General features: G+C 49.0%; 6 protein-coding genes and 1 pseudogene across 11 annotated transcripts in view; 4 read left to right on the forward strand and 3 right to left on the reverse strand.

Moving 5' to 3' along the window:
* Window positions 1-21,634, reverse strand: part of ZBTB8B (zinc finger and BTB domain containing 8B) — a 24,249-nt gene extending 2,615 nt beyond the window's left edge. The window contains exons 1-3 of the mRNA XM_032301456.1: window positions 21,573-21,634; window positions 12,612-13,621; window positions 2,098-2,276 (exon numbers count right to left, since the gene is read on the reverse strand). Of these exons, the coding sequence (XP_032157347.1) occupies window positions 2,098-2,276; window positions 12,612-13,621; window positions 21,573-21,634 (1,251 nt within the window). The remainder of the gene's footprint in view (window positions 1-2,097; window positions 2,277-12,611; window positions 13,622-21,572) is intronic.
* LOC116568304 lies at window positions 6,213-6,296 on the forward strand (annotated as a pseudogene).
* A 17,085-nt stretch (window positions 21,635-38,719) lies between the features above and the next one.
* BSDC1 (BSD domain containing 1) lies at window positions 38,720-61,874 on the forward strand. Of its 5 annotated transcripts, none has more exons than XM_032301462.1 (11): window positions 38,720-38,793; window positions 39,352-39,412; window positions 44,231-44,347; window positions 46,525-46,692; window positions 48,293-48,347; window positions 50,382-50,497; window positions 50,921-50,989; window positions 51,164-51,242; window positions 52,259-52,738; window positions 58,281-58,384; window positions 58,556-59,845. In XM_032301462.1, exons 3-11 carry the CDS (start codon window positions 44,252-44,254, stop codon window positions 58,619-58,621), a joined length of 1,233 nt encoding a protein of 410 aa, XP_032157353.1. In that variant the 5' UTR covers window positions 38,720-38,793; window positions 39,352-39,412; window positions 44,231-44,251; the 3' UTR covers window positions 58,622-59,845. The 5 variants fall into 5 exon arrangements, with proteins under 5 accessions (XP_032157353.1, XP_032157350.1, XP_032157348.1 ...); XM_032301459.1 differs by lacking the exons at window positions 38,720-38,793; window positions 58,556-59,845 and adding exons at window positions 39,003-39,088; window positions 59,888-61,874; XM_032301457.1 differs by lacking the exon at window positions 38,720-38,793 and adding an exon at window positions 39,003-39,088 and having other exon boundaries at window positions 58,556-59,844.
* Window positions 61,875-61,963: 89 nt separating this feature from the next.
* TSSK3 (testis specific serine kinase 3) lies at window positions 61,964-63,929 on the reverse strand. 2 transcript variants are annotated; one of them, XM_032301463.1, is made up of 2 exons: window positions 63,433-63,751; window positions 61,964-62,712 (listed from the first exon to the last, which is right to left on the reverse strand). In XM_032301463.1, exons 1-2 carry the CDS (start codon window positions 63,575-63,577, stop codon window positions 62,051-62,053), a joined length of 807 nt encoding a protein of 268 aa, XP_032157354.1. In that variant the 5' UTR covers window positions 63,578-63,751; the 3' UTR covers window positions 61,964-62,050. The 2 variants fall into 2 exon arrangements, with proteins under 2 accessions (XP_032157354.1, XP_032157355.1); XM_032301464.1 differs by lacking the exon at window positions 63,433-63,751 and adding an exon at window positions 63,840-63,929 and having other exon boundaries at window positions 62,026-62,712.
* A 182-nt stretch (window positions 63,930-64,111) lies between these two features.
* On the forward strand, window positions 64,112-65,091 carry FAM229A (family with sequence similarity 229 member A). The gene is made up of 3 exons (XM_032301465.1): window positions 64,112-64,349; window positions 64,431-64,577; window positions 64,815-65,091. The coding sequence occupies exons 1-3, from the start codon at window positions 64,213-64,215 to the stop codon at window positions 64,915-64,917; spliced, it is 387 nt and encodes a 128-aa protein (XP_032157356.1). The 5' UTR covers window positions 64,112-64,212; the 3' UTR covers window positions 64,918-65,091.
* Window positions 65,092-85,746: 20,655 nt separating this feature from the next.
* On the forward strand, window positions 85,747-88,142 carry MARCKSL1 (MARCKS like 1). The gene is made up of 2 exons (XM_032301601.1): window positions 85,747-86,054; window positions 86,866-88,142. Exons 1-2 carry the CDS (start codon window positions 85,968-85,970, stop codon window positions 87,376-87,378), a joined length of 600 nt encoding a protein of 199 aa, XP_032157492.1. The 5' UTR covers window positions 85,747-85,967; the 3' UTR covers window positions 87,379-88,142.
* Window positions 88,143-88,306: 164 nt separating this feature from the next.
* On the reverse strand, window positions 88,307-121,260 carry HDAC1 (histone deacetylase 1). The gene is given in 16 exon segments (XM_032301602.1): window positions 88,307-88,936; window positions 89,209-89,257; window positions 89,777-89,929; window positions 90,208-90,338; window positions 90,433-90,541; window positions 91,032-91,172; window positions 91,247-91,355; window positions 92,003-92,016; window positions 92,564-92,642; window positions 93,664-93,805; window positions 94,267-94,405; window positions 95,752-95,826; window positions 102,133-102,250; window position 114,273; window positions 114,385-114,492; window positions 121,022-121,260. Coding segments are annotated over 16 exon segments (1,449 nt in total). The 5' UTR covers window positions 121,075-121,260; the 3' UTR covers window positions 88,307-88,908.
* Window positions 121,261-123,849: the final 2,589 nt, after the last annotated feature.

Consider the following 123,849-nt stretch of genomic DNA (forward strand, 5'->3'; position numbering starts at 1 on the left):
AGTAGAAACGGTCAAAAACCTTGGACTTACCTTAAATCTGGATTCTTTCCAAACTACAACTCACATACCGCCTTTGAAAAGCATACAATTCAGTGGTTTTTAGTATATTCACAAGATTGTGCAACTATCCCTACCCTCTAATTCCAGAACATTTTCATCACCCCAGAAAGAAAGTAGGTATCTATTTACTGCCACCCCCTTCCCATCCAACATCCTCTGGGCCCCTGGTAATCACTGATCTACTCTATCTCCATGGGCCTGCCCATCTTATGTATCTCATATCAAGGAACTCATATAAGACGTGGCCTTTTGTGACCAATTTCTTTCATGTAGAAATGCTTAATTATTTTTTTAAGGATTTTATTTATTCATTTGACAGACAGAGATTACAGGTAGACAGAGAGGCAGACAGAGAGAGAGAGAGAGGGAGGGGGAAGCAGGCTCACCGCTGAGCAGAGAGCCCGATGTGGAGCTCGATCCCAGGACCCTGAGATCATGACCTGAGCCGAAGGCAGAGTCTTTAACCCACTGAGCCATCCAGGCACCCCGAAATGCTTAATTATTATTAATTATTAATAAATGCTTAAAGTCTTAATGCTTTTAAGGCTCCTCCCTGTTGTAGCATGAATCAGAACGTCATTCCATGTTATGGCTGAATAAGGGTCCGTTGCAGGGACAGACCACACTTCGTTGACTCATGCCTCAGTTGATGACACTTGGGTTATTTCCACTTTTTGGCTACTAGGAATAATGCTGCTATGAACCTTTGTGTGCAGGTACATTTTTGTGCGAATGTATGTTTTCAGTTCTCTTGGGTATACACTTAGACATAGAATTGCTGGGACCTACGGTAATTTTATGCTTAACTCTGAAGACCCACCAAATTGTTTCCCACAGTGGCTGTGCCATTTTATGTTCCCACCAGCAGTATATGAGCGTTCCAGTTCCTCTACCTCCTTGCCAACATTTTATTACCTGCTCTTCAATGATAGCAACAGTAGTGTGTTTGAAGTGGTAGCTCACTGTGGCTTTGACCTGCATTTTCCTAATGATTAGTGATGTTGAGCATCTTTTCATGTTCTTACTGGACATTTGTGTATCTTCTTTGGAGAAATGTCTATTCATATCTGTTGTTTAATTTGGTAATTTGTCTCTTATTGTTGAACTGGAAGAGTTATTTATATATTATGGTTACTAGATCCTTAGCAGATAAAGGATTCACTAGTATTTTCTCCCATTCTATGGGTTCTCACATTCTTGATAGTGATCTCTGAAGTCCAAACCTTTTTTATGTTTGATCTTCCAAAGACTGATTGCCTTGCTCAAAGATGATCTTAAATATAACACCTTCCTAAATGGCCCGACTGCCTTTTAGCTGGTGGGAATTAACCACTCACATGGGAGACAGAAGGCCAGGAGGCAGCCAATGGGAGGAGAGGTCCCCTGGGTCTGGAGTCCTCTTTGCCGCCCACAGGTGGCTTAGAAATAGCAGCACGTGCTTTCTCCATACCCAGGAACCACATTGGGTGGAAAATTGAAGGTGTGCTTTTCTCGCCTTTGGCATCACAGTGGTGAGAACAGACCACAGTCCCCTGTCCACGCCCACTGTTCTCTGCCTTATGACAACCATCCCTGACCAGGATCTAAACTTTCTTGAGTCGGGGTGCCTGGGTGGCTCAGTCAGTTCAGCGGCTACCTTCGGCTCAGGTCATGATCCCAGCGTTCCCAGGATTCCCAGGGTTCTTGAATCGAACCCCGCATCAGGCTCCCTGCTCAGTGGGGAGCCTGCTTCTCCCTCTCCTTCTGCAGCTTCCCATGCTTGTGTTCTCTCGCCCTTTCTCTCTCTAATAAATAACACCAAAAACAAAAAAAAAAAACCTTTTTGAGTCTAAGAAAACTAGTCTCTTATATAAGCTTTAACTTTCTCTAAGCGCCACCAACCCAGCTTTAATTAAGTAGAAACACATGTTTAAAGTTCTCTGAAAATATTCCAGTGGACGGAGAAGTAATGGGCAGGCTGGTTCACCCTCACCTTAGGCAAATCTCAGGATCCCTCTCCCCACCCACCACAAAAGATTTTCCAGCCCAGACACTTACGCTCAGGGCGTGACTCCGCAGATGCTCCTGTCGCGTGAACCTCTTGCCACAGGTCTCACAGGGGTAAGGCCGCTCACCTGTGTGTGAGCGGATATGCCGCTTAAGGATGCCTTTCTGTTTGGCGGTGTAAGGGCAGAAAGGACACTTGTGAAGCTTGATGGGGACCACCAGCACGTCACCTGGGGAACCAAATGGGTTGTAAGCATCAGTGACACTGCGTGATAGGGATCTGGGGAATTTCGCCAGCCCGGATCCAGACAGAGGACATCACCTTTACCACCAGCTCACAGCAAGACACTACAAAATCCAAGTCTTTGTCTGGCTGCCAGTCAGCCAGAGGGTAAAGTGGGATTCTGATACAAGGTTGCAAGGAATGACATATGGCTTTCAAACTTCTCTGTGGCTCATAGTTAGAGACACATTACAACCTCAGGAGTCACAAGTCTTCAAGTGGATAGCTGGAAAATTCCCAAAATAACCCTCATTCTGACAGAGTCTATAGTCTCTGTTTTCATTTGCAGGCAGTGCTGATGGAGACCCTGTTATGCATGGAGTTTCATCTCCCCAAATTTATACATTGAAGGCCTAACCTCCAGGGTGACTATATTTGGAGATAGGGAGGTAGTTAAGGTTCAATGAGGTCTTAAGGGTAGATCCTTAATCTGATAGGACTGGTGTCCTTATAATTTGAGGAAGAGACACCAGAGATCTCATTCTCTCTCTGTTCATGCACAGCGGAAAAGGCCAGATGAGGACCAGCAAGAAGGTAGTCGTTTGCAAGCCAGGAAGAAAACAACCCTACCGTCACCTTGATCTTGGACTCTGAGCCTCCAGAAATGTGAGAAAATAAATCTCTGTTGTTTAAGCCACTCAGTCTGTGGCATTCTGCTGTAGCAGCCTGACCCGACCAACACTGATCTCCTGAATTGATTTCATGAGCCTTAAAAGTTTGGAACCCTCTGTTACGATAAGCCAGACCCCTGGATCAGGATGCATACATTCTAGGACAAGAGGGCCTAAGAAGAGTTCCAGGCATGTGCAGATGTGTACTGTGATGCACACTTTCAACTGGAATTCGTATTAAGTCTATTGATCTGGGGGAGCCTGGGTGGATCAGTCGTTAAGCATCTGCCTTCAGCTCAGGTCATACTCCCAGGGTCCTGGGACTGAGCCCCGCATTGGGCTCCCTGCTCATCGGGAAGCCTACTTCTCTCTCTCCCACTCTATCTGCTTGTGTTCCCTCTCTCACTCTATCAAATAAATAAATAAAATCTAAAAAAAAAAAAAAAAAAAAAGTGGAGTGCCTGGGTGGCTCAGTGGGTTAAAGCCTCTGCCTTCAGCTCAGGTCATGATCCCAGGGTCCTGGGCTCTCTGCTCAGCAGGGATCCTGCTTCCCCTTCTCTCTCTGCCTGCCTCTCTGCCTACTTATGATCTCTATCTGTCAAATAAATAAATAAATAAAATCTTTAAAAAAAAATAAAAGTCTATAGGTCTGAAATCGTCAAATATCCAGAGATTCACTTAAATCTTTTTTCAACTCTTTTTTCCCCACCTTGCTTGTACAACCATTAAGATGACAACACGATTATCCTCCCACATACAAAACTCTTCTTTCAAGTTTCCCGAGTACCCTTACTGCAGTATTCCAAGACATGTCCTCTCTATCCACAACCTTCAGGATTTAATAGACTTTGGTCATACCACATCCTACAGGAAGGCATTAGTGACTCAAGATTTCCAGGCATTGAAATCTGGGTTCAAGTCCCCACTTCTCCATTTGCCAGCCATATGACTTTGGACATCTCCCTTAACTTCTCTGTGCCTCACTTTTCTCATCTGTAAAATAGGGATGATACTAGTTCCCACCTTAAAGGACTGTGAATGAAATGAAATAATACCTAAAGCACAGCGCCGAGCACATAGTAAGAGCTCAGAAATGTCAGCCATTTTTGTTACCATCATCCTCTCCTTGGTGTTTCTTTACTCATGAAGCAGTCCAGGCTCTGTGGTTTCTCTCAACACCGGAGTAATTTCTTTTCTCTGGGACCTTCTCAGAATACCTACCTGGGCTTTTTCTTTTTGGAGGTGCTGCCAAATGTATGGCAAGCTGAATCGCAAGTTAGAACCCAACGTCATTCCCAACACAACTCAACCCAAGAGTGGAGATTATTTTCTCCCGTCTTGAGTTCCCAGCCTGATAATGCCTAACATTTTGCATCATCTATAGTGACCCCAAAACCTGTTTTCTAGAATAAAGCACCAGCTCTTGGCTCGTAATTACCTACATACGTTGGATTATTTAATTTCTCACTGAGCGCATTGTGCTCGCTTCGGCAGCACATATACTAAAATTTCTCACTGAGCGCATTGGGTCTAAGATGCCAGTTTCCTGCTCACTCCTCCAGTACTGTGGAATCTTCCTGCTATCTAATCCCACTAGCCTGGCATTACACTTCACTTTTCTTCTCAACTATCTACCAAAACATTATGTAAAATGGGTCCAGCATTAGTCCTTGGAAAGACCAACTGTTAACTCTATCTTCATCAGAAAATTAAGAATTACCACACTTTCCTTCCTCTCTCATGGTCTGATCTCACCAATACAACTGTTCATTTGAACGCCTATACATGCCAGACACTGTGCTAATAAGGTCCATCTTTACCAAGACACCCATTTCTTCCCTCAAGATGTTGAGTCTGGCATGAAAGAAAGACATGTAAACAAATTCATGCAATATAATGTAACACGTGCAAAGTCCAAATGATGAAGAAGCATAGACAAGAAAGTAATGAATTCACTTTAGGAGTTCAGAGAAGATTTCACAGGACAGGTGATCTTTGAACAAGGTTTTAAAGGATGAATAGGAGTGCTCGCTTCGGCAGCACATATGCTAAAGGATGAATAGGAGTTCACCAGGAGTTCAGGACAGAGAAAGGTATCTCAGACAGAGGAATATATAGGCTCAGGCATAGAGGTAAGTGAGAAAATAGAATATTAAGCAGAAAGGGAAGGGAGGATGACAAATGAGGCTGCAGAAGCAGCAAGAACCAGACTGTGAAGGCCATGGTCAATCATTTATTCAACAGATTTATACTGAGCATCTACTATGTGTCAGGCTGTGTTCTAGGCCCTGGGGATATAGCAATGAAAAGAAAGACAAGAATCATTACCATCATGATTCTGACGTGTTCAGGAACTTGGACTTCATTCTGTAAGAGGCTAGAATTTTAAGGAGGGGAAGTACACAGTCAGATTTGAGGTTTTTTTTTTTTTTTTTTTTTTCAAGCTTGTGTTTATTTATTTGAGAGAGAGAGAGAGAGAGAGCAGGAGCAGGGCAAAGGCAGAGGGAGAAGCAATCACCCACTGAGCAAGGAGCCCAATGCAGGGCTCGATCCCAGAACTCCAGGATCATGACCTGAGCTGAAGGCAGACGCTTAACCAACTAGGGCACCCAGCTGCCCCTAGATTTTAGTTTTAAAAGATCCCTCAGAAGACAATGCAGTAGAAGGAGCTTATTAATTTTTTTCCCAAATATTTATTTATTTATTTGAGAGAGAGAGGGTGCGGGGGTAGAGGGGCCGAGGGAGAGAAACAGAGAGTCTCAAGCGGACTCTGCAGGGAGGGCAGAGCCCACTGTGGGGCTCAGTCTTACGAACCTGAGGTCATGACGTGAGCCAAAACCAAGAGTGGGACACTTAACCGACTGCGTCACCCCGAACTTTGTAGGAAAAGGACTGAGGAGAGGGAAGATTCAAGGCAGGAAGAACAGCTGGGAGAGGACGAGAAATGTCGGAAACTAAAGCACTGACCTCGGGGCAGAGAGGAGGAGACACACATGTGAAGTAAAATGAACAGTGCTCCGTGACCACCTGCGGGAGGGCAGACAAGGGAAAGAGAAGATCGAAAGGACACAGATCCTGCGTCAGCTGACCTGGTGGATGGTGGCGGAATAAACTGAAGTAGAAAACACAGGAGGAAAAGCAGGCACTAGAGGAATGAGGGGTTCAGTCTGGGGAAGGCCCAGAGCATCCCTGGGGGGCATATCTGGGTTAGACAGAAACATCTGGAGTTTAGGCGCAGAAGGGAAGAATACAGTTTTGAGAATCTTCAGCCAAGCTTTGCGCAGTGGCAGTATCGTAGCCAATGAGGTTTATCCGAGGCGCGATTATTGCTAATTGAGAATCTTCAGCCAATTGGAGTGGTTGCTTTATTAAGGCCTGGGCCTCCCCGGAACACCCAGCTTCCCTACCCCATCACCCTGACTCCCCTGAGTCGGATGTGAGTCAGAGCCGCCTCGTGATTCAGTGTCATCTCCAGACCACTATCCCTCCCTCCATCCTTGCAAACCTTAAGATCTTTCGAAGCTCACACCAGCAAACGAGAGCACGGCTCCCTCTCCTTATTACCATCATCCCGGAGCCCCGAGGTCACCTCCTCATTCTGGGGAGATTTGGTCACCTTGCCTTCAAATACAACTCCTGGCGTAATTCTTGGTGTGAGTAGCGAAAATGACCCTTCCGGCACCCTGGCCTCTCTGTTCCTTGACCTCCTTTCTTCCAAAGATCTTGTCTTCCGCCCCACCTCAGCTACCTGATCCTAGACCAAGAATTCTCAACTCCGTGTGCATATTAGAATCACCTGGGAGGGGCGCCTGGGTGGCTCAGTGGGTTAAAGCCTCTGCCTTCAGCTCAGGTGATGATCTCAGGGTCCTAGGATTGAGCACCGAATCGGGCTCTCTGCTCAGTGGGGAGCCTGCTTCCCCTTCTCTCTCTGCCTGCCTCTCTGCCTACTTGTGATCTCTGTCCATCAAATAAATAAAATCTTAAAAAAAAAAAAAAAGAATCACCTGGGAAACTTAAAAAAAAAAAAAGCCAAAAAACAAACTGATGTCCAATCTCTACCCAACTATTAGATTTTTAAAGCCCTCTGCCTAGTGTGTAGCTGAGAGTGAGAATCATGGCCCCCTACCCAGATATTTCCAATAGCTGCATTTGCTCCATAGGCCACATATCAAGCTCTCCACTTTCCAATTCCTATTTCATAGGTTTCCAGCTCACCCCCTAAGTGCCCCTTCTCAGTTGGGACCAAGCCAATAGACTCTGCCACCATTTTACCGTCCTTCCCCTCCTTGGGGTCTTATGCCTCTACTTCCCCAGTACAGTGCCCACAGTCCATCACCGAAATCACTCCTTCACATCCACCCTTAACTGCCTGGGTCCTCTCTCTCCCTCTGTCTGTATTCACCTGGTTAAACCTAAATTCTGGTTAAATACAAGTCTATGCCCATTCCATACCTGAAACAAGGCAAGTTAACATCACCGGTGAAATATACACAACTGTGTGTTCTGGTCTCGCTTTGAATCCATCTAACCGTCACCCTCTGAGCACCCATATCAGAGCCCTTGGTTCTGCCCAAGCACCCTAAATATTCCCCTGGCTCACTCTCTCCCACTCTCCTCGGGGACTATTCCACACCCTCCCTCTGCTCAGGTCTCCGCCCCCTCACTGTCCCCTCCTCCCTTTCAGCCACTGTCCTTACTGCTGCTACTGCTTCTGCTTCTTTTTAAGATTTAATTTTTTCATTTGAGAGACAGAGAGAAAGAGAAAGAGCACTATCAAAGGGGAGATACAGAAGGAGAGGAAGAAGCAGACTCCCCACTGAGCAGGGAGCCTGACGTGGGGCTCGATCCCAAGACCCCAAGATCATGACCTGAGCTAAAGACTGACACTTAACCATTTGGGCCACCCAGGCGCCCCGACCTTTGCTTCTAACTGATGAGAAGCAATCAGAAGAGAACCTCTACATGGTCCCAGCCACCCCCAAGCCCTCCCCTCCACCCCCAAACACATAAGGGGTGCTTCCACTCCTGTTCCTTTGATTCAACTGTCCTTCTTAGTGACCATCCTCACCACTGGACAGGGACCCCGCCGGCCCGCACTCTATCAAATGTCCCTCTCTCCCACTATCAGTTATCTTCCTTTCCTGGAGCGTTCCCTTCACTAAACAAACAGGCTTTTAGAACCTCCACCTTCATAAAAACCTCAACCTCACATGCCCCTTCAGCTGCTGGTGCACTTCTCAGTCCCCTTCCCAGCAAAACCGCTTGAAAGAAGCATCAATACTCACTGTCTTCACCTCTACTTCCCCAGCTCTGTTTCAAGCCCTTTGGTCTCTTGCCCCCCCTTCATCGACACTACTCTGGTCAAGCCTGCCAATGAACTTCCCAGTGATCAGTTCTCTCTCTGCCTCCATGCAGACCTGGACATAGCTGATGTCTCCTTTCTCCTGAAACACCTTCTCCTCCCGGCACACCCATCACTCTCAATTCTCCTCCTACCTCCCTGCCTGCCCTCTCCCCATCTCCTTGACTGGGCCCTATTTTTCTGACCTCTACATGTTGGAGTATCCCAGGGCACAGTGCGTAAATCTCTTACCTTCTTCTACAACCATAAGTTCACGGGATCTATAGGTTTCAAATTCCATGGACCCATTAATGACTCCCAAATGTATAGCTCAGCTGTGATTCCCCCCACCCCCTGAAACCCCAAGCAGACAGGAACAACTGCTTAGTGAACATCTCCACTTGGAGATCCAAGAGGCATCGCAAACATAACATGTTTAAATCAACTGCTCGAGCTACAGACCTGAGGATCACCCTTAACTTCTCTTTTTCTCATATCACTCATACAAGCCATTAGGAAATCTGGTCTGTTCGACCTTGAGAGGTAGTACAGTCCTAGCCAAGAAGACCACTTTGGAGATTATGACATACACTACCCACAGCGATCCTTTTACGATATGGCACTTCAAGTCACTCTCAGCTGAGACTCTCTAGTGTTGTCCCTTCTCAGAGGAAGACCCAAAGGCCGCCTCCTGGACTTTAGGAGCCCACCTGGTCTGACCTCATCCCCTGGCACTCTCTGCCTTGCCCACGCCACTCCAGCCCCAGCAGCACCCTGCGATTCCTCTCGTTCACTTGCCAACTGTGACCCGCTCCTGGGCCTTTGCACCTTGCTCTTCCCTCGCCTAGACTGTTCTTCTCTCTGATTTGCCTTGCAGTTTGCTCTCCCTGTCCCTTGCAGTTTCTTCTCAAAGGCGACTTGTTAGAAAGGCTTTCCTTGTCAACACTAAATAAGATAGCATCTCTCGGGCGCCTGGGTGGCTCAGTGGGTTAAGCCGCTGCCTTCGGCTCGGGTCATGATCCCGGGGTCCTGGGATCGAGTCCCGCGTCGGACTCTCTGCTCAGCGGGGAGCCTGCTTCCCTCTCTCTCTGCCTGCCTCTCCATCTACTTGTGATTTCTCTCTGTCAAATAAATAAATAAAATCTTTAAAAAAAAAAAAAAAGCCTCTGCCTTTGAATCAGGTCATGATCTCAGGGTCCTGGGATCGACCTCTGCATCAGGCTCTCTGCTCAGCAGGGAGCCTGTTTCCCCCTCTTTCTCTGCATGCCTCTCTGCCTACTTGTGATCTCTGTCAAATAAATAATTAAAATCTTTTTAAAAAATTAAAAAAATAAAAATAAAAACCAATCTGATTAAAAAATAGGCAAAGGATTTGAGTAGACACTCTTCCAAAGAGGACATACAGAATGAATGGCCATCAGACATAGGAAAAGATGCTTAACATCACTTATCATCAGGAAAATACAAATCAACACCACAGTAAGCTACCATCTCACACCTGTCAGAATGACTAGAATCAAAAAGAACTAGCAAGTGTTGGCAAGCATGTGAAGAAAAAGGAACACTTGTGCATGGCCGGTGGGAATGCAAAGTGGCACAGCCACTGTGGAAAACAGTATGTAGGTCTCTCCAATCCCACTATGGGGAATTTACCCTAAAAACACAAAAATACTAACTTGAAAAGATATATGGGCCCCTATGTTTATTGCAGCATGATTTACAATAGCTAAGATATGGAAGCAGCCTGTGTCTATTGATAGTTGGATGGATAAAGAAATTGTGATTTTAGAAAGTATATGTGTGTGCACACATACACACACACACACACAGTGGAATATTCCTCAGACATAAAAAAGGATGAGATCTTGTCATTTGCAACAACATGGCTGGACCTAGAGGTATGGGTACGGAATGATCGCGACACCCGCCTGACTGTCTCCCTGCCCTCAACTCCCATTTCCACACCATCTGGTGCTGAGGCCAAATTAATCTCCCCCAAGCACAGGACCTGCACACCCCCAAGCTCAGTAACTACCAAAAAATTCCCCTGCACCTACAGACAAAACCTCACCTCTTAGCATTTAAGGTTTTCCATAATCGTACCCAATAATCAATCCAATCAATTTCTCTCCTCTCCTTAGCCTCAGATGCCACTTTCATAATGCTTCCCTCCCAGGCAGAAGCCAGTTCTCTGGCTTTTGGACTACTGTGAAAGTCACACCTCCATCCGCCTTCCTGCCCTAGTGTCTCTCTATCACGTGATGCCAATGACACATATCGTACCTCCTCAAAGACACCAGCAGCACTTTGAGGGCTGAATCTGTGTCTGACTTACCTTTATATCTTTACCATGAAGGTCCTTAAATATCTGAGCAAATAAATGAATGACCGAACACATCAGTCCTACTCTGTGCCTTGACATTTGGAATACATTTGCCCAGGAGCCATGTGAATAGGATCAAAACTTGGCAGACAACGACATGGCCAGGGGCCAGGGTGGCTGCCTTGACCACAGCACCTTCTAGCTGGAAACCTGACTTTATAGACTGATCGACTGGACTTAAATGACAAGGGCATATGGCTGCATTATTCTTTTTTTTTTTTTTTTTTTAAGATTTTATTTATTTATTTGTCAGAGAGAGAGCGAGCGAGAGTGAGCACAGGCAGAGTGGAAGGCAGAGTCAGAGGGTGAAGCAGGCTCCCTGCGGAGCAAGGATCCCGATGTGGGACTCGATCCCAGGACGCCGGGATCATGACCTGAGCCGAAGGCAGCTGCCCAACCAACTGAGCCACCCAGGCGTCCCTGCATTATTCTTTTTTGATGTTTGTGCTTATAGGCAGAGGGGCTGAAAGATAAAATCATGGCACTGAAATCCTCTGTTCATTTGTGCTATCTGCACTGTTTGTCTGAGTGAAATGAAGCCAGCCCAGGTTTCTCGCTTTAGCTCTGCCACTTAGCAGCTCTGCATTCTTAGGAAATTCCCCCAAACCCTCATGGGTCTCAGTTTCCCAACTCTTCTGCCAAACTCATGAGGGTCTAGTGGATGTGAAAGGATGGTCACTGTCTGCGAAGGGCTATTCTGCACGGAAATGAGATGTCAAGCTGTTCCTACAGCGTGTTCATGAAAACAGCCTCTACCTTCTAAATGCTGGTTAAGCCAGTGTTGTCACTGAGGCTCGGAAACAGTATTTTCGAGTTTTCAAGCCTAGTTTTAATCAGACATACAGAGTGTTCTTGCTTTAAAAAATGAAATTAAACATCTCGAGATAACCATTTAGTAACGAATAAAAGTGGCTGATCTCCTTTATCTAAAATGCTTTCACCGTTCAGTATTGAAGAGTGAATTTAAATTGGGATTCATTAATTTCTTGGCTTGAGGTTCTGGAAGCTATAGGGTACTTTCATCAGTAAGGTGGCAGCCAAGTCTATTTCAATCTTCTACAAGACATTTTGCAACAATTACCCCGCCTGTTAAGAGGAGTTAGTCATGTCAACTCATCTCTCAGAGTTGTTCAGGGAGACAAGCAAGAGCTCTTAAAACACAAAAGCCTACCAAAGGAAAATATTTGATATAAAAGCTAGTTTAAGGTTGATGATTTAATTAAAACACACATGTCTTTGGAGATATCAACATTAATAAGTAAAAGATTATTATTAAGTATCAGTATATTGATTATTATTAATTATAATATAAATATATTAATAACAAGTTATTACTATTATTTTTTAAAGCCTACCAAAAGATATAAGAAACTTACTCACATAAAGCCAAATACCAACACATTTTAGATATTCTCAGGTAGACAGCACCATTGACCATGACACACTTAAGTGCCTGTCAACTGTGTGCCAGGCACCACGGCTGACACAGATGTATCAGTATCTTACCTGTCTGGAACATGTGATCATACATGAGATAAAATGCTGAGAACCTTCTCATTCGGTCCTCAACCCTGTGAGAAAGGCAAGGCAGGGATGATTACCTTCTAAACAAAACAGCTCCAAAGAGATTGACTGATTTGACCCAAGTCCCCCTGCTGATTAGCAGAAGACTGTAGGTTCTTTCCACATCTTCAGAGTGCCCTCAGCATGCTTACACTCTCGTAGAGGTAAAATACTACCACGGAGGAAGAGACAATGCCCTGCATACAGCAGGTGCTCAATGAATGCCTCTTGGTGGGGGTAGGGATAATGTGGCAGTAATCATGTGGTGATGATGGAGACTATGATGGCAGTGACAATGACAATGATCATGATGCTAGGAGCTGACGAGGCCCAGGTGCACGTGCTGAAGGACCAGCAGAGATGCTGAATGCTCATGGAGCTCACCTGAGTCCTCCCCATACCAGTCCGTGTGGACATCCATCATGGAACTAACGGCTCCTGGTGCACCATCCGGTCTTCCCTCCAAACTCCGAGAAAAGGGATGGTCTGGCTCGTCTTTGCTGGGGACCACACTGTTGCGCAGGAGTGCCTCCAGGAATTGCTTCACGTGGTAGTTACCGTAAGCCAAGTCCATGGCCTGGCCACCGGGCAGAGCCTCGTCCATGTGGGCCAGGCCGAGCGGGGCAGCATAGGGTGGCAGCGGCTCACCGCCCTCTACCTCCACCTCATCTGCATCAAACTCCACCTTGGGCTCTATCTGTTTGGGCAGAATAGAGAGGTCACAGTCAGCGGGGCCACTGCCCTGGCTGTCCTTCACCACCAGTCCCAGCCGGTGGCCACCTCTGTAGTCACTGCAAGGGGACTCTCTCAGACAGCCCACGCTCTCCTCTCCCTCGGCTGCGGAGGAGCCCAAGCTCTTGGCATCGCAGGAGGTCCCTTCCCTGCCTGAACTGGGGCTTCCACCATCACCCTGATGAGCCCCCGTGGCCGCCGCTGCCGCCGCCGCCGCCGCCGCCGCCGCCTCCTTCTCCATCTTCCGGCAGATATCGAGGGACGACCTGATGTACGTCTTGCAGAAGTTCACCACGTCGTTCATCTGCAGGTAGCTGGCAGCCGACATCACTTCGATCACGTTCTCCCCGCACAGATCCAGCTTGCCAGAGTACAGGAAGTCTAAGATCGTGGAGAAAGCGTCGGAGGTGACAATGTCCAGGGACGCCGTGCTGGGCCGCCCGCTGTCCTGAATGTAGTGAATGAGCAGGGCTCGGAAGTAGCCGCTGTTGGCGAACAGAATGTTCCTGTGAGCCTTGAAGATCCGCCCTTCCACAATGATGCTGCAGTCACAGAAAAAGTCCCGCTTGCGCTGTTCATTCAGCTCCCCCAACAGCTTCTCGTAATAGGACTGCATCTCCATTGCTCCACCAGCGGCGGCTGCTCTGGCGTGGCCTGTATCTCTGCCAAGATTTTTTTTTCCAGTTAATTCACCAATCCCAACCTTACAAATAAGATGTTCAGCTTTAATTTTTTTTTTTCCTCGTTCTTCTCCCAAACACTGATTCAATAGTGTCTTTATGATACCAGCTATTTGGGGATCTAACAAAAATCTAGAGGTAGTCCCACAGGGTGAATTTATGAAAAACAACAAAAAATAACCAGGACGAACTGCACATTTTACATGGAATCTCTCAATGAATTTTTATAAAAACCCGATGATAAAAGACCCATGCTGTCCCCATTTTTCTGATAAGGAAATCGGAGACTTAGAGAAGGTAGGAGATGACCCAGCTGGAACAGAGCCAAGACTCAAAACCAGGTCAGTTATCCCCTGGAGTGCCTGCTCTTATGTCTACACTCTACTTTCTTCAAGACTCAAAATATACATAATTCCCAAATCTAATACTTACAGCTCAATCCTGGCATGGAACTTGGAGACACACCCCTATTATCATCCCTTCAAGGAAGCATGGTAGATTCTTGGGCTAGCCAGCATGCAGTCACCATTCTTATGGTTTTAGTGCCCTGTCTGGCTTTGAGAGATCCACCCGTCCCCCATTCTTGGCCAAGGTGATTTGTATCAAGCCGGTGCCATCCCCCCAGGCTCTAGATAGAACAGAGGCTAACACAATCAAGGTATCTCACCTGCTTTTTTTTTTTTAAGATTTTATTTATTTATTTGACAGACAGAGATCACAAGTAGGCAGAGAGAGAGAGAGGAGGAAGCAGGCTCCCTGCTAAGCAGAGAACCGGATGCGTGCTTGATCCCAGGACCCAGGGATCATGACCCAAGCAGAAGACAGAGGCTTTAACCCACTGAGCCACCCAGGCGCCCCAAGGTATCCCACCTTCTGAGCGCAGGGGTTAGCTCAGAGATGGCCACGTGGCTTGGTCAGAGCAATAAAAGGCAACGCGTGTTTACTGGGGGTTCCATCTCTTCTGAGATGCTGCCTCGCCACCAGGGGAACCAGCCCGACAAAGAAGACAGTCCAGCTCAAGCAGGAGCATCAGGGACACCATCTGAGCCCTAACTCATGCTGGGCCAAAAGTCAATTAAGTCTCTTTTTGCTTTAGCTGGTCTGAGTTGGGTTTTCTATCTCTTGCAAATGAGAGACTCCCCACTGACAGACTCCACAGCCATTGGTTCACTCACTCAAATTTTAAAATGCCCTGTCCCTTGAATATCAGTGGACTCCAAGCCTTTGAAGGGATGAGCCACGTCTTAGCTCATTTGCTATGCCCCACAGAACCTGGCAGAGTGCTCTGGACGAAGGAGGTTGGCTAAGTAAAAAGGAAGACTCCCTTCTTTAAAAAATATATATATATATATATTTATTTATTTGTCAGAGAGAGAGAGAGCACAAGCAGGGGGAGCAGCAGGCAGAGCAGGCAGAGGGAGAAACAGGCTTCCTGCTGAGCAAAAAGCCCGATGCGGGACTCGATCCCAGGACCCTGGGATCATGACCTGAGCTGAAGGTAGATGCTTAGCCAACTGAGACACCCAGGCATCCCGGAAGACTCCCTGCTTAACTGCTGAGTAGAACAGGTATAAATCAAGTTTAAAACCCTTCGGCTGGGATGCCTGGGTGGCTCAGTTGGTTGGGCAGCTGCCTTCAGCTCAGGTCATGATCCCAGCATCCTGGGATCGAGTCCCACATCGGGCTCCTTGCTCCGCAGGGAGCCTGCTTCTCCCTCTGACTCTGCCTGCCACTCTGTCTGCCGGTGCTCGCTCTCCCTCTCTCTCTCTGACAAAAAAAAAAAAAAAAAAAAAAAAATCTTAAAAAAAAAATAAAATAAATAAATTAAAAAAAAAAAAAAAACAAAAGCTGATGAGAAAGACGGACACTGACCTTCTTCACTGAGCTCTCGCCTCCATTGCTTCCCATCATACAAACCACAGAGCCATCCCGCCACAGCACTGTAGCTGGTCTTAAGGGTTAATGTGCTTCAAGTTAACACAACTCCTTGCTTACCAACCTAAGGCCCTTGATCTATAACCAAACTCATTTGCTTTCTTTGAGATCTGCAGACCACTGGCCTTGGAAAATGAAGAACTAGAGAACTCTCCCAGGCCACAGAGGCCAGCAAGTCTGTTTGAAGCTGCCTCAGCTTTCTGATTAGCCCAGCAATCTTTTAACAAAATGTTTTTCTTTTTTAAGGTCACGCAGATGACTCTACTGACCTCCCTTTGAGCATCTGTAAACCTTGGCCTCCTTTACAGAAAGATCAGAGCACTCTTGCACAACCCCGGGATAGCCAGGAGCCAGACCTTCTTGCACAACCTCTGTGTACTGAGATAATTCTGCAGCTAGCATCATTGAGTTTCATATCATCAAGAAATGTCAAAGACCATTGAACTCCCTTAACTGGTTAAACCCCTTTAAAAATCTCTAGGCCAGGGACGCCTGGGTGGCTCAGTTCGTTAAGCTGCTGCCTTTGGCTCAGGTCATGATCCCAGGGTCCTGGAATAGAGTCCCACATCGGGCTCCTTGCTCAGCAGGAGCCTGCTTCTCTGTCTATCTCTGCCTGCCACTCTGTCTGCCTGTGCTCACTCTGACAAATAAATAAAATCTTTAAAAAATAAATAAATAAAAATAAAAATCTCTAGGCCAGGGCACCTGGGTGGCTCAGTTGTTAAGTGTCTCCAGGGTCCTGGTTTCAAGCCCCTCACCCACCCCCGCTTCTCCCTCTCCCACTCTCCCTGCTGGTGTTTCCTCTCTCGCTGTGTGTCTCTCTCTGTCAAAGAAATAAATAATTTTTTAAAAGATTTTATTTATTTCTTTGACAGAGAGAGAGATCACAATTAGGCAGAATAGCAGGCAGAGACAGAGCAGGAAGCAGGCCCCCCACTGAGCAGAGAGCCCAATGCAGGGCTTGATCCCAGGACCCTGAGATCATGGCCTGAGCCAAATGCAGAGGCTTAATCTTAACACTGAGCCACCCAGGCACCCCAGTAAAATCTTAAAAAAAAAAAAATCTCTAGGCCAGGCAGAAAACTCAGAGTTGGCTTTTGGACAAGAGCCTGCCTTCCCCCCAGGTGGCCAGGCTCCTCTCTTGAGTAGTGGCCTTTAGAGCAACAAGCAGCTGAACTTGGCCATCAACTTGGCCATCAACTATTCCTTTTCCATACTGACGCATGGAACACAGAGAAGTATCTACAACCCAGTACATCATCTCCCTCTACTGGAATCACAAAGGCCTAGTTGGAGCTGCCAACCACAACCAACTCCTTAGCACTCTCCCTTTCTACAATGCAACAAAACCATACCTCACACAGTCAGAAATCAGACACTCCCTCCCCACAAAAAGGGCCCTTCCACTGGGAAAAGAGACTCCCCAAGGTCTGTGTACTAATTGCACAGACAGACTAATTGCACAGACCAGACCCCCAACAACCTTATTAAGAGGCTATTCACACCTACTTTCTATGTATTTATAGCAAGTGATGCATTAAGTTTATAAACTAGACAACCCAATAGAGAGAGAAGTCGAAGAGTGTCTCAGAGCAAGTAAACTGACAAAAGTGAGAACGGACAGCTAGGAAAAGGTAAAAAAAAGTTACTTAAAAAAATAGAACCAGGATTTTTTTTCAAAATATCAGCCTGAGGCCATGTAGCTAAGCATATTAAATGCTCCTACATATTCAAAATGGCCTAAGGACAGCACTAAACTGTAGCCTGGGGCTATCATTGATGGGCCTAAGTCATCAAGATGATTCTTATCTGTTTATATTCATTTCATTTTAAAGTCAAGGAAGTTATGTCATAATTTCTGGAATTTTTTTCTTATCCAAAGTAAAATTAACATTTGGTTCAGAAAGGAGGAAAACTGCCAGATAGCTGCACAATTCTACTATTCCCAAAAATACCAACCCTGAAAGTTGTCACGGGACTAAGGTTTCACTGTCATTCCCACTTCTTCTGACTGCTCCAGCCAAGTCTTCCCCGCAGTTCCTGCCATTGCCTTTGGCTCTCAAAATATGAAGGGAAAAACAAGATATAAGAAAATGCAACATTTCAATGTCACACTCCACTCTTTTTCAGAACTGAAAGAAAGGGGCGCCTGGGTGACTCAGTTGGTTAAGCATCTGCCTTCCGCTCAGGTCATGATCCCAGGGTCCTGGGATCTGTCCTAGAATTGGTGCTGGCATAGAGCCCAGCCATCACACTCCCTGCTCAATGGGTAGTCAGCTTCTCCCTCTCCCTCTGCTCTTCCCTATCCCGTTCATACTCTCCCTCTCAAATAAATGAACAAAATGTTAAAAAAAAAAAAAAAGAAAGAAAGAAAGAAAAAAAGAGAGAGAGAGAAAGAAAAAGAACCAAAAGAAAGCCTATCAGACTGGTAAAAGTCACATTTTTCAATGTGCTTCTATCCACTGCGGATGCAGATGTAATTTGGAACACCATTTCAGAGAGGAATTTGGCAATATTTATTAAAACTTAGGGGTACCTTGGTGGCTCAGTTGTTAAGCTTCTGCCTTCAGCTCAGGTCATGATCCCAGGGTCCTGAGATGGAGCCCCACAACAGGCTCTCTGCTCGGCAGGAAGCCAGCTTCTCCCTCTCCCACTCCCCTTGCTTGTGTTCCCTCTCTCTGTCTCTGTCAAATAAATAAATAAAATCTTAAAAAAAAAAAACTTAAAATGCACACTTCTTTTGGGGTACCTGGGTGGCTCAGTGCGTTAAGCATCTGACTCTTGATTTTGGCTCACGGCACGATCTCAGGGATGTGAGATCAAGCCCTGAGTCAAGCCGGTAGTTAGGTCCAGCATGGAGCCTGCTTAAGATTCTCTCTCTTTCCTTCTCCTTCTGCCTCTGCCCCCCACCTACCCGGCTCATGTATGTGCTCTCTCTCTCTCAAAATTTAAAAATAAATAAATAAATATAAGATATAAAAATTTTAAAAAATGCACACCTCTTTTGTCCCAGAAATCTCAATGTAAAAATCTACCCTTTCGGATGTGTTGCCAAAAAATACCAAATTACAAGTTCAGAGATGTCCATTCACTAGGTTTTAGTACTAGCGCAAAAGTAAAAATGATCTGAAATGTCCGCCAGTTGGGGACAAGTTAAATCAATGAGGTACAATCACACAGGCGAATACTAGGCAACCATGTTTTTAATGAGCTAGAGTTGTGCGTGTTCATTATGGAAAGGTCACCAAGATATATTAAGAGAAAAAGGCAAGGGGCGCCTGGGTGGCTCAGTTGGTTAAGCCACTGCCTTCAACTCAGGTCATGATCCCAGGGTCCTAGAATCGAGTCTTGCATTAGACTCCTTGCTCGGCAGGGAGCCTGCTTCTCTCTCTACCTCTGCCTGCCTGTACTCTCTCTCTCTGACAAATAAATAAATAAAATCTTTTTTAAAAAAGAGAGAGAGAGAGAGAGAAAGGCAAGATGCAAAACAAAATGTACTATATGATCCTGTCCAAATGTACTATTTGATCCTGAAAAATCAATGCATGATTTTCCCTCCATAAGATTATACAAGCACGAGTTCACAGCAGTTACGCTTGAGAAGAGCAATTAAGGGTAAGAGGTATGTGGAGGGACCCTCACTTTTTGTTTTCAACCTCTCTATACTGTTAGGGTGTTTTACTATGTGTATGTACTTCCTTCATTTTCTCTTTTTAAACAAAGGGGAGAAAGGAGGAGGAGCAAAGGGATAAGAAGTTGGCAAACCAGGGAGATAAACCAGTGTAGGTACAACACCTCTTAGCCTGAAGAATGGTTTTATCTCCAGGGCACTTCCATCTTTCACTGGAAGATGCTCTTTTCCAGCAATGGTACCCAAACCCATCTCCTTTGGCTTTCTTGCTCCAAATAATGTAGATTCTACTGGGTCACATAAATACTCCCTAACTTTGCAAAAGTCTGTCCCCAACCCTATACTTGGCATGTACGGTAGAAATTGTTATTCATGTCACTTGCCTTCGGTGTCCTACATCCCTGTGACACGCTGAGGATCACTACCTCTCCCTGGAAAGAAGCTCTCTGTGTGTACTGCTCTCCAGAAGTACATTTATCCACACTCTGGCAGGGACCCTGCCCTCCTGCCTCAGCCCTCTCACTGTTTCAATTCAATTCAACAATGACTGGCTCCATACAATGTCTGACACAAGGAAGATACCAGGATTAAAAAAATAAACCAGGTACAGTGCACGTCCTCCAGGAGAGAGCAGATGCCAACACTCTTGCCTGTAACACACTCCCACATTCCCCAGGGACTCCTACCCGGATCCCACCACTATCTTCATTCAGGTACCAAAACCAGACTTGAATTCCACCCACTAACTCTGACAAGACTCCTTCAGTCTCAGCAACCTGAGAATAGTGAATACCTACTCATCAAAAAAAAAAAAAAAAAAAAAAAAAAAAGTGGGGGTATGCATCTGGGTGGCTCAGTGGTTAAGCACTGGACTGTTGGTTTTGGGATCAGGACATGATTTCAGGGTTATGAGATCAATGAAGCCCCTGGTCTGGCTCCACTCAGTGCTCAGCACAGAGCCAGCTTGAGATCCTTACCCCTCCAACTTCCTCCCGTTCTGCTCCTCCTGACGGCTCACGCACACACTCTCTCTCCCTCTCCCTAAAATAAATAAATAAGGGACACCTGGGTGGCTCAGTTGGTTGAGTTGTCTGCCTTCAGGTCCAGTCATGATCTCGGGGTCCTGGGATGGAGCTCTGCATGGGGCTCCCTGCTTCTCCCTCTCCCTCTGCCCCTCCCCACCTCTCTCTGTCTCAAACAAATAAATAAATAAATAAAATCTTTAAGTAAATAAATATAATCTTAAAAAGAAAACAGGATGGGGCACCTGGGTGGCTCAGTGGGTTAAAGCCTCTGCCTTCAGCTCAGGTAATGATCCCAGGGTCGTGGGATCGAGCCCCGCATCAGGCTCTCTGCTCGGCGGGGAACCTGCTTCCCTTCCTCTCTCTCTGCCTGCTTCTCTGTCTACTTGTGATCTCTGTCTGTCAAATAAATAAACAAAATCTTTAAAAAAAAAAAAAAAGAAAAGAAAAGAAAACAGGAAACTGCTCATCTATTGCTAGCATTTACTGAATATACCACTCCTCATGAAGCACTGTAAGAAGTACTTTACAAGCATTAAGTTTTATCTCACAATAACCTAATGCAGTAGATATAATCGTTGTACCCTCTTTTTCAGGGGAAGAAATTGAGGGTCAGATTTATAGCTAACACGCCCGAGCTGGGATTGGAACCAAAATTAGTTTCATTCCAGAGTAGACATGCTAACCACTATGCCAACCTGACTCCCCAAAAGGGTTGGGGAAGTCACTCCTCTCCTCCGTTCCCATGGAGGGGAACGACACGGGAGAAGAGTTTCCATTTCCACAGGAAAAATTTCGGGGTCAACTGCATCTTCGGTTCACCTGCTAAACTGTTCCCAAGAAAAGGGGATTCCCCCCTCCCCCTTCTAGAGCCAGACGACCCTGCAGAGATCACGGGAACCAGTTACTGGACCTGTCTTTGGCTCCTGAGGGTGGGGAACTAGGGCCTTGCCCCTCCCGGGGCCTCCTGCAGACGAAGTGACCATCGCTGCGGTGAGCACTGCCCCAGCCTGGCCAAGTCCTCATTACCACCACCACCCCCGCCCCGTCCCTCGCACCATCGCCATGGGCGGGCACCAGGACCACACAGCCGGACGACGCGCCAGGGAGAACCCAATGCCAGCGAATGGGGGACAGCTACCGCCGCGCCACGCTACCCCTCCCCACGCGGGAGGGGATGGAGGGTCGGTCATCCAGCTCAGGTTCACGCGGTGGGGGTCTCGGGAGTAGCCAGGGCCGAGAGGTCCAAAGGAGGCCGACCGAGAGGGGAGTTCCCTGCCCGCTCCCTCCACCCAAGACCGACCTCTCGCGGCGCCCCGAATCCTCCCCGCTTCTCGGCTCTCACCTTTCAGCCGGATCCAGCAGCGCGGCTGCCGAGCTCCGCGCACCGACACGCCCCCCTTTCATTCACCTGTCGCCCCCTCCGTGAGAGGCGAGGCATCTGACCAATCACAGGGGCTCCTGGGCTTAAGAAGGCGGGCCCTGCGGCCAGCAGGTTAGTCAATGGCGCCAGCGCCCCCTCCGGAGGCTGCGCTCTGACCGCGCCCGCGCTCGCGCGGTGACGGGAGTTGTGGTCTCAGCGTTCCCTTCTCCCGCGAAGACAGAGTGGACAAAACTACAAGTACCGAGATACCAGGAAACGGCGATTGCCGAAGGCTGGAGCTCGGCAGGGTCTTCTGAGTCCCATTGAGGGACCTGCGAAGTACGGCGTCTTTGTGCTGAGAGCCGGGAGCGCGTTGCGCGGGTTCCAGCGGCCTGGAGAGCAGGACCTCTGACCCGTCAGTCCGCACACATTCCACTTGCCCGCGCTCCGCGAACATTCTGGAAACGAGGGAAAGGATATCATCCACTCAACCCCGCAACACTCCGTTCCCTTGAAAAGCTTCCAGGTTCACGGATACACGTGAAACGGTTAGAGGGCGATGTGCCGCGGGCTCAGTACCGACACCGCGGGTTGTGGGACAGCTGCGAACAAGTTCCCCCAGCTTGCCGCCCCAGGAGGTGCATGGGTGGGCCGGGGCTGCGGCATCAAAGTACTACAAACGGGCTTCAACCGCAGAAACTCATTGTTCCGCAGGTCTGGTGGTTAGGAGTCCAGTTGTGGGCAGGGTTGGTTCCTCTTGAGGGCTCTGAGGGGAGGATCTGCTCCAGGCCTCTCTCCCGGCCTGTAGACGGCCTTCTTCATGTCCGCAGAGCTTCTCCCGTAACATCTCTGCGTGTAGATTTCCCTTTATGTAAGGTCACCAGTCATACTGGATTAGGGGTTCTCTCTTTTTTTTTTCTTTTCTTTAAGATTTTTATTTAGTTATTTGTTAGAGAGAGAGTACTCAAGCAGGGGGAGCAGCAGAGGGAGAGGGAGAAGCAGACTCCTCGCTGAGCTGGGAGCCCCACGGGGGACTGGAGCCCCACGGGGGACTTGATCCCAGGACCCCACCCCCACCCCCCATCATGACCTGAGCTAAAGGCAGATGCTTAACCCACTGAGCCACCCAGGAATCCCTAGTACAACCTTGTCTTAATTAATTCTTACATTTGAAACAATCCTGTTTTCCAAACTGAGTCAGGTTCTGAGGTGCTGGGGGTTAGGACTTCAACACAGGAAGGGGGGTGTTCAACCCATAACAACTGGTAGATGGCCAATAAACAAGTAAACAACTAAAAAAAAAAAAGGAAATAAATGAAGCGCATGGTAAATAATTAAAACAGGTTGGTGATCCATGAAAAGGTGCTCAACATCATTCATCATCAGGGAAATACAAATCAAAACCACAATGAGATACCACCTCACACCAGTCAGAATGGCTAAAATTAACAAGTCAGGAAACAACAGATGTTGGTGAGGACACAGAGAAAGGGGAACCCTCCTACATTGTTGGTAGGAATGCAAGCTGGTGCAGTCACTCTGGAAAACAGTATGGAGGTTCCTAAAAAGTTGAAAATAGAGCTACCCTAGGACCCCAATTGCCCTACTGTGTATTTACCCCAAAGATACAAATGTAATGATCCAAAGGGGCACCTGCACCCCAATGTTCATAGCAGCAGTGTCCACAATAGCCAAACTATGGAGAGAACCCAGATATCCATCAACAGATGAACAGATAAAGAAGATGTGGTATACACACACACACACAGGAATATAATGCAGCCATCAAAAAATGAAATCTTGCCATTTGTGAAGACATGGATGAAACTAGAGGGTATTACGCTGAGTGAAGTAAGTCAATCAGAGAAAGACAATTATTATGTGATCTCATTGATACGTGGAATTTGAGAAACAAAGCAGAGCATCATAGGGGAAGGGAGGAAAAAGTGGAACAGGACGAAACCAGAGAGGGAGACAATTCATAAGAGACTCTTAATCTTAGGAAACAAACTGAGGGTTACTGTAGTGGAGAGGGGTAGGAGGGATGGGGAGGCTGGGTGATGGACACTGGGGAGGGTATGTGTTGTGGTGAGCACTGGGTGTTGTTTAAGACCGATGAATCACAAACCTGTACCCCTGAGACAAATAATGCATTATATGTTAATTTAAAAAATAAAAATAAATAAAATTTTAAAACAGGTTGGTGATCTAACAAAGTGATTTAGTTCCATGACTATGTTAGGTAGAGGGTCAAGGATGTCCTCTCGGTTGGCAACCTTTCAGGGAAGACCCTAATGAGGAGTGAGCCATGCTAAGATTAAACAGGAGAGCATTCAAGGCAGGGGAAGAGCTAGTAGGAAGGCTCTAAAAACAGATTGGTGCGTGCCTACGAAACAGGAGGATGGCCACTGGGGTGAGGGCTGGGTGACAGGCAGACCAGCTTAATGGGCATGCCACGTGAGTGGTCAGTTACATAGAGCTCTGCACTCAGAAACGCCCCACACTTGAAACCAGAACAAAGGGGTGGTTGTACAACATTGTGACTATACTAACTTCTAGTGAATTGTACACTTTGAAATGATTAATTGTATTTTAGGTGGATCTTATCTTAATTTTTTTTTAAAGTGTGGAGAAAGAGTATTGGTTAATTCAGCAAGTTCAGCTAAGTATGGGTCAATTAAGAGAAATTCTTTTCAATAAATTTAATCCAGTTTATGAGACCGGATTAAATTTCTCAGCAAGAGTGTAGAGTGTTGTCTGTTGAATCCATTGAGGTGTTCTCACCTCCCTTACCTGAAGAATTTGATCCTTAATTGATAAGATTGAACCCTCATCACTAAAGAAAACTTAAATCCCTTCTTGACCCTTGAGCAGAACCAAAGTCCAAACATGACAGGTCCTGGAGGATGAAAAGCAGATAAAAACTAGGGAAAAGGAGTTCTGCCCAAAGAAAACAGTTGCAGGAATCTATTTAATTGCTTGGGAAAAAACAGGTGATTATTTATGGAGGTGAATTAGGAGAGAACTTAATTAAGGAAACCCAGAATATAATTTCAGATCAAAATGAATTGCTTTGTTTGAGTGTACTCACTGGAGACTCCGTATCCAGGATGCTTTCCCTGACAGCTGGTAGCTGTTACTCTAGTAATCTGAAGTGCTGGTTAATGCAAACCTACATACAGTACCGACCTGTCATTAATTTGAATGGCAGTGGAAATATCCTGGCGTAAACCAGAGGAATAAATTCAATGATCTCAGGAGTCAGGATGACTTATTGAATCTGTATGTGCATCTTGCTGACCAACCCCAAAATTATATGCCTTGAAAAGGCCCAGAATTACCCCCTCCTTTACCAAAGCTAAAGGACAATCGATAAGGGGAGTGCCAAAATCATTAAAAAAGCACTTTCCTGACCATCATTTTTAAGCCAGGAATGAGAGTGGGTGGGCCTATAATTGAAATACACTCTCATCTCAAGGAGGGTGGGCGGACTCTGGAGTGACACAACCCAGTAGTGGCAGTTACCCAACAAATACGAAGTGGGAAGTGTTAGGAATAAACAGCAGGGTTGGCATGAAATCAGAATGGTTTGATCCAGGGGCGCCTGGGTGGCTCAGTGGGTTGAGCCGCTGCCTTTGGCTCAGGTCATGATCTCAGGGTCCTGGGATTGAGTCCCGCATCGGGCTCTCTGCTCAGCAGGGAGCCTGCTTCCTCCTCTCTCTCTCTCTGCCTGCTTCTCTGCCTACTTGTGATCTCTCTCTGTCAAATGGATGAAAAAAAATCTTTAAAAAAAAAAAAAAAAAAAGAATGGTTTGATCCACAGAGATCTTGGGAAACAACTAGCTGATCATGGACAACCTACTACATTCCCACTTTTATTTTATTTTATTTTATTTTATTTTATTTTATTTTATTTTATTTTATTTTGGGGGGCAGCAAAGCAAAGTTTATTGAGTGATAGCAAAGTGATAGTACAAAACTTTCAAAGAGGGAGGGGACCCAAGAGGGTTGCCCTTAATTTTTATAACAACAACAACAAAAAAAAACAAAACTTCCATGATCAGTGAAAAAGGCCTATCTTTTTTTTTTTTAAAGATTTTATTTATTTATTTGACAGATAGATCACAAGTGGGCAGAGAGGCAGGCAGAGAGAGAGGGGGAAGCAGGCTCTCTGCTAAACAGAGAGCCCGAGGTGGGGCTCGATGCCAGGACCCTGGGATCATGACCTGAGCCAAAGGCAGAGGCCTAACCCACTGAGCCACCCAGGTGCCCCAAAAAAGGCCTATTTTGATACAATAAACAGTTTTGGTCTTTCATTCAATTCCCACACCTGAGTCAATTTAGGTACCTAGACCACTGAAGAAAAAGAAAGTTAAGGACCCTTAAGGAAAGACCCAACAATAACACAGCAGGACCATACCATGAGTCTTTCTCCTGTCTCTTCTCCAGAGAACTTGGGCACAAATATTCAGACATTTTGGGAACAATCAGACTATGGCCACACTAATTCCTGGACACCCAGAATGCATCTGAGCTGCACTCGAGTGTGGGCTTTATGGGAAATGTATGAATCAGTGTCCAGTCAGGAAAACAGAGGCCACCCTACGTATTTCAAGCAGAGAGGAATTTAATGAAGGAGCCTACACCGGCTCTCAGGCCGTAGGTCAACAGCTTTTGGGATAGGAAAAACAAACTACGAGTCACTGAAGTGCCTCATTCCCATAAAGTATAAATTAAAATAAAAGATCCTGACAGCATCACAGAAATGATGCCACCATGAAAGACTTAAAATAGGCAGAGGTGGTGATTTCTGTCCCATTAATATCCACGTCTTTGTTAGGAAAGTGGAAAAAACAGTCTTGAAGAAGGCAGAAGAATATTGTAAACGTAAACAAATGGTGACCCCATTTACAAATACCATTCCAGCTGTGGCTTTTGGGGGGGCGTATATCAGGACCACCCCAGAACTTGATCAGGCAAATGCATTTTTCTCCACTATGACAAAGAATATGTGAGAAGCAATTAGCTTACAATCCTACTTCAAAGAAAAGCCAACCCTGCTGCTGAATGCCCTAATTTAGTCTGTGGGAGCCTTGACCCTACTGCTGTCTCTATCAGTCTGTTCAGTGCAGAAAACAGAAACTGCTCCAGGTGTTTCAAGCAGATCTGGCTTGCCAGCAGCCCCCACTGCGGAGAGATGATGTCTGTCTTATTTCTGCTTTCCCAAGTCTCATGTGGGTGCACCTACTTGAAGAAACTGAATTTACATCCAGAACCTTCCTTAGCTGTAAGGGAACGTGGGACATGGTCTTTGCTCTACAAATCCTCAAATAGAAGGAGGTTGGACTAGAGGTCAAGAATCAATCCAGGTGTCTGTCCCTTTATCCCACAGGCTGTCACACTGGTGTCCCCATGCTGATAGAACCCAAGAAAGAGAAGATCAGGTGCCAAAGAATGGAAGATAAATCCCATCATGGAAGATAAATGCCAACATTAAAACTCTGAGTGCCATATGTTCTGAGATCCCTTCAGGACATTCCCTCCCGGGCAAAGGACTGGTTGCTGCACTTTGGATTTCCTTCATCTTAGAAGGAGCTCCAATGCTTGGTAGGTCTCTGGATTTTGGCAACATAGAACATCCCGGTGCACTGCTCCTACCCACTGGCTGGTCTCCAGCTTTGAGTAAGGCACAGACAAGAGAGAGCAAAATAGGTCTCCCTCCCTGGTCCAGGTCACACGATGCACAGAGTTCAGCCTTTTAGCCCTCATAAGTGAACAGACCAGGGCTCAGAGCACCTGAAGTAAATCAGGACACTCTGTGGGGTCAGCCCCAGATACTGAGAGCCCTCTGGAAACAGGCCCTTAGGGCTCGGGAGCAAAGCCATGCTTCCTTCATAAGTGAGCATTTTTCTTTCGAGAAGTAGCTCCTGGGTTTTTGCTGGGCTCGGTGGACTGCACCGAGGGGCACCCCAGGGGACCCAGTAACCCGAGCTGCCTGTCGATCCGATGGGCATCTGATCCTTATGCCCAGCAGTCCTCAAGGGGAAATGGTCCCAATAGAACTTGGCCTCAACAGCCTCAAAGGGGCAATGGGCAGGGTGTTCTCACCCCCAGAGTGTCCATTCCTGCCACGCTGCGAGAGTGACTTTAACCCAGGTGACTGGGGAGGAAAGAAATGTGGAATGACTTTATGCGTGTCCTGGCACCAGCCAGAAACGGACTGTTAAGGCTTGAGCAGCCTTCTCAGGATGACTCTGAAGGAGAGCAGAGGCAGAAAGTTGTTCTGTGGTAGAACTCGGAGGGAGTGAGGCTTGTGGGTTTCTACTTTGGAAAGACAGATGGCCTGAAATTAGGATCAACACTGAATCCTAGGCAGTGGCTACTGAAGGAGATTACTGAAGAGACTTGGGAACGAAGGTTGGGGATGGAGGAGCAAGGACAGACCTGCCGAAATAGGCCTGGGCCCGTAGAATGTTCCAAGCTAGATGAGTGATTGCAACAAGGAGCCACTGTGAAGGGGGAAATATCAGAGCCTGGTTTTCTGATGGCAGATTCTGAAACAGCAAGAAATAGCTTTATGGAAATGGGTACGTGGTCCCAAAGGATAATGGGGTAGAAAATCCCTCAGCAGGCAGAACTGAAAGCAGCATATCTCATTACCAACCTTGCCTGGAAGGAGAGATGGCCTGAGGTGAGGAGCTGTACCAGGTCATGGGCAGTGACTGATGATTTGAGCAGCTTACAAGATTGGAAGTTCATGACGAGGAGCTTTGAGAAAGATAGATTTGTTAGAAAGGTCCGTGATCGTGAGACAGTAGGTATGCCATTCAAATGTTGACCTTAGGCTTCTACTGTGGCGGAAGTTGGTTTTGTTGTTGTTGTTGTTGTTTTAAGTTTTTACTTATTTATTTGAGAGAGAGAGAGAGCACAAGCAGGGAGAGGGGCAGAGGGAGAGGGGGAAAGAGAGAGAGAAGCAAACTGAGCAGGGAGCCCAACATGGGGCTTGATCCCAGGACCCTAAGATCATGACCTGAGCCGAAGGCAGACGCTTTTAATAATCAGCAAATAGGATGTTCAGTGGATGTTAACTAGATAAACTTTCCCCCCAGCCAGTCCAGCTGTCCTTCAGTGGGTTCACTGACAAAGGAGCAAGATGACAGGAGTGGAGACTAAGAATGCATGGGCTCAAGAAGAGGGACGTCCAGGGACGCCTCCATGGCTCCGTTGGTAGACCATCCAACTCTTGGTTTTGGCTCAGGTCGTGATCTCAGGGGTCCTGAGATCCACCCCCACTCAGACCTGTGACCAGCCGGAAGCCTGCTAGCCTCTCTCCCCTTCCCTTTGCCCCTCCCCGCACTTGCCCATGCGCGCGCATGCTATCCCTCTCTCTCTCTCTCTAATAAATTAATCTTAAAAAAAAAAAAAGAAGAAGAGGGTCTTCCCTTCACCAAGGCCAACCTGGCAGCCCCCACTACTGACCCCCAGTTTGCCCACAGCAGCACCTGGCGCTGGACCCTAGATCTGATGTCATACCTTGAGGACTCAGGCCAACTACCAAGGGGCAAATGGATGAGATAGGACTCTGTCCCTCATGGGGAATTTGTGCTTACTCTGGATTTGAATTTGCTTTTCCTGTCTTGCTCGCGTCTGCCAGAAACCCCCATCTGTGCACTTTATACACAGTCTCGTGATCTCACAAGATGTTGTTTCTGACCGTGGAAGTCACTCCACAAGAAAAGAAGTGAGACACTGAGCTGACACCTGCAGGATTCACTGGGCTTACCATGTGCTCTGTTAGTCAGCCTTCTAGAGCATTCCACAGGGTCCAGGAATGCTCTGAACCAGGGAACCTACTGTTTCTCCTTCAGCTGGATAGCACCTCAAGAACCAAGGGGCTTGATGTAGGAGTGGCTTCTCTCACAATGAAACTTCTTGACACACTCAAACACTACCTGCTTCTTGACCTCATGAGACTAGAGAGAAGAGAGCTGTGTTAAAAGCTTGCAGTGTGGGGTGCCTGGGTGGCTCCGTGGGTTAAAGCCTTTGCCTTCAGCTCAGGTCATGATCCCAGAGTCCTGGAATCAAGCCCCGCATCGGGCTCTCTGTTCAGTGGGAAGCCTGCCTCCCCCTCTCTCTGCCTGCCTCTCTGCCTACTTGTGATCTCTATCTGTCAAACAAATAAATAAAATCTTAAAAAAAAAAAAAAAAGAAAAAAGCTTGTAGTGTCCAAGGGAGGAATGCCTTCACCAAGTGACCCAGTTTTCCCAATGAACTGGAAGTTGAAACTGCCACTTAGCCATCCATTTTGAACACCTCACGCCACTGAAGAGGCAAGCAAAGGAGAAATCAAAGTATGTTCTGGGGTCAAAATCTCTGGCTATCAAGGGGAAATAAGTTGTTACCACACAGTTGGGACAAGGAGGCTCAATGAAAGATTTAACTGAGGGCGCCTGGCTGACTCAGTCATTAAGCGCCTGCCTTTGGCTCAGGTCATGAACCCAGGGTCCTGGGATCGAGCCCCGAATTGGGTTCTCTGCTCAGCATGGGAGTCTGCTTCTCCCTCTCCCTCTACCCCTCTCTCTCTCTCTCTTTCTCTCAAGTAAATAAATAAATAAAATCTTCAAAAAAATTTTTTTTGACTGTATGCTCTAATGATCCTATTCCTAGTCCAAATCCCATGATCACAGTCACTGCAAGATGGCTGCAGTTCTATTCAAGAGGACCCCCCCAGGGCCCAGATCTCTCAGGAATGAAAGTTTGGGTCTCTTCTGTGAGTTAAGAACTTAGCTGTCCAGGGTGCCTGGGTGGCTCAGCCGTTAAGTGTCTGCCTTCAGCTCAGGTTATGATACCAGGGTCCTGGGATCAAGCCCCACATTGGGCTCCCTGCTCAGCAGGAAGCCTGCTTCTCCCTCTCCCACTCCCCCTGCTTGTGTTCCCTCTCTCGCTGTGTCTCTCCCTGTCAAATAAATAAATAAAATATTAAAAACAACAACAAGAACAACTTAGCTGTCCAGGCAGAAGAAACCTGGAAGATGTAGAGCGAAGAAGGAAAGTCATAAATACAAATCAGCCTTTTAAAAAACGTTTTATTTATTATTTTAGAGAGAGAAGAGGGAGGCACCAAGGGAGAAGGAGCAAGAACCTCAAGCCGACTCCATGCCGAGTGCAGAGCCCAAAACCGGGCCCCATCTCACAACCCTGAGACCATGACCCCAGCCAAACACTTAACCAACTGCGCCACCCAGGCACCCCACAAGATCAGCCTTAAAATGGGTTATGGAGGTAAAGATTATAGTATCTACGGGCGCCTGGGTGGCTCAGTGGGTTAAAGCCTCTGTCTTTGGCTCAGATCATGATCCCAGCGTCCTGGGATCAAGCCCCGCGTTGGGCACTCTGCTCTGCGGGGAGCCTGCTTCCTCCTCTCTCTCTGCCTGCCTCTCTGCCTACTTGTGATCTCTGTCAAATAAATAAAATCTTTAAAAAAAAAAAAAAAAGATTATAGTCTCTACTTGAACTTCACTCCTTGATGTGTACACATATGTATATTAGATGTTTCTCCTTTCCCTCCCTTTCCCCTACCATGGTCTCCAGGCCCTTGTGCAGGGAGATTAACCTTGCCAGTTAGTCACAGACTGAAGAGTCTTAAGAAAGCTAGAAGAGGAACATCAAGGCATTGTGGTTCCTTCCTTGGGGAGTAACGATTTTTTAATTATAGCAGTCATAGCTGCTCTCTGCTAATTAGGAAGCAAGTGTAAGTTTGGGACACAGGGTGTATGTATCTGGCAGCTAGAGGAATACATAGGACTGTTAATATTTGCCCCCCCCATTACAGGGGAGGAAAAACTTTCCCTCAACCCTCCTAAGTTCCATAGCTGGGTCTATGAAATGCACTGATAACAGACAGTTTAATAGGAGAAAAGGAATACAAATTTATTCACTTTTGATATTACATGCAAGTGGGGATCAGAGGAAAGAAAAAGAGAAATACCCCAAAAAGCAATGGGAGTTGAGGGCTTATACCACATTTTAATAGGGGAAGGGGTGGAGAGATGTAGGCCACTCAGGGGAAAGAGTAAATGAAGGGCCCTTAGAGGAAGAGAAGGGGATACGATGGTTTGTGGCGTGGTGTCGACTTCTAGTCTCTCCTGTGATAAAAGCCAATCTTCCCAGGTTGATGAAGTCCCAGGGGAGGGGATGTGAGACAAATGAGTTCCTTTTGAAGGATCTGTCATTGAGCAGGTAGGGGGAATCGGAGAAAGCCTCTTCCCCAATTTGCTGTTTTTTCAGGGGCAAGGCTCAAAATAATCAGTATATCAAAGCGTCATATTTTGTGCTGGCATTTCCTGAATTCTTAAACGATCCAACCCTAGTCTCCCTTTTGGGGAAGACCCTCTCTCTCTGATGTTCTACTAAGAAGGAAATACCATCTTTCTCTTCCTACAGCTCTGACCTTCTACAGGAGCAAAGGGGGCTAGATCTTTCCTCTACCTAGTCTTAGGTATAGCTAGGGAGCAGGCTTCTGGTGTGTGAGTCTCAAGAACAATGCTAGAAGCTGCTGGAAAGACACTGTATTATTATTATTATTATTAATTAACATTTTTTCAATATGAGACAGAGGCTCAGAAAGGGAAGGTGGCTTGCTTCTCTGAGTTAGACCACAGCGCCACCTTCTGGAGTCTTGATGACAGCTATCCCAGGAGCCAAAGTCATTAACTCTACTGTGCCAACATCCTTTGTTCTCTGTACCACAGCACTCCACATCCTGGGTGGTTGTAAGAGTTGCATGAGACAACAGTGCCCAGCACACAAAAAAGTGTTCCCTTCGGTAAATTATAAAGTGATACACAAATGTATGGGTGGCCAGAGGGAAAAGAGCTTTGCTGGAGATCACACAGCACAGGACATTAGGAGTACAACCAGGACCCAGGGTGTACTGGTAAAAGTTTAACTGGCTTCGGGGTGGAGGGTGGGGAGGACATGATTTGTGATATTTGTAGATCTGATGACATCGGTACTCCAACCTTCTTTGATTTTAAACTACCAATGTGACCTCACTGAGCAGAGTTGGCAAGATATGTGAAGCAAATAGGTACAATAAATGTAAGCCACTTCAAAGGCATAGATGATCATGAAATGTATAAAAATAATTGTATAGTGATGAGTTTAGGACATTTATTACCTTTGTTTTTATATAATCTATTTCATATCATTTTTATATAATTTTTGTAATGGCTGTGTTCAACAATCAGCTTATACAATTTCTAAAATTTTAAGTCAGCTCTAAAAGGCTGGACTAGAACCATTCTACAGGCTTTCAGGCATGCCCTATGCTGCCTCTACCAGATCTCAGGCATTCTTATTTTGCACTGGGTCCCACACATGTAGCGGGTCCTGCTCCCAACACTTCTGAAATCTCCATAGTAGAATCAGGGTGGGTTTTGGAGATTTCACCTCCCAGGATCATCCCAGGGCTAGCTGCCTTCCACAGAGGAAGCCAAGCTTCTCTAGGGGAGCCAGAGGGCATCCTAGGACTGTTGTTCCCATCTGCTCTGCCTGGAGACCGGGAACCAGCTTCACCTGAATGAGACCATAGCACCCCCTGGCGGCCCCAGGATGTCAGGTCTCCCTGGGAGCCGAAGCCAAGAAGATCCTGCCTGGGACAAGAACCATCTGCCAAGAGGTGTCCAGCAGGGCAGGAGGGGGGGGAATGTCAGCTAAAGGAGGGTCTGAGGGTCAGGGATGGGCCAAATTTATACATTCATACCTCATCTAAGAGCTAGGAGAAAATATAGAGATCCTAAGGATGGTGAAAAAAAAACAGTTCCAGTGAGAAAAAGTGACCAATACCCATAACCCAGGGTTAAAATGTACTCTGCTAATCAAAATCCACTGTTCTTGCAAAATATTGTTTAATTAAACAGATGATTATTATCCCTCTACCAGTGACTAGCACTGTGTTAGACTCTGAGGACAGGGGTAAGGGGATAAAACAGCAATAATTACCATACTAAGGACTTTGGCACATGATGTGTTAGGTGTCCTACTTATTTTACTTAATCCCTACAACAACCAGAAGTAGCATCCCCATTTTAATGATGAAGACAATAAAGCCAGGGGACATTAACTTGCCTGATTCCACAGGACTGAGAAGCAACTAAACTGGGATGTGAACCCAGATCTGCTGGCTGGCAGTGAAGGGAGTCAAGGGACCAGGTGTGGGGATGAGCAGATGAGGAGGACCAGAAATCCAAGCAAAGGGTCCCAGTCAGTCCACACACACTGAGGACCTCACGGGCAAGCACTGCACCAAGCCTGGGGCCAGGGACTGAGCTAATGCCAACCGAAAAGTAGTTTGCTGTCCTTGTCTATCTGCAGCTTATCGGCTAGGTGGAAAGCAGGACGGAGGCTGGAGGAAGTAAGACTTGTGAGACGTGCTGAAACTGGATTAGACAGTCTTGGGTTCAAATCAGCCTTGGGAAAGTCACTCCATCCCTGAATCTCAGCTTCCTCAAAATGGAGATTAAAAATAGTTTCTACCGGGATGCCTGGGTGGCTCAGTTGGTTGAGCATCTGCCTTCGGCTCGGGTCATGATCCCAGCGTCCTGGGATCGAGTCCCACATTGGGCTCCTTGCTCAGCAGGGAGCCTGCTTCTCCCTTTGCCTCTACCTGCCATTCTGTCTGCCTGTGCTCGCTCTCTCCCGCTCTCTCTCTCTCTCTCTGATAAATAAATAAAATCTTTAAAAAAAATAGTTTCAACCTCATAGGGTTCCTGGGAAGATCACACAAGGTACACTATGTAAAATGCTTCACCTGTTTAATAAATAACATCATTAGACCTATTAGCAGTAGAGTCTGGTCACTTGGTCCCACTACCTTCACAGCACAAGCCAGTTCCATATTCACAAACCTTCCATGACTCTCCTCTGGCTGTGGTTTAAGTTTGAATTTTTAGCCCTGCCTCCAAGGGTCTCAGGACTAGATGCTAACGACCTTTACAGCTTCATCTCTATCTTCCTCTTTTCCCTTCTCATGTTAGCCACTCCAGCTTGCTCCAAATTAGTCCAGTCTCTGTCCTTACTCTCCTTACATTCATTCTTTCATTTGCTCAACAAATATTGAGTGTCTGTTATGCTCCAGGCACCGGTCCAGGTGCTAGGAGTAGACAGGTAAACAAGACGAAGATTTCTGCCTTCAGCAGAGCCTGGCTGGCTCAGCCAATGAAGTATGGGACTCTTGATCTTGGGGTTGTGAGTTTGAGCCCCACGTTGGACATAGAGCTTACTTAAAAGACAATAAAATAAATAAAATACAAATCCCTATCTCTGGTGATAATATCTTTAAAAAAAAAAAATCCCTGTCTTCATGGAAGACACATTTGAGTCACAGGGAGGCAGACAGTTCTTTTCTGCTATTTTTTTTTAAAAGATTTTATTTATCTACTTGAGAGAGAGAGAGACAGAGTAGAGAGGGAGAGTGAGAGGGAGAAGCAGACTCCCCACAGAGAAGAGAGCCTGACGTGGGACTCGACCCCAGGACTCTGGGATCATGAATTGAGCCAAAGGCAGATGCCCAACTGAATCACTCAGGTGCCCCTTTTTCTGTTTTTAAAAGTAAATACAGATAGTATATCAGACAGCGGTAAGTGGTGCAGAGAGAAAAAATGAGCCAGAGAGAGGGTTGGGAATGCAAGGATGCAAGTTGCAATTTTAAATAATGTGTTCAGAGTGGGTAAAAGACAATATTCGAGTGAAGATTTGAAGGAGGTGAGGGTTTGAAACACATGGATATCTGGGAGAAGAGCATTCTAAGCAAGTTCAAAGGCCTGGAGTCAGAGGGGAATGCTGAGAACTTTCAAGGAACATCAAAATGGCCAGTATGGCTGGAACAGAATGACCAAAGTAGTTTGAGGTCAGTTCAACTACATAGTTTCTTAAAGGAGATTGTGAAGACTTAGCAGCTTTTCCCAGAGTGCAATAAGTAGACATCAGAGAATTTGGAGCAGAGGAGGATCATGATCTGATTTACAAAATATTTTTTAAAGATTTTAACAGAGAGGGGACACCTGGGTGGCTCAATGGGTTAAAGCCTCTGCTTTCGGCTCAGGTCATGGTCCCAGGGTTCTGGGATCAAGCCCCGCATCGGGCTCTCTGCTCAGCGGGGAGCCTGCTTCCCTTCCTCTCTCTGCCTGCCTCTTTGCCTACTTGTGATCTATCTGTCAAATAAATAAATAAAATCTTTAAAAAAAAAAAGATTTTGACAGAGAGAGACACAGGGAGAGTGGGAACACAAGCAGGGGAGTGGGAGAAGGAGAAGAAGTAGGCTTCCTGCTGAGCAGGAAGCCCCATGTGGGGCTTGATCCCAGTACCCTAGGATCATGACCTGAGCTGAAGGCAGACACTTAACGACTGAGCCACTCAGGCACCCCTGATTTACAGAAATTTTAATGTGATAAATGGAACATGAGACTTAGAACTTCACTATTTTCAACTATACAGTTTAGTAGCAGTAAGTACATTCACAGCGTTGTGAGTTCACATCTCCAGAATTTTTTCATCGTACCAAACAGAAACTCCAAACCCATTATTAAATAATAATTCCCCATTCCCTCTTCCCTTTAGCCTCTTGTATCCACCACTCTACTTTTTGTCTCTATGAATTTTGATTACTCCAGGTATGTCATATAAATAGAATCATATAATATTTATCCTTTTGTGACTGGCTTATTTCACTTGGTGTAATGTCTTCAAGATTCATCCACACCATAGCATATGTCAGAATTTCCTTAGCTTTTAAGGCTGAATAATATTCCACTATATGTATATACCACATTTTGTTTATCCATTCATCTGTCAACGGACACTTGGGTTTCTCACACCTCTCGGCTATTAAGAAAACGCAGAGATGAACATGGGTGTAGAAATATGTTAAGATTCCTGCTTTCAGGGCACGTGGGTAGCCAAATCGGTTAAGCATTTGCCTTCAGCTCAGGTCAGGATCCCAGATCCAGGGTGGAGCCCCATGTTGAGCTCCCTGCTCAGTGAGGAGTTTTCTTCTGCCCCTCCTCATGCTCCTTCTCTCTCTCTCACTATCTCTCTCTCAAATAAATAAATAAAATCTTTTTTTAAACAGATTTTATTTATTTATTTCACAAACAGAGATCACAAGTAGGCAGAGAGGCAGGCAGAGAGAGATAGCAGGGAGCAAGCTCCCTGCAGAGCAGAGAGCCCAATGTGCGGCTCGATCCCAGGACCCTGGGATCATGACCTGAGCTGAAGGCGCCCCTAAATAAAATCTTTTTTTTTTAAATCCTGCTTTCAGTTTTTTGGGGCATATACCAAGGGGTGGAATTGCTGGACGGTATGGTAATTCTATGCTCAGTTTTTTGAGGAATCACCATATTGTTTTCCAGAGCAGCTGCGCCATTTTACATTCTGTATATTTTTCAAGACACTACTTTCAGGATGAATTAAGGCTATACAATGGGAAGGCAAGATTGGGACAGAGATACCAGTTAAAAGTTTTTCAAATTTATCTAGATGAGAAACAGTGGCTGTGATTTACATAGTAGCAGGGGAGAAGTAAGAAGAGACCAGGTTCTAGTTTTGCTTTAAAGGTAGAGCCAACACAGTCTGTTAAGGGTCAGCTCTGATTTTGGCTCAGGTCATGATCTCAGGGTTATAAGACAGAGCCCTGTGTAGGGCTCCAGGCTGGGTGTGGAGCCTGCTTAAGATTCTCTCTCTCCCTTTTCCTCTGCCCCTTCCACCCTTTCCCTCTCAATAAATAAATAAATAAATAAATAAGAAAAATAAAGGTAGAACTAATAGATTTGCCGAGCAGCTAGCTTTGGAGTAAGAAAGAAAAAGATAAAAAATATATCCCCTGCGGGGCGCCTGGGTGGCTCAGTGGGTTAAAGCTTCTGCCTTCGGCTCAGGTCATGATCCCAGGGTCCTGGGATGGAGCCCCACATCGAACTCTCTGCTCAGCAGGGAGCCTGCTTCCTCCTCTCTCTCTGCCTGCTTCTCTGCCTATTTGTGATCTCTGTCTGTCAAATAAATAAATAAAATCTTAAAAAAAAAAAGCTTATTCTTGAAAAAAATACATAGATCCTCCCCGTTTTTGGCTTGAGAAACCGGAGGAACGAGGTTGCCATTTATAGCTTTGGGTAAGTTTGCAGACAGTTGAGATTAATACATCAGGAGTTGGGGGGCATATTAAGTTTAATATACCTATTACACAACCAAATATTGATAATGATCCTGGTATTCAGAGATGTGTGGGCTGAAGAAAAAATTTGAGAGCAGCCAGTGTATAGATGGCATTTAAAATCATGAGACTTGATGAGATCATCTGGTGAATGATTACAGACACACAAGAAGAGAGGGCGCTCTGAGCCTTGGGACATTCCAGCAATAAGAGGTCAATGAAAAAAACAGTAGAGAACAGTGAGAAGGAGATGCTGGTGAGGTAAGAGGAGAGTCAGAAGGGCACTGGTGTCCTGGAAGCTAAGTGAAGATAGTGTTTTTAAAAGTAGGAAGGTGACCAACTGTGTCAAGTCAGATGCTGCTGGTCCAAAGAAAGATTGAAAGTTGGTCATTGCTCTTAGCATCCCAATACAAGTCAGGCAAAAACGGGACGGAAGTGAATTCAATAAATGATGGGAAGAGACGGGAATTGGAGCCAGTGAGTACAGACAAGTCTTAAAGAAGTTTTGCTGTAAAGGGGAAAGGGTGTCCGATCAAGAGAGTGTTGGTATTTATTTCCACGCTTTTAGGATGGGAGAAACAGCAGGTATGACAGGAACAATCCTGTAAAGAGGGGAAACGGAACGGGGGTGGAGGGATTACTAAAGCTCTCCCAGTAAACAGACAAGAGGCGATGGTATTTGATGGGTAGCAGATCCAGAAAGTCTCTCCCTTTCACAAGCTAATCCATGTCCGTTGAAGAATTTTTCTCCGTACACCTGCAGACCCTGGCCCAGTGCCCTGCTCTGCGCTTGTTGAATTAGCCCGAAGAGACCCCAAGCAACCGCTACGCGGTTTGTTTCATAAAGGGGGGTGGTCCTAGCCCTGCGCTCTAGGATCCAGACTTTCGAGCTCCAGACCCGCTCCCTTCCTTCCTCGCCTCTGCGCGTACACCTCCGCGGTCCAGGCCGGCGGACGTGGCCCCTGGCAGCCACCGTATCCGAAGTCAGTTTGATAAAAAGTAGGTGCTAGTGGGGGTAGGGCTAACACTTGGGGGTGGACTTGAGAACCGAATTGAGTGAGGATTGGGCCGAGAGTTCAGGGGCGGAGTTTAAGAGCGAACTCTAGACAGAGAGTGGACCGAGCTCATGGAGGCGGGGCCTAGTGATGAGCCGGGGCGGAGATTGGGCTGTGGGCGGTGTCAGCGCGAGGATTGGACCGGGTGCTCTGGGGCGGTGCTTGGGGGGGGTAGTGCCGTGTCGAAAGTCAGAGGTCAGTAAATAGTGGTGATGTCATGCAGGCAAGATGGCGGAAGGGTGAGCCCGTCATCCAGCTCTCGGGCGTTGGGGCCTGAATTCTCCCAGGGTCGGGGTGCTGGGCCAGGGTCCCTGTGGGGAACAGGAGGCCGGCCCGGGAGTGGACGGGGCTGAAAGGGCGGGGTGGAGTCTCAGTGCGAGGGGGTGGGGAAACGGTCTGCCAAGTCTCGGCCCGCGGACCACATCTCTGGGAGAAACTGAGACCCGATCATGCGCGGGCAAGAGTCGCACGGCAGGGCCGCCAGATATATCTGTCTTCGCAGGGAGGACGTGGGCTGGTGGCGGAGCTGGCTGCAACAGAGCTACCAGGCAGTCAAGGAGAAGGTAAGCCGGGCCGGCGCCCTTCCTCCGCCAGGGCCTCGCGCCGCCTCATACAAGCAGGTCCAAGCTGCCCCGCCCGACCAGTGTGGGCGCTGGGCCTCAAAGATGAGGCCCACCCGGGCCCTACTGTTACCCCTGTCGGTCTTGGGGAGGACTGACCCCCGACTCGGAGCAGTGTGACACAAGCCACGGTGAAATACAGATTGTTTTAAAGGCCGGAGCTTCCTTTTTGTAGGAATCCATAGGAAGAGCAGTTTATTCCAGCTAAGGAAGTTCACAGCTTCGTAGAAGAGAGAACCTTTGATCGATTACGAAGAAGTCTGCAATAGAAACTTATTTCTGTAGTCATTCGAATACTGGAATTCCACAGCTAGCACTCTGACAGGTCCTGAGGGTGCAGATGCTATCCTGGGCCTCACAAAGCTCACAGTCTGGTGGGGAGGCAGCAATCCCTGTGGGATGATGAGTGAGCCTTGGCTCTGCCAATAGACAAGGCTGTTGTGTGTTTCTGTTCCACCCCATACTAGTTTGTCAGAACCAGCCCAAGTGAATCCTGGAGGAAAAGTTAACTACTGTTTACTTCAAGAAATTGGGGTGAGTCCTGCTTCAGGGCAGACTCCAGGAGGCTTCTGATCTCAGTTAAATCAGTCCTCTGCTCTGGGGGCATTTTAATACCTCCTTTAGCCTACATACTCCTGTTCAGCCTCTCAGCTAGCTACAGCCTAGCTAATCTGAGAATGTCCTGAGTTGTTTATGTTGTTGTTCAGGAATAAGAGAATTTCACACTGAAGTTTAATCGAAAAGCTCTCAAAGGACCTCAGAATACTGTTGAGCGATCTCCTGGAAGGAGAATCTGACATTCATTCAGCAACTGGGGCGATGACTTTCTGTGTGTTGCCCTCAAGGCCGGTCTTACCATAACTCATAGATAGTTGGTTGGCTTTCCATCTTTGTTCTTGGGAAGCTCCCTGTTTGAGGCCAGGGTGTGGATGTTGTTTCTGCCTTTGACAGTTCCCCATTCAGAAAGAGGGGACTTAATTTCCCTCTCAGCTAGTTACTGTTACATGAACTTGTACAAGTTATTTAACCTCTCTAAACCTGAGTTCCCCATCTGTAAGATGGGAGTACTAAGAACACCTACCTGATAGTACTGTTGTGAGGATTAAATAATAATGTGTGTAAAGCACTAGGAACAATACTTAGCACACCGTAAGTAGTATATAAGCATCAGTTATTTTTATTAAGTCCTGAGGAGGGTGCTGGGGAAACCTCTTAAACACCACTAGTCCATTTTTACTTCCATTTTTTCCCTTGGTCATTCAGTGCTTTTCTGGCCTTGCCCCCCTTGCCTTCCCATTTCAGCTCCATCTAGAATACTCAGTTCCCAGGACCCTCAGTTCCCTTGCACCCCTAGCATCCATTGCCCTAGAGACCACAGTTCTAAGTTGGTGCTATAATCTGTCTTCCTCTGCTCCTTCCCTCCTCCTGCAGTCATTGTGCTTGTTTGCATTTCCGCACAGACACTGATAAAGGCATTGCTCCTTGGTCCAACCCCAGATTCCCCAAGCTTATTTAGGCCTGAGCACCAGCCCCCAACAAGCTTTTTCAGTCTCTGATTTGCTTTTCTTCCCCTTATCTTCGAAACTTTCCCCAAACCTAACTCTTCCCTCCAGTGCTCTGTTCAGCTACTTCCTCTTTTTTACCTCTAGGAGAAACCCTCGCCTCCTACTTTTTATATTTGAAGTCAACAACATGATCTCTCATAACTCTCTCCCCATCCCTGTGGCCACCACATGTGAGCTTATCGGTAAACACACTCAGCTTCACCTACCACTTGCCAAATCCATCGGGTGGTTTTCAACTCTTATCTTCCTGGGCCTTTCGGCTGCATTTGACACTAGTGATCACTCAGCCTCTTTCTTGAAACTCTACTCCTTTGGCTTTGTGGCTTGCTTCTCTCTCAATTCTCCACATCTCCTGGCTCTTCTTTCCTCACTGTTGCGTGACTTTCCCTTCTTACCCTTTAAAGGAGCGGTTTTTGAGGGGTCTTGTCCTCAGCTCACTGCTCTGTTCACTCGACAAACTCTTCCTGGGAGACTTCTCCATTTTCATGATAGTGTGATTCCTAGTCCTATTCTCTGAGCTTTACTGTTGGAGAATAACTCCTGCTGGACAGCTGTCCCAGTTAGCCCACTGTCATCGCACATCCTACGTGACCAAAATTGTTGTCATCACCTTCTTTCTAAGCCTGCTCCCCCTTCCGCATTTTCTCTTTCAGCTGGCAGCAGTCCATCGACCCAGTCACCTAGGGTAGCAGCCAGTGGCTCTTCCTCGACTCTCTCTTGCCCTCACTCAACCCATTATTTAATCCCTAAATCCACCTTTTTTGCTCTTATTTCTTGAACCAGTCCCATCCTTTCATCCTGACCAGCACTATCCTTATTCATATTCTCTCATTTCCTTTTCTGAACTTGACAGCAACCTCCTGATGGGTTCTCTTCCGCTTCTGATCTTGTCACTTTTGTCAGGCCAGTCACTGGAGTGACCTATGAAAAATGCAGAACTCATCCTTTCCCCCCTCCTTCAAACTCTCAGTGGCTCCCCAACTCCCACAACGGCTGACCAGGCCCACCGTAGTTGCCCTTGGCAGCCTCTCCAGCTTTCTTCCAAACTACGTTTGCATTTCCTTCAATGTTCATTAGGACTGAAATGCTTAGAGGCTGCAGTAAACCCTGGGCCCTGCTGTGCCCCGGCTTCCTTTACTGGCTTCTCTTGCTCATTCTTTGAGGTGCTCAATCCAGGCTTCCCTTCATCAAGTCTTTCTAACTTCCTGAGAAAACATCGGTCACCACTCTGGTCTTGTACACTGACACTGTCATGGGAGCATTTTTCCCGGTAGATGATGACCTTCTTGAGGGCAAGCACCCTGTCGGTTCATACGGGTCCCCTCAGAGCTCACAGTCTAGTGAGGGAGAGACAGCCGTTCATCACATTATCATGGCAATGGTTATATAATTAAAATGTGCCCATGTACATGAAAATTTAACGAGCAGACTTTCTTTGAGCACGTACTCCATGCCAGGTTCTATGTCATACACAGGGAGAGCATCAGTGAGCAAAAAACACGGGCTCGATGTTCACAGAACTCTGTTATGAAGCTAGATACTTGAACAAACAGTCATAAGTCTGCAGCATGACAAATGTTAGAGAACATGCAGGTACCCTGGGAAGCAGGGAGCCAAGCTAATCTGAGGTGCCATCAGGGAAGCTTCTCTAGGGAGGTGACATATAAGCATAGATCTGAAGGAAGAACCAGAGTTAACCAGGTGAGGGGGGCCATTCATTGTGTTTGTTCACGTATGTGTTCCGAAGAGTTACAGTCATGGGTTCAGACACCCTGGAGGTAGGGAGGATGCTAAAGCATTTGAGAAACTTGCAGAAAGCTAGCTAGAGCTCAGAGAGGGACACAGTGGTAGGGGAGAGTCTGCCAGAGAAGAGATGAGATGAGCTTTGGAAGTGAAGGTAAAGATTTTTTGCTTGCTCATCGGATACTGTGTAAGCACTGAAGAATGGAAAGCAGGGACAGCCTGGTCCGCTTTGACTTCCAAAGCTCGCAGCAGTGGCACAAGGAGAATGTAGTGGAGGTCTTTGATGCACCCTGCAAGGAGTCAGTTTGAAAGAGCAGGTTGGCCTAGACCAAGGTGATGGCAGAGTGGATCGAGAGAGTGAATTAATAAATGACCCCTCCACCCTAATTAAGTTGTCCTGAGTCTGAAATGGAGATATGATTCCCACTCCCAGAGAAGCTTCTTATCTATAGATGACACTGCCCCATCCAGAGACGTCCCAAGCTGATGAAAACTAGGCAGGCCCTTCCCCAAAGAAAAAATCACCGGAACCCTCAAAAATGCTAATACACACACACACACACACGCACACAATGAGAAGGCTTGCCAGGGCAAACACAGGTAGTATGGGAAGGTACCCCGCAGATTGGGTAAGGATGAAACAAAGCAGGGCAAGACTCAGACTGGAACTGATGGCCTGCGGTCTCATGTCATCTGAGTGCAGGACGAGTGGCACGTCAGTCTGACAGAAGCAAATATCCATTCTGCCCTGTGGATGAATAGAATCCTGGCGTGGTAGAACCAAGAACCCCTCAGAGAGAATCCAGTCCAGTATTTCTCGACATCCCCTTTGTTGAGTATAAAAACCACACACCTTTTTACTGGCATTAAATTGTCAGGAATTATTCATAAATGCTTTCTAAGCTAATGTGACAGGTTCATGAAATTTTTCAGACAAATAATTTCACATACTGCCACATATTTCGACTGAATCTCCCTGTAACAAAAAAAGGAAAAGTAGGAACACTTTCCGTTGATTAAAAAAATCACATACCTTTTCTTCATGTTATTTGAATTGAAACAAACATCACAACTTAAAGCATATCAGAGCAACACGTCAGACTCTGTTTTGTTTCCAGACAACATGTGACCCTTCCCCAGCCTGCTCTTGAACCACTGACAGGGCCGCCTCCCTCATTTTATAAGAGAAACCCGAGACTTGATGTTACCTGTGGCCCCAGAGCTTCTAAGTGCTGAGGCTGAGACTCCTCCCCATTCTCAGAGCAGCAGGAAGTCCCTCTGTGTGCTGCTGTTCGGTAATCCCAGGTCATGGGCTTGAGACAAGCCAGCATTGTTTTTGTGCCATGGCACCTGAGTTTTCCATGTGTCTTTCTGGGACGGAAGAAGCCCAGAGAACAGGAACAAAGGGTAGTGGTGCCAGCTGGCTCTGTCATCCCTCTCTTGTCTTCCGTAGTCCTCCGAAGCCTTGGAGTTCATGAAGCGAGACCTGACGGAGTTCACCCAGGTGGTACAGCATGACACAGCCTGCACCATTGCGGCCACAGCCAGCGTGGTCAAGGAGAAGCTAGCTGTGAGTACTGCCTCTGCCCTTGGAGTGACTGTCCCTCCAGCCTGACCCGACCCAGGCCCCTGGTGGGGACACCCCAACCTTTGTACTACTAAGTAATTGTTTCTGCCCAGAGGCTCCCACTTTGAAAGAATGGTGTCTGTCGAGCAAACAAGCTACATGGAAGAAGTATTAACAGGCTGTCCCATTTTTGTATTGTATCAGCAAAATGTTTTCCTGTTAGCAAAGTCATTCATTATAGACAATTTCGAGAATACCTTAAGTAAAAGAAAAAGACCTAGAGACACCCTTAATTCCATCTCCCAAAGATAACAGCTGTTAATATTGGGGGATATGTTCCTTAGGTCCACTTTCTTTTTCAAAACTGGAATCAACTGAATGTCATGTTTTGTAACCTACTTTCTGACTTGATCATTGCAAACCACGCTCTCCAGCATCATAAATGGCCTGTTACTTTGCTCTGTAGGTTCAGCCAGTTCCTAGGTTCCTACTGCATTTTTTACTGGTACTATAAACAGAGCCACATTGAACATTCCGATTGCTAAATTTTTGCCCTTAGTATTTTCTTTATAATAAAATACTGGAGGGGCGCCTGGGTGGCTCAGTGGGTTAAGCCGCTGCCTTTGGCTCAGGTCATGATCTCGGGGTCCTGGGATCGAGCCCCGCATCGGGCTCTCTGCTCAGCGGGGAGCCTGCTTCCTCCTCTCTCTCTGCCTGCCTCTCTGCCTACTTGTGGTCTCTGTCAAATAAATAAATAAAATCTTAAAAAAAAAAAAAAAATACTGGAAAAGATCATAGGGTGAGTACAATTTTAGGCCTTGTGATACTTATTGCAAAACTACCCTCCAGAAAGGCTGTGCCAAGTTATATTCTTACTGGCCCTGTTTTTATTGATCAAAGAAAGACGTATAGCGGAATCTTCTTGCAAGGTAGGAATTAGATTCTAAAAGTCAGCATGAAAAGTGAAAGTTGTATATGGTTGGCTATCCCTGCAAATTTCAAGCTTCTGATGAGGTATAATATACAGGTTTTGTATGAACAGTTTCTCCTTTAGTGTTGGGACAATTGCACTTTCTTCATTTGAGCTTCCGCTGAACCATTTGCCCTGTGATTAGAGGCCATGTTATGAGAAACATGTTTTGGAGTTCTTTCCACCAACCTTATTTAGTTAACTCTTGTAACTTGTTGTAAATTACTGTCTGCCTGCTAATCCCAGCTGCTGATGGGCATGGACGACAAGGAGTAACCCTGCTGATCTGCTAGAGTCCAGCCAGGAGCACAGATGCCATTCGTTTCTTCCATTCATTCCTTTTCTTCATTCATTGATTGTATATCTGTGCCAGCATGTGCCAGCACGCTCCTAGATTCCAGCTGTAAAATGCTGGGATAGCCTCATCAGGAGTAAATATTATGGTTTCCATGAGGTTTAGAGCTTGGCCCTGTCAGCATCCCATCTGTGCTTTGCTTCGAGGCCATTCTGACCAGTGTGGCTCAAGCTCTGTGTCCCATTTGCTTTTCTAGCTGATCCATATGTTGGCCCTCAGCTGGTCCCAGGTTTGCCTCTAGGCAGGGATATCTGTTCTCATCCTGCCCGTATTTCCCCAGCCTTTTGTACAAAATGTTCCACTTGCTGAATAGCCATGATGATGAAATTGTAATATTACAGTACTGCTGTTTGGTAAATGTTTGTTGTATGCCAGGCATTGTACATGCCTTATCTTTTTTGTCACAGCAGCCCTCTCAAGGAAGTCTGTTTATCCACATTTTACAGATCATGAAACAGACTCATGGAGGTTTAGGTCTCCAAAAGTGGTACCTTTCCCACTACTCTATCCAGAGGACCTCTTCCCCACTTACCGTGTATGGCAGGCATCCTCTCCTGCCAATTGTTGATCACCCTGACTGGCCTTGAAATTTTGATGAACCAGTTAGAGAGTTCTGCTCTGACTTACCCAAGCCTACTGGCTCCCCATTCCACACCCCCATCTGGTGTACGGAGGGACCCTGGCTGCCTCTGTCCTTCTCCAATCCCAGAGATGGGGTGAGAGGCCGTGAGCACATCCCTGGTCCCCACATAGAGAGCACACTTTTGCCCCTGATGCTTCACCCCTCAGTACCCATCCCCTAGATTATAGCCTGCTGCTGGGCCACCTGTTTCCTCTGCCTGCTTCTCTCTGCAGACTGAAGGCTCCTCGGGGGCAACAGAGAAAATGAAGAAGGGGTTGTCTGACTTCCTAGGGGTGATCTCCGACACCTTTGCTCCCTCACCGGACAAAACCATAGACTGCGATGTCATCACCCTGATGGGCACACCCTCTGGCACAGCTGAGCCCTATGATGGCACGAAGGTATCCATTACATTCATCCTTCTCTGCAGGTGCCTACCGGCACTGGGTTCTAGCTTCCAACGTGCACTCACAAAAGTGATACGTGTTCAGGCCAGAAAATAAACATGTGTATGTAACTAAATTGAAGAATACTAGTAAGCAGAAGTATAATGATTCCTAAATCCATAATCCCATCCCTCAAGGAGAATCACTGATCTCTCTTTGGTGTCTAACCTGTCATTTCTTTTTGTTTGCGAGCACTGGTAAAGATAGTTTGGATTTTTTTCTTTTTACCCGAAAAGGCACTTTATACCTGCCATTTTATAACCTGCTATAAAAAAAAAATGTTTAAAATATATTAGCATATTTCTTAATCACCATCATCGTAATGTCTTTGAATTCTTGCAAGTAAAGATAGCATTATTATTCATTTTCCTCGTGTTGTACATTTAGATTTCCTTCAGCTTTCAACCGTAATAAGGACTGCTCTACGGGCATGATCCTCTCAACACTGAGGTTAAGGCTGATTTCCAGTGGGAATGAGTGCATGGGCCGAGGATGTCTTCAAAGCACCTAGATCAACCACAGCGGCAGGATATTTCTTACACATTTTATCTTCTCAGCATTACTTCTTACATTTCAGAGTATTTTCTCCTAAATGCACAGTGTGATGTCACGGCAGCTGGGCCTTCGTAGCATTTTTACCACATTGAAATTCCATTCGAAACACAATGATTTTTCAAGTATTATCACTAATACCACCACTTAGTGACCATTTGAGTAGAAGTGTGAAATTTCTTAAATTGTAGGATTTTAAATTCTAACAGTAGTGGATCACAAAGGCCCTTGCTGAAGTTCTGATGAAGACAGCCAGTCCTTGCTTCACATAATAGGTTTTCTGTTTGTCACTCCTGTGACCTTAACAGGAACCCAGGAGGTAATTCATTTGGCAGACTGCTATGAAATTTAGAAATTCTTGGGGCACCTGGGAGGCTCAGTCAGCTAAGCATCTGCCTTCGGCTCAGGTCATGACCCCAGAGTCCTGGGATCGAGCCCCATATCAGGCTGTCTGCTCAGTGGGGAGTCTGCTTCTCCCTCTGTCCCTCACCTCTCTTTCACTCTCTCAAATAAATAAAATCTTTTAAAAAGAAAAAAATATTAAGTTCTTGATGAATGGTTTTAATTTGAGGGAGCTACATTCCTTCAAAATTTACCCATAAATTTGGGCTTTATTAATATATTTGAACTAACATTTTTCAAGTTTCACATAATTCAGAAGCATTTTATACATATAATTTTGTAGTCTGCTTACACTGTATTTTCTTAGTTCCCAAGGTAGAATAAATACTAGGGGAAAGACTATTTTTCTGAAGGCCCCAGTTTTGCCCTCATAGCCCAGTGCTCTCCTCTCTAGCCATAGGGTGAGCTGACGAGTGCCCCGTGGGTCTGGCAGCCAGCAGGGGGAGAAGCTGGATTGAGGTTGACTTCTAGTGAGAAGAAATGTATAGGGGAGGGACATCTTCAAAGCACCTAAATTAACAACAATGGTAGGGTCTGCTCTCAGAGAGGACATGTGTTCTCTACCTAGCGCTCCAGAAGTCCTGTTCTTTGTTTCTTACAGGCTCGCCTCTATAGCCTGCAGTCAGACCCGGCAACCTACTGCAATGAACCAGATGGTGAGGGGGCAGCTGTGAGGGGGCAGGCCTGTAGGGAAGGGAGGTGGGGGGATTCTGGGATGAGCACCCTGTTTGTCTCTGATAGCATAGGCCTGGCTCCCCTGTGTGGAGGGACGAGAGTGGGGCTAGAGCGCACCTTACGTGTAGCGGGATGGGTTGTCAGTCCCTTTTCCTCCCTGAGCCTGAACTGTGTTCCTCCTGGTCTACAGAGACTTTACTCCACTCCCTCCCACTCCGCTCAGGCCCCCATCCCACCCCAGCCCTGCTGCCCTGCCTGCCTTCTCTTGAGCGTTTGCTTGCCAAGCCCTGCCATGCAGCAAGTCCCAGGCTGGGAACTGGAGCTCAGAAAGAGAAACGGGCAACCGTGGAAGCAGTGATAGTAGGGATGGAGTCCTGCTTCCATAGATGGGAGCCCAGAAGGAAAACATCCAGCCTGACCTGGGGAACCTAGGAGGTAACACTGACATGGAGGTTTTAAGGGTGAATTAGGAGTAAATTGTTCTTGGCTCGGTCGGTTGAACTTCCTACTCTTGGTTTTGGCTCAGGGTCATGAGAGCAGGGTCCTGAGATCAAAGACTCAGGGAGGAGTCTGCTTATCCCTCTCCCTCCCTCTATGCCCCCCTACTCACTTGCTCACACTCACTTTCTCTCTAAAATAAATAAAATAAATATTTAAAAAATAAATAAATAAAAACCTCTCTAGAGGGCGTACCTGCCTGACTCAGTCAGTTAGTTAATCATGCAACTCTGATGTCAGGGTCGTGAGTTTCAGCCCCACATTGGGTGTAAGAATTTACTGAATAAAAAAGTAATGGGATGAAAAAAAAAAAAAAAAAAAAGTAATGGGATGCCTGGGTGGCTCAGTGGGTTAAAGCCTCTGCCTTCGGCTCAGGTCATGATCCCAGGGTCCTGGGATCGAGCCCCGCATCGGGCTCTCTGCTCAGCAGGGAGCCCGCTTCCCCCTCACTCTCTGTCTGTCTCTCTGCCTACTTGTAATCTCTGTCTGTCAAATAAATAAATAAAATCTTTTAAAAATAATAATAATAATAAAAATAAAAGCCCTCCCTAGAGAACTACTGAAGGGTTTTGTGGGCTGGGGTAATTAGATTTTGCGTTTTGTGGAAGAGTCATCAAGCATGGTTGTAAAGGGTAAACTAGAGAAAGACAGAAGATGAGCAGACTGGAAGGAGGCTTGGTAGGAAGGCCAGAGCCTAGGGAGTGGCAGGTGCATGGAAGAGGACAGTGCATACGAAGACACTGAGGAAGTGGCATGCAGAGGGATCGGATAAGGGAGGAGTCCAGGAGGGCCCCCAGGGCTCTAGCGGATAACCACGTGGGACAGCGTGGGAGAGAAGAAAGTGAACACACGTGGGGTTTGCTGCGCTTGAGCAGGCAGGAGTGTCCGAAGCACACCTGGACCCCCGGATCTGGCGCCCAGAAGGGTAGCTGGGGCTGTGAAGATGGAAGAGTTGTCAGCGGAGGCAGTGGTTGAAACTTGTGGTTTAGTGGAGCTCATCTTATGGGAAAAAAGAGAAGGAGAAGAGCTAAGGAGAGGAAAGGAGGAGCCCACTGAAGACTCTGGTGGAACAACTAGAAGGGTGGGAGGAAAATCACAAAAGCCCAAGAAGCCAGGAGAGAAGAGGGCTCCCAGGATCAGGAGATGGATTGGTCACATGAGGGAGGGCAGAGAGGTAGCCTTTAGACTGGAAACATGGGGCCCGTGAGGACCTGAGAATAGTGGTTTCAGAGAGGAGGGGGCTCAGTGGCCAAGTGTAGTGGGCTAAAGTGTGAGCAGGCTTGTGAGAACATGCAGACTACAGGCCGTCCTAGAGATCACTTTTCAGTGCCTTGCCATGATCAGTGGGGCCTACTACCCCATTACCCCTCCAGACCCCCCACCTTTGGCAAAATGGCTTTGGAAAAAAACTTAAGCTTCGCTCACTGTCCTTGTCCATGCTTAGGTGTCTTTTCTGTAGGCCTAGTGTTCCCTCTCCAGACCCAGGAAACTGACCATCAGTGTTTGTCCCTCTGCAGGGCCCCCGGAATTGTTTGACGCCTGGCTTTCCCAGTTCTGCCTGGAGGAGAAGAAGGGGGAGATCTCAGAGCTCCTTGTAGGCAGCCCCTCCATCCGGGCCCTCTACACCAAGATGGTGAGGGCGCAGCTGGCAGCACCTCACCCAGCTTTGGTTTCAGGTGTCGGGAGGTGGAGGGACATATCCAGAGTCACTCCGGAGTCATCTGGCCCAAAGAGCCATCAGAGACTCTAGAGGCAGACCAGCCAGGTCCTAAGCTAAAAATCCACGTGGGTAAAGCTGATTTACCAAGCTTCTGGCACTCATGTGAGAAATGGAAGGGCCAGCAAAGCCTAATGGGAATTCTTCTCTCCTTCCTTGGCCAAGCTGGGTCGGGAAGGTGGGTGTAGGGGTGGAGGGTGTAAGTGCTCTGAGAAGAACCGCCCAGCCACTTAACCACATCTGAAATCCAGAGCAGCTATGGGCAGGCTGATAAGACTGGGGGCACAGACCCTACGCAACCACTCCCAGAGTCTCATCTCCACTGTCCCCTCCCTCCAGGTCCCAGCAGCTGTTTCCCATTCAGAATTCTGGCTTCGGTATTTCTATAAAGTCCATCAACTAGAGCAGGTATGCTGGCCTGGCCTGGGAGGTCCTCCACTCAGCCCTTGGGGAAGTAGGCTGGATTTTGTTGAGGGAAGAAGGGGCACCTGGTACCAAGAGCTCTGGGGTCAGGGCCAGGGTCTGGGAAGAGCTGGCCCTGACCACTTCTGGCCATCTTTTCCCACCCCCCAACACACTCAGGAGCAGGCCCGGAGGGATGCCCTGAAGCAACGGGCAGAACAGAGCATCTCTGAAGAGCCTGGCTGGGAGGAGGAAGAAGGTAAGAGATAGTGAGAGGCGGTGGGCAAGTAACAGGTCCTGTCGTGCCTCTGGGGACCATCTGGTCATTCTGTGAGCATTCTGCCAGAAGAGACCTGATACCCAGGGAAGCATAGGGCATATATACAGCCTCTGTATATGCTGAGGACAGGCTCAGCTAACAAGGGAATGTTTGCCTGGGCTGGTGGAATTCCTGGTTCAGGTGCAGAAATCACTGGGTCAGGAGCGGCAGATTCCCCTGCCAGCCCGTGGACCAGCCCCTTCAGAGTCACCTGGGATGCTGACTGGAATTCCAGATTCCCTTCCCACCACCGCCCCCCATTCTAAATGAGACTCTGGAGGGATGTGGCCAGACTTGCTTTTTGCTTCATGCTCAAGCACAGGAGCCCAACACGGGGCTTGAACTCGTGACCCTGAAATCAAGACCTGAGCTGAGATCGAGATTCAGACACTTAACCAACTGAGCCACCCAGGCACCTCCAAACTTGTATTTCTGACAAGCTCTCCTTGTAAAGTGCATGCCTAGCCGGGTTCAGGAACCATTGGGAAGTGTTGGCTTAAGGAGGTAGCCGAGCATCCTCTACCTGGTAGCTTGGCTTAGGCAGTAAGTTAGAGCCACCGTAGGCCGTTAACACATCTATTAAGTGTTCTCCTTATTAAGGAAGGTTAAGTGTTTTGTCCAAGATCATGCAGTGAGGATATAGCAGAGCTGGTCCTGAACCCAGAACTGATTTACTATCAGATCTTAACTTTCTAATCTATGACACCACCTTGGGCTGTGCTGCTGGAAGCTGAGTGTCCACCAGCCATATGCTAGGCCTCGGGGGTAGGAGATTTTTTGACCGACAGGGAGTATCTGTGGATGAACCATGATGGGGAGAGGATGAGGAAGCTGGCACCCTTTAGTCTTGACCAGAGTAAGCTTTGGCAGGAACCTGAGGTCTGTCTGCAGAGCGCTCAAGGTTGCCTTGGGGCTGACCAGGGCACATAGCCCTCTTCCCCTTTCTCTCTCGACAGAGGAGCTTGTGAGCGTTTCACCCACGTCTCCAAAAGAGGCAAAGGTTCCTGTGGCCAAAACTTCCACATCCCCTGAAGGAGGACCTGGCCCCCTGAGCCCCTGTGAAGAGAATCCTGTGACTCCAGCTGAGCCTCCTACAGAGGTGACCCCGTCAGAGAGCAGCGAGAGCGTCTCCCTCGTGACGCAGATCGCCAAACCTGCCACTGCAGCCGAGGCACCAGGGTTGCCCAAGGACCTGTCCCAAAAGCTTCTAGAGGCATCTTTGGAGGACCAGGGTCTGACTGTGGATGTGGGTGAGACTGGGCCCCCGCCCCCAGCTCCGTTGAAGCCCCACACCCCTGCTGGCCGCCCCAGTGGCCCAGAGCCGAGGCCTCCAGCCAGAGTAGAGACTCTGAGGGAGGAGGTGCTCACAGACTTACGGGTGTTTGAGCTGAACTCCGACAGTGGGAAGTCTACTCCCTCTAACAATGGAAAGAAAGGTAAGTCAAGGCCAAAGCCCTGGTTGGGGGCGACAGGGGGGAGGAGGGCTAGCATTGCTAGTCTGTAAGGCAGACTTGTGTCCTCACCCCTTGGGAGGATCCCAGCAGCAGGTGTCCTTCATTTGTGATACTGATGATGATGACAGCTGCTGTCTGTTAAGTGTTTATTACCATATTTCATGCATTTAAAGTGTACCTGTTTTCTGAAATGAGGGTGCATCTTACAATCGTTAGGGTCTTAGTTTCAACAAAGTAAGGTTTGTGCCAGATTCACTTAATTTCTTATTACATCTCACAGCCCAGCGAGGTCAGTATTATTGTCCTTTCTTATAGTGAAAACAGTGAAGCTCAGAAACATTAAGTAACTTTGCTCAAATTTGCATGACCGGGAAGTGGCTGGCCCAGATTCATACCCGGGTCTCTTGGACTAGGAGCCCGTGCCCTTAGCTACCACCCTGTGCCAGTTTCCCTGCATTTGGACGATGCAGCCTTGTGCTGGGTTGGAAATCCCTGTGACATTGATGGATGTCAGAGGTCTTCTCCGCTGGGTGACCTCAGGCAAGTCATGTAGCTTCCCTAAGCTTACTGCATTGTTATGAGTTTGAAACATAAACAGCACTTAGAGGCACAGTTGAAAAAAGAATAAAATGAATCCTCATGAACTTGCTGTGACCCAGCTTAAGTAATAAAGCTTTAGTTTCTTATCTGTGTAATGGAATTTTAGACTGGAGACTGACTTTTTGTCAAAGGGGAACCTCTCTAATTCCTGGAATTAAAGGACAGTGATAGCTCTGGTGTTGACTTTTTTGCCACATCCAGACTGCCTCTTCAGAGATAGCTGATTGTCCGAAAGGCTACTCCACACACACACACACACAGTCTCTGCTCACACACCAGCCTCTCCTGAAACACACATGCACGTGCACACACACACACACAGTCTCTGCTCACACACATACCGATCAGCCACAAAACTTGCCCAGCAGGTGAGCCCATGCCTGCCAGCGCAGTGAGGACTGGTTTGCCACAGTGGAAGGGAGACTGGCCCCGCCCCACCCCTACCCTGCTCCCTGATGGGAACAGCAGGGTAGGGTTTCCAGTTTCCAACACAATGCTTCCCTTCTGGCTCTGGTTCAGTGAGGTCATCCATTGAGCTCCTACCTACTCTTTATGAGACACTGAGGAGGGAGGGGCAAAAGCCGCAGTCTTTATGATGGAGCATGAAGCAGTATGGGCCAGGCTCGGTGCTGGAGTTCAGAGAAAGAAGGAACCTCCGGCATTGGCAGTTGTTTCACCGAGGAGACGGGCGTTGTAGAGGAGAAGTGGAGAGTTTGGGGCAGGTGCAGGGGGCATGGTAGTCCCGGATGAGGGACCTATGACGCGTGGATAGCAGAGGCCACGGGGCACCTTGCAGGGGTGGTGACGGAAGCCCATTTTGTTGCCGTATTATCTCCCAGGAGAGAGAGGAGCAAAAAGGGTGGATGGATTAGCTCAGAAGTAGAAATTAAGAGACTAACCTTAAGGCAAACTTGGAAGGTTAGACTTGGCCTGACCGGTACTGAGAGCTTTATATGTCGGGGCTAAGGGCTCGGGCTCTAGGGTTCAGAAAGTTCTGGGTTCAAACCCCAACCTTGCTCCTAAACCATATGACTTGAGAAGTTACTGATCTTCTCTAAGCCCCATTTATTCCTTTGTAAGTTGGGGGTAACTGTTTCACCATAGGCCCTCATTCAGGGAAGAGATCTGAGTAGAGCCCTGTTTTGGGAAATGATAATAAGGAACCATGTCTGAGCACTTATTATGTCTGTATAGGTCTGTGCTAAGCACTGTATATGCACATCATTCAATCTTCACAGAAGCCCAAGAGATCGGAGTAATTTTCCCCATTTTTTTTACTGGAAGGAAACAGATCAATCACCCACCCACCAAGTATTCAGAAAAGTGTAAAACAGTGTTTGGGGAAGGTGGAAGAACAGGTGATGCCCAGAAGGCAGTGGGGGGTTTGGCTGGGTGGTGCAAGAGGCCCATTTGAGGTAGTGGTTATGTAGAACTGGGCCATGCGAGAGCGGGATCAGAAGAATTAATGGTGGGTTGAAGCGGGACAAAATTAGATTATGGAGAAGCTGTAGCACGAGCTCTCCATCCCTCTGCTCTCCTGCCTCTGACACGCTCTGGGGTTGGGGGGGTTGCAGGAGGGCTGGGGAGTCGCTGCAGAAGACCCACTAGAAGCAATTGTCATCACTTAGTTGGGGGAAGCTGGGGTCTTGGACTATGGGGGCCCAGTGGAAACAGAGTAGAGAGAGAGGATCTTAAAAGAATGAAGGCTTGGAGACAGTGACTCCTTTTCCCTCTTATGTCCATATCCTTAGAGGACAGAGGAGAGCTTGGTCCCTGCGCGCAGCAGAGTCTCCTGCGGTGGCCTCGCCACAGGGTTTCCCAAGGTCCCACGGCAGTCACTGTCATTGTAGAGCTGCTTCCTGCCTTCATTTTGTCCCAAGATCCACTTAATCTCAGAGCCTGGACTTACCCTGCTCAGGCTCCCTCAGCAGGAGGGAGGAGGAGAGCTGGGGGTAGGCCCGTGGCCCCGAGCTACGAGGAGCCCTGGGCTCACGGCCCTCCTTCCCCAGTGACTGGCCTGACAGTGGCTTTTGCCTCCATTTCTTCTCTGGGGAAGCAGAGTTCTGGTTAAACAGAATAAAATGAGTTGAGTGACAACACTGTGAGATTAATAATCACCCGAAAATTCCCCTTTCTTAAAAAAACAACAGCAAAACTTCATGAAAGCTTAAATTGTTTTGGCATGAGTCTGTTCTCCGCCATGCGCACGGTGTCAGGGAGATCTTAGCACTCTTGTCGTGTGACAGGACAGGATGGGGGAAGGAGGCACATGAGAAAGAAAGCCCTGATTCTCATCTCTGCCACTCGAAGCCTTCATCTCGTCCTCTAAATCGGGACTGTTCATACTCGCCTCAGAGGGTGGATAGGAAGTGCTCCAAACTGTAAGCTGATACTCTGTTTTCCACCCCTGGAAGGGCTGCCCTTGAATTTAAAGCCTGAAAATGAGAGTTTCACATCCCTGGAGGGCAACCTGAGGTCAGGGAAAGCTGTCATGGCCACAGCCACAGCTCTGAGATGAGGAATCTTTCAGGAGTTGGGCTTCTGACCCACAGAAACCTCGGTGTGTGCCACCTGAGTGTCCCGAAGACATAGGGAGACTTGGATGTGGCGTCTGAAGATCCGGGCCTCTGTTGCTGGTCTGCCCTGGCCAGTCATGGGGCCACATGCAACACGACTTACCTCGGAGACAGTGCCTCTGACAGCCCCATATGCTAAATTCCCACCATGTGTACATGTTACGTGCACTTCACGTTGATATCACTGTTGTATCTTAGAACTGCAGGCCCAGGCCTACAAGGAGTCCCCAGGTACCTATTCATAATGCAGAATTCTGGGCCACTTACCTGGGCCTGCAGGGTCTAAATGAGGGGGGTGGGGAGGCAGTCGTCTGCATTGTAATCTCCTGTGTGGTTCTCTGCAAAGAGGGTGGTTTTATCCTTATTTTATAAATAGACTGAAGCCCAAAATAACTTAACCCAAGACTGTACAATAGATAAAAAAGTAGGGATTCACAGGTCTGCGTGGCTCCAGAGACCAGGCATGATCTCACAAGGCTGCTTGTGGCCAGCCAGGTGGCTAAGAAGAAGAACAATACAAGACCCCTTATAAGGACCGTAGGGGTGCTTGGGGCAAGGGTGTCAGACCCTGGGTCCCTGGTGAGGAGCAAGCTGAGCAAGAAAAAGCAAGGACGTGTTTATAGGTCATGTTGTTGAGAGATCAGGGACCTACTCTTTTTGAAGGTACTTTTAATAGACGAGAAAAAATACGAAGCAGTTTATGTTCATTTTAGGGAAAAAAGAAAAAGAAAATTACCCCCCGACCTCATCTCCTAAAGGTAATTCTTGTTAGCATTATTGTGGGTATGTTATGCATCTTTTCTGTATGTGTACAAACATCTCAGCTTATTTTTTAATAGAATCATGCTGCATATACTTTTTTTCCGCATCTACTTTTTTAAAAAATCTATTTTTGTAGTTTTCTTCTTAGAATAACTTTCACGTGTACATTTTTTTTTTAATATTGCCTGTAAGTCATACCCAAATGTGCATGTTGAGAGCAGTGATTGCCAAACTTAGCAGACATCGGAATCACCTAGAGCAGGGATTAGTAGAACTTTTCTCTCTACGGCCAGATCACAAATGCTTCAGTCTGATGGAACGCCCTCAGCTCTGCTGTCGGCGCAGGAAAGCAGCCGTGGGCAATAGGGAAACAAATGGCAATGGCCCTGCTCCAGAATTTAATTTCCCAAAACAGGCAGTAAGCTGGATTTGGTCCTCGCGCCTCGTCTGCCAACCCTGCTTTAGAAAAGGATTCCATGAATATTTATTGAGCACGAACTCTGTATTGGAGGCACTTGGCAGACCTGAGAAAGGAAAACAAAGCTCCTGCCCTCGGGGAGCGCACATTCCAGTTCCTCTATTATTACAAATAAGCAGAGTCAGTCTCATGATGTGATATATTCGAAAGCTGGTAAATACAACAGGGAAAAAACAAGTAGTTTAAAGTATAAGGTAAGATGGTTTGGGGCAGCGGAGGCGCCTGCGTGGCTAGTTGGTGAAGCGGTTAAGCGTCTGCCTTCCCCTGGGGACGTGGTCTTGGGGTCCTGGGATCAAGCCTTTTATTGGGCTCCCTGCTGGCCGGGGAGCCTGCCTCTCGCTCTCCTTCTGGCCACCCCGCTCATGCTCTTTATCTCATTCTCTATCTCAAATAAATAAAATCTTCTAAAAATAAATAAATAAATTTGGACTGTCAGGGTAGGCCACATTTAGAGGGGACGATTTGAGCAAGGGTGTGAAGGAGATGAGGAAGTTGGCCTGTGGATGGATGTCTGAGGAGAGAGTTCTGGGTACAAGGAAGCCCATGCAAAGGTCCTAAGGCAGGAATGTGTCTGGTGTGTTTCAGGACTAGCAAGGTCAGTGAAGGTAGAGTGGAGTAAGTGAAAAGGAAAATGTTCTTTGTGTATTTCTTCTGGAAGATGTCTGTGGCTATGGGGAGCCTCCACACCAGACTGCGTCACCACTATAGTAACTTCCTTTTTCTCACTTAATAGTTTTAGACTGTTTTGCCATGTGTATAAGTGTTCTGCAGCCTAACATTAAAAGTCTCATAATCTATTATGTAACTATACCATTTATTTTTAAAATTCCCTATCAGTGAACTCTCAAGTTTGTTTTTGTTTTTGTTTTTTTAATTTTCATCACTATAAACAGCACTACAGTGAAATTCCTTTTGGTTAAATCTTTGACTCCAGGATTTTTCCTTAGAATAGATTCCCAAAAGGAGGATCACTGAGCCAGAGTGACAACAGAATGTGAGACCTTTGATGTATATTTGCCAGGCCCTTTTAAAGAGTTCCGTCGCCCCCAGCTATAGACTGTCCATACATACCCCCTCCCGCCTTTCACGCTGTGGATCTCGGTTCCAGGCTCAAGCACGGACATCAGCGAGGACTGGGAAAAGGACTTTGACTTGGACATGACCGAAGAAGAAGTGCAGATGGCACTCTCCAAAGTGGATGCCTCTGGGGAGGTGAGTGGGCCTGGTTGGCCTCAGGGAAGCAAGCCCGATGATCCCAAGGTCTGAGGACTCTCCCCATCGGGCCCAGCCATCCCCTAAGGGTGGATCCCTGCTCCTCTCTGAGATGGTAGCTCTGGGAAGGGTGCTGGAGCCTCCATTCAGGCCCTGAATTGTTCCCATCAGCAGGCTCTGCTTGCCCTAAGTTCCAGGATGGATGGTGGGAGAGTTCCTGACATTAGCTCTGCATGAAAGTCACCTGAGGAACTACTAAAAAAAACGCAGGCTCCAAACCCTGCCCCACATCTTCTGATTCATGGTCCCCAGCGATGGGACCTGAACAGATTTCCTGGCCTTGGGGCAAACGGCAGTGTGATCTAGGGCAAGTCACTTAACCTGAGCTTCTGTTTCCCCATCGAAAACCTAGAACTGGCCCTAGAAGCTTGTAAGCTGTGATAGATAACACACCTAGACATGTTAGGCATCGTGCCTAAGACATGGGAGTAGCAGTGAACATTACTGAAGCCACCACAAAACCCAGTCCAACTAGAAGCTCAGAGGCCTTCCTACTCTTAGGCTTCTTTACCTACCAGAGTCGAGTGGGTCATTTTGAATGAAAGACAGGGAGAAAAGCTCTCAGAACTACTAAGTGACAGGACTGAGGCTCCAGCCCAGACATCTGATTCAAGTCAGTGTTTCTTCCACTGTCACCCAAGAACCACATGATTCCTTCCACCATGTAGCTCATGAACCTGCTGTAAAGAGGGCAACAGATGAGAGAGACAGGCAGGGCCTTGGTTTTCATATTGGAAAACTGAAGCCCAGGGAGAGGTAGAGACCCACCCAAGAGTCTTTGGCTCCTGTGACCTCACTATACCCAGAGCAGAGAAGGCCCCTGAGCCCCTCTCATGTCACAGGGGCTTGACGCTTTCTGTGTTTCTACGGCCCTCTGTAAAACCTGACAGCTGGTTACGTAAGCAGAGTCATTCTACCGCCTCTCAGACCTGGGATCAGCTGACAGCAGGCCGACAGAAAGTGCCCTGGGGACACTTGAGCTGGGGGAGCAGGGTGCTAGAGCCCCTGAGGAAGACCCTGTGAGTGCCCGAGCCCAGTGCCACCTTGCTTCTGGTTACAGTGCCCCTCTCCAGTTCTCCTTAAGGGACTGACCAACATGGCTCCTGGAGGCAAGGTGTCCCCTTCTAGCATCCAGTGTTGGCTAGTGAAGCATTTCCTTTGGGTCTGCAATAATCAGAGCAGCAGACCCACCACTTAGGCGGAGGGCAGCTCTGCTCCCCAGACACATTCCTTAAGACAGTGGTTCACTCTCCCAGAGGGCAGGAGGGTATGGTCCCAGGCGAGGCTGGGGGTGGGGGGGGTGGATGGGCTGGTCTTTGCGGGGGGGGGGGTGTTGGGGGGGGACTATACAGAAATGGAGGCAGCAAGGGGAGGTTGGGCCTGGGCTTGACTCAGAGGAGTAAACATGTATTTGTGCTCTCCATTATCCCCTTCTGTCTGCAGCTGGAAGATGTTGAGTGGGAGGACTGGGAATGAGGGGAGCCGGAGCGTGCAGCTCCCCCGCCCACAGAACCTCCCACCCTCTCACTCGTCTCCGCCCAGCCCTGGAAGACACTGACTGAGAATGTCCCTCCAATGGCCTCTGTCAACTAGAGCTCTGGGCACAGATTCTGGGTGGCTCCTTGCTGGTCCTTTGGACCTCTGCTCACATCCGGGAAGGGGTTCACTAAATCCAAACCAGGAACTCTGACTTGTGCCAACCATAGGATGACTCAAGGGGGAAGAGACTTAACCCCCTCACCAGAAGAGCCTACATTTCTCTGCTGAACACCCATTGTTCTTAGGGACTCTTGCTGGGAAGTCCCAAGGGATAATTTTAGCCCCTCTACCTGTGTAGACGGAAGCTAAGCACCAATCTCCTGGAGGAAGCGGAGACAACACTCTGTCCACCCATAAGCAGGCAAGGAAGGCCATCCCACCGTCCTTGGCTAGACAGGGATGGCAAGCACATTCTGGTTCCTAGCCCAGTGAGTAAGAGGCATTGCTCTCTGGGAAACTTGCCTCTCCTGGGGAATCTTTCCATTCCCAGAAAGGTTCCTCGTGGTTCCAAATCTAGAGACCAAACCCTGAGTTCCCACCTCCTTCCTCTTGTCTGGCCCAGGCTGGTATGTCCCCATGCCTCTCCCAGGGCTTCTTTGTGTCAGATGCACCCAAGTCCTTAGCCCAGCTGTGCCACCAGCAAGAGTCTGCTCTTGCATTTCTTCCCCTCCCTGAGAAGGGAGGGGGTCACTTCAGGCCCTTCTGTGCATTGCCTGGCGGGATACCTTGTCCAACCAGCTACCCACCTCCACCCCCCTGTAGCTTAGGACACAAGCCAGCTACCAACAGTACAGAGCAGCGATCAAAGCCGGGTACTTCTGACTCTGGTAAGCCCAGCTTCTCCCCCTCAGCCCTTCTGCTTCTTGAAGGGATATGCTGGGGGTGAACTTCTTGAGGCTCTCATCAGGCTTCTGCAAAAGCTCTTCTTCCTGAAGACTGACCCAGTCTTTGTGGCTCTCACCCTCCACTCTGGTAAAGCTGTTCCTCTCTTGGGGGAATGAGGGGCTGCAGGAATTCCTGGAGACCCTGGTGCTTCATGATGCTGCTCGGTGATTCTGGTACTGAGTCTGGTTTATTCACCAGTGATCTAAAGGGAGTGTGGTCAGGTGTGTTAAGAGAGTGGCAGTCACTTCCACTCCAGACCTTCAGTGAGGGGGTGGGATGGAAAGAATGTTGAATCTTTTTTTTTTTTTTTTGATGGGATGGGGTTTTTCTCTTTGTAATTATCTTTAGTTTAATTAACCTTTTGGTTGTTTGTGCAATATTATATATTTTAAATTATAATGCATCTCCCCAGAGTATTTTGTAGCCAGGAAAAGAAAAAAGGAAAAAAAAAAAAAAAAAAGATTCTAACAGCTGTTAGTTTTGTAATTAAAAAAGAAAGAAAAAAGAACTTTGTCCTGAACCTTTTCCAGACTTGCCGTTAACAGCATTAAAGAGATTCAACAGAAGCTGGAAGGTGTCTGGGGGTCTATTCTTATCCCCAGCAGTGGCTGCCCCAGAGGCAGGGCAGGACAAATACAGTGTGCAGGTTGGCTTCTGGCGTGGAGCCTGGGGAAGGGGCAGGGATGGCAGCAGGGGTGGTCTGGGTCCCTAGGAGGTCCCCTCTCCTCACCTCAGACTCAGCTTAGACTCTGGGGTGAGGCAGAGACCGGGCCCCCAGCAGGCCTCTCACTGAGGCAAGGAGTCAAGAGGCCATCTCTGCATTCCCAACGCTTCTGCTTTTATTTGGAAAGGAAGTTGCAACAGCGATGGTTCCAGTTGCTCTTGGTCACTTTTCCCCTCTCCTCCCCCCGTGTGTGTGTATGATTCTGGGGTCTATTTTTCATTAACTTGAGTTAAACACCTGTGTGAAAATCACTTGTTAGCTGTAATAAAAGGGAAGTCTGAATGAGGCCCTCTGGTTGCATGAAGATCTTTTAAGGGAAAGAGAAGTAAAGCTGGGGAGGGTGTAGGTAAGTTTCAGGAGAGAAGTAAAGTGTAAAATACATATCAGCATCTTAGAAGCGGGTTTTTGGGTTTGCTTTCTCCCCCTGCTTTATTGGGGAGGACTTGCCATTGCTTTTATCAAGTGCTTGCTAGCCACGGATGCCAACTAACTTCTTCAATTGAGGGCCGGAGGATCATATCTGGTTCCAGGAGCCGCTTGAGCAGGTCCTGGCATTCGGCCGAGATGCCCAGATGAGTGGGGAAGGACACCCCCTTCTGCTGCTGCCACAGCATCTTGGGGATGTCTGTGTCGTCAAAAGGTAGGCTGGCACAGAGCATGACGTACAGGACCACACCCATGCTCCAGACGTCCCCCTTCTTGCTGTCATGGGGGATTCCCTGCAGCACCTCGGGGGCGGCGTAGGCTGTGCTGCCGCAGAAGGTCTGGCTCAGCTCTCGGCGTGACTTGGGCAACACCTTCGCGAAGCCAAAGTCAGTCAGCTTCAGGTTAAAGCCCTGCAACAAGGCGTTCTCACATTTGAGGTCCCGGTGGGCCACACCACAGCCATGGCAGTAGCGAATGGCCTCGACCATCTGACGGAAGAGGGCCTTGGCCCGGCTCTCGGGCAGTGGCCCCCCATTCAGCACACAGTCAAAGACATCCCCTCCTTCAGCCAGTTCCATCACCAGGTAGATTTTCCCATCGGCAGACTCCAGCATCTCATACACCTGGATGATGTTCTTGTGGTCCAGGGTGCGAACAATCTGGAGCTCCCGAGGCAGGAATCTCTGGATAAATTCTGAGGAAATGGGAAAAGATGTGGGGTATCAAGTCCGGAAGGGCATAACTCTCCACTGTCTCCTGCCTCCCAGCTTCTGTCTGCCCACCGTGTCTGGTTCTGGTGCCTGGGTTCCCATTCAATCGTAAAGGTCTAGCTGCTTGGACATTGCAAAAAATGCTCACACTTATTTTTTAGTTAATATATTATTCAAAGGAACAACTCCCTGTACCCTCAGGGACTATTGTGAGCAATCTGTGAAACCACAGATATCAAAGTGCTTTGAGGGATTTTAGACAAAACCACTGAATCTCAGGTATGAGGCCTGATTTGCCCACAGCGTGGTGGGCCAGCTCCTCACACACCTGCCTCCTGACCCATGGTTCCCAAGCCCTGTCTTCCTTTTTCTCACTTCCGCCTGCCTTGGCAGCAGCTCCTACCCTCTGCCAGCCTAGGCCAGGGCCTCTCTGCCCATCTCTGTGGCAGACAGAGGGAACAGGGAAGGCCCAGCAAGTTGGGGTTGTGCCTCCGAGAACCCTTTACCTCCTGCCACTTTAATCTTGGGTTTTAGAGGTGCAACGTTCCTGGACTGCCAGCATCCTCCTCTTCCCCGGAGCCACAAACTCCCCTGCACTCCTTGGTTCCAGACCAAACGGGAGGAGGGGACGATCCTTCCCAACTGGAGGAAGTGCCCACCCACCTCAACCAGCCCTCCCTTCCTCCAAAGGGGCCCCAGCTCACCTTCTGGCCCTCCCATCTTGTCTATAATTTTAATTGCCACTTTTCTTTGGTGTTTTTTGGAAAATGCTTCTTTGACTTTTGAGTAGGTCCCTTCCCCAATGGTCTTGCCCAGCTGGTACCCACTGGAGAGCAGAAAGTCCTCCATGCTGTCTAGCGCCTCCTTCCTTCCTATCACCCTCTCAGCTCATGCTGCCTCGGTGAGGCAGCTCTACTCCACCATCGCCCTTGGCCTGCTCCTTTTCCCCCCAAGGACTTCATGCGCAGCCGCCCCCAGCGCTAGAACATTCTCCGTCTGAACACAGCAGCCACGGGTGGTGGGGAGGGAGAGGGCCAGACATTTTAAAACTCCGGCCCAATTGTGATGTAAATGCTGTGTGACCCTTGGCCAAAATTGTCAGTGCCCTTACCTGCCCTCACCATCACCACCACCAAACCCACCACGGGTTAAGTCCTCGCCGAGCCCTTGCCCCCGTCCCCCAGGCGGGCAGGGAGTCGCAGCCCGCCCCGGGGCGCTCGGGGGCGTCTGCGCGCTGCCCGGGATGAGCTGCTCCTTTTCGTGGACGCCACCTCGCGGCTGCTTGCAGCCGCCTCCTGCGCCCCCATCGGGCTGCCGGGGGTCGGCTCGACCCAGTGCCGAGGCGCCATGGCCGGAGCTCTCCAGCCCCGGCTCGCGGCCGCACTGAGTGCCGGGCCTCCCGAGTCGATGGGGGTGGGAGGGAAGGTGGTTCCCCGCGAGAGGAACGGGCTCTGTGAGGTCAGCGCGCCGCGGCCAGGGTCACAATGCAGCCCGCCCCCTCGATGCCCGGGGCGCGGCGAGCCGCAGACACCTGCCGGGCTCCGCCTGGACCGGAGCGTCCTCCCGCGGCCAGGGGTCCGGCAGCTGCTTCCAGCCTGGGACCGGCCTCGGCCTCCGGCAGGTGAGCAACGGCCCAGGGGGCGGGCGCGGGCAGGGGGCGCCCGGCGGCCCAGGAGCGGCCTGACTGCCACTCCCCTCGCAGAGCGCCCCGGGGCCTGGACATGAGTGCCCAGGAGCCCCCGCAGGGTCGAAGATTCCCCATTGAGGCCGGAGACTCCCCTGGCCTTGCCGCCGCCCCCGAGTCCCAGGACAGCCCGGAGCCGGTGGCCACGGAGCACAACCCGGTCAGGTGAGGCCAGCGCCCTCCCCGTCGCCACCCCCCCCCCCCCCGCCGCCGCCCCGACCGTCCCCGCTGTGCGGGGGCTCCGGACCGCCTGCGTCCAGGCTTTCCCTGCCCATAACCCCGTCCCAGCGTCAGGGCCTCCCCCACCCTCCGCCACCGCGGAACCCCCGTGGGGGCGGGTTGGCCCGGGTGCAGTCCCCAGGTGCGTTCCCAACAGCAGAGGCGGGGCCCCGCTTTCCTCAGGCCGCTTCGACGCTGCCCGGGCTGCCACTGCCTGACGCTGCTGCACGTGCCCATCGACGTCTACCTGGCCATGGGCGGGAGCCCCCGGGCCCGCGCCACCTGAGTGCGCCTGCGCACGGCGGCTCCGCGGGAGCCGGGCGGGGACGAGGCCCGCAGCGGGCCACCACGCTGAGGTCGCGCGCGCCGAGCACGAGACAATGATGCACATTTTAAAATAAAAGAATGATGCACATTTTAATAAAGCACAGCATAAACTGTTCTTTCCACTCCGGGCTGGCCGTGTATGTCTGTCCCGTCCATCGGTCCGCAAACTGCTCTACCCCATCCAACAGCTCCTTCCTCTTGGGGGCCTCCTCCCTCGGACCTAGCCCTAGAGGCCGGCCCTCCCCGTCGGCCCAAACGCCCTCCACCCAACTTCTTACTGATCCTGACCCCTTCCAGGATTATCTTTCCCCTCGGCCCCTGGCCTCATCCTTCTCCTCATCCCTCTCTGGGTTTTCCAATGCAATCCGCATAGCTGTGCTGGATTCCGGGGGTCCAGAGAAGCTCCCGACTGGAGGGGCTGGACAAACAACTCAGAATAAAGAGAATGGCCAACCACACCCGCCCATTTAATGCTCCCGAGTTGGAATTAGAGTTTGCTACCTGCTGTTCTGTGACCCTGGGCGGCTCAGGTTAGGGGCCATCTAGAGCCTGATTTCTCCTAGGAGTAGTGGGACCAGAAAAAGATTGGGAGAGAAGTCGTTTGAAACACCTTGATTTCTCATTCCCCTTTTATAGGCGAGGGAACAGAGCCTTGAGACACTTGCCCAGGCTCCCGCAGATGATGGTTGATAGGCTAGCACACTTCTCAGTGTCCTCAGACTTAATACTCTAAAATCCATCCATGACCCAAGGATGCCTGGAAGTATAGCATTTAGCTGAACAAGTATTTTCCACTTTCCAGTTTTGTTTTTTAATGAGTCTGTATTATTTTAATATTGGGGAAAAAATACACATAACCCAGAGGTCAGGTTCACTCTCTCCTGTCCCCTGAAATCTAAAGGCAAAGGACCTAACACCCCTAATCCACATGGAGTAGAATTCCCAGCCCTCCCTAGAGTACTTCAAAATCCCACACTCACCCAAAAGGACCACCATTCTCAGTTTTCACATTAATTCTCTCCCAGGCAGTCCCAAACTTAGGAGACTCATTAAAAGAGGAGAAGAGGTCACTATAATGTACACCTGAAATTAATATTACACTATGTTAACTAACTGGAATTTAAAACTTTAAAAAAGTAAAATAAAAAAATATATTAAAAAGAAAAAAAAAAGAGGAAAGGATGTTTGCCAATAAAGGGTCTACTTCAAAGTGAGGATTTTAGACGACCACTCGGTGCCTGGTCCTTCAAACACCCTGGTGTTGGAAAGTCTTCCCATGCTTCTCTTTCCCTTTCACCCACCAGAAGAATCCGTGGCTTCAGGCCACAGTGCTGACTTCTCTCTCCTCCTTATTCCCCACCTCCTCCATTCTTAGAGAGCCCCCGGGGCTCTCAGTTCACTCTATTAAGTGGAGTAATCTAGCTGTTTCCATCCCCATCAAACTCCAGCCAGGCAGGCCCTACTCGGCATAGCCCGTGCTGAGCTGTGCTAGAAGGGGGCCTTCCTGTAAACAGTCACCCCCCTTCTTAGAAGACCACTCTAAGTTTAGAGAGAAAAAATTATTGGCCTCTGTATTGGTAAGGTCTCTCCTTTACAAACAAATGAAGTTAACTTATACCAAAAAAAGAATTGGTTGTTTCCAGTGGCTGGGAAGAATAAAAGCTTTCCAGATACCTAAACTCAAAGGAAGAACTGTAGAAACCAAAGTGTCTGCTGGGCCCACCAGGACTGCTCCTTTGTTCATCTCTTATCCCTGATTATCTCCTCTGGGCAGGGAACATGGCTGTGGCAGTTTGGAAATCTGCAGTGGAAGGGAGACGTGCTTTCTCCCAGCCTCAGTTTATCTGACCTTGGGAAGGGCAGTGATTGGCCCTTCATTTAAGTCGCATGCACACTGTTTTGGCCAATTACCATCTTCAGGGAAATGTGAGACTGTAACTGATCCAGGTGGGCCAGCAGAACCTGCCCTTGAGGTGGAAGCATGGCCAGGTGATGGACAGCATCACCAGAAAACAATGGGAAGAAATGCAAAACAAAACAAAACACATATTCCAGGAGAAGAGAGAGCTTATGTAAAGATTCAGTATCCCTGAGAGGAAAAGAAGCCCCGAGAGAGAGAGAGACAGTGGCAGGGGCCAGGGTGGCTATTCTGTTCCATGGCAATGAGAAGCCTTGGACAGTGTGAAAGGAGTCAGGCCACTGGGTTCTCATTTGGGCTCTCCCTACCTCAGTCAGTACAAGTCCATCCACCAGGCCCATGCAGGGCACTGGGGATTCAGCAGTGAACTTGAAGGACACGGGCACTGGCCCTCACGGACTCATACAGCCTAGCGGGCAGAAGACCTCACTTCAGCAAGTTCCTTCCTTACTAGTTTAAAAAAACTGGGGGGCTGCCTGGCTGACTCAGTTGGAAAAGCATGAGACTCTTGATGTCAGGGTGGTAAATTCGAGCCCAACGTTGGGTGTAGAGCTTACTTAAACACATACACTTAAAGAAAAGGGGGGGGGGTCTGCATGACTTGGTTGAGCTGAGTGTCTGACTCTTGGTTTATGCTCAGATCATGATCTCAGGTCATTGGATCAAGCCCCACATTGGGCTCCACTCTTCCCCCACCTCCACTCCCTGCCAGCTCTCTCATTCTCCCTAAAATCAATAAAACCTTTTAAAAAAGAAAAAGAAAAAAAAAAAAGACTGACTGCCAGCCATCCCCCATATGCTTGGATAGTGAGTGAGGCGAACATTACAGACACCTTGCCTGGAGGGGTCAGACCCTGGGGCCAGTTAGTTCCACTAAGTGGAGGAAATATTGTGCGCAAAGGCCTGAAGGCTGGAAAGTGCAGGGGCGTTCCAAGAAATCAGTTCAATCACCTTTTTCCAACACCTACCCATATGGGCTACACCAGGTGCTGAGAACCTAGACTTGAATCTGACAGATCCCTGGCCCTGGCAGAGCTCAGAATTCAGGGGATCTGACGAAGAACCTAACCGAAGAGAAGCTGGACCAAGGAGGCCTTGGATTTGAGCTTCGCTCTACAGGTGACAGCATGACACGCTCCAACCTGACGCGCTCGCTCACCGATTTCTTTTCCCCTTGTCCATCCTGTTATCATTTCTTCCTTTGTCCCCCGGAAAAGTCACTGGCCTGAATTCTTAGATTTGAGTCCCGAATCTGCAATTTTTTTTTTTAAGATTTTATTTATTTGAGAAAGAGAGAATGAGAGAGAAAGAGAGAGAGCTTGAGAAGGGGGAGGGTCAGAGGGAGAAGCAGACTCCCTGTTGAGCAGGGAGCCCGATGCGGAACTCGATCCCGGGACTCCAGGATCATGACCTGAGCTGAAGGCAGTCGCTTAACCAACTGAGCCACCCAGGCGTCCCCGACTCTGCAATTTTCTAACTGTGCAAACTTGGTCTTGTTACTTAGCCTCTCTGAGTCTCCATTTCCAAATCTGTAAAATGGGGCTAATGACACCTGCTGGAAGTCTGCGTGCATTTCCAGCACCAGGCAGGAGTCTTGGGCACAGACAGCGCTGAAGCAAGAGAGGCTGCTGCTGCTCCTACCTCTGGCTTTGAGGGGCAGCAGAGAGCCAGCCAGTCATGTCCCCTGGGCCTGGGTGAGGTCCAGCCTTGGAGAGGGCTGGGGAATCCCTCTTGCCTCTCTCTGCCAGTTCCCAGCTTTTCCGTTTGTGAGCCTAAGAACTTGGTTGGGGGGCATTTCCAGGGGAATCGCCAAGTGGGAAAGAAAGAGCTTCCTCCCTCACCCTTAAGGGTAAAGCTGCCCCCAGACCCTAAGGCAGGACTCCCTGAGTCCAACCTTATTCTCTGGGCCCAAAGAATAGGGAGGGACCTGGGAAAAGGGGCATACTCCAATTACGGCTTCCCCTGACTTGCCTCTCAGATACCTTATTAGCTAGCCCCTCCCTAAAGGACCCCCTTTTAGAAGGAGGGGGCGAAGTACAGATGGACCCCCAGGTTACCATGGAGATGGCAGGGAAAAGGTTGCTGTATCGTCATGGCAACAATTGACGTCAGTACTACCCTTTCCCGTTGCTTGATGGGGGTGGGGGGGGACAGCCACCCCAACCATAAGCAAATACCCCACAAAGCCTCCTTCCCTTACTGAGCCAATCAACCAGGGGGTCGACAGGCTTAATATAGCACAGAGTTAAAAGCAGCCTCTGATGTCAGTCAAATCTTCATTCAAATTTAAGCTGTGGGAATTTTAGCAAGTTCCTTAAGCCCTGGAAGTCTCCTTGTAGGACGGGGATAAGTAAGCTACATGCCTCCGAGGACTAGTGTGAGGACTACAAGGGGTCATGGGTCATGGGCACTGGGCCAGCTCATGGGAAATGGGTGCTGACATTAGGGACTGTTGAGTCCTGGGATCCATCACAGATGCGACCCTTCAGACAGAGACTCACAGCCCCTAGAAAGCCTAGAGAGGTCTTCCAGGGACTGGACTCCTGAGTTGGAGCACCTCAGAACAGGGAGCTGTTCAAGGGGAACCAGAAAGAGTGGAATTTCCAGACTCTGAGGAAACCCCAGATGCCACTTTCCCTGAAACCCCGTCACATCCGGACTCTGGCCCAACTTCCCCTTCTCCTCCCCTCTGCCTCCTCCGAGGCCCTCACAGCAGCCTGCTGCCTCTCGGGCCTCCACCTGCTCTTCCAGGGAAGAGGCTGGATGAGGGCCCAAGGGAAGACATCAGGCAACCAGACACCAGCGAGGTCAGAGGGTTGGACACCACAGGGATACCAGTGTCCCAGCACCTGCGGGCCTCTCCCCACCCACTCTCCAGGGTGAAGCCAACACAAATATTCTTGTTCCCTGTCTCGGCCCTCACCTCCTTTCCAGGCAACCAGAGTCCGTTTGCCCCACAGGGACCCGTCATTGCCCAAGTCCAGAGTTATTTATGAAGACCACAAGCCCAGCCATACCATTATCCTATTTAAGACTCATCAATGGCTTCTTTGCATCACTTATCGAGCCACACCAGACATCCCCCAGCGATGCACGTAACATTCTTCCACTTTCAGCATGTCGCTCCTTCTGCCTGGAGCAGCCTCTCTCCCAACCCACTTACCCTTCCAACCTCCCCCAGTTGTCCCTTCTCGCAGAAGGCTCCTCAGACCACCTGACCTTCCCCTCTCATAGCACCTGCTTGTCCCACTGTGTACTCAGACATACCTTGCTCCCCAGTGAATGTCTGCCTTCCCCACCACACTGGGGACTCACTGAGGGCAGGGTCTCTGTCAGGTTCTTCCTGACACCCCAGGGGCCTCGAGTGGCAGGGCTCAGGAGTTGGGAGAAGGTCTACAGATTAGACTAGCTAGACAACGCTTGAGAAGGCCACAGAGGAGAGGCCCCAGTGCTGGGAAGAGAAGGAACAGCAGAGCTAGCTAGGAGGCCCGGAATGGTTCCCCAAAGGACAAACAGAGACAAGCTGGAGCTGAGACAAGCAGCAGTGACCCAGGCAAGGACATGAGGGGAATATCCCTGGCACCGGTACTGGTAGATGCCAAGGGTAAACTTGGTGCTGAAGACACTGGGCAGAGGAACAAACTCATATATTGGAAAGACAATCCTGGCTGCTTTGTGGGAACAGACCACGTTAGGGATAGAGAGCGGCTACAGATTCAAGTCAGGCAGCGGCTGCAGGGGCCCAGGTGAAAGGCGAGGGGGCTTTGGACCAGGCACTCACTGGCTGTGGAAATGGAGAGAAGCTATGGGATTTTTAAAATGTCCAGGGCAGGCACCTGGGTGGCTCAGTTGATAAAGCGTCAGACTCTTGATTTCAGCTCAGGTTGTGATTTCAGGGTGGTGGGACTGAGCCCCGAGTCAGTCTGGCTCCATGCCCCGGTGGGGTGGGGGGGGAATGGATGGAAAGGGACTGCTTGAGATTCTCTCTCTCTCTCTCTCTCTCTCTCTCTCTCTCTCGCCCTCCGCCACTCCTCCCATTGTGCGAGCTCTCTCTCTCTCTCAAATAAATAAATATAATCTTTAAAAAAAAAACTAAATGTTCTGGAGAGGATAGGATTTCATAGCCGCTTCAGTATGAAAAGAGAGAGAAGCTCCTACAACAAAACCCAGATTTTTGGTTCTGGTAACTGAGGAAACGGCCAAGCTAGGGAACCTGGATGGGAGGAAGGGTAGGTGTGGGGCATATTTCCCAGGAGGTGGGACATCTGGAGGAGGGAGGTAGGAGGGGTGCCAGGAGACTGGTCTGGGGCAGAGAAGACAGATGAAGGCTGAAAGTGAGAAGTGAGTCTCTAACAGAGGCAGATCCCCAAGGCCTGGGAACCAACGAGATTTCCTTGGGCCATGATTAGGCAGTGAGCAAAGGATGAGATATTTGCCATGTGGCGGCAGCCAGTACGATCGCACGAAAATGAAGAGTGCACAATGTCCAGAAAAAAAAAAGGACACAGAAGTATTTCAAGCAGGAAGAATTTGTATCGAAGTGAGCCGCTGCTAAGGGGTCAAGTTAGATAAAGACTCAGGACCATCCCTTGGCTTTAGCAACAAGGAGGTCAGTGATGACCTTGAGGAGCAGAGCTGTTACTCTGGAATGGTGTGGGAGGAAGCCAGATTGCTGGGGCTGAGTGAGGAAGTGGAAACAGCATGTGTACACAACTCTTTCAAGAATGTTGGCTGTGAAGGGGAGCTGGAGAAGGACATAGGGTTGAGGGAAGGCTTTCTTCTTTTTCAAGATAGAGAAGACTAGAGCCTGTTTGTTTGCTGCTGGGAAGGAGCCATCAGGGAGGGAGAGGTTGGAGATAGGGAAAAGAGGAAGGGATGAGGGGAGGGAGATTCCCTAAGGAGGGAAAACAAGAGATTAAATCCCCAAATATGGCCACACAATTGGGGGGCAAGTCAGGGCCTGTATTGGGCCCTGGGGGCACGGAACAGCTGCCCACTCTCCCCAGCAGCCAGTGTGAGTCACTGGGGGGGAAATAGCCCAAACTGGCAGTGTGGGAAAGGGAGCTGGGCCAGCGAGTTCCTCTAGATCCCAGGGGGTCGGGGAGCAGGGCCCAGCCTGGGCTCTAAGCCCTGAGCTGAGCCCTGAACCCCATGCTCCACTCAGAAGGAGGGCACAGGGGGTTGTCTCACCTCCTGGAGGGGTGGGCAGAGTTGTATGAAAGCTGGGTTTTACTTTTGGCTTTTCTCAACTACTCTCTAAACCTCAGTTTCCCCTTCTCCCAAGCAAGTGTGTTAGACCAGATCAAGAGCTTCTAGCTTTTTCTTGGACCAGCAGTGTGATCCTGTCAGAGATCCTTTCCAGATTCTTTCCAGAAATATATGTGTATTTGGAACTTTGAGACAGTTTAGGGGGTCCTGGATTCCCCAGAAGTTCATTCATATTTTGTCTCTAGATAAGAACTCCTAAACTAGAGGTGGCCGCCTCTCACATTTGAAAGTGCCCTGAGGTAAGGAAAAAAGCTCTTGTAAGAGAGACTTGGGAGGCATAGGTGGAGGGGATCTTTTGCCTGGGAAGGCGGGCCACCTTTTAAGGTGTGGGTTCTGCCTGAGCACGGCCATGGGTAAGGTTTATCTAACCTGCAGCTGACCTTACTGCCCTTGGCCCCCTCTTGCTGCCGCCTTTACCGTCCTTGGTCCTGGGGACTGGGGTGGGGAGGTGGGGAGTGGTAGTATCTCAGGAGATCTCAAAATCTGGTGCCTGGCCCCCTCCCACCAAAACGGCTGATGAGGTCAGACCACGGACTAGACCCCACATGCCAAAGGGCCTGGTACTACCCCCACCCCGTTCTGCCCACTGATGCCTCCTGCTAAAAACGGCTGGCTGTCCCGGGGGGACTATGGGTTTTCAGGCCTCCCCGCCCCCACACACACCCCGGCGGGTATTTAAGAGGTCGAAGTCGGGCCGGGCCGGCTGGACGCCATGCTGTTCACCGAGACTGCCCACTTCGTGGTGAATTTTCTTCTGTCCCGGTGAGGGGGGCCCCGGGGAGGGCGCCGGCGGCATAAAGGGGCCTGGTCCAGCAGCTGGGGGAGATGGCGTCCGGGCCGAGGACCCCATGAGGCCCTCCAGTGCCCTTCCCTGTCCTCCTAAAGAGTCCCTCCACCAAGAGTGACTCCGACGCAGGCCTCGCCGCGTCGGATCCGAGGCGGCCCCCTTCTCCCCGCCCGTGGTGCTCCGAGGTGACCGCTGCCCCGTCTCCCCCGCAGGCGGCCCCGGGCCACGCCCCCGCACCGCCTGGACCAGGAGTTGTGTTTCTGGGGCTGCCGGGGCCCGGCCTTGCCGGCGCCCGCCTCCCGCCGCAGCCTGGGTGACTACTGGCTGAGCCCGCAGCGCCGCCGCCCGCCGGGCGCCGCCTGGCGCTGGCCGACGCGCAACCTGCTGCTGCTGCCGGGGGCCACCGGCCTGGCCGACGTCCCCTCCGCGCGCTGGCCCAGCTGCTACGGCGCGCGTCCGCGCCTCATGTGAGCGCGCAGAGCGGGGCGGAGGCCCTGGAGGGGGCGGGGAGGGGCGGGGCCTGTGACGGAGGGGCGAATCCCCAGAGCCCAGGGCCGGTCAGGGATTGGATAGACTAGGCTTGACGGTGCCTGGGAGCAGGAGGAGGGGGCGAAATTGGGTGGGAGGGGCGGGGCCTGAGGTTGCAGAGAGTGGAAGGAAGGGGCGGGGCTAGGAGAAATGGGCGTGGACGGGGGCTTGCCCCCATTCTGTCGGCCCAATTTTCCCTCCCTCTAGGTGGAAGCACCGATGGCAGAATATTAACTACCAATTCCTGGGCAAGAGGAAGAGACATCTAGTTCCCCTGCGCCCGTGAGATCTGGTGAGAGGCGGAGCCAAAAGGGGGCGCGACCGATAGAGGAGGAGGAGGAGGCGGGGCTCCAGGGGCGGGGCCTAGCGGAGATGGTTGGGGGAAGGGCAAGGTACTGATGGGACCTCCGCAGCCGAGCTTCTCAGACTCCAGTACCTGGAGGGGCTGATCGGCAGTGGGGAGGACCCCTCGGGCCAGCTGTGGGACTCTGTGGGTTATTCATCCCTTCCTTTCTTTGACCGCCAGGAAGAGTTTTTACAAGATTGACAGATTTGACTATATTAAAATTTCTGTTCATCAGAGGGGTCCTAAAAAGGTAAAATAATATAGGGGTGCCAGGCGGGCTCAACCGGTAGAGTATGCAGCTCTTGATCTCAGAGTCCTGAATTTGAGTCCCACCTTGGCCACGGAGATTACTTTATAATAATAATAATAGGGACGCCTGGGTGGCTCAGTCAGCTAAGCGGCTGTCTTGGGCTCAGGTCATGATCCCAACATCCTGGGATCTAGCCCTACATCAGGCACCCTGCTCAGCAGGGAGCCTGCTTCTCCCTCTCACTTTGCCTGCTGCTCCCCCTGCTTGTGCACTCTCTCTCTCTCTCTGCGGCAAATGAATAAATAAAATATTTTAAAAATAATCATAATCATAAGCATAAAGTAAAATAGAGTTCCAAACAAGGTTCCTACCTAGCAACCAAGCTGAATGACCTGAGCAAGGAAGGCTTGGGTGGCCTTGAAGTCACAGTTGTGGCAGTCATCCTGTGTGTTTCTCTGAATGTTTGACTCTGCCTCTGAGCGTGACTGTTTCTCTGGGTGTCCATCTGTCTCTAATCTCTATGTCCACTTATTTATTCAACAGATACTTATCAAAAGCCTATTTTAGTTTGTGCCAGGTTTATACCCTGTCATCAGGTTCACATTGGTAAAACAAGCTATCCAATTCCCTACCCTCATGGGGCTTACATTCTGGTTAGAGAAACAATAGAAAGAAGTCAGAGATAAACAGTGCGCTGGGTTTGAGAAGAATAGGGTGGGCCACGTGCTACTTTATATGGAGTGGGCAGGGACTTTGTCTTGTCTACAACAGTGCCTGACTCATAATAGAGGTTCAGTAAATGTTGAGTGAATGCAGGGGTTGGTCAAGTCCTGCCTGAGGAGGTAACAAGGCTCAAAGGATGAAGGGTCAGCCACTCTAGATTCTGGGAAGAGTGTTCTGAGTGGAGGGAACAGCCTATGTCTGGTACGTGGCCCCTCGCCTCTGGCCGTCTGCCCTGGAGTAGCCCTGCTGCTGTGTCTCTGATTCTCTGTGATCTTGAGAATCGAAAGGCACGTTTAAACAGGGCCCCTCCAGGCTGTCTGGAAGTGAGGTCACTGCTGATCTGATTCACCCTCTGGGCTACTCTGGCCTCATTAGCCTAGCCTGGCCTGGCCATTCCCCTGGAAGCAGGCCCTCTCCCCAGCAGCCTCAGTCCCACGACCTCTGGCTCCTTTCCAGGGTTAGCATCCTGTAGCCCGGCAGGAAGTCCTTCATGCTATCTAACCACAGTCCTTCCTCTCATTCTGCTTGTGGGCAGAGGAGTCCTGCCTGGACAGAGCCCAGTAAAGACCTGACAGAGTGGGGGTGATCACCCCCGTGCAGCCCCAGGGAGGTGAACCTGAGAGGGGCAGGGTGATCACTCATCTTGGAAGCCTCTGCCACATCCATTTTCTCACTTAGTCCTTCAACACCCCATTTTACGGACAGAAACTCAGGCAGGCCCAGAGAGGGAAATGGGGCAGAACTGGGATCAGAACCCAGATGTCCTGACAAAACAGTAATCATCATAACAACTAATAGGTATTGCTCATTTACTCTCTGCCAGGTAGTGTGCTAAAACTTTGCGTGCCTTTTCTTTTTCGAGACTTAATCACAAACCTTCAGGGCGGGTACCACTGTTATTTCCACTGTCCTCAGGAGAAGACTGAGGCTCCAAGCTGTTACATGACCTGCCCAAGGACACCCATTAGTTGGTGACAGAGCTGTGTGTGACCCCAGGCAGTGTGGGGTGCCCAGCTACACACCCTCTGCCTAAAAGTTCCAGAGGAGACTCATGGATGTCTGTCTTCCAGGGATCCAGGGAGACAGGCTTCAGGTTCATCGCATCATGGTCCCAAGACTGACTGGAGCCAGGCCAGGACGAGCAGGGAGGTGTTCTCGGAGCACCACAAACTCCCGCATTTCTCTCTGTGGGGAAGATTCTCCACCATTGGTCTCTCCCCTGGGATCTCCATATTTCCGCCCTTCACTGCCCAAATAAAGCCGTTTTTGCCTCTCTCTTCTTTGGGGTGATCATTTTGATTCTCCCCGTTCACCCACACGCTGAGTTAGACTGAACCCTCAGGGCTGGGAGAGCTGTCACTCCTGACCTTTCCACTGCCCCCGTCTCTGCCCCTCCCCCACCCTGCGGCCCCCTCAACGGGGAAGAATGGAGGAACCGGACCGGCTCCTGCTCTCCAGACTCTCACAGTGCCATAGCAGGAGGAAAGCAGAGACATAGTCCAGCTCAGTGAAGTGCCACAGGAGGGTGCCGTTAGTTTGTTTGGGGGCACAGTGAGTCCTCTGGTAGGTCAGGAAAGACCTCAGGAGGGGTTCCTTGAGGGCAGGCACTGGGTAGGCACACACCGGGAATAGCCCTCCAGGGTGTATGGGCAGCATGGAGAAAGGCTGGGTCGTTTATAGGCTGAAATGATCATCGCATTGAGGTAACTGTGAGAAGGGCAGCCACCGGGGCTCTGCCTAAAATGAAGCTAACTGGGCCTGGAGCTTCCAAGACCTTGAACACCAAAGCAAGGGGTTGGACATTCTCCAGGAGGAGGTTGGGATCCATGGACAGGGTTCAAGCAAGGAAGGGACATGGTCCCCTCATGACATCTCCAGGTCTAGAGCCGGGGATTCAGAGTCGATGCTGGTGAGCAGTGAGTAGCCTCTGGCCCTCACCCAGGTCCAAGGCCTCAGGGCACCTGTCCCTGGGCTCCCTCTTACACACTCTCCCAGCTTCTACCTGAGGCTGAGGCAAGGAGTGGATCCTGTCCAAGCCTCCCTACAAAGATCTGGCAGAAGGTACTGATGGCTAGATGAGGGAGTCTTTGGGGGGTTACCCTAACTCGGTTATTCAGTGGCCAACAGCAGCCCCCTTCCCCATCTCATGAGGCCTACGGATGGCTCATCCATGCCCTTTGTGGGGGCTTCAGTCACATAAACAGGTAATAACAGAGGAGCCCCACTCCAGCTCCTCACAGGAGCAGACTTCTAGAAGCATCTCCCTTCCACCTTCAACCCCTCTCCCTCCACATGGGACCCAGTCCCTGTCTCTGGAGCTCTCTGCTCCCTGAACATCTCTGGACTTTGTCTTCTCCTCTGCCTTCTGGCCTCATTTCATCCCAGCCACTATCGCTTTCATCTGGACCTGTCTCTCCCTGGTTTTCCCGCCAACAGCTCCGTCCCTTCTAGTCCACAGGGCCTGTTTTCCTGCTGTTGTAGGTCCTTGTGGGCCATCCAGAGTGATCTCCAAGGATAGCTGGAGTCCTGGAGAGATCTAGGCTAGAGACAGAGACTTTGATCGTCAGCAGCGTATGGACTTACACACACACACACACACACACACACACACAGATCTTACTCTCCAACACTGATTGCTCTAGACCCATTGATCCTAATGACATTCCAAAGTCACCCCACCTCAGCCTGTCCCAAACTGACCTCTCCATTTCCATGTGTACCCACCACTCCTCCTCTAGGCTCCCGTGTGCGGCTTTGCACCTCCTTCCCCCCATTGCCTGAGCTGGGCCCTCCCTGGGCATCATGCTCTGTTCTCCCTCACGCACTAGCTCCCTCAGTCCTTAGTCCTTCCCTAAGTCCCGCCTCTTCTGCCCCCTGAATACTGCTCACACCGCTCTCCCTCCATCTTCCTCCCCCGCTTCAGCAGCATTTGACATGGTGGGCCACTCATTCCTTTTGGAAACCATTGCTTCCCTCGGCCTCCAGGACACCCCCACCCCCGGACCTCCTCCTTTCTCACTGACCGTCAGCTGCCCCCGCTAGCTCCCCTCCCAGAGTCGAAATGTTGTTGAGCCTCTGGAGCTGCCTTCTTGAGCCACTCCTTCTCTGGTGAATTCCATCTATCCATCTAGTCCTGTTCAAATCTGGGACACCCCAGGGGCGCCTGGGTGGCTCAGTGGGTTAAGCCGCTGCTTTCGGCTCAGGTCATGATCTCAGGGTCCTGGAATCGAGTCCCGCGTCGGGCACTCTGCTCAGCGGGGAGCCTGCTTCCCTCTCTCTCTCTCTGCCTGCCTCTCCATCTACTTGTGATTTCTCTCTGTCAAATAAATACATAAAATCTTAAAAAAAAAAATCTGGGACACCCCAAACTCTGAAGTGCAGGCTCATGGACCCATCTGGGAGCCTGATCTGTCCCCGGGGCCTCTAACGGGCATCTCAGACGTTCACTCCAAAGCTACATGTGGAAGCCCCCGCGCTGGCGACAGGTGCAGCTTGGAAATGCTCGTGTGGGCTGCGCTCTGTACCTTTAGTTCAGGTACCCATCGTATCTTGCCTGGGTGACTGCAACCACCCAGTGTCTCCCTGCTGCCTGGCCAAGGGACAGACCAGGCCGAGGGACTCCCTGCATAATGGCAGGGAGAGCAAGGTTATAGTTTGGTGGGCAGTCCGGACTGTGTCCTGGGCACTGAGGGTGAAACCTTCAGTATAAGGGACAGACACCCCAAGGGCAGTAGGAAGCCACAGAAAGGTTTCAAGCCAAGGGGACATGTTTGATTTTGACATCCCTTTCATTCCTTCTGCCTTCCTCAACACATTTACTCCATCAGCCAAGAAATATTTATTGGGCACCCTCTACTGGAAAGCGGCCCCAAGGCAAAGGAGAGCAGCTAGAGAGGCTGGATGTGGGACAGACGACCACGGGAAGGCAGCTGTGGTGCAGGCCCCGGGCACAGGTGAGAAGGGCCGCCATCCTGGAGGTGGAGGAAGGGGGATGATGAGCTGAGGGGGGCAGTTGTCAGGTTCCCATCTTGGGCAACAGAGTAGTGACAGCCCTAAGCCCAGAGCTATAGAGTATGTGGTGGGGAGAGCCTCTCTACCTGGAGGTCCTCAGGAGTGGTTTGATTTGGGTTTTAAGAGAAGAGTAGAGGGGCGCCTGGGCGATTCAGTCAGTTAAGCATCTGCCTTGGGCTCAGGTCATGATCCTGGAGTCTTGGGGATCGAGCCCCGAATTGAGCCCCTTATCAAGCCCCGTGTCAAGCCCCTGCTCAGAGGGGAGTCTGCTTCTCCCTCTCCCTCTGCTGTTCCCACTCCCCACCCCAACTCATGGTCTCTCTCCCTCTCTCTCTCTCTCTCCCTCACTCTCTGTCTCAAATAAATAACACCTAAAAAAAGAGAGTGGGGGCGGCTGGGTGGCTCAGTGGGTTAAAGCCTCTCCCTTCGGCTCAGGTCATGATCTCAGGTCCTGGGATAGAGTTCCCCATCGGGCTCTCTGCTCAGCAGGGAGCCTGCTTCCTCGCTCTCTCTGCCTGCCTCTCTGCTTACTTGTGATCTCTGTCTGTCAAATAAATAAATAAAATCTTTAAAAAAAGAGAGGGAGAAGAGTAGAAATTCAGTAAGTAGGGAAGTGGAGAGAGGCAATCTAGGCAGAGGAAACAACATGTTCAAAGGCCCTGAGGCAGGGGAAGCTCAACACTGAGGAGCTGAAAAGCCAATAGAGTCGAAGTCCAGTGAGCCAGAGAAAAAGGGAGGAGGGCACCTGGGTAGCTCAGTGGGTTAAAGCCTCTGCCTTCGGCTCAGGTCATGATCCCGGGGTCCTAGGATCGAGCCCCACATCGGGCTCTCTGCTCGGCGGGGAGCCTGCTTCCTCCTCTCTCTCTCTGCCTACTTGTGATCTCTGCCTGTCGAATAAATAAATAAAATCTTTAAAAAAAAAAAGAAAAGAAAAGAAAAAGGGAGGAGATAGGCGGCAAGCTTGATCTCTCTGAGGCGTGACCTGGAGTGCTCAGGGAGGGCCACCAGCATATCAGGGCACCTGGGTAGACAGGAGGGAAGGAGAATTTGAGGAGAGGCTCGGAGGGGACAGACAGATGTATCAGAGGGGGACTTCCTAGCCTGTCTTTCTAGGAAAAGTCACTAAGAGAAGATCCCAATGAGACAATTCTTGGGTTGCAGGAAGAGAGGGTGAGAATCTTCAGGGTTCTGGGGAGAGACAGACTCCTTTGCCGTATAAGGAATTGATTGAGCCAAATAAATCTCCCTCTGAATAATTCAGCATCCTTAGAACAGCCCGGGGGGTCCTTCTACCACTGCCCCTAGAAGAATGTTGAGGGAGGGGATGCAAGGTCGTCTCAGGGGGCTCCTGGCCTCCTGCCTCCACCTTCCCCCAGGCCGGGAAGGGAATGGGCACGTTGTTGAATGCCAAGTTGGTGCCTCCTTCTTGCCCAGCATTTCACTCGGTGGCACCTGTTGCTGACTGCTTCCTTTCTGCTCTGCGCCTCAGGTGATGGGTAGAAGGGCTTCGCTTGCTGGCACCGGCTCATTTACTGCACAATTACCCCAGGCCTGGCTATTATCATTCCCACTTTGCGGATGAGGACACTGAGGCTCAGAGCAGGTCTCCAGCCACACAGCTAAGACATGATGCTTCGTCACGACAATTGCCTCAACCCTAAAACACCCCGCTGAACCCTTGTCACAGCCTCAAGTGGCACTCAGTGTCCTCATTTTACAGGGTGCGCCTTGGGAGGCCAAGCAAGGGGAGGGGTCACAACGCTGCAAGGTGGGACCAGATCATTTGGAGGAAGAGGCTGAATGGGAGAAGAGAGGGACCCGAACAGTGTGGAGGGGGAGGGGTGGCACTGGGGACTGGAGGCGGACAGGGTTTCAGTTTCCCTTTTAAAGGGACTCCCCCGGAAGAGGGGAATTTTGGTTGGAAAGTTGTAAGCAATCCACATTCCACCCCTTGGGCTGCCTCCCCCCCCCCCCCCCCCCCCCCCCCGTGGCACCCAGGATCTGAACAGAAACTGAAAGTTGGGAAGAGGGGAGGGAAGGGGGAAGGCGGAGGCTCCGGGCGGCCCAGGGCACCCGGGTTGAATTTCTGGTGACTTCATCAAGCCTGGGGAAGATAGGCAGGTGAGCTGATGACACACCCCTTGGCTATTGGGGAAATTGAGCCCCAGAGAGTCAGCTCCGTGACTGGGCCCTGGCCAGGTTACACAACCACCCCACCCCACCCCACTTCCATGCACGCCCACGTGCGCACACACGCACATGCTCTCGTTCGCACAGACCAAGGGAAGAGGGAGGGGAAGGAAGAAAAAAGAGGGCTGACTGGACTAAAAATTGGAAAGGGAACCTACAGAATCCCTGTCCCTGTGATTTGGTGACCCGTTGGATGCGGAGGCAGTTCCCAGTGAAGAGCCGCTAAGGTGCCCCCGGATCCAGCCCCAGGTCCAAGGCCCATGACTGGCAGAGAGGCTGCAGACCTGGGTGCTACTGACAAGCAGACCAGAACCCGATGTTCCAGGATGCCGAGGAGTCGAGTTCCTGGGGTCCCGAGCCCATGGCCGCCTGGCCTCTCCCTGCTGACCCCCTCTGTGCTCCTCACGTGAGATCCTGAAAACCACTCCCTAGTTCTGACCTTGTCCCCTGCTGCTCGCAGAAACACCGCACCCCCCCCCCAAACACCGCACCCCCCTGGGCTTGTTTCCTCCTCCACAGACAGAAACAATGAGGGGGCACATCTCAGCAGGTCATGAGATAAGATATGGAAAGCAGCTGGCACAGAGCTCGGCCTGCAATTGGCAGGTAAACAACGCTAGCAACTATGATTACTGTCCTCCGTGGTCATTCCTGCCTTTTCAGAACTCTCCCCAGTGGTCGAGGATCTCCATGATTGTGGGCTCCCCCTCTCTGCTGGCTCCCTCCCAGACTCCATCCCCAGCCCCCCTCCCACCCCTGTACCCCCCCCTTTTGCTGCTGCGCCTGCAGTGGGAAAGTTCCTCGTGGCCCCAGGACCTTCCTGGGTGACCCACACACAGCTTGGCTCCCCTTTTCTTCATCTAGCAGCATTCAGAGGCCCAGATTTCCTGGGGTCACTTCTGACTTAAAACCTAGGTCTGTTGTCCCTGTGAGGTCACTAGCCAGACTTTGGGGCCCGGCCTTTGGCTCCGGAAACACGATCCGATGGCATGTCTATGCGCTGCCTCCTGGATGTGCTCCCGAATGTTCCCCGGGCACTGCAGACTCAACAAGGCTCAATTCAGCAAGCCCTTCCCCACCCCCAGTTCTCTTACCCTCCATTTTCCTGTCTCAGTCCACGGATTCACTTGGCCGGCTGTCACCCACAACAGAAATGCGGGTGACAACCTGGCCACTCCCTTCTCCCGACTCTCCCGGCTCCCAACCCTGCAGCCAGCCAGTCACAGAGTCCTAGGGATCCTGTCTCCAGATTAGGCCTTTCTCTCCATCTCTACCCTTACACAGGCTGGTCGCTGTTCCCACTTTGCCCTGCTCAAAACTTTTCCTCCATCTGTTCCCCATGCGTGTGCAGCTGACAGGGCCCTTAGCTGACCCGGGTCTGGCTTTTGTTCTCCCCTTAAGGCACTGCCAGTCTCTCCCCATCGATGGGAAACCCCTGGGGGCAGGGGCCCCGCGTGACTCACAGCTGGTGCTCTGCGACTTGTGAGCAGAAGGAGGAACTCTCAGCTTTGTGAGTATGAATCACGGAGCCCAACTTGTCACTGCACAGAGCAGCAAACTGAGGCCCAAGGAGAGATGACCGGCTCCCCGCTACAGAGCAGGAGGAGGCCGACCTGGGGCCAGAACTAAGGGCTCTTGGTTCAGCTGATGCTCCCTGGAAAGAGATGGGGTGGTTGGGGCTGGGAAGCAGGCCTTGCCAAGTCACCATTACAGGGCACTCCATGGGAACCAAGCCACGCTCTGATGTCTCTTCCCCTCTCCGGGCCCGTGCAAGTGCTGGTCCCCGGTGAAAAAGGCCCAGCCCCCATCGCTGACTAGTCATGGCCCACTCACAGCTCACCTCACATCAATCTGATCCCCACCGCAGGGCCCCCTCAGAGACCTCGAAGGGCACCCGAACCTCCCTTATGGGGCCATGATCTTTCCTGTCTTCCTCCCACCTTCAGCCCCACCCTGTGGCTCTCCTGACGTCCTGGGCTTCCTTCCTGCCAAGGAAACGCGTTCCCTCCCACCCAGGAGGCTAGGAGCATCTCAGACTAGGGACAGGGGCTGAGGCCTCACCGGAGAACTGGGACACGCGGGGGGGTTAATGTGAAGACATGGGGGTTCTAGTCTCTACGGCTGCCCTTCCCCGGTCCATCCCAGAGTTGCCCTGTCCGTTCCTTCCTCCTTTCCTGGCCACTCTGTCCTGGCAACAGCCCATCCCTGAAAGGTTCCAACCACCGCAGCCTTGGTGACCCACTAAGGCACACGCAGCTGACAAACAGCATATTGCTACTTTCTCATCGACACACTCCTATTCTCTCACACAGCCTCACACACTCATAGTCATACACCCAACCACAGGCAGATACTGTCACCAACACACCATCTCAAGGACAGGCAGGCACACACCCAAAAAATCTTAGAGGCGCCAAGAGTCACCAAATCTCTCTCTCACAGCCTGAATACACACAGCTGACAAAGATGCAAACTCACGCAACCACAAACATGCACACCTGGTCACACACACACACACACACACACACAAAGTCTCTCACACACAGATACAGAGCGATACACAGTCACACACAGGGAGAAACAGACACACACAGTTGCACACAGGCCCCTGGAGACACAGAACAATGGGCGCATTGTCTGGCCTAGCAGCAGCTGGGGAGGAAGGAGCCACAGTGTGGACGGAGGAGGCCGTGGGGGCCGCTGTACCTCCCCCCCCACCTCCACAGCATCCTAAGCGTCTTGCCTCTTCCAGAAACCAGATGCTGCTGGGACCTGGGTTTACCGAGGGACTGGGCTCCCCGACGACCCTTCCCCAGCCTCCAGCGATGGCTGGTGGGAGAGGCAGAGCTCCCCTGTGGCCCAGGCTCCCTCTGGGGCTCTGGAAACTCAGGGTCCTTTAGTTCTGATGTTCCTCTCTCCTCCTGGGATTTGCCTGTCAGCCCCTCAGGGCAGAGCCTGGAAGTCCGGATGCTTGGGATCTGCTCCTAACCTCTGACCCCAAACCCTCCAGGACTCACACAGCCTCCGTCTGAGCCCTGCCAGCCGGTGCGGGCAGCGCCTGGCAGCATTGTGGGCTCCCTATTGTGGTCGAGACAGAGATGCAGGTCACGAAGTCCATCCCTTAGTGGCAGTGGGTGAAGGCACCGTTCTGTCCGTGAGCGGCTGTGGGGCATGGTGGCCCTCCTATCCCAAAGCTGGTTCTTCTCACCTCCCACTCTGACCAGGCAGTCCCAGATCTCAATGGAGAATTTTTTCCAGGGGCTTCCTCACTGTCCCCACCTCATTTTAGTAGGTCTTTCCAAACCCCTTCTCCCCCTCAATTACTAGCATCTGCTGTGTGCCCTTTAACATGTCTCTTTCCCTTTCTGAACTTCCGTGTCCCAGTCTGAAAAATGGTGGTGGGGTAGGGGGGCTGTTAATGAGTCTTCTGTAGCTTCGGAGTAGCTGGAGGTTACAGGGGTGAGCACTGAATGTAGATGCCACCTCAGCCCTCAGCCCTTCTCCGCCCCTCTGTGGTCAGATCTGTGGGGAGTTCCTGATTTCTCAGGCCCTGAGGTGTCTCCACACCTCACAGCCTCAGGCCTCCCTGGAGGCCTTACCCGTAGGAGGGAAGGAGGGAGGGAGGGAGGGACGTGCTGAGTTGTCCAGGACACAGCCTTGCTTTTGCAACACTTTCCTTCCTCCAGCCCCCATCCTCTTCCTCCTGGGGGCTGAGGGCAGGCAACCGGACACACACATCCGGGGCCAGTGAGGGCTCTGGGGTTCCCACAGACCTGTCCATACCAGGGGAAGGGGAAGGGGAAGTGGCAGGGGATTGGGGCTGGAGGGTCTCCCTGACTCTGGTGGGGCAGGAGGCTGGGCTGGGCAACCCTGTGGGCTGCCCTCAAGGGGCTGTCCCAGGAGCCTTGGTGATGTCCCCGCCCTCCACTAGAGTGCTTGAAGTTTTGTTGAATTCGGGTCTGAAGTTCCTCTGCCTGCTTGGGGAGCCCTGAGGTGGGGGATAGCTATGTCAACGCCTCTGAGCCTCAGACTCTCCAGCTTTCACAAGGGGATGGGGAAGCCCTTCAAGGTCGCAGGACCGCCCTAGCCGGGGCTTTGTAAGGGGTCCAGGCTGAGGGCAGAAGGGACAGAGGTGAGCTGGTCTGTGGGGGCTCCGTGTGACTGGCTGCTAAGGGACTGGGAGAGAGGAGGGATGGGCCTCCCAGTCTGACCAGTGACTTCGCGGTGGGCCAGACCCCCCATGCTGACCGGGGCAGGCAGGCAGGGACGTGGGTGGGACCTGTGACGGGTCTCCAGGCCTGAGGGAGTGCAGATCATCCCCTCGCGGGGCCCCGCGGCTTCTATGACCGCATTCTCCGGAGCATAACTCAGGATCAGCCCTCTGACGAGTCTGGGCATGTGAGCCCTTCGAAGAGTTCTAGGGGGAGACTGACAGGGGCTGTCAGTGCAGAACTACGGCGTTGGGGACTGCTCCAGGTGCTGGGGCATCCACCCTGGGGGGTGGGCGGCGAGAGGAGAGAGTGATTGCTTTCCCTTTCCTCTAGAAGCCCCCCTCTGGCCAGCTCGCTTAAGGACCCGCCTCTCCCCTTCCCATGTTGGACCCCACCCGTCCGGGGTAGGCTAGTGAGCTAGCGGTACCAGACCGCCGGCGTCGCCCACTGTGCCAGTGGAGCCCGGGACCTGAGCCCGCCTCTGCTCCTCGATTGGGCGCTCATTTAAATGTCCGGCCCCGCCCCGAGGTCGGGGCGCCTATATAAGGCGGCTCGGCGGGCGGCGGGCGGCATTCTGGCGCGGAGCGGAGCGGTGGCGGGCGCAGCTAGCGGGTCGGGCGCCGAGAGGGGGTGCAGCTCGGTTTCCCACCCCCCCGATACCCCTCCCCCTCAGGCTCGAGCCCCACCCCTCCGCCGGCCAGGCCGACCCGGCCGAACTATCCCCTGCGGCGCGAGCCCGGGGCGGTCCCGGGCGCCCCCCCCAGCAGACCCCCCATCATGGGCAGTCAGAGCTCCAAGGCTCCCCGGGGCGACGTGACCGCCGAGGAGGCAGCAGGCGCTTCCCCTGCTAAGGCCAACGGACAGGTGGGTGCGCTCGGCACGGCCCGACCTGGCCCCCTCCTCCCGTACCTCGCCCCCTCTGGGGCTCTGGGCCGGGGCCGCGCGCTTTGTCCGGCCCGGGACACGCGGCGCCCCCTCCCCCGCCCGGTCCCTTTGTTCTCGGCGCCGCAGCCCCCGCGGGCGAAGCGAGGGGAGGGGCGGGGAGGGGGCGCCGGCCCGGCCCCGCCGCCTTCTTTGTTTGCGGCCCCGGCCCCCGGCGCTGCCCCCGGCCGCCCCGAGTGCCGCGCGGGGAACAAAGGCGCTGCCCGGCCGCGCCAAGGGGGCGCCCAGGGGCCGCGGGGCGGGTTCCCGGGGGGGAGGGCACTCCACCCGCAGACTAGACCTCGGTGGCTCACGGCCTTTCTTTAGTGGGGAGTCGAGATGTGGGGAGAGCTGGGTGGGGGGCCGCTTGCACAAAGCGGGAGGCTGGGAAAATGGGCCGTCCAGGTGGGGAGAAGAGCGCCCCGTGGCGGCTTCCCGCCCGATGTCGGCTTGTTGGTCTCGCCCGCCTGCCGGGGATCGGCGGCGGCGAGCGGGTACCCGCCGAATGGAGAGCGCGCCCCGGGGGAGGTGGGTGGGGGGCCACGGGACCCCAGCGCCTCCTGCCGGCCGCGGCCTCTGCGCGCTCGTGAGGACAGGAGGGAGATGTTTGACGGGATCCCGGTGTGTGTGAGGCTACAAGCAGCCTCCCAGATTGCCGAAGAATCGGGATCCCATTGCCTGGAAGAGGTCCGCGGCGGGCTGGGGGAGGAGGGGTAGAGCCCTGGCCCTCATTGCTGTCTCCTCTGCCCTGCAGGAGAATGGCCACGTGAAAAGCAATGGAGACTTATCCCCCAAGGGTGAAGGGGAGTCGCCCCCCGTGAACGGAACAGAGGAGGCAGCCGGGGCCACTGGCGATGCCATCGAGCCAGCACCTCCTAGCCAGGGCGCTGAGGTCAAGGGGGATGCCCCCGCCAAGGAGACCCCCAAGAAGAAGAAGAAATTCTCTTTCAAGAAGCCTTTCAAATTGAGTGGTCTGTCCTTCAAGAGAAATCGGAAGGAGGGTGGGGGTGATTCGTCTGCCTCCTCACCCACCGAGGAAGAGCAGGAGCAGGGGGAGATCGGTGCCTGCGGCGAGGAAGGCACAGCCCAGGAAGGGAAGGCTGTTGCCACCCCAGAAAGCCAGGAGCCCCAGGCCAAGGGGGCAGAGGCTAGTGCTGCCTCCAAGGGAGGAGACACAGAAGAAGAGGCAGGGCCCCAGGCTGCAGAGCCATCCACCCCCTCGGGGCCGGAGAGTGGCCCTACACCTGCCTGCGAGCAGAAGGAGTAGCTGGGTGGGGGCAGGTGGGTGATCTCTAAGCTGCAAAAACTGTGCTGTCCTTGTGAGGTCACTGCCTGGACCTGGTGCCCTGGCTGCCTTCCTGTGCCCAGAAAGGAAGGGGCTGTTGCCCCCTCCCAGCCACGTGCCCTCTCCTTTTCCCTCCTGTGGATTCTCCCATCATCCATCTGGCCTTCCTCTTAAGGCCGGTTGAGGATGGTCCCTTGCAGTTTCCCAAGTTAGGTTAGTGATGTGAAATTCTCCTGCCCCTGGCCCTACCTCTGCTGTCCCCACCCCTGAAGAAGGCAATTGCTGGTTTTCTTCCCCAGTTCTTTTCCAAGTAGGTTTTGTTTACTCCCCAAATCCCTGAGCCAGATGTGGGGTGCCTACACTCCCAAACCCTGAGTGTCCAGCCTTCCCCCCTGTTGAGTTTTTAGTCTCTTGTGCTGTGCCTAGTGGCACCTGGGCTGGGGAGGACACTACCCCTGTCTAGGTTTTTATAAATGTCTTACTCAAGTTCAAACCTCCAGCTTGTGAATCGACTGTGTCTCTTTTTTGACTTGGTAAGCAAGTATTAGGCTTTGGGGTGTGGGGGGGGAGGTCTGTAATGTGAAACAACTTCTTGTTGTCTTTTTTCCCCCTCCCATTGTTGTAAATAACTTTTAATGGCCAAACCCCAGATTTGTACTTTTTTTTTTTTTTCTAACTGCTAAAACCATTCTCTTCCACCTGGTTTTACTGTAACATTTGGAGAAGGAATAAATGTCGTCCCTTTAGTAGTGCTTTTTAATGAGTGGTCTTCTGGGGGTAGGGCAAGAAGATCGGTTAACCTCAATCCTTGAGGCGGGGATTAAGGTGAGGGGTAAGTCTGTGGGGTTGTTACGTTGTTCAGGGAGTTGCCCAGGTTCTCAGGGACACTGCTAGGACACAAACTCAGGAGGATGTAGAAATGTACCAATTTATTACAAAGATTCTCACGAAAATGAAAATAGTATCTCAAAAAGGATACTAGACCACCAATCTCCACCTGAAGAATTGGGTGAGGATAGAGGGCAGGCAGTGTGAGTTCCTTGGCTCACATGGGGCTAGTGGGGAAGGTATGGTAACAGAACCAACCTAAAATGGCTGATGTTACCTTAAGGAGCCTGATTTGGGCAGGGGGCGAGGGGTGTCTCTGAAGACCCAATCACTCCTAGAATGCTCAATAAGGGCACCTCTCCAAAGCTACTAAGCAGGCACTTGACATTTCAAGATTTTGTCCTATGGCTGCTTAAGAGTATGCCTTCCAGACCCGGCACCCTTTATGGTTCAAAAGTAATAACTGGGGAAGGCTGGGTGGCAGCAAGGCAGCCACAGCCACTAGAAAAGCTCACTCTAACACGTGCCCTGGGCTCAGGGCCCTGGTTCCTGTCTAGTCCCAGGGGATATTTATATTTAATATATATTTATATAAATACACAGAGAAATAGAAAATATAAAATCTGAGGGCTTGTGGGAGGAAGGTGGGGAACTTGGCAGGAAGCCAGAACTGGAGAGGTCTGCTCAGGCCAACTTGACCTCCTCCTTGACCCTGTGGAGAGAGCAGAGACTGGCATGAGATAACGTACCCCAGAGGCCTTGAGGCAAAAACATGGGGACAATGATTTCTATAGGACCCCAGCTGCCCAGGTGACTTGCTGAGAGCTGAGGCTTCCTAGCTCTGCCTAGAACTGCAGAGACAGACTGGTCCCTGAAAGAGGTCTTTGTAAACTGCACCAGCTGTCCCTGTGCCTCCCCTCAGCGTAGCGGACAAAGGGGCTGGTGCTCCAATGCTGGGGAGATAGCTGACAGCTCCTTCCTCACCCTTTGGCTTCTTGCTTCTCCTCCTTGGTTTTCTCCTCTTCTATGACTTCTAGAACATAAGAGTGCAGGGATGACCAAGGGCTCCCCTCCAGAAAGACCCATGGAATCTTTACTTAGCCTAAAACCCCTTCCCCAACACTACAGCTCACTGGACATACAAAAGAGAGAAAAGCCCATCCCAGGCCCTCCCACTGAGCCCAGTTGAGAACAAACAGGTCAGACCGGTTTCCCAGCCTGCTAATGCCTGAACCTGGTGGGCGGAGGCAGCCCCCTGGGAAACTGGGGTGAAGTGCTGGGAAAAGGGCTTGGGTGGTATGTGAGAGCCATACTCCTGACCACGGGGAGCCCAGGCATGTCCCTGGCTCCAGAGCTTGGCAGGGCTCTCAATCAGCCAGTGGAGATGACAAATCGAGTTTCGTTCTTTTGTGAGGCCTGCTACTTCTGGGAGCTGAGGCAGAACCCGGCAGAAGGCAGGGCCTGAGTCGGCTCTCTCCTCCCAATGCCCTATACAGATCCTCTTCTGTGGTCTGGGGCTCAAGACCCAAGGCTGGGCGTGACCCAAACCCACCTTTCTTCTCTTCTGGGTCTTTCTCTTTTTCGTCCTCAGTTTTGACTCTCTTGGCCTTTTTGAAGTTGGAAGAGTTCTTGCGACCGCCTTCTCCCTCTTCATCAGAGTCCGAGAACTCTTCCTCGCAGGCAATTCGTTTGTCAGAAGAACAGACTGGGAGGCAACGTGAAATGTGGGTGAGACAGCAGGAGGTGAGCTTTACCTCAGGGCCTGTGCCCGGTGCTTCTCTGTGTGCCCTCTAAGAGACACCAAGGGAAGGGGAGACCACCAAGAGGGGGAGGAAACTCAAGGAGTCCCTAAATTGTTCCAAGTCCTAGCACTTGGGTTTCCCAACAGATGGGTAGCTTGAGAGGAATGCGGAACCAACAGTGGTGGGAAGTCAGAGCTACCTACTGAGTGGGAAGGCACTGGCCCCGGGGTCTGGGTCTTACTCGAGATGCGCTTGTCAGGATCTTCTTCATCCTCGTCGCCACTCTCCTCAGGAATGGCGTCCTCAGGAATCACCTGCATTTGGACCCCCGGTGCATGGGGCAGCATTCTCAGGTTCTCAAACAGTCGCTGTCTATGGCCAATGGTAGAGAGGGTGGCTGGGCTCTGGTTAGGGACAAACCAGAGCCTGGAATGTTCAGTCAGGGGGTGTCTAGGGATATACTCACTTGATCTTCTCCAGGTATTCATTGGTATTCTGGTTGGTCATATTGGAAGGACTGATGTGAAGTTTGAAATCTGGTCCAAAGTATTCGAAGTAGTCGTTGTACGGAAGCTCTAATTGGGGCAGGAGGTTAAGAGTCAAGAGACCTGGCTACCATGGGACCCTGAGAAAAGCATTTGTAGGTTTATCTGGAACTGTCAGTCCAGCCATCTAACAGAGTACTTGGGTACTTTGTAGGGTTTCAGTCTTTTTAATGCCATTCTCCAGAAGAGAAGGCACAAGCCCCTGGTTTTGGAAAACTTAGGCAATGCTCACTGCGAGCACGTCCTCAATGACTACCCACTTCCCCTATAGAGTAGAAATTCCAAAGCTATAAATAACCACTGATAATTTCGTCTAGACCAGAAGCAAAAGGGAGGGAGGACAGAGTCCAAAAAGGACTCAGGAAAAACTGATGGTCTGACAATCACAAGTGAATAGGCAGGAAACCAATGACAAGTATCAGAAGAGGAGAGGCCACATGGCCAACGGGAAAGGGCTCCTGAACTTGCAGACATCTGAGCTCCAGCTCTGCCCCACCCAACCTGGCCCTGGAGCTATTACCATTCGGGATCTCCGTGTCCAGGGCCACTGCTGTTTCATACGTCCAGCAGCGGGCCACATTACGGATGGTGTAGCCGCCTCCTCCCAGCATCAGCATAGGCAGGTTGAAGCTCTTCACAAACTCCACACACTTGGCGTGCCCTTTGGTGGGAAAAAGGGGTTACAGGAGCACCCTGCAGGACCCGCCCACCCATCCCTATGCTACACGGTCTCACCTTTGATGGTCAGATTGAAGCAACCTAACCGATCCCCAGACAGGGAGTCGGAACCACACTGTAAGACAACCGCACTGGGCTGGAACATCTCCATCACTTTAGATATGACCTAAAAGGACACATCCTGGTCACCACTGGCTTTAAGAAAAGTTATGTGATGCTCGGGGCTGCAAAGGGTGGGTGTAGTCCCTCTGCCCGCTATCATTCACTCCCACTTTTGCACTCTCCCTCATGCTGGGTGGTAAATAGGGAACATCGGTCTGGGGCGCTTGTTTCCCTACTTGGGATTTCAGTTTTCCAATTTGAAAGGCTCTCCGAGATCCTTCTAGCTCTAGGAATGTTGAATCTAGAAGAGCCTCTTCATCTTTCCCTCAATCTTTCCCTTCTTTTCTTTCATTGCCCCAACTTCCAGTGCCTCTTCTGACCCTGAGCTGCACCTGCCCTACACCTCGGTCCTACAGACTTTGAGCCTCATATCATGAGGGGGGGCTTACTTTTGTCTTTCTCTTTCTGACAAGATTTTGAGGTTACCAGGACAAAGACCATATCTTGGGCTTCGCTGTCACCCTTACTACGCAGCATACAGTAGGCACTTGACTACCTGAACTTTTTACATTAATACTCCAGTAATGGTTCCTTGTGGCTTGCAGGTGGAAGATTTAACTCCTCAGCTTGGCATTCAAGGCTCCCTTTGAAATACCGACCCCAACATACATTTCCTACAACATCCTCCAACAGTCCTCCCACCCATCACACTGGCCTACACAAAGCTACATACTGGCACCTTTGTGCTTCTGCTAGTGCTGTTCGCCCTGCTGAACGCCATCCCCGCCCTCCAGCCTCCACCTCCTACTTCACATGGACAAATCCTCATTTTTCAGAGTCCAGATCAAATATCACCACCTCTATGAAATCGGCTCTGACTACCCTCGCCCCAGCCCAGGCAGTGGTTTTTCTCCCACTCATCTGTTCATCCTGCAAAAACAGTAATGACCACACGTTGTCGTGTGTGTGCCTGGCTCCCACGACGTAGACTGTGAGGTCTTCAAGGGCATGATTTATGCCTTAGGTAGTCTTGTCTCCAACAGAGGGCCCGACCCACAGAAGGCACCAATAAACACTTGGATGAATTTCGTTCCTCTAGCCGAGCACACAGCATATGAGCCACGGTCAAAACACATCTCCTTTCCCGACCAGCTTCTCAGGGAGGGAGAGGTTCCTGACGTATGCTAGGGGTGCTCTGCTACCCCTCCCTTTGACTAAGCCCAACTGCAGCCCAGGTGGTGGATAAGCCACTCTACCGGCTTTGAAAATGGCCCTCATAGGACTCGTCATCGATCCCATCTCGGAGCGGGTAGTTAACAGCATAATACTTGCCTTTGCCAGCCCCAATATCCTAATCAAGAGGGACATTAAAGTAAAACTGAAAGATGAAGCGAAGAAGAGGTTCAAGGATGGGGGCTGGAAGGCTAAGGACAGGCAGTTCTAAGAGCGAAAAGTGGGGCCCGTGAGCGGAGCCAGGGACAGAACAGGGGCCTCTTGGTTAATACCATCCCTTTCACGGGGAAGTCTAGCTCATTCCTCTGGGCACACCACTGAGCTCGTGCCCAGCCTGAGAACTATTCATGGAGCCAGAGATGGACTATCCCACCCCACAGCATAAGACCTCCACCTTTGGACTGGGTCAGAGCTGCCAGTGGCTGGATCATAGAAATCACACCCACCCTGGGACAACCTTTTCCTCCCCAGAGAAGGTGGAAGAGTTCTTTTAAAATTGGAAATACCCACTTATTCAAATGCTTGCCACAGCAAACAAATGAATTACTGCCACTTTTTCACCAGAGGGCTACCGCATGCCATAGGGCTGGTTTCATCTTCATGTTAATAGAAGCAGATATAACAACAGTTCACTGAGTTTGCTTCTGAGGACTCTTATCCTGAGGTCTACTGATGGGCTTCACTAAGGGGAGGTGTCTAATTAACTATTCAGTATCAGATACAAAACATTTCCGACATTTTCCTAGGGACAGAGCCCATAGCTTTCAGACAGGTGATCAAAGGGGAAGGTTAAGAACCCTTGAGATGGTCCATAAGGGTCCCAATTCCTAGCCCCCAGGAGAGAACCTGGTGTTTCTAGCCTAAAATTCAAGTCATATGGGACATCTGAGTACTGTAATGTAACTTAGTTATGGCCTGGAGGGACCTGCCATGCGACCCCTATCCCTCCAACCCTTTGGGCCCCATTGTTCCCTTCCTCCAGAATAAGGGAGGGAAGGAGGCCCGAGCAGGTACCCTACAACGGGCTATGGCGTTCTGAATGGCAGAAAAGGCAGGAAGTGGTTTCTGGTGACATGAGATAGGAGAGTTAGAGCTGGCAGCTGAGGGTGAGCTAGTAGGCCCCTGAAGGGAGTTCTCACCCGTAGGTCCCCAGTTCCTGGGAAGTACTCTCCGTATTTATGAAAGGACACAGTCATGACCCGGTCTGTGGTATAGAAGGCCTCTTCTACGCCATCGCCGTGGTGAATATCAATGTCAATATACAGCACCCTCTGGTGATACCTAGGATTAGAAGGGGGTCAGGGGTCTGGGGGCTCTCTGGGAATGGGACGCGCCAAGGGCGCCAGGTCCCAGCTTACCGGGCCTGGCTGCCTCCCTCAGGTATCTCTAAGCACCAGAGACGTGGAAACTGGCTGAAGGAAGGTGGAAGAGCGGGCAGGGTGTCTCCAGAGGCCTGACCAAGCCGACCAAGTCCGATCTTCCTACTCTACAGCCAGGGTCAACTCCCAGCCACACAGGGACACTCTGGAGGCAGGATCTGAGCAGCGCCTGCCCCTGATCTTGCCGTGGGCTCAGATCAAACCAGGACCCCGTCAAGGAGAGGATGGCCAGAGACACTCAATGAACACATCCTAGCCAGCACACCGCTAGGAAAAGCAAACTAGGGAGGCAAGCCCGGGGGAGAGGGAAGTGGGAACCTGGCCTAAGGATCTCCTGCAAGAGACAAGGCCAGGCAGGCATACTTTAGCAGTTCCAGGATGGCCAAGACGATATCATTGACGTAACAGAAGCCAGATGCCTCAGACTTCTTTGCATGGTGCAGGCCCCCGGCCCAATTCACAGCGATGTCCGTCTGTTGCTTATTAAGTTTCACAGCACTCGCTGGGTGTGGGAGAGTGAATGTAAGACTGTTAACAAGCCATTCACCCCCTTTCCCCAAGCAGCCCAGGAAACCCGGTGAGAGGTGGGGCCTATTCAACAACGGGACTGTATAATCCAAGCGCTAGTCCTCTCCCTCCCTCCCTCCCTATGACACTGGCTACTCTCAACAACTTTTTCCCAAACGGAGGGTGGTAACCCATCAGTAAGCCTTAGAGCTGGTTTAGTGGGTTGTGACTAGTGTGTGTGTGTGTGTGTGTGTGTTAAACAAAACAAACCAAGATAAAAGGACAGTAAAGGTAACTGCTCTCCTGTAAAACTGGCTTCAGAGCAAGAACGTATGTGCGCGACCTTGACTGCAAGTGTCAATGTATTTCTTACTGGGGTTCATGATCAAAAAACGGTGAAGATACTAGAGGTATTAGGAGCTCAAAGTACAAACAGGCCCAGAAGTGAGAGAAATACACACTTGTGTATTCAGGTGCGTGTACAGCAGTGTAACCACAACAGCAATAAAAACATGGAATGAGCCAAGTGATCCAATAAAAGGGGACTGATTATATATCAATCAAAGTCGGCCCAAAATGTGGAATAATCACATAGCCACTAGACATTATGCTATAGACTATGTGAGCTAAAGAACTTTTAAAGATTTACTAAGTAAAAGATGCAGACACAAAACTATATGCATGTGACACATTTTTATAAAATACAGACGTACATGTTATATCCAGATATATACATACAGAAAAAAGAATGGATATACGAACACCAAAATGGTAATAACGATTATTCACGGATGCATGACTGTGGGCAATTTTTCCCTGAGATGATCTGAGATGATACTGGGAGCCGAGTGAAGAGAGGTCAGAAAACAATGATCATAGGAAAATAAATATTTGTTAAGAAAGGGTTTAGAGTAATCATAGAGGTAATCTAGGAGTTAATAATGGAAGTAGGAGATATGTGGGGAGTATTTCTGACCTCTGAAGGTGATTACTATGGTCTTTTGTAAGACACAGATGATGACACTTCCCATTTTTATAGCACTTTGCAGTTTGCAAACTGCTTCTATGTACAGCATCTCCACAACTCCACGCGGTCTGCAGGGAATTCCAGGGTGTAAGATCTCTCGGTAGGAGAGAACAGTCAAGGACACCCGTCAGTACCCTGTCAGAGACTGAACCTGGGCTGGGACTAAACCAGAGGGTATTTTAAAGACCTAAGGTAAAAACTCATAGGACCATTTTACAGGGTCACCGATCAGCCCTACTGGGACAGCAGCCCAAAAGGCAGACCTCACTAGTACAACCCAGCACAGGCCACGAGGAGGGAATTATATTCCTTACCCACAGAGCCACCAGTAGATAACTGACAGAACTCAAACAGGCCATCGAATACCGGACAGTCCTCACCGACGTTGACTTAAAAGACATAAGACAAAGGTTAGTTTCCAAAATTCCTTTGTTTTTTATTTACATACTTATGATCCTATGGGGGAGGGGTGGGGGAGGGAATATAGAATTTGGGTTCAGGAGGCTTGTGTTCTAGTCCAGGCTCTATCTCTCACTGGTTTTGTGATTGGGTCAAATCATTTAACTTCCCAGAGCTTTGGCTCATTACCTTTAACTAGCAATCATGATACCTGCCTCACCTAACCACTGAGAAGATGAACAGAAATCTTTATGGGGAAGAGCATAGCCAGTGAGTACTTAGAAAATGTTGGCTCTTTCCTTGAGGGAGAAAAGTGGAGCTGCTTATTCCTGGGTTTGTTCCAGATCTCTCTCCAGCTGACCAACAAGGCAGGGAAGAACTGAGACCTGCGTAACCCATCATCCACTGAATGCTTAACAGTGTGCCAGACGCTGTGCTAAAGGCTTTAAATTCCTTATGCCCCTCCTCACGTAACCTTCTCCTTCTGACCTTCTGAGCCAGGCTCTGGTCTTACTTTACAAATGAGGAAACCTGCTCAGAGAGGTGAATGGCTAGTAAATAGCAGAGGCAATATTTAAGCATTGGTCCGCCTGCCCTAAAAGCCCATGAAAATGCACTCTAGCCTTCTTCCCAATAATCTCATGTAGTCTCATTTGGTCCTCGTCACAACCCCATGAGCTGGGCAGGACACATCCACCCCACCGTCCACAGGGACAAACAGATCCCGAGCATTAAGTGACCAGCCCACGGTCCTATAAGCAGAGTGGCAGAGACAGAATCAGGGTCCAGGTGTCTCAACTCCCACAGTTCAGTGCTCTCTCTACTACACCTCTGAGTGACAACCGGAGTCAAGTTATTTCAGACCCAAAGGGGCAAAAGCACAAACTAAAGCGTAATGAGGAAACACATGCAAACAGTGATGCAAATGAACTGAGAGGCAGGAAGGGAAGCGCATCTGAGGGCCGTGGAGTCACAGGGCGAGAGAGGAACCTTAGGGCTCCAAGTCTCCTCTCCCAGAAAAGGCAACTGCTAGGGGCGCCTGGATGGCTCAGTCAGTGCGGCATCCTACTCTTGGTTTCGGCTCAGGGTTGGCTCAGGGTTGTAAGATCAGGCTCCATGCACAGCAGGAGGGGTTGTTTGAGATTCTCTCCCTCTCCTTTCCCCCTCCCCTCCCCTCCTCAGACTCAGGCTCTTTCTCTCAAATAAATAAAATCTTTAAAAAAAAAAAAAGGAAACTACTGAGACATGAACGATACACAGGGAATTAGTGTAGGCTATTCCTTGCCCCAGCCTTCCTACTGTACCTGCTGCTATCAGCCGGGGTTCCCCAAGTCGAGCAGGGAGGAGCCCTGGGAGGAGGAGGGTAGCAGAGCCTGGCTCGGACTGTGGTAACCTTCGGAGAGACAGCTGAAGCTCAAAGTGTGCGATAACTACAAGTGTTACTAACTCTGGCACTGCCCTGAACTTGGAGGGTGCCCCACCAAGACAAGTGCTCTGAGGAAGGATGGCCCACACAAGGGGGTGAGCAACAGTACCTGGCTCTCACCCCCACTGCCCGGGTAAACACTGGGAGGCTGTGTCAATAAGAACTTTGGTCGCTGGAGCCAGGCTCTTTATCCACTGGCAACCAAATGCCCCTTCCAGCTGCTTCCTGCCTCACTGGGTTTGGCCTGCCTAGATTGCCAGAGTTTTGCTTATACCCCCAATTAGGATGTAGAGCCACCATGGGAAGAAATGGTTGTTTTATCTGTTTTTTGTTGTTGTTGTTATTATTTTTAAGTAAGTTTTTTTTAAAGATTTTTTTTAAATTTATTCACTTGACAGACAGAGATCACAAGTAGGCAGAGAGGCAGGCAGAGAGAGAGAGAGAGAGGAGGAAGCAGGCTCCCCACTGAGCAGAGAGCCCAATATGGGGCTCGATCCCAGGACCCTGGGACCATGACCAGAGCCGAAGGCAGAGGCCCTAACCCACTGAGCCACCCGGGCGCCCCTTAAGTAAGTTTTATATCCAATGTGAGGCTGGAACTCATGACCCCAAGACAGAGTTGTGTGCTCTACTGACTGAGCCTGCTGGGTGCCACAAGAAATGGTTGTTTTAGATAGGAGAAAAAAGTATTTTCCTTCAGGCCCCAAACCAACATGTGGCTCAAATGGCCAGCCCATCATGCTCAGTTCAACAAGCTGTGTGACTGGAGATGGAAAGGGGGCAACCGGGAGGCAGTCCCTCACTTGGGCTAATGCATGAAATGAGAGAGGACTTTTCTATGGGTTTCCCTCTTCCCACTATAAATACGTTTCTTATTCTTAGGCTGGCGTTAGGCTGAAGGGAGCAACACTGGGTGAGAGAAGGGAGAGTGGAGGGAGATGGAGAAGGCAGTAAAAAACACACTGCACAAAGAGATGCATGGATTAACAGGGACTCAGGAGGGGCCTTACCCCACTGTGGTGCTATGAGGGGGTGGGTGGTTGGACAGAAAGGGTGTGTGATCAAGGGGAGGCATCCTGGGGTTTCAACTATATTGGTAATGTTTTCTTTCTTAGAACAAAAGGCCAGTAGTGGGGTACTTGAATTTTCATTCTATTACTTTTTTTTTTTTTTTTAATTTATTTATCAGAGAGAGAGAGGGAGAGCAAGTGAGCATAGGCAGACAGAATGGCAGGCAGAGGCAGAGGGAGAAGCAGGCTCCCTGCTAAGCAAGGAGCCCGATGTGGGACTCGATCCCAGGACGCTGGGATCATGACCCGAGCCGAAGGCAGCTGCTTAACTAACTGAGCCACCCAGGCGTCCCTCATTCTATTACTTTTTATACTTTCGTGTGTGTGTCTGAAATATTTTGCATGCTATTTATTTATTTAAAAATACTCCAGAATTAGGAAACGAGTTCCAGTCTCCATCTTACCACTACTTTGCTGGGTGACCCTGGGAAAGTCATTTTGCCCCAGTTTATATATCTAAAAAATGGATGATTATGCCTCCAAATTTTGCCACCACAATTCTCCTTTATCATTTGTCCACCACATTTCATATTCTGATAAACTACCAGAAAAAAAGAAAAAAAAATTGCATTTTTTAACGTTTGAACCAATTTTATTTATTTACTATTATTTTTAAGAAGGCCTGAGCCCTGGGATGCCTAGGTGGCTCAGTCGGTTAAGCATCTGCTTTCAGCTCAGGTCACGGTCTCGGGGTCCTGGGATCAAGGACTCATTGGGCTATTTGCAAGCAGCCTGCTGCTCCCCCAGCTTGTGAGCTCTCTCTCTGACAAACGAATATATAAAATCTTGGAAAAAAAAAAAGAAGAAGAAGAAGAAGGCCTGAGCCCAATAGGCCACGAGCTCCCCAGGAGGCAAAGGCTAGCTGATAGGGGACCGACTGCAAGTGGGCAGATCACACCAGGCTGTCAGGGAGCCTACTGTACATGATGGTCCCATTTTAACTAATTATTGGCTCAGACCTTCTGATCAAGGTTCTCAAAATCTCAAAATGACCACAGAACATTTATTACATTCTAGCTAAGAGCAAGGAAGCCTAACTTACTTAAGTTTATTACATGTATAACTTCCTAGAGTAGGTGTTAGCTCTCACATCCCTATTACTGTCTCTGTAGATACCCCTGGTTATACAGTGCTTCACAAAGTGACACCTTTCTATGACTCTATGAATCAAGTCAGGGAGGTGCCTGAAGTCCTTAGAGAGCCCCACCCTTCCTAACCCATCTTCAATGAGAGAAAATCCCAGACCTAATTTTTTTTTTTTTTTTAAAAGATCTAATTTATTTATTTGACAGAGAGGGAGAGAGAGATCACACATAGGCAGAGAGGCAGGCAGAGAGAGAGGGAAGCAGGTTCCCCACAGAGCAGAGATCCTGATGCAGGGCTTGATCCCAGAACCCTGAGATCATGACCTGAGCTGAAGGCAGAGGCTTAACCCACAGAACCACCCAGGTGCTCTGCAAACCTAATTTTTATTTATTTATTTATTCTTTTAAAGATTTTAGTTATTTATTTGACAGAGAGAGATCTCAAGTAGGCAGAGAGGCAGGCAGAGAGAGAGGGGGAAGTAGGCTTTCCTCTAAGCAGAGAGCCTGATGTGGGGCTCAATATCAGGACCCTGAGATCATGACCTGAGCCAAAGGCAGAGGCTTTAACCCACTGAGCCACCCAGGTGCCCCCAAACCTTAACTTTAAATGCACAATCTTAGAACGCTAATTTCAGGAAAACTGGAACAAAACTGGGAGCCAGAACCAAACCTGGGTATTCCTCAGAGCCTAATATTTTATGTCTGCCTTGATAGATTTGAAAATAATGAAAGCTGGGACACCTGGGCGGCTCACTTGGTTAAGTGTGGGCCCTTGGCTTAGATCCTGATCCCAGGGTCATGGGATCTAGTCCCATACTGGGCTCCTTGCTCAGCAGGGACCCTGCTTCTCCCTCTGCCTACCACTTGCCCTGCTTATGCTCTCTTTCTCTCATTCTCTGACAAATAAATAAAATCTTTAAAAAAAATGAAAGTAATATGTCATCATAGCAAAAATTACTATTCATTGACAGTCCGTGCTATCTCACTTATCCCCCCCAACTTCCACTATGAAATAGGCACTAATTTTTTTTTTATTTTTTAATTTTTTTTAAGATTTATTTATTTGAGAGAGAGAAAGAGCATGCATGAGGAAGGGGGCAGGAGAGGAAGAAAGACAAGCAGGTTCCCCGCTGGTCAGGGAGCCTCACGGGGAGCTCAATCCCAGGATCCTGGGATCATGATCTGAGTTAAAGGCAGACGCTTAACTAACAGAGCTACCCAGGCCCCCCTGTCTTCCTTTTAAAGAAGAGAAAACAGCACTCTCTCTCTCTAAAATAAATAAATAAATCTTTAAAGCTAAATAAAGAAGAAGAGAAAATGAGGCTCAGAGAGGCTAGGGACTTAAGAACACACAGCAGCGGAGTGGCAAATGAACGGATTCAAACCAAGACATCAAAGCTCATTTTCTTGCTTCAACACCAAGTTGCTTCTCCAATGAGAATCCTCTCTGCTGACAGTAGAGCCTGATCACTGACCTAAAAAGGTTATGAGAAGCACTAAAGCCATCTAGAGCAAAGGAAGGCATTTGTCTCATCTTGGAAGCAAATAAGATCTTGTCAATTTGAAGAGCAAACACTGCACTTGGAGGGGACAGCAGCTCCTGGAGTTGTAAGTGGTAAAGAAGCTTGATGCTTTAAAAAACGTCTCTGTGGTTCTGTAACCATTACAACTACACAATTATTGTAACAAATAAACTTTCTGCCTTGGGAATCAGACTACCTTGTGGCCAGTACAACAAGTGCCACAGATTTGCTGATATTTCAAAAAAAGCTGTTATGAGCTAATCAAAACTTCTTCTGGACAATGTTGTTTCATTGTTTCATTGTTTCATTTTATGAGATAGTAGGTGCCGAGAGAGAATTTCTAAAAGAACACAAGGGATAAGTCAGATATGAGAGTTTTCTCCCAAATTTCAACACATTTTCTCCCACAGCTGAAACAGTCCCCATGATTCCTACAAACTGAGTGTAGCTTCTGAGATGCCACCTGCTCTGTGTTTGAGTCTCAGGACACAGGAGGAGAATCACCTCAACTCAAAGATCACATCATCTAGAGTCTAAATAGCCACTCGATTCTCAATTACTGCTCACAAAGTGAGAGCAGTTATACTTGTACGGGATGACACCCAGTCTATTTTGCAAAAGAAAACTCTAAGGGGAAGTGACTCCCTGGGTCAGTGAGGAGTCAGAGCTGCGGCTTGTATCTCCTGTGTCCCTCTCCCCAGGTCAGTGCTCTTTCCATCGCAACATTTACAGTTTCCTCGGCACAGTGTTGTGAACCGAACTAGACAAAGATCAAACTCTATTCTTCATACTCAAGATACAAGGAAAACTGAGGGCGCCTGGGTGGCTCAGTGGGTTAAAGCCTCTGCCTTCAGCTCAGGTCATGATCTCAGGATCCTAGGATTGAGCCCAGCATCAGGCTTTCTTCTCAGCAGGGAGCCTGCTTCCCCCATCTCTCTGCCTGCCCCTCTGCCTACTTGTGATCTCTCTCTCTGTCAAAAAAATAAATAAAATCTTTAAAAAAATAAATAAATAAAAGGAAAACTAGACTTGAGAAAAAAAAAAAAGCAGCACTTCAGCCTCCTTGAGCACAGGAAATCAGGTGTTGGCTGAATGGGAGCTACGAGGGAAGGCAGGGCTGCTGCGGACCTCTGCGATTCTAAGGCACACCCAAGTGGGGCTTCTCAAGGAAGGAGGAACAGAACGGACTTACATCTCTGCATCTGCTTGCTGTACTCGGACATGTTATCTGGGCGGATGGAGCGCAAGAATTTAATGTAGTCGTCACTGTGGTACTTGGTCATCTCCTCAGCATTGGCTTTGTGAGGGCGCTAGAGGGCAGAGGGGAGAGAGGACACGTTATTCTGACCACGGCCAGTCTTCACTCAATCTACTCTAACACCTGTATCTGCCCAGCACTGAGCTGGGTGCTGTAAAGGTTAACAAGCAATGACTGATTAGATTAAGGCCTCCAGAACTTAAGATCGAATTAGGCACAGAAGATTATCAAAGGAGATTCAGGATCAGAAGACCCTGACTGTCACTCTGGCTCTGTTGCTTAGGCAAGTCTCTAGTGAGCCTCAATTTTCTCAGTTACTAAATAGGGACAACTTCTACCTCACAGGGATCGTGAGAATTGGATGAGATGTTAAATCTCTTTGTAAACTGTGAGGCGCTTTATAAATTCTTATTTCTTTTTAGTATTAAGCATAACAATATATAGTTATGGGCCAAATGGCTCAAGAGGTTGAAAAAAAGGGGTGACTAGTAATAACTGAAATAGAAGTCTTATAAATCATCATCACACCAACAATTCTGATCATACCCTCCCCACTGAAGCTTCCTTGACATGGCAATTTCCGGATTATCCTAACATTCTGATTCATCTTGCCCTCTTTTGAAAAAGTCTCTTCTCGGGATGCCTGGGTGGCTCAGTAAGTTAAGTGTCTGACTTTGGCTCAGGTCATGACCCAGGGTTCAGGGATCAGGCTCCTTGCTCAGCAGGGAGCCTACTTCTCCCTCTGCCTGCTGCTCCCCCTGCTTGTGTGATCTCTCTGACAAGTAAATAAATAAAATCTTTTTTTTTTTTTTAAGATTTTATTTATTTATTTGGCAGACAGATCACAAGCAGGCAGAGAGGCAGGCAGAGAGAGAGGAGGAAGCAGGCTCCCCGCTGAGCAGAGAGCCCGATGCGGGACTCGATTCCAGGACCCTGGGATCATGACCTGAGCCGAAGGCAGAGGCTTTAACCCACTGAGCCACCCAGGTGCCCCATAAATAAAATCTTTTAAAAAAAAAGAAAAATTGTCTTCTCGAGACACCTGGGTGGCTCAGTCCGTTAGGCATCTACCTTCAGCTCAGGTCATGATTTCAGTATCCTAGGATCCCGCCCAGTGTCAGACTCTGCGCTCAGGCAGGAGTCTGTTTCTCTGTCTCCCTCTGCCCATCCCCCTTCTCATGCTCTCTTTCTCTCTCTGCTTTAAATAATTACATAAATAAATAAAATCTTATTTTAAAAAATTTTTTAAATTTCTCTTCTCTTCCTCTCATCCCTTAAAAGTAGGTTTTCCTCTAAGATGACCTTCTGCTTTTCTAACTACAATATCTTTCTAAAGCCTTTTCAATCCACACTTAACATTGTTTACCCCGAGCCAGGCACTGTATGTCGTTCTGTGATCCTTACAACAACCGCTTAAACTCTGTACAATTAGTACCCTCCCTTTCCACAGAAAAGTGAAGTAATTTGCCCATGGTTCCGCAGCTGGTAAATTGGACTAGGGACCCCTAGTCCTAATGCAGACACTAGCTGGCTCTTGCTTCAGCCTCACTTTATATAAGGAAGAATGTAAGACTACAAAATGAAGATTTTTTTTTTTTTTAAGATTTTATTTATTTATTTGACAGAGAGACACAGCGAACAGCGAGAGAGGGAACATGAGCAGGGAGAGTGGGAGAGGAAGAAGCAGGCTTCCTGCTGAGCAAGGAGCCCAATGTGGGGCTCGATCCCAGGACCCCAGGACCACGACCTGAGTTGAAGGCAGCTGCTCAACAGCTGAGCCACCCAGGTGCCCCGAAGACTGTTTTCTATAACACACCCATACTGAAAGAAACAAGACCTGGCTCCAAATACTAAATTGTTTTTACTATATTAAGCCCTTTACCCTCATGGCAATGCTGTGGGTGCAGCTCTGACTATCCCTTCTACAAAGATACCTGCCCAGACACACTCCATCTTGATTTCTGCTCTGAGCTCCAGATTCACAATTCCAACAGCTTTTCAGCCAGCTCCACCTGTGAATCCTAGAGGCATTTCAAATCCAACTGGATGTAACAACTTAGAGAGAACCCAGACACATTCAAATTTAACTTCACTTCCAGACTTCTCTTTTACTATTTTAGTTAATGACACCAACATCCACTCAGGCTGAAAAACTAAGTGTAATCCTTAACGCCACCCTTTCTTGACTTCCATTTCAACCCACTGCCTATCCCCTTCATTATACCTCCCCCATAATCCTGACTGCATCCCCGCCTTATTTCTCCTATGCTCTTCTTTTTTTTATTTTTTAAAGATTTTATTTTATTTATTTATTTGACAAACAGAACACAAGTAGGTAGAGGACCAGGCAGAGGGAGAGGGAGAAATAGGCTCTCCACTGAGCAGAGAGCCGGACGTGGGGCTCGATCCCAGGACCCTAGAAACATGACCTGAGCTGAAGGCAGCCGCTTAACCAACTGAGCCACCCAGGCGCCCCTCTCCTATGCTCTTCTTTCCCAGGGTTTCCATACTCATCCACATCTACCCAGTTGCTCAAGATAGAAGCCACCCTTAACTCCGCACCCCTGATCTACTACCTTCAACAAAGACAAAGCCTATCTCAAAAGCCGCCTCTTTCACGAAGTAAAAGCAAATCTTGCTCTAAGAACCTAACTTCATCCCAGGACACAGAGTTTCAAGAAATATGGCCTCACAGTCAAAAATCACAGAACATGCAAGGGTGCCTGTGTGGCTCAGTTAATTAAGCATCTGTCTTCAGCTTGGGTCATAATCTCAGGGTGCTGGGATGGAGCCCCACAGCTCTGCAGGGAGTCTTCTCGTTCCTCTCTACCTTTCTGGCTGCCCCTCTCCCCTGCTTGTGTTCTCTCTCTCTTCCCCCTCCTCTCAAATAAATAAAATCTTAAAAAAAAAAAAAAAAAAAAGACTAAATAGTCTCAAAAAATCGATTCTCCCTAAAATGCTATAAAAATTCAAAAAAATTACAACCAAAATCCCAGCAGATTTGTTTGTAGTACTTGATGAGTGAGTTCTAAAATTTATAGAGAAGTACAAAGGCCAAATAGCAAGTCACTTTCTTTTTTTAAGAACAAAGGGAGGGGGCACCTGGGTGGCTCAGTAGTTAAGCATCTGCTTTCAGCTCGGGTCCTGGGTTCGAGCCCAGTATCAGGCTCCCTGCTCACTGGGGAGCCTGCTTCTCCCTCTCCCACCACCTCTGCTTGTGTTCCCTCTCTCTCTGTCAAATACATAAATAAATAAATTTTTAAAATTAAAAAAAAAAAAGAACAAAGTGGGAGGACTTGTGCTAGTAGATATCAAGACCTACTGAGGAGTCATTATTATTAAGTCACTGCATCTTGGCATACGGGTCAATAAGCAGATCAAGTCACCAGAACACAGAGCCCAGAAACAAACCCATTCACAGTGCCTGTCACAAAGTAGGAGCTTCAAGTATTTGTGGAATGAATGAACAAATATGGGCGTCTCATATAGAAAAGAGCTGGCATTTAGGTCAGTGGGGGAAACAACAGACTTAGTAAATCAGCTCCAGTATGGGGGGAAAATTTCAGTGGATTCCTACCTCAAACCATATTAACAGATCAATTATAGATACAGTAAATACATATATGTGAAGGCAAACATTTAAAGCTTTTATTTTATTAAATTAAATTTTATTTTTAAAATAAGTTCTATGCCCAATATGGGGCTTGAACTTACAACCCCAAGACCAAGACCCACGTGCTCTACTGACAGAGCCAGCCAGGTGCCCCCTTATAAAGCTTTTAACAGATAAACTTAGGAGAATACCTTAAGAGTTGAGAAGTACTTTCTTTTCTTTTCTTAAGTAATCTCCACATCCAAGGTGAAGCTCAAACACAATCTGGAGATCAAGAGTTGCATGCTCTTTGGAGTAAGCTAGCCTGGTGCCCCAAGGGAAAGATTTCTTAAGGCACAAAAGCCCTTATAAAGGAAACAATTACTAAATATGACTATATTAAAATCAAGAATTTCTGATCATTAAAGATGCATTAGAGTAAAAAGACAAAACCAGAAGAGAAGATATTTAGTGCAGGGTGCCTGGGTGGCACAGATGTTTAGCGTCTGACTCTTGGTTTTGGCTCAGGTGGTGAGTGATCTTAGGGTCATGGGATCCAAACACATTAGGCTCCATACTCAGTGCAGATTCTGCTTAAAGATTCTCTCTCTCTCCCTCTGTTCCTCTTTATCATGTACCTCTCTCTAAAATATATAATTTTTTTTAAAGATTTTATTTATTTATTTGATAGAGAGAGAGACATGGAGAGAGGGAACACAAGCAGGGGGAGTGGGAGAGGGAGAAGCAGGCTGCCCGCCAAGCAGGGAGCTTGATGCAGGGCTCGATTTATATCAGAATAAAGAACTACTACAAATTGGTAAGAAAAAAGAAACCCAAACAACCCAAAACAGGAAAATGGGCAAAAGAAAAGACATGTCACAGCTGGCTCAGCTCAAAGATGACCTACAAATAGTTAATAAGCATACAAGATACTCATTTTCACTGGTCACTAGAGAAATGCAAATCAAGACCACAATTACATACTATTTACATACTATTTATACTCATTTGGTTGGCAAGATTGAAAGTCTAATTCCAAGTATGGGAAAAGATATGAATCAAGGTTTTTTTTGTTTTGTTTTGTTTTTTTTAAGATTTTATTTTAAGTAATCTCCACACTCCAGGTGGGGTTTGAACTCATAACCCCAATATCAAGAGCCACATAACACCAACTGAGCCAGTCAGGTGCCCCTCAAGGTATCACTTACGCATTACCAGTGGGAGTATAAATTCATCTAACCACAATGAAAAGCAATGTGGCATTTCATACTCATAAATCCTACAGTCCAGCAGTTCTAGTACTAGAGAAACAGCCCAAAGAAACTTTTGAATATATGCACTAAGAGACATGTACAAGAATAGTCAAAGCACTGTTCCCAAAATTAAAAAATGAGATACAGGGGCGCCTTGGTGGCTCAGTCAGTTAAGCGTCTGCCTTTGGTTCAGGTCATGATCCCGGGGTCCTGGGATCCAGCCCCAAATGGGGCTCCCTGCTCAGCTGAGAGCCTGCTTCTTCCTCTGCCTCTCCATCTGCCTCATGTGCTTTCTCTCCCTCTCTCTCTCATTCTCAAATAAATATATAAATAAAATCTTTAAATAAAAAAGGAGATACAAATTAAGATCATGGGAGAAGGGATAAATTGAAGTATAATGACAATAAGATATTATTCAAAAGAGAAAAATGGAAGAATGATAGTTATATGAAGCAAGCTAGATGGATTTTACTAACATAGTAATTGAATGATAAAAGCAAGTCATAGGGGGTACCTGGCTGGCTCAGCTCAAAGAGCACACAACTTTCTTTTTTTTTTTTTTTAAGATTTTATTTATTTATTTGAGAGAGACAAAGAGAGAATGAGAGAGAGAGAGAGCATGAGAGGAGAGAGGTCAGCAGGAGAAGCAGACTCCCTGCCCAGCAGGGAGCCTGATATGGGACTCCATCTAGAGACTCCAGGATCATGACCTGAGCCAAAGGCAGTCACTTAACCAACTGGGCCACCCAGGTGCCCCACACAACCTTTTTTAAAAAGATTTTTTTGGGGTTGCCTGGGTGGCTCAGTGGGTTAAGCCTCTGTCTTCCACTCAGGTCATGGTCTCAGGGTCCTGGGATCGAGCCCCACACTGGGCTCCCCACTCAGGTCATGGTCTCAGGGTCCTGGGATCGAGCCCCACACTGGGCTCCCTGCTCAGCAGGAAGCCTGCTTCCCGCTCTCTCTCTGCCTGCTTGTGATCTCTGTCAAATAAACAAATAAAATCTTAAAAAAAAAAAAAAAGATTTTATTGGGTCCCTGGATGGCTCAGTCAGTTAAGCATCTGCTTTCAGCTCAGGTCATGATCCCGGGGTCCTGGGGGCTGCTCTGCAGGGACTCTGCTTCTCCCTCTGCCCCCACTCCTATTCATTCTCTCAATCTTTTTCTCTCTCTCAAGTAATAAATAAATGGAATCTTTAAAAAAAAAAAAAAAATTATTTATTTATTTATTTATTTGCAAGAGAAGGGATGAGCAGCCGGGGGTTGGGGGTGGGAAGGGGCAAAGGGAAAGGAACGGGAGAAGCAGACTCCCCACTGAGTGCAGAGCCTGATGCAGGGCTTGATCCCAGGACCTTGAGTTCATGACCTGAGCTGAAGTCAGACACTTAACTGACTAAGTCACCCAGATGCTCCAGGAGAGCATGCAACTGTTGATCACAGAGTCGTGAGTTCAAGCCCTATGCTGGGTGTGTAGATTATTGAAAATAAATAAACTTAAAAAGGGGGGACACCTGTGTGTTTTTTTTTTAATTTTATTTATTTTTTAAAGATTTTTATTTATGTATTTGACAGACAGAGACCACAAGTAGGCAGAGAGGCAGGCAGAGAAAGAGGAAGCAGACTCCCTGATGAGCAGAGAGCCCAATGCAGGCCTCGATCCCAGGACCCTGGAACATGACCTGAGCCGAAGGCAGAGGCTTTAACCCACTGAGCCACCCAGGCGCCCCCTGTGTGGTTTTTTTAAAAAGTTCAAAAAAGAAGTAAATAATTATATTGTTTAGTCATATACACACAGGATAAACATTTTTCAGAAAGCAAGAGAATAATAAACACAAAATTTAGAAGAATGACTGGGGTGCAAGAATACGGATGTGCATAGCACCATTAAAATATTTACTAAATTAGTAAGAAAATGTAAATATATATTATTTTAAAAAGACCAAAAATGGAACTTCTTTTGATGCTTATGAGCCAAGGATAATATTTATTCTAATTCTGCGTATCTAAGGTCCAATTAAAATAAAAACAGACAATCAAATAGGAAAATGGATAAAAGGCTTAAAAAGGGACACAATAAAGAAACCTGGGGGCACCTGGATGGCTCAGTGGGTTAAGCCTCTGCCTCCGGCTCAGGTAATGATCTCAGGGTCCTGGGATTGAGCCCTGCATCGGGCTCTCTGCTCAGCTGGGAGCCTGCTTCCCCCTCTCTCTCTGCCTGCCTTTCTGCCTACTTGTGATCTCTGTCAAATAAACAAATAAAATCTTAAAAAAAAAAAAAAAAGAATTCATACTGGTAAAATTATCTTTAAAAAGCAAAGAAATAAGCCCCAAATACAGGGTAGAGGTTAACTCTGGGAAAGAGAGCAAACAGGATCAGGGAAGGGCATATTGGGGCTTTAGCAGTCCTAGCAATGTTTGTTTTCTTAAACTAGGTGGTATTAATTGTATTGTGATTCTTTATACCTTCCACATATTTTATAAAAATTCTTTCATATCAACTCAATATTTTATAAAAACATTTTTTAAAAAAAGCACAAAAGAACAGAAGGCGATGAATAAGAAGCCTGGGAATATACAAAATTAGCATCCAAGGCAAGGAAGAGAGCAGAATTGTTGATTATGTAAATAGGAAGGTTCCTGGATGAAAAATGAGGATATAGATTCTGGGAGAGATTAATTAGATGTGTGGAGGCAGAACTGGGGGAGGGACCACTGCGTGAAAGACTTCAAAATGTCTCTTTCAGGTATAGAGATAGAATATAGCAACTTCTTTTTTTAAGATTTTATTTTTAAGTAATCTTTACATCCAACATGGGGCTCAAACTTACACCCCAAGATCGAGAGATGCATGCTTTACCAACTGGGCCAGCCAGATACCCCAGCATCCAGCAACTTCCATAAGAGTTTAAGGAGCTTCTTCTAGGACTGACTCTCAAAAGCCAGCAATTTCAGGACAGATATTAAAACGGCTATCTGTGTTTTGGGAAAGGAATACCAGGACCACAGCCCAGAGAGAGGAGAAGACAGAAGGATGAATGCACAGAAACACTGTTGGGGGAAGAAGACGGAAGATTCATACTCAATGGAGAAGTAGGGCCAGAGAAGAAAATGGATCACATTAAACAGAACAAGTCTAGAGATTTAAAAGCATTTTTTTTTTTTTTTAAAGATTTTATTTATTTATTTGACAGAGAGAAATCACAAGTAGACGGAGAGGCAGGCAGAGAGAGAGAGAGAGAGGGAAGCAGGCTCCCCGCCGAGCAGAGAGCCCGATGCGGGACTCGATCCCAGGACCCTGAGATCATGACCCGAGCCGAAGGCAGCGGCTTAACCCACTGAGCCACCCAGGCGCCCCGAAGTCTAGAGATTTAAGAAAGAGATTATACTAGAATTTTGCTTTAAAAGTTTACAATAGGGGCGCCTGGGTAGCTCAGTGGTTTGGGCTGCTGCCTTCGGCTCGGGTCATGATCTCAGGGTCCTGGGATCGAGCCCCGCATTGGGCTCTCTGCTCCGCAAGAAGCCTGCTTCCTCCTCTCTCTCTCTCTCTCTGCCTGCTCTCTGCCTACTTGTGATCTCTGTCTGTCAAATAAATAAATAAAATCTTTTAAAAAATAAATAAATAAATAAATAAATAAAATAAATAAAAGTTTACAATAATACGTACAGATGAAGAAATTTCTAATAAGGCATTATTGTTTCTATGACAGCCACTGTTAGATGCTTCCCAAAGAGCCATTCTCTCCTTTCTTGGTAACAGATCTCAGTTTGGTTGGGTGTTCATGGACTCAGCCAAAGGAACCGAATGTGATTAGTCTAAGCCAATGGCTGGTGAATCGTCTAAGGGTGGCAAATGACCCAGTGAGATTTATGGGGAAATCTGCTGGGAAACTTCTCAGAAGGGTTTTTCTCTTTAATAAAAAGGGAGTGTGGGGGCGCCTGGGTGGCTCAGTGAGTTGGGCCTCTGCCTTCAGCTCAGGTCATGGTCTCAGGGTCCTGGAATGGAGCCCTGCATAGGGCTCTCTGCACAGCAGGGAGCCTGCATCCCTCTCTCCCTCTGCCTGCCTCTCTGCCTACTTGTGATCTCTTTCTCTGTCAAATAAATAAATAAAATCTTTAAAAAAAGAAAAAAAAAAGGAGTGTGGGATAGGGACAGTGGAGAATGATCTGTTTGCCTCTTGTTCCCTTCCTCCTTGTATTCTGTTGTACAAAGACATAATACTTGCAGCTGAGACAGCTATCATGGGATTTCAAGGTAAAAAAACAAAAGGATAAAATCAAGTAAGCTGGGGCACCTGGGTGGCTCAGCTGGTTAAGCATCCAGCTCTTGATTTCGGCTCAGGTCACAATTTCATGGGTCACAAGATCGGCCGTGCATTGGGTTCCACGGTACTCGGGGCATCTGCTTGAGATTCTCTCTCTTCCTCTCCCTTGCCTCTTCCCCCCACCACTTGCTCTCTCTCTAAAATAAATAAAATAAATCTTTTCTTTAAAAAAATCAATAATGGGGTGCCTGGGTGGCTCAGTGGGTTAAGCCTCTGTCTTAGGCTCTCCGGGTCCTGGTCTCTGGGTCCTGGGATGGAGCCCCACATCAGGCTCTCTGCTTGGCGGGAAGCCTGTTTCCCTCTCTCTCTCTGCCTGCCTCTCTGCCTACTTGTGAGCTCTGTCTGTCAAATAAATAAATAACTCTTTAAAAAAAAAAATCAATAAGCTGAGATGCCTGAGCTGGATCCCTTATGACATTACCAAAAAGTCCGGAAACCATCTACTTCTAGACTTCTCCTTAAAATATTGCTTGTGAGGGCAACTGGGTGGCTCAACTGATTAAGCATCCAGCTCTTAATCTCAGCTCAGATCCTGATCTCAGGGTTGTGACTTAGGAAGAGGGACAAGGACAAATGACAAATGGACACACAAAGACTCTGGAACCAGAGAGATCTGAGTTGGAGTCTTAGCTCATCTGTTAACAGCTATGTGACTTTGAACACCTTAATTATCCTCTCTGACCTTGTTTTCTCATCTATGCATTAGGGTTGCTATAAGGATTACATGAACTAACAGGTAGCCCTGGCCTACCACCTAAGCAGTCTTCAATAACTGTTAGTTTATCTTTCCTCTCACTTGAAGATAGGATCCATTTTTTAATATCTCAATATCACTCATGGAGGTTAATATAGTCCCTGGGGTATAATAAGTATTCAATAAAAATCTACCGAATGAAAGAAAGAAATAGGGCTTGAGGTGACTTTTGAAGGTGAGTAAAATATGACTGGGCAGAGTCAGTAATCCTCTCAGTCAGGACAGGGTGGAAAGAAGCAGAATCCCATCTGGCCGACTCAGAGGATTCTGAGAGGGGAGTGGCAGGAAAGGAGGCAGGCTGGAGCCAGATGAGCGTGGTAAAGATGCGGACGAGGCAGCTCCGCAAGGTCTTGGTGCTCGCTCTTCCACATTTAGGTATCCTCTCTGTATCTAGCTGCTAGTCTGCTCCCTCGAGTCCCTCAAAACCTCTGTCTGCTACCTTTTATGTTTCTCATTCCCAGATGCCTCTCACACCCGAAAAAGCTCTCTGATCCCAATGTCTGTCTGCTCCTCTACCTTCCCTCCTCGCTTCCCCAGCTGCCTCCAGTGGCTCTAAGGACATCACAGAAGACTCATCTCCTTTCAGTCTCTGGAATGGTGAGGATGGATACTGCTGTTGCTAGGTTACTTAAGCTGCCGGCACAGACTTTAACCACTGACTCTTGGGCTCTAACCATAAGGTAACATGGGCCCCCAGCCCTTCTTTATTTTCACATTTGGATCTTTGCAACAGCCTCCTAACTGGCTTCCCTGCTTCTGAAATGCATGCCCAGGGGCCCCTGATTGGGTCAGTTGGTGGAACATGTGACTCTTGATCTCGGGCTTGTGAGTTTTAGCCCCACACTGGGTGTACAGATTACTTCTCCCTCTCCCTCCCCCTCTCTCTCCCCAACAAATAAATAAAATCTTTTAAGTAAATGAATAAATAAATAAAGATACAATGCATGCCTGTTTTTATCTCTCTTTGATTTAAAATCCATTACCCGATGATGCCTGGCTGGCTCAGGCAGTAGAGCATGCGACTCCTGATCTCGGGGTTTTGAGTTCCAGCCCCACAGTGCGTGTAGATCTTTGGGGCACCAGAGTGGCACAGTTAACTAAGCATCCAACTCTTGGTTTCAGCTAAGGCATGATCTCAGGCTCTGAGATCAGGTCCCATATTACATAATAAAGTGGATTTCTAGCTTCTCTCTAAAACCCAGTAGGTGGGGGCACCTGGATGGCTCAGTTAAGTTCAATGTATGCTTTTAGCTCAGGTCATGATCCTAGGGTCCCTGCTCAGTGAGGAGTCTGCTTCTCCCTCTCCCCCTGCTCATGCTCTCTCTCAAATAAATAAGTGAAATCTCAATTAACTAATTAATTAAGTAAAAATGGGCAGGTGGCAAAAACCAGCTGGAACCAAGTTAAGCAGTTAGAGAATCTATGTTCTCTAGTAATCAGAGTCTTGTCTGGTTCAAAACAGTCCTGATCACTCTTTTTTTTAGGCATTGGAATTTTTTGATCCTAATCCATTAGAATTGTTTATTACATAGTACAGCATATCTAATCCTTGCTGACCTCTCCAGCTCTAGGTACGCTCACACTATACACTTTACACTATAGCACTACCTAAACACCAAACTACTTATAATTTCCCCAAATACACCACATTGTTCTCACCTCTTTGCCTTTTTGTCTACAGTCTTCCCTTGGTCTAGAACATCAGTCCCCTCCTAAACTCCAGGCTAAATTCTATTCAATATTTAAATTTCTGCTCATGGGAACCCTGGGTGGCCTAGTGCGTTAAAGCCTCTGCCTTCGGCTCAGGTCATAATCCCAGGGTCTTGGGATCAAGCCCCACATTAGACTCTCTGCTCGGCGGGGAGCCTACTTCCTCCTCTCTCTCTCTCTGCCTGCCTCTCTGCCTACTCGTGATCTATCTGTCAAAAAAATAAATAAAATATTTTTTAAAAATCTGCTCAGATAGCACCTCCTGGAAACTTTCCAAGGCTCCCTTCCTCCTTCACTTCTCATTTTCTCTGCATCTTGTACGTTCTTTAATTGTTGCACTTACAGAACATAATATAATTTATTTGTGTACCTATCAGTTTCCAGCACTGGAGTGAAACCTTTAAAAACAGAAATCTCTATCATTTACAGTGTCTTGCCACTGTAACAGTGCGCGCAGCACATTTGATGAATGCGTAGTTTCTTGAAAATGAGATGAGTAACATATGACCAGAGCTGAGGGAGTTAGGGCAGTGGTTGGGGCTCCCAGTAAACTCACATTAGATTTCCATTTTTCGGTAGAGACCATAGTTAAGTAGCAAATTGTGAGTCATACGGATCCGGTGATGCTTCATTGGATGGCCTTGTCCGTAATAGTAGTTTCAACATCTCCTGAAGAAGAAAGAGAGGCAGTTTCAGTGACCACAGTTAAATTAAACACACACTCCAGGAGAATCCAGGAATTTTTTATAACCATCTCCTAGTCAAATTCTTTCTCTTCGTTCTAGTTTCCAAGATTCTCACCCACTTCAAGGAAGAGTAACTCCAAAACAAAAAACACAAAACAAAACAGTAACAAACAGGGGTGTCTGCATGACTCAGATGGTTAACTGTCTGCCTTCGGCTCAGAGTTCTGGGATGGAGCCCCACGTCAGGGTTCTGGGATGGAGCCCCATGTCAGGGATTCCGGGATCGAGCCCCATATCAGGCTCCCAGCTCAGCAGCGAGTCTGCTTCTTCCTCTCCCTCTGCCTCTTCCCTGCTCTTGTTCTCTCTCTCTGTACCTGTCTCAAATGAATAAATCTTTTTTTTTAAAGATTTTATTTATTTATTTGACAGAAAGAGATCACAAGCAGGCAGAGAGACAGATATAGAGAGACAGAGCAGAGAGCCCAATGCGGGGCTCAATCCCAGGACCCCGAGATCATGACCCAAGCCAAAGACAGAGGCTTTAACCCACTGAGCCACCCAGGCGCCCCATGAATAAATAAAATCTTAAAAAAAAAAAAAGAAACAAACAAAGCAGGGGACCCTGGGAAGGCCAGCACTTAAAGCCCACAGACACTAGACAGTGTGATGGATCCATTCCAAAGCTACAGGAGAATAGCAGCAGTGAGGTGACTCACCTCACTATATCTCCAAAGGAGTCACGCCCACAACAGAAGAATAACCATTACTATTCAAAATCACTGTAAGTCAGAGTTCACCTCTTTCACTTTATAACATTTTATGGAGTTAAAGCACATTTACATTCATTTTCTTACTAGATCCTCACAATAACCTGGTAAAACAGTTAGGACACGAGCATTATTCCCACTTTATAGATAAGAAAACTAAACTCTTGGGGTACTGGGTGGCTCAGTCGGTAAGCATTCTGCCTTTGGCTCAGGTCATGATCCCAGAGTCCTGGGATCCAGCCCCGCATCGAACACCCTGCTCAGTGGGAAGCCTGCTTCTCCCTCTCCTACTCCCTCTGCTTGTGTTCCCCCTCTCTCTGTCTCAAATAAATAAATAAATAAAATTTATTTATAGATAGATAAATAATTTTAATTTAATTAATTTGATTTAATTTTTAAATTTTAAAAATTAAAAATAAAAGCACTAAACTCATCATTTCTTGCTTTATTCATAACAATAGACTTCTAATTGGTTCCTCTGCTTTCAACTCAAACTATCTGCCCTATCTCTTTCCTGCTCTCTCCCTCTCCCAGCTCTCTGCTCTAAACAGGAGTAGGCAAACTATGGCCCTTGCGCCAAATACTACAGGCTGCCTGTTTTTTGTAAATAAAATTGTATTGGAACACAGCCATGCCCATTAATTTAAATATTGTCTATGGCTGCTTTCACATTATAATAGAATTGAATAAACAGTCGCCACAGAGACCCACCCACATGGCACACAGGCCAAAAATATTTACTATGGGGACATTTACAGAAAATTTGCCAGGCTCTGTTCTAAACACACTAGATGATTATCAGCATCCTGAACATGGCATTCACCTTCACACCCAAGTCGCCTTTGTTAAGACTGTTCCTTTGACCCGGAATGTCCTTCCTTTTCTGACGATCCTCATACTACAAAGCCCAGCTTAAGCGCCAAACATATTCCTGATCAAAATAAAGGATCATGGGGCACCTGGGTGGCTCAGAGGGTTAAGCCTCTGCCTTTGGCTCAGGTCATGATCCCAGGGTCCTAGGATCAAGCCCTAGTCTGGCTCTCTGCTCAGCAGGGAGCCTGCTTCTCCCTCCCCTCTCTGTCTACCTCTCTGCCTACTTGTGATCTCTGTCTGTCAAATAAATAAATAAAATCTTTAAAAAAAATAAAAAAATAAAGGGTCGTTTCCTCTCCATTTGTATATAGCACTTAATAAATTTGTTTTGAGGGGTGCCTGGGTGGGTCAGATGGTTAAGCATCTGCCTTTGGCTCAGGTCATGAACTCCAGGTCCTGGGATGGAGCCCCACATGAGCCCCGCATCTGGCTCCCTGCCCAGCAGGAAGTCTGCTTCTACCAGGGAGCCATGCACTGTGGGGAACGCCACCAAGAGCACCCAAACTATGCTCCAATCCTCTTCGTCATAGACATGGCCAGGGACAATGGGAAACTTCTGAACAGCTGGATGTTTGGGATCTCACCTTCTTCTCTGTCTTTTTTTTTTTTTTTTAAAGATTTTATTTATTTATTTGTCAGAGAGAGAGCGAGAGCGAGCACAGGCAGACAGAGTGGAAGGCAGAGTCAGAGGGAGAAGCAGGCTCCCTGCGGAGCAAGGAGCCCGATGTGGGACTCGATCCCAGGACGCTGGGATCATGACCTGAGCCGAAGGCAGCTGCTTAACCAACTGAGCCACCCAGGCGTCCCTTCTCTGTCTTTTTAATAGACTTTACTTTTTAGAACAATTTTAGATTTATAGAAAATTTGCAAAGATAGTACAGAGAGTTCTCAGATACCCAACAAGCAGTTTCCCCTATTACCAGCATTCTACGTGATAAAATAAGAAGTATTTGTTACAATTAATGAACCAACACTGACACAGTATCATTGACTAAAAGCCCATGCTTTATTCAAATTTCCTTAGTTTTCACTTCATGTCCTTCTACCCTCTTCTCTTAATCTTAGTGAAGCCTCTGAGAGCAAGAACCGTGCTCTCAGCCAGAGCCACGAGCCAGAATGCAGTATTTGGGGCATTCAATTGGGACCCTTGTCTCACTCAGACACAGACTTTTGAGATGCAGTAGCAGAGAAGGCAGGAGGAAATTTATTTCCAGAGACCCTCAGACCACCTTATTAGTCATGGGGATTTGGTAGGATAGGTTCTCAAGGCATTGGCTGAGACATCCTGATGCTGACCCAACCTGAAGGCAGACAGTAACATGACCATTACCATTACGTAACTGGATTCCTGGCTTACCCATGTCTCTCGCCTGGGCCTTAATCCCCAGCAACTCCCCTGCCTATCAAACCTGAACTCAGCCAAGGCTAAGACTGGGGGAACTAAGATAACTTATCTAGAAGGCTAGGGGTGCCCCTGAGGGTGGGGTACAGAGGCACCATCCTTTTCCTAACAGCTTTTAATCCAGTTGCTGACTTTTGAAAAGAAATCATCTTTTTTATTTAGATACTACCTTTATAATTTAGAGAGCTTTTCCCCACTCTTCTCAAAGTTTATCAGTTTTATAGGACAGTGACTTGAGGCCTACATAGGTTAAGTGACTTGCCCAATACTGCAAAGCTTCTGGGGGCAGAACTAAGTGTGGGTCCCAAGTTAGTGACCTCATTGCAAAACTCACAAGCAGTTTTTCAAAAAGTAAGCCGTCTTCTTTGTCTAAAGACTAAGGTCTTTTCACTTTTCGTTTTAAACTAAGGTGTAGAGATCACAAAACTGTGCAAACAGGGATGCCTGGGTGGCTCAGTTCGTTAAGCCGCTGCCTTCGGCTCAGTTCATGATCCCAGAGTCCTGGGATCGAGTCCCTCATGTTCCATATCCAGCTCCTGGCTCAGCAGGGAGCCTGCTTCTCCCTCTCCCTCTGCCTGCTGCTCTTCTTGCTTGTATTCTCCCTCTCTGTTAAATGAATAAAATCTTAAAACAACAACAACTGTGTAAACTGATACGGCCACAAAGTCATAGGCTCCAGCCTCAAATGTGCCCTAACCACTGCCCAGGAGTCCTTCCAAATTTATTTTCCTAGCTCCCTCTTTCACAACAGCTACTTAATAGCTATCTTTCTTTGAGATGACTACTCCTCCAACTGCCCTCCACCACTCACAGGAAAAAGAATACTCCAGTTCCTTCATTTTGAACACTCCCTCAACTTTCTCCCCATCCAATGTACCTCCACTTGAACTTTTCCTTGCCTCTCATCACGAAGAAACTTCCCCTGGAAAGTCTAGTGTCCCTCCCTGTGCTCTGGTTTCCATCTCACCTGGCCTCCTCAGGAACCTCCATCAATACCAGCCCCTCTCTCCCGTATCTTCAACCACTCCCTCTGGTTATTTTACATTCGGATTTTGAATATGCTCGACTCTCAGCCACTACATCCCCTTTTATAAACAACCTTTTCTTTCTGCCCCAACCAAGCTTCCTTTGAAAAGGGTTCAATATGACGTCTTCTCTTCAGCCATCCATTCATTCTTCAATCTTCTGCAATCTAGCTTCACTCTGAAACTGCGCACATGAAACAGTTCTTGCCAACAAGTTGCCACTCCCACCTTCTTTTGGCTACTGTAACCCAAGACTTTCTGGGGTGCCTGGATGGCTCATCCGTTAAGCATCTGACTCCTGATCTCACTCTGGTCTTGATCTCATTCACAGTTGTCATGAGTTCAAGCCCCATGGTGGGCTCCATGCTGAGTGCGGAGCCTACTTAAAGAAAAAAACAACAACAAAGAAAAGACTTTCTGGTTCACTTACATTCCCCTTGTACAATTTAAGTATTTGAGAGCCCACTATGACCACGGCACTGTTCTGGGGGTTGAGCATACAGAGCTAGGTAAGACACGACCCCATTCCCTAAGGAGATTACTGTCTAAGAAGAATGAACAAGTCCACATGCAATTCCAATAGACAGCGACAAGCACTATGACAGGGGAGTACGGAGCACGAAAAGCACTAGACTTTTCCTCAGTCTGCTTCCTTAGAATTCCACCAAGGATCCTCTTCTCTTGCCACTCTGTACAACTTCTTGGCTGATCGCACCCTCTGTAACGAAAATTACCATCTGTATGCTGAAAACTACCAAAAATCTCTCTCTTCTCATTCCTACTAAACTGCAGACCTGAATGGCCAACAGTCTTCTGAATGCTTCTACTTGGATATCTCCCAAAAAGTATTTCTTAAAAGTATAAAACCCAGGGGCACCTGGGTGGCTCGGTCAGTTGGGCGTCTGCCTCTGACTCAGGTCGTGGTCCCTGGGTCCTGGGATCAAGTCAGGCTCCCTGCTCAGCAGAAAGCCTGCTTCTCCCACTCCCTCTGCCTGCCATTCCCTCTGCTTATGCTCTCCCTCTGTCAAATAAATAAATATAATCTTAAGAAAAAAAATATACAAAACCCAAAGTTACCAACTGATATAGCCTAACACATCAAACTACCCAACCCAAGAGTTTGGGATCCTTGCCTTCTTCCTTACCCCTACATTTATATACTTAATTTCTGTCTCAGAGTGATAATTCTAAGGTATAAGTCTGATGATGTCACCAGGCTGCATAAAACTTCAATGATTCACAAGTGCACTCAGAAAAAAGTTCAGCTTCCTTAAGACAGAGTGCCCAGCCCTTCATGATCTGGTCTCCATTTACTTTTCCAGCCTCATCACTTGCAACCTTTCCCTCCAGCCTGTTCCCTGACTTTCTACACTCTACACTCAAACCTATGTCTCAGCCATACTATACACATATCTGCTGTCTTTGAAAAATGCTGTCCTCTCCCTTACTTCTAAACTTAATGTCATCTTTGCCATCCCTGGGCCTGGCTAGTAACTCCCGTTCTTCAGGTCCTAACTGAGATGGCACCTCCCACCCAGACTCCACAGACTCGGCTGGGTGCCTCTACTCTGCGCTCCCAAAACACTCTGAGTTTTCCTTTATCCCAGCATGATACTGAAGAGCAATTCTGTCACTGCCCATCTCCCCCTCCAAACTGAGGGAAGATGAGAAGTGACCTGATCAGCCCCATGGCCCCAGCACCTAAACGTCCCTAGTACAGAGTAAGCTGCTCCACAGGCTTCTGTTGAATGAAAAAGTCTGTTTTAACAGGTTGCATCTTTCTCCTTCCAAGCCCAGGAGCCCCATTTCCCATCAGCAACTGCAGGCCCAGCTCAGAGACTGGGGGGGGGGGGGGCGGCTGGTGACAGGAGGTGGTGACTCCTGCAGGACCCTCACCAAAAAGGGTGAGGAAGCAAAGGGGCAGAGGAAGACCTTTGTATTCCCGGCAGGGAAACAAATCCTTGCACCCTTCTCTGCCAGATCCTGCCTCCCCCCCTTAGACTCAGCCTCCCCACCAGGAGTCCCACTCAAACTCTCCCCATCAGGCTTCCTGAGAATCCCACCTCCCTCCATCAAGTTACCCCAGGCTTCCCCAAAAGACCCCCGCTCGGCCTCAGCCTCTTCCCTCAGCCTCGACTTCCTTTCCTTTTCTCTGAGCCTCCTCCCTCAGACTCGACCTCCTGCTCTCAGCCTCCTCCCCCTGCCTCCTCCCTCCCCCGACCTCTTTCCTCTGAGCCTCCTCCCTCAGTCTCGACCTCGTTCCGCTCAGCCTCTTCCCTCTGCCTCTCTCTCTGAGCCTCCTCTCTCAGCCTCGTCCCCCTCGCAGCCTCCTCTCTCAGCCCTTCCCCAACGCCTCAGCCTCTCCCAGCCTCCCCGCTCGCATCTCCTCAGCCTCCCTCTCCCGGATCCCGCCCGGCCCCGCCCCCGCCGCGCGCACGGTGCTCACCGTCGTAGTAGTAACAGACTTTCCTCCTGGTGCCCTGAGTCTGCGCCATCTTGCTCGCCTCCCGTCCCTCCCGTCAGTCCGTCCGTCCGGCCTCCCGCCCGCGGCTCCGCTCAGCGTCCGACCCAGGGGGGAGGGGGCGGGCCTCCAGCCCGCTCCGCCCGTCCCCTCCCGGGCTCACCTATAGCCGCGCAGCCCGGGCACGGATCCAGCCAATCAGCTTGCGCAGGGACCGCCCGGAACTCGGCAGGGGGCAAGGGCAGCCCAGAGAGGCAGCCGAGGGCCCCCTGGGCCTGTACCAAGGTCTGCGACAGGGGGGTGGGGGAGCTGCCCGGGGACCGTACCATTAGTCCCGGGGGAAGAAAGCAGAGCCGTACACTTCACCGTCCCATTTTGGTGTTGGAAAGCGTGCTTGGAGATCAGAAGCCAACTTTGTAATTTTGTAGAGACTCAGAGGAGGTCTACGTGGGGGGTTGAGGCGGGAGGGGGGGAAGTGACTTGCACAAGGTCACTGAGCTGATGACACGGCTAAACATGGATTAGAACGTGGGTTTGGAAGAGGGAGAGATAAACTGATAAAGAAAATAGCTGTGGGCCAAGTACTGTGCAACAGCTCCACCGACGTTTATCTCAACGATTGCTCACAGCAGCTTTGGAAGAGGCTTTTTATTCCCATTTTATGGATACGGACAATGAACTTCAGATCTCTGTGACCTGCTCAGAGTCACACAATGAGTAATTAGATCCAACTTTCAATAGTACAGATTTTGTGAATGCCCACTGTGCAGCAAAGACACTAACGAAGGTGCAGAACCCTGCCTTTTTTTCTTGTTTAAATTTTATTTATTTCATAGATAGCGAGAGAGGGAACACAAACAAGGGGAGTGAGAGAGAGAGAAACATGCCTCCAGCTGAGCAGCTGGGGCTGGATCCCCAACCCTGGGATCATGACCTGAGCCAAAGGCAGCCGCTTAATGACTGAATCACCCCGGCACCCTGAACCCAGCCTTGCTTACGTCAAACCTCCCTGATGCCGTCACCCAGGACGACTAAAGAGTGCCTTTACACAAGAGGAAACTGTCCCCTTGTGCTAGAGAAGGGTTTCTCAAACTATTGAAGCTATTAGGATTTGGAGCTGGATAATTCCACACTGCAGGGGGCTCTTGTGCATCGTAGAATGTTTAGCAACATCCTTAGCCTTTACCCATTAGAGGCCAATAGCACCTTCCACTCTCACCCCCAGCTGCAATAACAAAAATTGTCTCCAGACATTGCAAAACTGTCCCCAGGGCAAGGTGTGCGTGTGTGTGTGTGTGTGTGTGTGTGTGTGTAAAATTACCCCTACTTTCCCCTTGAGAACCACTGCTCTAAATTGATCAAACAATCAACAACTGTTCATTGTTGAAAACTGAATGACTGAAAAGCACTGGGATGGGCTATTAAAATAATAAAATATAACAGTATTAATATTTAGTGGATACTTAACTATTTGTGTGCCAAGTAAGTTACAAACTCATGGTCCTATCCATGATAAAATACATTTTTATGCCTCTTCATTTATTTGTTTATTTATTTATTTATTAAGTAGGCTCCACACCCAGCGTGGAGCCTTGAACTCATGACTCTGAGATTAAGACAGCTTCATCAAGAGTTGGATGCCTAACCAGCTCAGCCATCCAGGTACCCCTATGCCTCTACAGTTAAAGACTGCTTGCGCACTTGTGTTCCTCACTTAAGGAACTGCATTTGGGCCACTGATTATAAAAGTAACAGAAGATCTAAGACTGGGCAATTCTATCATAGAAACAGCTAAAGGGCCAGGGGATTAACCCCTGTTTCCAGCTCTGTGTTGCTGCTTTCTGGCTAATAACCTTTCTGTCTCCCACTTCCCTTTTTGTAAAATGGAGAGGATAAGAATACAAAGTTCACCAGCTCTATGGCTGCACACAGTATCCAGAAGGAGAGGAGGGTGGGGATCAGATGAGGTCATGGGTGAGGCAGCATTTTATAAAATGCAGAACAGGAGTCAGAAACTCAGATCCTTCCAGAGGTGAGGCAGGTGGTATAAAAATAAGTGGATTTATATTAGTTTGATTCAAGTGCTTTGCATATTTCTAAAATTGGATTCTTTTTCACTTTCCTGAAGCAATATGCCTTTCCCCCATCTTTCCTCAAACACACTGCCATCTGCAGGTATCTTTCATACTCTCACTTTTTAATGGAAATAGAGGTGAAAAACATTTCATTTTCCTCTTCATTTTAAGAACAACAGTGCAAGCATGATGATATAACCACTCGCACTCAGTTTCACTGTCTGGCAAAGGGACTCCAGCAAAGAAAAAGCTCAAGTCCTACCCGAAGGGGGAGCCACTACCCAGCTCCCCGAGGACAGGAAACCAAATCTTCAAACTTTTTTTTAAAAGATTTTATTTATTTGACAGAGAGAGAGAGAGAGAGAGAGAGAGAGAGAGATCACAAGCAGGCAGAGAGGCAGGCAGAGAGCAGGCTCCCTGCTGAGCCTGATGTGGGGCTCTATCCCAGGACCCTGAGATCATGACCTGAGCTGAAGGCAGAGGCTTAACCCAATGAGCCACCCAGGTGCCCCCAAGCTGTTTTTTCAAGAGAAGGCAGAAATATGTAGTTTTAGGCAAAATCTTCCCAGTTTTATAAATTGACTGCTAGCTCAGTTAACAGTCAAGACAGAAGGAAGGGCCCTTCCTTTAAAATCTAAGTCAGATCGTGGGGTGCCAGGGTCCCTCACTTGTGTGTGTGTGTGTGTGTGTGTGTGAGTGTGTGTGTGTGTGTGTGTTGTATACATGAGCTCTCA

Source organism: Mustela erminea, chromosome 10 (assembly GCF_009829155.1).
Source record: "Mustela erminea isolate mMusErm1 chromosome 10, mMusErm1.Pri, whole genome shotgun sequence".
Taxonomy (NCBI): Eukaryota; Metazoa; Chordata; class Mammalia; order Carnivora; family Mustelidae; genus Mustela; species Mustela erminea.

Coding starts and splice junctions, on each gene's coding strand:
- FAM229A (XM_032301465.1), top strand. CDS start 64,213: ATGCAGCCCGCCCCCTCGATGCCCGGGGCGCGGCGAGCCGCAGACACC. Junction 64,350..64,430: donor CCGGCCTCGGCCTCCGGCAG/GTGAGCAACGGC, acceptor CTCCCCTCGCAG/AGCGCCCCGGGGCCTGGACA. Junction 64,578..64,814: donor ACGGAGCACAACCCGGTCAG/GTGAGGCCAGCG, acceptor CGCTTTCCTCAG/GCCGCTTCGACGCTGCCCGG.
- MARCKSL1 (XM_032301601.1), top strand. CDS start 85,968: ATGGGCAGTCAGAGCTCCAAGGCTCCCCGGGGCGACGTGACCGCCGAG. Junction 86,055..86,865: donor CTGCTAAGGCCAACGGACAG/GTGGGTGCGCTC, acceptor TCTGCCCTGCAG/GAGAATGGCCACGTGAAAAG.
- BSDC1 (XM_032301457.1), top strand. Junction 39,413..44,230: donor ACCAGGCAGTCAAGGAGAAG/GTAAGCCGGGCC, acceptor TGTCTTCCGTAG/TCCTCCGAAGCCTTGGAGTT. Junction 58,385..58,555: donor AAGTGGATGCCTCTGGGGAG/GTGAGTGGGCCT, acceptor TGTTCCCATCAG/CAGGCTCTGCTTGCCCTAAG.
- TSSK3 (XM_032301463.1), bottom strand. CDS start 63,577: ATGGAGGACTTTCTGCTCTCCAGTGGGTACCAGCTGGGCAAGACCATT. Junction 62,713..63,432: donor CAAGATGGGAGGGCCAGAAG/GTGAGCTGGGGC, acceptor CCATTTCCTCAG/AATTTATCCAGAGATTCCTG.